The 143,308-nt window shown below is 35.2% G+C and overlaps 13 protein-coding genes and 1 long non-coding RNA gene across 19 annotated transcripts; 5 read left to right on the plus strand and 9 right to left on the minus strand.

Moving 5' to 3' along the window:
- Positions 1-3,597: 3,597 nt before the first annotated feature.
- LOC119066719 (multidrug resistance-associated protein 1) lies at positions 3,598-26,400 on the minus strand. 2 transcript variants are annotated; one of them, XM_037169332.1, is made up of 16 exons: positions 25,739-26,400; positions 21,013-21,160; positions 20,561-20,860; positions 20,224-20,502; positions 19,906-20,108; positions 19,388-19,839; positions 19,067-19,320; positions 18,862-18,999; positions 16,351-16,470; positions 16,240-16,266; positions 15,888-15,972; positions 15,600-15,814; positions 14,531-15,491; positions 8,708-8,928; positions 5,071-5,288; positions 3,598-5,004 (listed from the first exon to the last, which is right to left on the minus strand). In XM_037169332.1, the coding sequence occupies exons 2-16, from the start codon at positions 21,058-21,060 to the stop codon at positions 3,924-3,926; spliced, it is 4,602 nt and encodes a 1,533-aa protein (XP_037025227.1). In that variant the 5' UTR covers positions 21,061-21,160; positions 25,739-26,400; the 3' UTR covers positions 3,598-3,923. The 2 variants fall into 2 exon arrangements, with proteins under 2 accessions (XP_037025227.1, XP_037025226.1); XM_037169331.1 differs by lacking the exon at positions 8,708-8,928 and adding an exon at positions 12,113-12,333 and having other exon boundaries at positions 25,739-26,399.
- Positions 21,416-30,921, plus strand: LOC119066726 (PIH1 domain-containing protein 1). The gene is made up of 4 exons (XM_037169346.1): positions 21,416-21,590; positions 21,668-21,764; positions 30,000-30,748; positions 30,812-30,921. Exons 1-4 carry the CDS (start codon positions 21,522-21,524, stop codon positions 30,842-30,844), a joined length of 948 nt encoding a protein of 315 aa, XP_037025241.1. The 5' UTR covers positions 21,416-21,521; the 3' UTR covers positions 30,845-30,921.
- Positions 30,922-33,208: 2,287 nt separating this feature from the next.
- Positions 33,209-35,542, plus strand: LOC119066724 (magnesium transporter NIPA2). The gene is made up of 4 exons (XM_037169344.1): positions 33,209-33,559; positions 33,631-33,775; positions 33,843-33,864; positions 34,479-35,542. The coding sequence occupies exons 1-4, from the start codon at positions 33,473-33,475 to the stop codon at positions 35,335-35,337; spliced, it is 1,113 nt and encodes a 370-aa protein (XP_037025239.1). The 5' UTR covers positions 33,209-33,472; the 3' UTR covers positions 35,338-35,542.
- A 2,303-nt stretch (positions 35,543-37,845) lies between these two features.
- LOC119066730 (vitamin K-dependent protein C-like) lies at positions 37,846-39,520 on the minus strand. Its single transcript, XM_037169351.1, has 7 exons — positions 39,373-39,520; positions 39,216-39,313; positions 39,104-39,148; positions 38,686-38,837; positions 38,566-38,628; positions 38,111-38,343; positions 37,846-38,047 (listed from the first exon to the last, which is right to left on the minus strand). Exons 1-7 carry the CDS (start codon positions 39,418-39,420, stop codon positions 37,937-37,939), a joined length of 750 nt encoding a protein of 249 aa, XP_037025246.1. The 5' UTR covers positions 39,421-39,520; the 3' UTR covers positions 37,846-37,936.
- A 4,213-nt stretch (positions 39,521-43,733) lies between these two features.
- LOC119066731 (vitamin K-dependent protein C-like) lies at positions 43,734-44,969 on the minus strand. The gene is made up of 6 exons (XM_037169352.1): positions 44,904-44,969; positions 44,740-44,823; positions 44,543-44,682; positions 44,320-44,468; positions 43,969-44,261; positions 43,734-43,911 (listed from the first exon to the last, which is right to left on the minus strand). The coding sequence occupies exons 2-6, from the start codon at positions 44,785-44,787 to the stop codon at positions 43,801-43,803; spliced, it is 741 nt and encodes a 246-aa protein (XP_037025247.1). The 5' UTR covers positions 44,788-44,823; positions 44,904-44,969; the 3' UTR covers positions 43,734-43,800.
- Positions 44,970-46,678: 1,709 nt separating this feature from the next.
- On the minus strand, positions 46,679-47,895 carry LOC119066728 (chymotrypsin-1-like). Its single transcript, XM_037169348.1, has 4 exons — positions 47,737-47,895; positions 47,055-47,672; positions 46,894-46,993; positions 46,679-46,820 (listed from the first exon to the last, which is right to left on the minus strand). Exons 1-4 carry the CDS (start codon positions 47,782-47,784, stop codon positions 46,765-46,767), a joined length of 822 nt encoding a protein of 273 aa, XP_037025243.1. The 5' UTR covers positions 47,785-47,895; the 3' UTR covers positions 46,679-46,764.
- Positions 47,896-51,620: 3,725 nt separating this feature from the next.
- LOC119066729 (venom prothrombin activator porpharin-D-like) lies at positions 51,621-52,710 on the plus strand. The gene is made up of 5 exons (XM_037169349.1): positions 51,621-51,639; positions 51,714-51,783; positions 51,843-51,979; positions 52,040-52,484; positions 52,551-52,710. The coding sequence occupies exons 2-5, from the start codon at positions 51,718-51,720 to the stop codon at positions 52,659-52,661; spliced, it is 759 nt and encodes a 252-aa protein (XP_037025244.1). The 5' UTR covers positions 51,621-51,639; positions 51,714-51,717; the 3' UTR covers positions 52,662-52,710.
- Positions 52,711-53,980: 1,270 nt separating this feature from the next.
- LOC119066725 (trypsin, alkaline A-like) lies at positions 53,981-55,580 on the plus strand. Its single transcript, XM_037169345.1, has 5 exons — positions 53,981-54,134; positions 54,192-54,361; positions 54,600-55,042; positions 55,148-55,350; positions 55,410-55,580. Exons 1-5 carry the CDS (start codon positions 54,081-54,083, stop codon positions 55,527-55,529), a joined length of 990 nt encoding a protein of 329 aa, XP_037025240.1. The 5' UTR covers positions 53,981-54,080; the 3' UTR covers positions 55,530-55,580.
- Positions 55,581-59,229: 3,649 nt separating this feature from the next.
- LOC119066727 (trypsin-1-like) lies at positions 59,230-60,337 on the minus strand. The gene is made up of 3 exons (XM_037169347.1): positions 60,182-60,337; positions 59,761-60,092; positions 59,230-59,702 (listed from the first exon to the last, which is right to left on the minus strand). Exons 1-3 carry the CDS (start codon positions 60,243-60,245, stop codon positions 59,268-59,270), a joined length of 831 nt encoding a protein of 276 aa, XP_037025242.1. The 5' UTR covers positions 60,246-60,337; the 3' UTR covers positions 59,230-59,267.
- A 267-nt stretch (positions 60,338-60,604) lies between these two features.
- LOC119066732 (electron transfer flavoprotein regulatory factor 1) lies at positions 60,605-61,839 on the minus strand. The gene is made up of 2 exons (XM_037169353.1): positions 61,671-61,839; positions 60,605-61,005 (listed from the first exon to the last, which is right to left on the minus strand). The coding sequence occupies exons 1-2, from the start codon at positions 61,707-61,709 to the stop codon at positions 60,796-60,798; spliced, it is 249 nt and encodes an 82-aa protein (XP_037025248.1). The 5' UTR covers positions 61,710-61,839; the 3' UTR covers positions 60,605-60,795.
- Positions 61,840-65,432: 3,593 nt separating this feature from the next.
- On the minus strand, positions 65,433-68,633 carry LOC119066722. Its single transcript, XM_037169337.1, has 7 exons — positions 68,272-68,633; positions 68,078-68,205; positions 67,874-68,008; positions 66,527-66,746; positions 66,283-66,461; positions 65,847-66,227; positions 65,433-65,789 (listed from the first exon to the last, which is right to left on the minus strand). The coding sequence occupies exons 1-7, from the start codon at positions 68,363-68,365 to the stop codon at positions 65,556-65,558; spliced, it is 1,371 nt and encodes a 456-aa protein (XP_037025232.1). The 5' UTR covers positions 68,366-68,633; the 3' UTR covers positions 65,433-65,555.
- Positions 68,634-70,277: 1,644 nt separating this feature from the next.
- On the minus strand, positions 70,278-105,331 carry LOC119066723 (synaptotagmin 1-like). Of its 5 annotated transcripts, XM_037169339.1 has the most exons (11): positions 105,029-105,330; positions 92,802-92,914; positions 92,580-92,597; positions 91,991-92,271; positions 91,823-91,924; positions 91,493-91,687; positions 90,069-90,245; positions 80,364-80,481; positions 80,044-80,177; positions 73,881-74,111; positions 70,278-73,803 (listed from the first exon to the last, which is right to left on the minus strand). In XM_037169339.1, exons 2-10 carry the CDS (start codon positions 92,905-92,907, stop codon positions 73,917-73,919), a joined length of 1,326 nt encoding a protein of 441 aa, XP_037025234.1. In that variant the 5' UTR covers positions 92,908-92,914; positions 105,029-105,330; the 3' UTR covers positions 70,278-73,803; positions 73,881-73,916. The 5 variants fall into 5 exon arrangements, with proteins under 5 accessions (XP_037025234.1, XP_037025235.1, XP_037025233.1 ...); XM_037169340.1 differs by having other exon boundaries at positions 70,278-74,111; positions 80,364-80,472; positions 105,029-105,331; XM_037169338.1 differs by having other exon boundaries at positions 70,278-74,111.
- Positions 105,332-119,947: 14,616 nt separating this feature from the next.
- On the minus strand, positions 119,948-135,442 carry LOC119066733. Its single transcript, XR_005085789.1, has 4 exons — positions 135,296-135,442; positions 131,666-131,671; positions 124,000-124,002; positions 119,948-119,959 (listed from the first exon to the last, which is right to left on the minus strand). It is a non-coding gene; the product is annotated as an uncharacterized LOC119066733 (long non-coding RNA).
- On the plus strand, positions 126,440-128,951 carry LOC119066720 (DNA primase large subunit-like). Its single transcript, XM_037169334.1, has 3 exons — positions 126,440-126,910; positions 127,649-128,245; positions 128,318-128,951. Exons 1-3 carry the CDS (start codon positions 126,519-126,521, stop codon positions 128,871-128,873), a joined length of 1,545 nt encoding a protein of 514 aa, XP_037025229.1. The 5' UTR covers positions 126,440-126,518; the 3' UTR covers positions 128,874-128,951.
- Positions 135,443-143,308: the final 7,866 nt, after the last annotated feature.

Consider the following 143,308-nt stretch of genomic DNA (forward strand, 5'->3'; position numbering starts at 1 on the left):
ATATATTAGTATGTCGTCGTCACTGTTTGTAAATATTTGTTTTGGCAAGTGAGAGCTTTGAGGAACTAGCCAAAGGCGAGTGAAGATCACACTAGTCAAAGCGAGCATTTACACACAGTGACGTAACACATTTTATCACATACGCGCGGTGTTCGGCTGTCAAAATTATTTAACTAGAAGAATAATTCAAAAATTACACTTCAGTACTATGTTGTTCTCTCGTTTTCGCTTATGTGATAAGATAGAGTACACACTTCTCACTATCAGTCTCGGCAAGCCTCGACTTCTTCGTGACAAGTGTGTAATATATATTACGTGCTAGTGGATGGTAAGTGAATTTTCACTGTCACGACGTAAAGTTCACTTTACCACCCGCTAGCATGTAAAAGTTGTAAGTCTATGGTTATTAGTATGTTACGTCACTGTTTGTAAATATTTGTTTAGGCAAGTGTGAGGTTTGCGGAACGCGCCGAAGGTGAGTGGAGTAATCACACGACCGGTCGCTACTTATAAGTTTATAAGTACTTACGCCATATGCTTATACTTCGAAAAATTCAGTACTGGAACGATGTATCAGCATGAGTCACGAAATTGTAGGAATTGACATGAATCCATCAACAATCTCAAAAGTTTAGAATTCTACCCAAAAGAACATTAAAAACCCGTACAATCGCTAAGTTCTAGAGAAATCAAGTGGTGAACCGTTGAATGAGGAAAATTTATTTGTTATTTTACCTCAGAAATGCAGTTCATACAAAAGATCTTTAGAATACAATCGAGTACCTTAATAACTTAAACGAAATGAAGAATTTCATTTTGATCTTATTCTGGAGCGATGACTCTACATTTTCTATTCGAAGGAATTGGAACAATCTGTAACAAAGTTCTACAAAGCTCCGTAGGAGTCAGCCTGAGATCAGTTAATTGTGAAATTGGTAGTCGGTGCAGACAACAATGGTACAAAAATCAGGTCGAATTGATCTAAGAAGCTAGTCTGGCTCATGAAAGTTTAAAGAAATCGCGATTCTTAGAAGGTCATACAGGCGTGGACAATTGACAGAGCTGATGAATGAAACTATTTTTCGAAACTATATCTTCGTCGAAGTCAATAGCGGTTCAAAATTATGCTCTGAATTTTAGGTCGTCGCGTCGCTGGGAAACTTAATGATGCCTGCGTTACACCATGACATCACATCCAAACTAATTTTTTGGTTTGCTTGTAGCCTCAAACACATTCCATTTGTCATAACTCAACACTTCACTTCATCAACGACGATAAGACCAATGGGTCACTTATCCGCAAATTGTACATGTTACACGTAAAATTCTGCGTGTTAGATGTACAAAGTACGTATCAGAAGTAAAACATTTACATCCAATAATTCACTTTTTTTGCATGAAATTAACATTCGAAATCTCTTGAACGCTAAAGTGAATGAATTATATTATCTTTCAATGCAAAGACGGAGACATGTAAATTGAAAAGTTTTTACAGGTTGAAATGACGGCTTAGCCTGACTACCTTTTCTTGTAAATATATTCAGCTAATTGCATGAAACGCTAAAGTGATTTAAGTCCGGCTGTTACGAAATTTTGAGCAATGAAAGCATTGGTTTAACCACAGCTCTGCTCCTAGCATGAATCAAATCGATCCTTTGCAAATTTTCAGTCTATATTTAGACGGGAAATGTTCTTTTTTTGATAAACTAAAACCATTAAAGGAACGCAAAAATCAGTTACTTTTAAGGAAGAGACTATTGGCACCGGGTGCCAATAGTCTCTTTATAATACTGTGGCTAATGGCACCGGGTGCCAATAGTGTCTTTATTATACTAATGCTAATCGCACCCGGTGCCATTAGCCACAGTATTATAAAAAGACTATTGGCACCCGGAAAAATTAAAATTTGAATAAAAAATCCGGACATTTTGAAAATTAAACTTGTTTTGTGCACAATTCTAGGGAATTCATATTTTTACAAAATGTAAGGTAAAGGCTGATTATTCGATCCTGAGGAACTCATCGTTTTACAAAATGTAACGTGAAGGTAGTTTGTTCGATCTTAGGGAAATCGTCCTTTTACGAAATTTAACGTAAAGGCGGATTGTTTGATCCTGAGGAATTCATCCTTTTACGAAATGTAACGTAAAGGTATCGAACAATCCGCCTTTACATTACATATCTCAATACGAAAAATTCCCTAAGATCGATGAAACTACCTTTACGTTAAATTTCGTAAAAGGAATAATTCCTCAGGATTGAACAAACCGCCTTTACGTTAAATTTCGTAGAAAGATGAATTCCCTAGTATTCTACAAAGCGCATTTGCGTTATATTTCGTAAAGGGATTAATTCCATAGTATCGAACAACCCGTCTTTACGTTACATTTCGAAAAAGGATTAATTCCTTAGGATCGAAAAATCCGCCTCTACGTTAAATTTCGTAAAAGGACGAATTCCCTAAGATCGAACAAACTACCTTTACGTTACATTTCGTAAAAGGATGAGTTCCTCAGGATCGAACGATCCGCCTTTACGTTAAATTTCGTAAAAGGACGAATTCCCTAAGATCGAACAAACTACCCTTACGTTACATTTTGTAAAAAGATGGATTCCCTAGTATTGTGTAAAGTTTAGTTTTCAAAATATTCGGATTTTTTATTCAGATTTAAATTTTTCCGGGTGCCAATAGTCTCTTTATAATACTGTGGCTAATGGCACCAGGTGCCAATAGTCTCTTTATAATACTGCGACTAATGGCACCGGGTGCGATTAGCATTAGTATAATAAAGAGACTATTGGCACCTGGTGCCATTAGCCACAGTATAATAAAGAGACTATTGGCACCAGGTGCCATTAGCCACAGTATTATAAAGAGACTATTGGCACCAGGTGCCATTAGCCACAGTATTATAAAGAGACTATTGGCACCCGGTGCCATTAGCCACAGTATTATAAAGAGACTATTGGCACCCGGTGCCAATAGCATATTCGTACTTTTAAAGAAAAAATGGGTTTTTGTGCACATTTACTTAATCTGCAAAGGTTTCTCAACATGAAGTTATCACCCACAAACCCATTTTTTCTTTAAAAGTAACACATTTTTGCGTGCTTTAATGGTTTTACCTTTTCAAATAAAAGTTCTTGGTTCAGAGAAATTATCATAAAACCAATATTTTTGCGAAGGATCCATTGCTCTTAAAGGTATGGTGCTCATTAAGCGTTGCGCTGTTCAAATAAACAAACTCAAAACCAAAATCCATTTTTCATGTGGTTTTTATTAGAAAATAAAAATTATTTTTACAAAAACTAAACGAAATTTCATAAATTCCATCAACTTAAATTCAAATAAATTTTCCGTTTGAAGCAAGTAAACAACGGGAATTTAAAAAAAAACGCAAAAAATCCATTTAATGACAAAAAAAAGTGTGGAGCATTATGTAAAATTAAAGTTGCTAAACAACAATTTACATTTTAAAAATTCAGTATTTGAGACACACTATTAACAATGTCTAGGTAACTTTTTCTCTCACGTTTACAGGCACTTAGTTAGTTGTATTTTTGTATGATAGTTTTGTTTGCGAAAAAAATGTTCTCCTCCGACTATTTTGTCGCAGTGACGAAATTGGCAGTTTCATTGTTTTTCTCACATTTTCTGTCTACAAAATGAGAACTTAGTAAATTGGTAACGATTTAAGTAGCAGAGTCCTTGTAATAGTCGAATTTAAGTAATTTTCTTAATTAAGCTGAGCCTTTCAATTCGAATGGTTTCCTAATCCGGTCCTGAGTAACAAAACGGTGTGTAAAATTATTTTAAATTAAAAATTGGACTTGAAAGGAAATACTGAATATACAAAAAACGAATAAAACAAATCACAAACGCTTGAACATATACCCTCTTATTACGATTATTTTAAGTAATATTACACCAGTCCAGCATCTTTGGCCATACTGTAGAAGGCGGATTTTTTGTTTTGCAACAATTCGCTTGGCGCAGCGAATTCGGCTATTTGACCTCTGTCCAAAACGATAACCTTATCCGAATCCATAATCGTATTCAATCGATGGGCGATGGTCAGAACGGTACATTCGCTGAATTCCGTGCGAATGGTATTTTGAATTAGGTCATCCGTTTCCAGATCGACGGCAGCTGTGGCCTCATCTAAAATTAGTACTTTCGTTTTTCGTAAAAGTGCCCGAGCTAAGCAGACAAGTTGTCTCTGACCGACCGAAAGATTTTCACCGCCTTCAGTGATCTCGTGATTCAAACCGGCAGTGAGACCTTTCACAAACACTTTCAAATGTGCATGCTCCAATGCCGTCCACACCTCCTCGTCGCTGTTGTGTTCGAATGGATCTAAATTCAAACGAAGTGTGCCCGAAAACAGTACTGGGTCCTGAGGAATAATGGTCAATCTCGAACGCAGAGCATGCAATCCCAGCTTTGAAATGTCGTGTCCGTCGATGAGAATCGATCCACCGGATGATTCGATGATTCGGAATAACGCTAAGGTTAAACTGGATTTGCCGGCACCAGTACGACCGACGATACCGACTTTCTGTCCACCGGCCACAGTGAATGATATTCCTTTCAGCACCAATTCCAAACCTTCACGGTATCTGACTTGGAAGTTCTTAAATTCCACCGTACCGCTCTCCGGCCAATTTTTGGGCAATGTCTGTGAAGGTATATCCCAGGCAGCTTCTTGTTTCGTTTCACCATATTCCTTGATGCGTTCGACAGCAACGATATTCGTTTCCACTTCAGATGTCATGCGCACCAACCAGTTTAGGGTTTGTGTAATTTGAAGGGCATACGAGACCGACAATCCAACCGTACCAGCATCCATTGTTTCTCGGCTGAGAATGGCAAATAAAGCGGCAAACAATATAATCAGATTACCGACCATTTCCAAGCGAACAGCGAGCCATCGATTGGCGATGATGCTAGGATAGTAGCACACCTGATTGAAATCAACTTTGTCCTCCGATTCGTTAATGAACCTTAAGTAAGAGACAATAGTGTCAGACTCTGAATTTAGATCAAACCAAGTTAGCTTCAAATTTTACCTATCCTGTACGGTATATGCACGAATTGTTTGAGCTCCCTGGATACTTTCGCCGAAATGCGAATAGATTGGTGATCTTGAAACGGATTCCAACCGTTTCAATTGACGCGATGTTGCCACATAGAATCGTTGGACGAAGTAGTACAATATTCCGATTGGAATAATCACTGCGACGAAGATGTACGTAGAGATACTAATTACGACCAATGTTGCAATCACCTAATTGGCGTTATGAAATATTTGAGAAAAAAAAAATTAGCGAAAATTCGTGGAAGAAGAGCTAAATTTCTGAAAAACAAAAACTAATTTTGAATTTTGAACTTGATTTACTATCAGCTGGTCTAGCTAACAAACAAAAACAGCTGAAGCTAAAAAAAAAAATCATTTGGGGAAAATACAAGAAATATTTTGGATTCGAACCATTTTCTAACGTTACAATTGAAAGTTAATAAGGAGACTGCCTGAAGACTTGTCAGTAAGACTCATAAATTTGAAGAATAGAAACAGTCAAACTTTTTAGAAACTGCTAGACATCTGCTATCAATAAATATAACTAATATGAGCGATCAGTTCTGGCTGATGTTATATTTTATAGCAAAACATATGTTTAAACGAATGAAGTAAAAGATTTTGTAGCAAACACTAAGCAATGCTTGCGACGAACGAAGTAGTAGATTCAGTAGACATCGCTATTCGTTTTCCGCTTCAGAAAAGTTAGCTAGCCCCCGTGTTTTTAACCACCGAAAAATATTTTGGAAACTAACATTCTAAAGGATTGATGTACTCTAGGGATCAGCAAGACACAAAAAATCTTAGTTATCAGTATTCGTCCCAAAAATAATTAAATTAAATTCTAATTTATAAGTCGACACAGAAGTCAAGGCACTGATGTAATATAACTAACATCGGCTTCGGCAACAAGGATCATCACAACAAACAATAAATTAATCAGGAGTCGAAATTCAATGCGTCACTAATGTTACATGTTTGTAAGGTAATCGCTAATCATGTTTACATCAACAATATTACATTACTAGATCACTTATAAACGAAACAGGTATCAGTCTGTCCCGTCAGACCATTTTTCTGACATACTGTCCCTATATAATACTGAAAATACAATAAATCGTTCCCGTAGTAAATTGTCAATGGGAAGACTAAGCCTCGGAAAGACTAATAAAAAAGCACAAATGTCTCATATAACCTACCTTAGACAGACAATTGAGAAAACTAATCAATTGTCTAGGTAACGAATTGTCGACAACGTCAACATCTTTCGAGAACCGTGATAAAACACGTCCCACTGGAGTAGTTTCGAAAAATGTTAACGGTAACCGTAAAATGTTGATTAAAATGTACTTGTGTAAGACAACAGACGAGCGAACGCAAGCAAGACTCGGTACCAAATCTCCTATCACCATCGCAATAACTGGAAAAGTAAAAATTAACGTATTTCTCGAATGAAGTGAGGACTAAACTTCAATTGTATACACAAACAGAGACGGACGAAGATATTTTTGGGAAAAATATTATTCGAAAATCCCTGATTTCATTTTGCATTTTAAACAACCTTAATCAAGTCGTGCAAAAAGGAGTGATTGCTACATCATTTTTCGTGGAAATCTTTTCACTCGACATGCAGGAAAATTAGTTTGTTAGTTAGTTACATTATTGATAAGTATACAAACTCTGAAAATGTTTATAAAACCAACGGAAACGGAAATGTATTATTAAGCTACTCAAATTCCCAACAGTTTTTCCTTTTAACATTCTTTATCATCTCCTACATTTTCAATGTTAGTCAGTTTCAGTTATGCGTATTGGACAATAGTTACTTACACAACAAGAGAGGGAGGGAAATTCAGAACAGTCAACTTTTGTGTGTAAATTTTGTTGACCCGAGTCGAAAACGAGGGCAGACACACCAAAATGTGGCCTAAGATTTTTATGCTGACTTCTGTAAGGGATATTTTACATGCTAGGGGGCATCGAAGGTCGTATCAATTGAAAAGTACTGCTTGTGGCATCTAATGTAGCCTTCAACATTCGTATTTTTTTTGTAAAGAACTCGTTGTGCTTCACATTTTGCATCTTACATTTGCAATAACTGTTCCTTTCAACGGAACTACGAGAGTAAAATTTTGACTGAGGATTAGAGTTCTTGACTTGGGAGCGGACAACAAACTTCCCAATCGTCTAAATTTTTTTTTTTTTTTTTTTTTTTTTTTTTTTTCGTCTAAATACAAAATCTCCAAAGAAGGAGTACAAGTACAATTTGACACTGGTCTACTCTTTCGTCTGATCATAGACTGGTTGCAGTAGCAAGAAGTCTGAAATCTAAAGTCTGACTTATTAAGAGCTTTAACGACAAGTTAGATTTTTAACTTCTTCGTTGATGTCGTATCGTTGCGACATTAACGTGAATCTGATTTTACGCTTTTCAAAGTTCAAGCCCTTACACAAAACCCCAAAGATAATCAGCTAAAGAAGTTGAAGAGGGAGAAAATTGAAGAAGAGAAAACTTGTAAAAAAGGTAATTGGCTTTATTACGCTAACAAAAGCAATTCAAATGAAACTTATTCAAAAATCAACTTGAAGTTTCGTTTATCTGTTTCGATTACCTCAATTGAACAGACAATGAAATCCGTCAGATGCATTGGCAACACATTATCGACAACTTCAACGTCTTTGGAAAAACGTGATAGAATACGCCCTAACGGCGTCGTTTCGAAAAAGTCCATGGGCGCACGATTTATGCCTAAAGTAAGCAGAGTAAAATTTGCGTTTTTTGTGGGTACCAAACAAACCACTTTTTCATACCAACAAGAATCATTTTGTGCAAAACAACAGCAGCATTCAAGCAACCAATTCTGACCATTAGTTTACCAAAAAAGGACGCAAGTGCTGAAATAATTGGAAAACTAAATATTTGAAAGCAAAATGTGGGACATTGAGACTGTTTAGACGGGTTAGTCATGGTTGACGTTTTTGATAATAATGTAGCAAACAAGAACTATGAATCTGCTTACTTTCAACTTCCAACTTCTGTGTCCTGCTTATTTAAATGTAATAAGAATTCAAGAGTTTAAAATGTCGCAGAATTAAATTCTTCGTCTTAAGTCAAGTTAACGGTAGAGAAACCAAAATATTGATGCTTCTTTTACCGAATAAGTCATATAAGACAGCCAGAATACATGTTTTAAGTTAGGATGATTACAAACTGTACGAATATTAAAATCCAATTTTCGAATTCGTTTGTGTTGAGCCAACGCACCAGCATCTGCACTTGACAATGACATGAAAAGTATCTTCGTTGTATGAACTTGTTTTTATTAGTGTAAGTCGAATGTACAAATCGCTGTCCGATTATGGCATCTGAAATCCAGGGACTCAAATGCTGGTGCGTTGGATGAGCCTGAACTTTCTTAAAAAACAACTGAAACTTTGCGAACCAGTGAGTGGTGTAGAGCAGATAGAACCAAAATTATTGACAAACAATCAAAAGCGTAAGTGAAATATTCGAATGGAACACGATACAATCAAGAACTAGCCCATGGCACAGAAAACTGATTTGCGATAGCTTACGAAACCAAATTCGCCAAAATACAACAGATTTTGATTTTGTTAGTAACATTTACCTCGAATATGCCAAAGACAGTGTCTGAAATCTGCCTCGAAAGTCCAGTATCAAGAACGTCGACGTCTTTCGAGAATCGTGACAGAATTCGGCCGGTGGGTGTAGTATCGAAAAATGTGAGCGGAGCTCGTACAACACCGTGTAAAAGCACTTTATGAAAATGAATCGCAGCTAATAGACACCCTAACTGCGGTGCCAAATCGTTCATATATGACGACAACGCTGGAAAATGACGCGTGATATAATTACAAGCGTGTTGTTGATGGTGTTAGCATGGTTGTGTTTCAAAGGAAAATGTTAGCAAGTTTACAAAGATATTGGACCTTGTCTCGTGTGGAATAACAATTTACAAATCCGTCACTGGCTTGAGTATTTTACGGTGCCTCCAAGAAACTCACAGACAAGTGTATGTACAAGTGTAACATTAACATGAGCAACAAGCACCTACTTTCTAGTCCCCGTTCTACAACAAACACATATTTTAAACGGTTACGTTTCATGGTATTTTCCCCGAAATGAACAATATTAACCAGAACCACCACCATTCGATGTTACCTCATGAAAACAATAAATGAGCCAATTAAATTGATGCGGTAGCCCTGTATCAATGACGTCCGTATCTTTCGAAAATCGTGAAAGTATACGGCCTACAGGAGTTTGATCGTAAAACGCTAGTGGAGCACGAATGACACCATGAAGCAAACATTTATGTAAATGAGCAGCGGCTATTAGAAATCCCAGTACTGGTATCACATCGGAAGCGAATGATGCTAGTGCTGTAGAGGTAAAAGTGTCTCATTATGTTTATTCTTAGTTTTTCAAGGCTATCCCGTTCAGTAAGTTATTGGGAAATAGTTAAGTACGTGATGAGTGCAGCGAAACGTGCAATTTTAATTAGCTCTAGCCAAACACTTTGCATGGAGATGGTAAGGAAGGGATTCTTTGAAATATTTCAAGACAATGATCGAATCGGAGTAGAACAGAAACTGTATGAGAAATGGAGCGCGCTATCCGCACATTCGAAAATTATTGTCTCAGTCATGGCTTCGAATTAATAACTGCTCCGAATCCAATGGTGTTATCTAATCAAACAGACTCTCTTAATCAAAATCAAATTATTATCGCCAATTAATTCAACGAAACACATAAAAAAATCAACAACAACAACAACATCTACCAAACAACACCATCACATACCCGAAAAAATTGAATCAAAGACAATTTCGTACTCATTGGTAATTTATAATCAAGTGTATCAATGTCGCCCGAAAATCGCAACAATAGTCTGCCAGTCGGAGTTGTCATAAAAAAAGCCATCGGAGCTCTGAGTAATCCGTGCAAAAGGGTGCGATGAAGCACTGCCGAAGCCCGCATTGTACCGTTGGCAAGACATAACATAGCAGATATTAATGAGATGGCTGTTGATTGATAGAACAAGAGTGGATTCAACGGGTATGATACGTAACGCATGCTTTTAATTTTGTTTAAATTGTGGAAATTGTTGTCATGTTACACTGTTGTCATGCGATATTTCCATTCGTTGCGATAGTAACTTACCGTTAACTCTAATCTACAAAATTATAATTCTACGGTTCACGATTAACATGCTGGGTTAAATTGGTTAAATGAATGTAACAATTGTCTTAGATGTGTCGTGTTTGTTAGTCAACAGAAAGCAAAAGCCATTCGTCTAAGGTTAACATAAAATTCAACTGGAATTACAGTTGTTCAGAATAAATAGTTGGACCCTTAAAATTAAAACCAGATCCGTTTTATCTGGATCTGGATTAGATTAGTATTTTCTTCATTTCTTTTACTTCCGATAAAAGTAAATTAGTACATGAATCCAGCTCCAGTATGCATTAACAATTCAAAGGAGCTTCCTTTATTGAATTATTCATAAAGTGAACATAATGTTCTTAGATTTTCAATAGAACGTTATGATCGGAGCAATAGTCCCAATGACCAGTTAATTATAACTTTGATACTTGTCATACCAATATTTTCTTTCGACAAGTTAAAGTAACTGATCCAAATTATGTTTCCTTCTCTCTCATTATAACAACCTATACGATGTGACATTAAATATTCTAAATAATGGGTAAGTAACGACAGTATTGGTAGTAGTGTATCCACCTTTGTTCTGACCTAGGCGGATAGATGAAAGAAAAAATTTTCGGTTCAAAAAATCATCTGATGACCTAAGCGAGTATTGGTTGATATTGGACACGAGCCCTGTCGCCTAAATCGAGAACATATAAACCGCTCACCGGAACATGGCTTTTTTTTTGCATTAGGTGGATCTCAGCCTAAAGTGTATCTAAGTCAGCTAGTAAGCTTATGACATTGTATATTATCGTAGTGTGTCAAAATACTTGGAGTATGAATAAAGAGAAATAAGGCAAGTGTAGAGAGAAACAGAGAAAAAACAAGCCAATCAAACAATGTCAATTACCTTACGTGGGAGAGCTTATCCAATCGAATGATAGTATTTGCCTTCTACAGGAGAAAAATTTACTGTTGTTTGCACATGCCTGACAAAAATGTCTCATTTTCGAGTTGACGACTTGTCAGGCACGACGGGCACGACGGTACTTTCAATAAAAATTGTAATTTTTAATTTCATTCGTCAATATTGACACCGGAATAGCTTCGTCGTAATACTAATTTGGTGTATCTGCGACGTAGGTTGATTGAAAATTACCTTAAGTCTACACTCGTTAGTATTCTCCAAGAGCCCAAAATTTCTAGACGTCAAACCACAATCTTAACAGGAACTGACAGGTTTCTAGTCTACGTTTGTTTCTTTTACCAACGAACACAATAAGAACAATTAACCTGTCACATACGGCTGTTCATCTGTTATCGATAACGACGACAAAAATAATGACAAGCACTGGGTAATATGGTCCTTTATGCAGTAAAGGGCATGTTAAAAAAATTGAAGTACAAGATTTGAAATCAATCGATTAAAAATGCTTTCATCGATGGAAGTAATAGACACCGATAATAATACTGGTCATATGCTTGCCATCTGTAATGGGTTAAGAGAGAAATAGCGTAAAATTCAAATGTTCTCAGAATTCATCAAAATTTCCTCAAAACATCCGAGGAAAGGAATCAGAAAATTCATTGAAACTCTGTTACTTCGACCCCTACAAAGTCATCCTTACCACAGGTAGCCAAAATTGTTCAAAAATTAAAACCGCGATAGTAAATCAAGTTCTGTTTCCATTAAACCTAATTGTCACACCAACAGAACCATCACAAAATGAAAAGTCGCAAAGAAAGATTTCCGTTCACCAGGTATGTTTGGAGACCGAAAATCTTTCGCCGCTTCAGATCATTTCCCGATTTTCTGTTCGGATGCGTAAAAAACACCACAACAAAAAAAATATTTAATTACCGAAAAGAACATAAATATCCAAGAACGTATACAATGCGGTAACACATTGTCGACCACATCGACGTCTTTCGAGAAACGGTTGACGACCCTACCGGTTGGTGTTGTATCGAACAACTCCATCGGCCATCGGAACACGAAATGTAACAGAATGGAGTGCATCTCCTTAGACGCGTATATACAACCGAAAGCCATTATAAGACTAGCGATAAGGTTGGTGAATGCTAAACAAAAATATGATTTTTTTTTCGTCTTAAATTTGATGAAGTAAATTTGATGATCGAAAATGATGAGTGAAACGATGTGAATAAATTAGTCAATTGTTATTCAAAACGAAAATGTTGCATTTTTTTACGTTTAAAAGTTAAAGGCCTCAGGGATTGCAATTAAAAATTTAAGTTGAAACTGAGAATAAAGAAGAAAGTTGATGAGACGACTCCAGCATCAATATAAAGCAACAATATCAATGTACCGAATGATATAAGGAAATTTTTTTTCTTCATAAGATATCTAATTTCGTCATAAGCCTTGGCTAATGTAAATATACAAAAAATTCTATTATTTATAGCAAATGCGAGACAAAACGTTTGTTAGATGGAATGAAGTAATAGATTGTGTGTTAACCAAACACACTTCAAGCATGAGTGGTGGCAATCTGAATAGGGTACTGAAACTTGACAGTGTATCACACAGCTGTAAAACACTGTAAAAAACCATTTCATGCAAACTAGTACTCTATTTGGCCAGCTGTCGACTATGATCACTTTTGCTTGAAGTGGGTTGGTTAACCACTAACAAACACTTTAAACCCAAGATTTGGTAATTTTTCGCATAATTATTCTTCAAAATAAGTACACGATTAAAGAACCACATTGACTGATGTCGTGTCAAGCTGTTATTGTTATGTTAGTCATTTCGAACAGAGAAAAAATTTGACCGAGTCTATGACCAAGGTAAATCGATGAGATTTTGGAAAAACTACCCACAAAAAGGGCATCATACTACGATTAAAACATTCAACAAAATAATCGGTACGGTTTCTATGTGTAGCATATCGAGGGCAACATTACTAATGCTTAGTTTCCTCTTACCAAAAAAGTACTCCGTGTGAGAGACAAAATTGAAATTTTTCAATTTTTTCTTTGTTTATTTGACAGTTTGCTCTCTCACGGAGTACTTTCTGTTGAGTGGAATGGACACTTAACGAGCGCAACTGCTCAACAGAATTTCATACCCATTTCTTTGCTAAAAATCTAGAATTATTTGAAATTTTTTGAGGGTCATATGAAGTCAATCCGACTGTAAGTTCGAAAAATATGGTTGAAAATACCGCTGGTAACGATTACAACGCTGCAGATTTTAGCGAAATAAAAAGGGTTTTCCAATTTCATTTACCGAGTCCGAATCAGTAGAGATTTCTTTAAGGACATTTACAGTTAGAGGTAGTGAAATTTCTGAATTTACTTCAGCTGTTTTTCAGACGATCCATACAATCAAAACTGTTTATTTTCATCATTCTAGTGGGCATATTTAAATTTTTGCCGCTAATTTAGGGAATAACTCACATCATCAAATATTGTGTTTTTCATGTCGGGGCCACAAATTTTACGTAATTCTATTCGTAATTTCCTTTCTAGGTATAATCAGTCTAAGGTTTTACCACTACTACGCGTGTAGCAGATTAAATCGTATAAACAGTTTTGATTGTATGTGTGGATCAGCTGAAAAACAGCTGAAGAAAATTCACTGCCTCTGACTGTAGTGGTTCCACATTGAGTTTTCTTTAAATTGCTCGTCATGGCACTGGCACATTGACCCACTTCGTGATTTTTCGCGTATGATTGCTTACGAAAAAAGGTCATTGAGTAATAGTCTACTAATATCGGGGTTGTTTTGGTAAAGAAAAAAAAAATTTTTACTCAAGTTACAGCCATAAGGTTTCCTCAATTTTTTTTTTCAATTTTTCGACTATATCTTCCGAACCAAGCCGTCCAATGGTTAACTCAAAAAGTCGCAAATAATTCTAGCTTTCAGAGAACAATAAGTTTTTAAATATTGGACGGGTGATGTTGCCCTTGATATAGTCACATACCTCAAACATTTTCGCTTTGAATAAACATTGAACGAAACCTTAATATTTAACCAAGAAGTCTATTAACATGCAGTAGTATAATACAAGCAAAATTAGAAAATAAAAATTGGGCAAGCGATAGATTTCAGGAAAAATTAAAATAAATTAAAGAAAAGAACTGAAGGAGAAGTTCATCAAATTGAAAGTAAGATCAGATATTTGTGTATACGATTGTGAGTGTATCAAAAATGCAGAAATCGAATGTGAGTGTTCTACTATGTATGAAGTGTAAATGTGTCAGTTTGAAGATAGACAAACAAAATGATGAAAACACAGAAAGGAACACATACCTTGACCGAATCCGAACGCTCCGTACACTCCCAGATACATATCACGCAAAGACGTATCGTTGGCAACATTTTTATCATTACTCCATCGCGACAGCCAAACATTGGAACCGATTGAAAATCCTTGGAAGACCAAATTCAGCAAAATTGTCAGAATTGTCAACGTGACTCCGATACTCTTCAAATAGTGCTTGTACACGGCCCACTTAACCGAGCCCACCTCCGAATGTTCTTTTTCGATTAGCGTATCCTTCGGTTTTGGTTTCGGTTCATCTTTTTCCTTGGACACAGATCGTTTACGGAGACTGGTTTCAGATGACTGGGACACCTGTCGCGATAGTGATCCATTCATTGAATCAGTCTCGGATACACTTTCACTTCGACGACTGATTTGATGTTCCAATTGTTTCATCAGTTCGTCGTCAGCGCCAAGAGTATTCTCAAGTTGCTCTTTCAGCGTTTCCATTTCTTCGTGATCCGGGGTTATCTCTTGTAAATGTTGCAGAAGGAATTCGGCAAATGCTCCCTTCTTGTTCATCAGAGCTTCGTAATTACCCGATTCGGATACTTCACCACTTTTCAACACGAAAATGTTGTCCACCTTCGGTAGGTAAACAATACCGTGTGTGACGAGCACTCGAGTTTTCTTGTCCAGCAGTCCACCGGGTCCAATCACTTCTTCGAATATATGTTTACCCACATGTGAATCAACGGCACTCAGTGGATCATCCATGAGATAAATGTCGGCGTCATTGTAAACAGCTCTGGCTAAGCTAACACGTTGCTTTTGACCACCCGACAAATTAATTCCTTTCTCACCGATTTCAGTCTGATCACCGCCTGGCAACATATCAATATCAGGCTTCAATGCGCAGGCTGCGACGACTTGTTGGTATCGTTTCTGGTCTAACGGTTTTCCGAACAGAATGTTATCTTGGAGTGTGCAATTTTGGATCCAGGCTTGCTGCAAAGACGGAAATCCGGATTAGAACTCGACGGATAGATGAGCATGAAAGTTTGCTCCACAAATGGAGCCGCGGGGTTGTGTAAGAACAAACTCTTCGACGCTTACTTGTGATACATAGGCTATCTTTCCAACAGTGTTGACACGACCAGATATCTTTTCCATTTCACCGAGCAGTGCTGACAGCAATGAACTTTTTCCGGAACCAACCGTTCCGACAACAGCTGCCAAATTGCCTTTGTCAACTTTGAAATTGATGTTCTTCAAAACGGTTTCCTCTTCACCCCACGAGAAGGTACCATTTTCCACGACCAGAGATGACGCTGTGAAATTTCGACAGAATTGTTAGCCCCAAATGTAACGGAACGCTAAGGGAAAATGTGAAAATTTACGTACATTCTTTCGGATCGTGTTGAACATTTTCTGGGTCGAGCTCCTCGCAGTTCATAAATTTGTTTAAGCGTTTAACTGATACGCTTGTCTGTATCAAAGCAATAGAATTGATTAGACATCTGTCACTCATAACAAGTCATAGTGCAAAATTGCGCTGTTGTCAGTAGTTCGATAATTGATAGACTTTTGAATGTATGGCATCCAAGTGACGGAAGTGACGTACTGCTATATTATTTAAGAAACGAGTAGTACAAAAACAAATGCTATTGACCGTACGCACAATCTATCAATTATTGACTCTTGACAAATTTTCATCGCAATTTTACTCGCTCAACAAACTAAAAGAACTTCTCACCTGAACCATGTTCGTAATTAGCATAGGCTGAATGTTACACAAGAAAAATATTTGTGGATTAATAAACAAACTGGAAAATTAGTAACGTGTGCAATGGTGCGATGTACATACCAACATACTCAAAGGAAACCGGAGAATGTTGAAAAGCGATAGTGAGACGAAGGCAATTTCCGCATCCAAGACATTCTTTTCATCGACTAAAACAAAAACGGCAAACGTGACCAATGCCACCTGGAAATCGGAATAAATACAACGCGGATAAGTAAAATGTTAGCTACTAATGAAGCTGCGGGAATGGACCATGAAAACCACCTCTTTGACCATTATTTTAATATTTTTGTTGTGTACTAATTGAAATACTATTCTTATATACCAGAGCTATATTTGAATGTCTATTGTAGACTTTCACTGACTTAATTAAAATAAACTAAGAACGTCCCTGTTTGCACTAAATGCATCACGCTAGACCGAGTAGTGCTGTAATTTCGTGAAAAAATTCGTAATATTTTTTATCTAGCAGTGAAAAGGTGCAATTATTTAGCCGTCGGTAGATAAAATAGCGTATTCACCTCTGTCCAAATGTTTATTTAGACACTTGAGGTTATAACATTCACCTTCGACTCATGCAACAACTCCACAAGTGTCTAAATAAACATGTGGACAGAGGTGAATAATCTACTATTATCACATACGCGCGGTGTTCGGATGTCAAAATTACTTAACTAGAAGAATAATTCAAAAATTACACTTCAGGCCTATGTTGTTGTCTCGTTTTCGCTTATGTAATAAAATAGAGTACGCACTTATCCTTATCAGTCTCGGCAAGCCTCGACTTCTTCGTGACAAGTGTGTAATTTATATGATTTATCTTCGCTTCAAGCTCTATCCATTTCCACATTTTCTGACGAGGTCTTTCTATATCGAGCCCTCATTCACAGAGAACGCTTTTGAATGAAATTTCAGGTTATTTTCGACAACTTTGCCATTTTAGGCGCTTTTTTGCAAATATTTTCCTTCCCTGATATCATCCTATTTCCAAGAGCTCGTCGAGATCTTTCCAAAGAACCTCCATGTGTTGAAATCAATGTTCATCTGAAAGTGCTACATTTAGATGAAATTTGAGGAAATTTTCCAGACAATTCGAGGGGAAAATGGATAGTATGGAGGAAATTCGCGATAGCATCACCTATGTCAAATTTAGTGCTATTTCGTACGTTTAATGGAGTTCTAGGAAATATGATAAAATTTGGTGCCATTTGGGCCACTCGTTCCGGAGATATGAGAAAATGAAGTTAGGTGTAGGAAGTTAGGAAGGAAATAGGATGAAATTTGAACATTCCAATTGCGCTGCAGAGCTACGTAAAACGCTACAAAAAATTAAAAATTTGAATGAAAATTTCCTCATCTAAAAGTGGTCTAATTTCAATAAATGAGGATTCTTTGGATAGGTCTCGACGAGCTCTAGAAAATAGGATAAAATTTGAGATCAGTCAAGGAAAATATTTGCAAAAAAGCGTTAAATGTCTTAAAATTCCATCTAAATCTAAAAGTGTTCAGTTTTTTGTGAAACTAAATCAAAAATATGATGAAAATTGTATTGTGCAACGGGAAGCGTTACGAAAATGTCTGAAAATTCGTTCTCGCTTGATGCATTTAGTACAAACAGGGACGTGCTTATCAGCTTGTTTTAATTAAGTTAGTGAAAGTCTTCATAAGACATTTAAATACAGCTCTGGTACAAGAATAGTCTTTCTTTGCATACTATCAACGCACTTCAAGCAAAAGTGGTGATAGTGGTCAGCTGCAGAAAGTACTCTATTTTACAAGAAATTGTTTTTTACAGTGTGTGACAAACTGTCAAGCTTCAGTACCCTATTTAGAGTACCATTCATGCTTGACGTGCGTTGATATTTTTCGATTCTTTTCGATGAAATAGGGACACCACATACAAAGAAAATACATTTCACTTCACGTTCTATTCCATTGGAGATTCACCAGTACACTTCAAATTGTGGAGGAATTACAATAAATCACGAAAACAATGGTCGAAAAGGTGGTTTTCTTGGTCGATTCCCGCAACTCCCCGGAAATGTTTTGTTAAAAGAAGAAATTGCAATTTCCTTTGCAATTTTTGGAGAAGTGTAGACTGAGACTGTGCTACCTTTTAAATGTAATGAAGGATTGTAATCAACGTTAACATTAGCTGTGACCCAGAACCTAGACCTGGTCAACATCAACTATAGCCTGAATGCCGACATGAAGTTTTAAAGTTTTAGTCTCTCAGTGCAGTAGATATTGAAGTGAAGAGATTGCATTGCAAGAGACGGGCTACACTCTACGAAGTTCTTTTATATTTCACGAGCTGAACTCAATCAATCGTCCATTGATTTCGATTTACCTGCATTGCATAGACAATAATCATGGGTAGGAATGTCAACGGCGTTTTCAGTATATCAAATAAAGTTAAACAAACGAATGCTCGTTCGGGCGTCAAAACATGATCGTCTCCCGTGTTAACGTACACGGCGAATGTGACTAGAGATACCTTTTGATGCGGGGCGGTTATAATGAATTGCAATTGTTTTTGCAACGGGTTGTTGCGGATCAAACACGAAAACTTACCAAGAACGGTGCACAAGACCAAATGAAAGAAGTTCCCGCATTCAAATAGGCAGCCTCGCGCAGCACTTTAATTTCTTTGTCACGAATTTTCAGCACTTGATTTTCGAAACTTGGCTCCCAAGCGTATAGTTTCAGCACCTGACAGAAAACAAGAGGTTTTATGGCTCCGATAAGGTAACAGAAAATTAAGAAAGTTTCGAGTTACCTTGATACCACTCAGCACCTCGTTCATCAATTTGACACGTTCGTCCTTGTTTTTCATTTGACGAATTTGCAAAGTCTTTATCTTGTTGGCAATGAAGCCATTCACAGGAATTAATATAATCATCACAGCCAAACCTGCTAGAACCGATGCACCCAGAATGGCCCACAGGAAATACAGAGCCAAGCCAATTTGTAAAGGTGCCGACCAAAGCATGTTAATGTAGGTCGTCAAGTCCATAAAGCGTTGCGCATCCACTAGAGGAAGGAAAAAAAAAATTCGTTAAAAACTTCTATATCGTTAGAACCAGACGCAGTAACGTACCTGCCATTAGATTAACGATCTCTCCGACAGTCGATTCTTTGCGTGAACTGTTCGACATAATCAAAGCTTTCCGGTACACCGCACTTATCAACGCTGTACGAATGCGCAGACCAACAACAAACATCCGCTGGAAGTATTGAGCCAATATAAGTGTCTGGACACTTGCAACAATAAACAATAGGAACGCATAGAGCAGGCCCTTCCAGAACTCTTGTTGTTCTTCGCCCGGGCGAGGATCCACGAATTGAATGATTAAACGGAGAATTTGTGGCGATACGAACGTTAAAACGTCTTGAACCAGTTTCAGAACTGAACCGAACAAGAATGTCGGACCAAATGCCTTGCAAATTGCTGGTAAAATCGATGCCTTCTTCTCGCCTTTCGTTCGCGTTATATTCACCGTGGACGAAGCTTTCGTGTATTCCGCTTTGCCACCACTAAGTGTTTCATTGCTAAACGAATACGGATTAGAAAGTTAGAATTTCATTGGAGGATCGGCGGATGATTGGAGTTTTTACCTCTTGACACCAGCTGCTTTCTGAACGGATTGATTCCAATATTTGGCGAACAGCGGCATAACTTCCTTTGATGTATCTTCCGGATTCATATCCCACAGATCTTTGTGTTCCAACGGATTCCGATAGCCTTTCCAAGCCATTTTGTCGAACCATGCGAAGAACATTTTCGAAATGAAACTCGACTGAGTCTCTGGACAGGGATTCTGTTACAGAAAGGAAACAAATGAAAATCCTGAGTCTAATGTGGGTTACGTCATATTTGGAGTGTCGTTCCATCATTGCGACATAAATCTCACTCAAAATGCATTCGTTACTTGCCTGGGTCCTTGGATATTTGGTCTGCAGAGGCTCACTGTCGGCGAACCAGTTGAGTAACCAGACCAGAGTCGTCAGCGTAAAGAATATCATAAAACTAATGTAATTGTACTCTGCCCAGGAATTCTTTTCTCCTTCGGCTTCTCTTGCAGCACGTAGTCGAACCTCACTACGACATTGTGGTATGCTGCAGATGAAAAGTGAAAACCAAAACAAAAACAGCAGCCCCGAAGTCCGTAGACCATTCTTTTTGTTGCAGACGAGCAGTACGCCAGCATAGAGCTGAACCGAAAACAAAATGAATTAATGAACGGTATGGCATACGACAGTTTAAACTTACAAATGACACGATCTTAATGATCGGCGTGTAAATATCTACGGGAAAAATGATTCCTTCACTGTTACGGCTCGCAGCCATACACAAATCGACTATGGTTAACAAGATCAAGGCCCCAGTTCCGATCAATTTGCTGACATTGAGCGCATTCCACGGTACATTGCGATTCATCGCTTTTCTTATGTAAAATATGTCCAGCAGCGAAAACACCCATAGGACGGCACATGGTGTCCAGACCAATACAGTTCGTTGAAAGCATACTGTAAAGTCAGGATTGTCCGTGCGCCAAGTCGTGTTTACGTTCTGCAAAATGAGAACAATTTTTCACTCAACGTTTTGTGCGTCATATTGAATGGATCAGTTGCGTCAAAACGGTCATTAGATGAGCACATCTATGACGATTATTTGTTTGCAAGAAATACCATTCCAAATCTAAATTATCCCTGGATATTTACCCAAAATTCGCTCCCGCAAAAATCATCCATTGGATGATGCTCCGCCATTTTAGGTTATGTTTTCACAACGTTGACATAAGTATACGTGAACAAATTACGTTGGATGACAAATGTCAGTTGTGTGTTGATGCGTTGACGTACTGGAAATCTGAAAATGTACAAGCACATCGTTCACTTCTCTGTTCACACTTCAGTTGTTGTTGTTTTTTTGCTATGACCCAATCATCTAAAACCTGTTGATCAAATCAAAAGTTTACGAAGATTTGTCGGTATTCTGTGATTACTAAATGAATCAGTCAGACAAAATCATAATCCCAATCTTTTCAAAGAAACGTTTTATCAAATCTCTGGCAATTCTACTACCGCTTTGAAATTCATATATAGTTCCATCATCAGTCACATATTAACAGCGCCATTTAGACATTCACTTCACTTCTTCTGTGTTCGTTTTTGCTGCGACAGAAATTAACTTATTTTCTGCTGAAAAAAAACCTTTAAATTTCGATAAAATGAGTTCCACAAGAAATTTTATTGACACAGATTCGTCGGTGCTTGACAGTAAATTACGTTTCGTTAAGGTGAGTTATCACAAACCCAAACCCGTTCAATGTGCATCGTAATTTCAACTTATCAATTCCCTTTGTTATTGTGCCAGAACGAGTTCGAGGAGGAATTCAACAGCATTTTGCAGAATCCATCAAAAGAACCGGATCTATCCCATTTGCCGTACAAAATCATTCAACCCGATCCAGGTAATTGAATAATTTTCGACGATAAATGAGGTTACGTTCGTCTGAACATACTGAAATCGATTGATTTCTATTGTCTGTATTATGAATGAACTGACTGGTTTGTCTGGTTTAAAATTTTGTGTGTAGAAAATCGATTCGAATTGTCAAGCCCCGTTAAACGATTAAACAAATATGAATTGTCGTTGGTTACTTCAGACAGAGCCGTGTTGAAATGAAACGTTTTTTCGGCTGACATTCTAATTTGAATGTTCTTACTGATATCAGTTCGGTCAATGAACTCACAGAGAGGAAGGTAATTATATCGTTGAATGCGGTTCAGTGGAGTATATTTAACCAGTGACCAATGAATTAGGAGACTTGTATCTTTAGGAATATCAATCTATCTTAACGTACATCATCCCAAATAGTCTTCTCCACTAATAGCAGTTCTACATACCATGCCACCACAATCAACTGCTACACCCATGCGAATTACTTCCATTATTTTTCCTACCTTTTTACTGACTTAAGGGATTTGGATTTTATATCCGAAAGATATTAATTCTGTCTATATGTCGTCGACGCGACGATAATGTGACCATAAAATATCGGCCACACACTCAATTAACAGATAAATGCGATGTGTGTGGTGTGCTATATGCCCCCATTATTTGATTTTAAGCTGATCAGGTCCTAAATTTTAAGTGAGCTGATAACGTGCCATTGATAATTTCGCACTCTGCTGATTATATATCCGGGTATTGTTATTCGATATTTTAATTCGAAATCAATCGAAACAAAACACGTAAACACTGGCGATAATGATGGACACTTGAAATTTAAAATGAATTGGATGACGGGTAAGAGTTTTGCTAATGGATGTTAGATGAAAATTACTGTGCGGGTGTGTCAATGTGAAAAATGTAGCGTCATCTTGTTGACTTATTTTGTCACCATTTACGTTCTTGAACGTTCTACAAGGCGTAGTGCAATATTGTAGGGAACCACATTTAAAGACGGAAAATGTAAAAAAATGCGACATGCCATGAATGTGGACTGACTACATCAAAAATTTGTGGCCGGATCACATTGGTTAACGAGGAACGGCCCTGAAACTGTGGACAGATCTAGAGGGATTCTTCTGAAAAACAGAAGACCGAAATCGAACGCATTTTCTATTGGAATTTTTTTATACGTGCCCAGTAAGGTATTCGACCCCAGAAGCCAAAACCACTTTGAAAAAAAATCTTCGAAGCTTTTTTGGCTAGCGTGGGGTGATCAAAAACCGAAAACTTGCACTTTTCTTACAAAAATTTCTCCGGGTACACGAGCAGTACAGGGTTGTGTGGGGTGTCATTAGAAAGGTAATCACATGTACTATTGAGCCAAATAAGGACTTATTGGGTTTAAAATTCATCGACACTGAAATATGTGCAGTTGAAGTTTTCAACCGAAAAAAGACTGAAAACTTACACTTTTCTTACAGAAATTTTTCGAGGTACACGTATATGCAATTACCTTTCTAATGACACCCCACACGACCATGTACGTTTCGTGTACCTCGAGAAATTTCTGTAAGAAAAGTGTGAGCTTTCAGTCTTTTTTCGGCCACACAAGCTTCGAAGAATTTTTTTGAAAGTAGTTTTGGGTTCTGGGGTCGAATACCTTACTGGGCACATATATAAAATTCCGATAGAAAATGCGTTCGATTTCGGTCTTCTGTTTTTCAGTCGAATCCCTCCTAATCTTTAGAATTTATCGAAAAGTCCTCAGGGCCTCAATTCTCATTCATTCGTAACTTGACAGTTCCTATAGAGATTTTATACACGCAGCTGTCACGTTACGAATATTTGGAGTTACGAACGCATGAGAATCGAGGCCCAGGGCGTAGATTCTTATGCTGTTCCTAACTGGAGAGTTGCATGTATATAATCCCATAAGAACGGTCGATTCTCGTGAATTTACGAATTCGTAGCTTGACAGTTGTCACCTTAAACGTTACCAATCGTATGGACCACTCTTAGCATTAAGGTGACAAATGTTAAGTTACGAATTTGTTAAATTCACGAGTTTCCAGTTTGTTTGTTTGGTAATGAATGTTCATAAACTTATTTGATTTGAGGATAAGTTCGTTGTTTTTAGTACACTGCTTATCGGATAGTATCTAGTTCATATTAACGCGCAACTTTACAACGAGCAGTTGTCCTTCGTTTACCTCAGTTTTTTTTTAATTACAATTATTAGCTTTTCACAATCACAGTCGAGACCCACCACAATAACCCATAAAATCAATTTTTAGCGATAACCAAACTTCTCGAATTTCATATATTGATTTTCTATGTTCATATCGTCATTTCGTCATATTGCGAAGTTCATTTCGTTTTGTTTATTTTATTTTAATTCACATCCCGTTGTCGAAACGGTTCTCTCAGCGATTTTTTTTATATATTAAATTTGAGCTATTCTGCGTCATCGTTTCGCATTATCTTATTGTGACGAGCTTATCAATTTTGAATGTGATGTATTATCAATACCAGATGTGTACGCTTCAAATAATATTTTTTTGCTGAGTGGTTTATTTACTCCATTTTAAAATGGAATTGGAATGGTTGGGCTGAAAGCCAGACCAACTCTTCCAATAAAATTTGCTTTTGCACATCCGGGTATGATTGTGAAATTCCCTTTGTTAGTGAAATTACACCTGGATAAGATTTCTATTTGCTCAACAATATAAAGTTGTTGACTTTCTGATACCACGTTCCTTCTGATTCTACTCGTAAATTGTGGTAAAACGTTTTTTAATTGTCTCGTTAACGCTGTGTCATCGACGCCTTAGTACGTCCATTGTGATGAGAATAAAATTGACCAAATTCACGTTTGACTAATAACGCAATAACACTGCCAAACAACGTGCTCATGTTTATTTATCCAATTTGTGTGTTCACATTGCAAAAAGATTTCCAATTTTTATTTCGAACTCTCAGTTGTGAGTGTGACTCACATTGCATGAAATGGCACAAATTTTATCGCACCAACAACACATCTTACAGTTTCGTGAAATAAAATTTGCTTGGAACAGCGCAGAGTTAGCTTGCTCTTTCACAATAATAGCAAAATGGTAAAATTTTAAGTATCCTTAACCTTGTTCACGGACATTTAAAATTGGCTGATCAGTCGAATCATAAAATTTTTGTGATGAACCGAAACATAAACCACTGATCAATGATCGTGCGTTACATATACGAACCGGCATTTTAATGGGAGTAGATTTTTGATAATTTCACAATGTGAGTTAAACAATGTTGGAAACCTTGACTTTATTGTACACACTTGTGGTAAACTTGTACGCTTGTATTGCGATTGATTTATGTTGAATTCATCACTTTTTATGTGTGCGGCTCATTAATCTCATCTGAGTAAATATCATAGTAAAATCTAACCGAAACGAGAATTATGTAATTGATGGAAAAAAAATCTTTCAATTTTCATTCACATACACACGAGAGACAATATTACGAAATCGGTTCAAAGAGTCGAACAAAAATTCAATGTTTAAAAATAAAATGTTTTTTGATGGTAAATGTGAGTCGGCTGGTGTTGGTGTGGACGTTTGTGGAGCTCAATTAAAAACGTTGTTACCGATTGGCATGCATTTTAATCAATTTAATTGAAATGAATTCAAACGAATGGTCTATTTTCTGTGGAAAACAATCCGTTTTGCCTTATCAGCGATAGAATGTTTGCTCAAACTGTTCATCATTCCAACCGTTGTGACGAGTAAATACACACCACACACATGATTCAGAATCGGTAATATTGAAAATTTCTGAATATTTTTGCTGAGTAAATACGCCGCGTCGCGAGTTTTTTGTTGTTTAACTTAAAATATATTTTTTCAACATAAACTTCCGCATAATCATCGAATGTAACACAATATTCATCGACGCCACCATCTTAGCATAACTAGATTCTAACATAACTTATGATCGTCTCACCTGCACACAATTCTAAAGTTTGAAACGTGATTTCTTCCGATCGTCTTGTATTATGTACGTATTCGGTAAAGTCCACGCAACAACTGAAGCCGACTACAAATTATTAAAAGACAATCAAATATTTGGTATTAAAATATTGCAAAGTCACTGTCTTTTATCACAACTGCCGTACAAACATATATTCATAAAACATCAATAAAAATCGTCGCGCTGAGAGATGGGAAACACACTTTTGCTTTCACTCAATGTATATTTAATGAAGATTATAAACCGTGCACCGTGTGTAGTGTAGCATGTACAGTACACCATTGACTTAAATACTTTTTTTTTTCTTCAATGAACTAAATCAAATCGATTTTTCTGGAAATTATTTTGTTTGTTTCGGAACGAATAACTTACTTCAGTGTAACGTTTTAAATTGTCTGTAAGTTGAGTCGATCAAAGAGATTCTCGAAAAGAACGGCACAGATAAGTGTGCACAATTTTAAGTGATACCGCACGCTACGGCAAACTAACATCAAACAGATTCTAAAATAAATATCTGCGGTCACAATGAGAAACGATAACGTTGTTTAAAAAAAACCTCCAATCGCTATTATACACTCTTTCACCGCGACTCTACACACGAACACCGTCAATGTTAAAACCGAACTGAAAATGATTTGAATGTGAACGGAATGAAAATTGTTATTTAAGTACAAATTGTTTTAATGTTGTTTCTGTAACTTGAATCAAAATTGAGATACTTCGAGAGCGAATGGATAAAAGAGCTTGAGCGCATAATTATGAGAGTGACATTGGGAGTTCCATTGAGTGTTTTGTGTTGTGTTTTTTTCGTCAACAAATTTTTGTGTATGCTGTCGCCGACAGGTATTTTCATGCGTATGGAACGTATATAAATAAACTTACATTATGTGTGACTGGATGCTTGAACTTGCTCTTATTTAATACGTATGTTATGTTGCGGCTCTGCGGAACATATGTTGCTCTAAGTATTTTCTTATGGTTGTCTTACACAGAACTAATTTGCTTTAGAATTTTTGAATTTGGATCAAAAGTCAGGCCGGTTTTCTGTTTCTGCATGACATAGGTTTACTTCACTATGCCGTGGTTTCTGTAATTTCTGATGTTGATAAGACAAAATTATTCGTTCTGTTGTTCTGTCCACTCATGATAATCTAATCAAAAGGGCCGTTCAATAACAAACAATGATTACCGTTTTGCAATGTTAAGCAATGAAAACCAATCACGTATTGAACTTCAATGGCAGAAGAAAAGAGGTCTTTGTCGAGTGTCTTTTATTAAATACTCGACACCTTGTTGTGGTCGTAACGAATATAAAGTGTTCTACAAATAAATCTGCTCCAGATTTGTGCTGTCAGGGTTCCCGATTAACATACTGGACGATAATTACAAACTATATTCGCAGATTGAATGAAAAATGTTAATTGTACGACAAGTTGACCATTTTCCACGTGAAAAGTGAAAGCGAATTATTTTATGAGGGAACTATAAATCGAAAAAGCCGGTTAGGTGTGAGAGAGTATTCAATTCATTGACCGTGTAAATCAGTAGACTGAGAGCACACACGCATGTCTGTCCCTCATAACGAAGAGGTGTGAAACACATCCGATATTCTACACTACCCAACTCGAATTGCGTGTTGTGGCAATTTTGTTTACTACTGGGAGGTGTGGGTAGGCCTAGTGTAAGTCTCATTCGCTTGAATAAATTGTGACAAAGTTCAATATGAATAGTGTATTGATGCCATATGAAGACTAAGGCTGCGAGCGCACTTACGCCGTTTAGCACTCCGTTTACGAGTGAACAATGGAAGCTCCTCCCACTTTCCATTGTTAAAACGTAAACGGAGAGCTAAACGGTGTAAGTGCGCTCGCAGCTTAAAATTACAAAACTAAACTTGTAGTGAAAGACCGGTTGGCAAATTGAAAATCAGATTTTCTCAACTGCGTGACGGAATGTAAAATGTTCGTTGCCTTTTCGGAGAAAAATGTTGTGTGCAACTCGGTTATAAATATTTTTTAGGCAAACGATGTGAATAGTCACATTCAGCTGCAGGCTCGAGTGACAATCTAGTGCTTAAAAAACCATTTATCACTCGGAGGCATAAGTTTCAATGAAAATTTAATTTTTATAATTTTCATCATGAGATTTCCACTGCAATTTGGTTCTTCAAAACGTAGGCAGTCTGACATCTTCACCAACGTCAAGACGGAAATTTTTTCCTCTGAGTGTAACAATTAAGGCTCGGACTCGGTCAGTTTTTACCAGACTTGTACCTGAAAATAGAAAACATGATTTGACCTGAATTCGATCTGACCTGATTTTTATTTGACCTGACCTGTTTCAAAATGCCTTCGGCTTGGACAGAGAGGGTGCATAATGTACTATTAACTTCAGACTCAAGTTACATAATCAGTATCTGATTGACCTGTTCCGAGCCTTAGAACAATAGGCGCGTAGGTTTTAAAGTGTGGCCTTATGAATGACTTTCTTGCACGTGAGCTCTCGTCCTAAAACGCAAACTATTTGAATGAAAAATAAGTGAACGACAAAACAGTCAAACAGACTGTAAAAAAGGAAACAATTTCATACAAAATAGTACTCGAGCTGTCACTCGAAGCCCTTTTGCTTGAAGTGCGTTGTTGTAATGAATTATCGAAAGAAAGTGGTCTTTTCACTCAATTTTTGTAGTAATAGAAAACCAAAAACCAAAAATAGCCAAATAAAAAAGGCTGTGCATCAATTTGTGTTTGTTTTTTATTGTATTTTACTGTACGGGAACGCCACGAAACCTATTCGAGTATAATCAATTATGACCTCTTTCTTATATGATAAAGAATTGTGACCAAAGAATTTATATAAATTCTTTGATTGTGACGCTTTAGTGACTTTAAAATATTAATTATCTCCAGTGCTGAACTGGCTGAAAAAAAGCCTCGGGAAAAAATCCAATAGGCCCATGGGCGACTGTTTCGAATGAGGCCCATACTATGACTGCGTCTGTACATAATTTAGAAGCTATACGAAAAAGGAGATGCTATTTGCACCGGTACAAATAGTGTCACTGTTATTGTACATGTAGTTCGTATATCACAAGCGGAGCGAGCGAAAAAATTTTCTTTGATAGAGCGAAAAATCGAGAATCTTTTTTCTGGTTCACGAATAGAATTGAAATGCGTTTTGATTAATTAAAGATAAAAAATATCACCCAAAGTTTATTTAATTTCACCCAGCGTTAGGCTGCGTTTCTCCGCTGTTTTGCGATTCCACTGACTTCATCCTTATCTTATATTGATTTCCTTAACAAGTTTCATTGAATTTGTAGAGAACAGTTCGAATATCTCCACCGTCTGTAACAGGTTAGTTAGATTTTACAAATAACTCATTACGAATCTACATTTTAAAAAGCCCATTTGGGTCTTCGTCTGACTCAGGCAAAAAGGCCCTTCGGGAATCCCTTGAATTCGCAGTGTGGCCAGGTCGGCACTGATTATCTCTAACAATCCTGGACGGAAGCTTTACCAGTCACACCGATTATTTTTATTAATTTTTCTTTTGATTGTTGATAGTTGACAAAAATACCGTCCAGACCAGATTTGGGCAGACAAATTTTTGACACTCACATTTCAAGCAAGACCTTCAGTAAATTGTGTAGTTGTTTCGACAAACACAAAATAACATTATACTGAAGAGATAACCGCTTTTTAAAGAATAAACGAATGAGCAGATCAAACGTTGTTTCTGTGTTCTTGTTCAGTTTACTATACGATTGTTGTTCGCTTGAGAAAGAAAATGAGATAAGATCGCTCAATTTTGACCTAGAACAACAATCGTATAGTGCATACTGAACTCGGCTGAACTAAATTCTTCCGTTACTGTACAGGGATCAATGCTAATTAAAGCTTTATTTCCACTTACCAAAAACGTATTCCGTGTGAGAGACAAAGAATTTTTTCAATTTTTGCTTTGATTACTTGACAGCTCGATCTCTCACGGCTCTCACACGGAGTAGTTTTTGTTGAGTGGAAATCATACTTAATGAATGGTTTTAGATGAGGCGAGAACAACAGTTATAGATAACTCTCTGAGCAAGAGTATGGTACGGTGGTACTGTTGTTAAATGAATAATCAAAGACTAAACTTTTGATACAGAAATTCAGTTAAATTTTGAATTTGAATTTTGAACTTTAGACAATGTGGCAGTCGGCTAATACCATTTCCTTCACTTCTCTTCCAGGATTCTGCATCAAAACTTACAAATTGATCGACGATGAAAAGCTCTTTATCAACATCTGCCAGTCGGACGGCATACCACCGCCGGAAAACATTACCACCGAACAGCTAACGACAATTCTAAGCACCGACAGTAACACCTACAAAGTTCCAATGAGCATCACCGAAATTCGTCAAACCAAAGACAAATCGAACAATTTGGCCCGTGTCTGTGACATTGCCATCAATCCGCGTTTTTACGAGAAAATCGAACGAATCGAATTGTTCCGTGAATTTTTCTACACCATCATCGTCGAAGCAATGGAAACGAAGTACAACATCAAGGTGGACCAATCGAAATGGGTTGTGTTGAAGAATCGGAAATTTGTTGGCAGTCTGATATCTCATAGGGTGCAGAATCGCGATGTCAAAACCGTGTTGGAATCGTACAAAAAGCCCACATCTGCGGACAAGAAGTTATTGGAAGAGCTGAGCGGTAAGCCGAAAAGTAATCTGATCGTGGAATTGGGAACCACCTACAACAATGCCACGAATCACACTACACCACAGCATCGGCTGGCATTGCTGCTGAGCAATCATTTGGTTGCCGAATTTCTATTACCTGGTGTTGTCAGCGACAAAGACATCGTTCTAGACGTTGGAGAAGATTGTATCGTATTGTCCTGTCCCAAACGTGCTTATTCAATCAATCAATTCTTTGACTATAAAATCGATCAGAACAAATCGTCGGCCAAATTTGATGACGCTTCATCGGTAATTTTGACTTTGAATTTTATTTCGATTGTTCGATTGAAAAATGAAAAATTTTCTTTCCAGATTTTGACCGTCACAATGCCGATCTGTACTTAACTTCGTGTTTGATGGAAGAGAAATCCAAAAAAAAAATTGTGATAAAAAATGATGAATAAAACGAGCCTGCAATTTCATGACACAACTTTTCATTATGTCGTATACCTCGATGGGTCTCATTTATGAGTTAGTCTCAATGCGATAGCAGCACTGTAATTGATGTTGTGACTGAAAAAAAAACATTACCAACACACAATTGTTTCGTTCTGGATCTGTAATCACATAAATTCTTCATGCAATGTTACCCACTGTAATAGCTAAGTGACGTGCATACATCCGGCAATGTATTTTCGTTTATTTATCTATTTGTTAGTGGATCAATGACGTGTTTGATATCGAAAAAAATGGATTTACGAACAGGTTTAGTGGACGTGTGATGTTGTACAGTAAAATTGATATTGGGTTACTCATGCAGGTCAATCAATTCTTTCTCAGTTCAAAGGATTAGCCTGAGTAAATGACCATGCAAGTTTCAGAATGTTATTAATCGATGTTGTAGATCAACGATCTTGAAGTTCGTAGATGAGAGTCTTTTAGTCATTTTTAAAGGTTTGTTTAGGGTTGTGTTGGACTGAAATGTTGATCGAAAACTACAATTTTTACCTGCCCTTTCGACTAAAGAACCAAATATGTTAATAGCCGTTAACAATAGAATTAGAAAATCGGTTCAGTGGACAGGGAAGGGAGATTACGACAAAATGGAATATGAGTCACTAGTAGAGACGTGCGCCGACGCATTGTTGTCTGAAGAATTGCATCCGATCTATAGGCTAATGATGAAGTTTTCGAAGCATATAATGTTCCACAAAAACGTACAGATGATACTTGCCTAATATAATCAACGATTTAGTGAGGAATCGGCGCAATTTCGATAACTTTCTTTGTAGACCCTTTCAAGGAATGTTGCCTTCGAATGTTGATTGACCAATAACCATCTGCACGCTTTAGTGGAACATTGTATGCTTCGAAAACTCCGGCTTTAGCCTACAGATATTTAAACCAAAAACAACGTTCGCCGGCGACCACGTCTATCATGGGGTGTTGGTGCTTTATATTGCGTTCATAACTTGTTTCCACACAGTTTCATTAGCCACGATGTTGTTTGATCTAACTATTTTCAATAGATAGCACAGGTCATGTTCAAAAAAATGAAGTACAAGATTTTAGATCAGACTCAGACTTGGTTGAACTAATGAGCATGAAGAATGAGTTACACTCTAAATAGAGTACTGAAACTGAACAGTGTATCATAAAAATTTTTACATTTTAACACTGTAAAGAAATTCTGAAAAAAATTCATTAAAAATCGTACTCGAAGTATTTTTTCTTGAAATGCGTAGGTTTAACTAAAATCGGTTTGAATGTTATGGTATTAGCTTCATCTCGTAATATATATGAGAAAAGGAAAGTTTTACGAGTAGGTTAAGGGATGACAATAAATAGAATTCACGCCGTAAGGGTGCCTAAAATTTGGATTTCCAAGACTTGCATGAGAAAGATTTTGAATTTCGACCGCACTTACAGCGTGAATTATAAAAAAATTCCTCAAAGTTTACTGTCTTGTCTTTACAAGTATTTCTCAACTGTGCGACATGATTAACTAAGCTTAATTCCACTCAAACGCGGTGGGAGGATGCGTTTTGCCGATGCGATCTCTAATGACACTTCAGTTGAGAAAATTTGTATTTTCCCAACTCTTCTTTTTTCCCTCGTTTTTTCCACGGGGCGAACAAGACTTTTTTCTCTTTCAAACTGTCACTTTGCTGTGGTTTTAAAATTTCACAGCTACGATATTTCACGGATGTTTTACCAAATTGAGGCTATCTCACCTGAAAATAGAGCGCACAGGCCAACAGAAGTTTCCGATTTCTGCTTTGCCCACGTAAAAAATTTAACGTTCGTATCTGAGCGAATTTCGATTTCGTTATTAAAATGAAGATATACCACAGAATATACCACAGAAGGAGTGCATTTCAGGAATATTGTCTGAAAAAACCGGTTAAGACACCTCTGTGTTAATCTCGTAGACAATAGCACCCATATTTTCAAGTGAATTTAGAGGAAATTGTTCTTTGTAGTACTTATATGGAAAATATGCACTGAACTGTTCCAATTTGGGTGCCTTCGTAGTTTACTCAACAATTTCTTTCAGATCCTAGTGTTGCACTAGCACTAGGGCCTAGTGTCTAGGTATGTATACATTTTTGGCTCCTTGTATATACTGGTTCGTACGGTATTCATCGAGACTGACACTACAAAAAAAACTGTTCGAAAAGTTTTCGCGCCCATTTTATCAAGTTAACGTAATACTCACGTAAATAGTGGCGCGCAACTTATTAGAAATGTCAAAATATGACATATGTCTACGTCAATTTAGTCAAATTAGGGACAATAACAAAAGTGTTATTATAGACTCAGTTACATTTTGAGTTTGGTTCTCTTATCTATATGAATATTTAATCTAATCGAAAATCACTCGTTCTGTCTCGTTAAATATTAGTTGTTGGAATAGAGTCGACGTCTTTCAAATAAGAAATTGTTCAGCTCGGCATTGAGTGTATTTTTCTCGCTACGTTTTGATTGTTTCGATGAGTCATTTTTAAAGAATTCTTCTAATTGCTGTGAAAAATGACGGAAATTGATGGTAAAGTACCTCCGAAAACCATCGAGGAATTATACAAAAATCATGAATTTTACATTGGCCTTGGACTAGCGGTAAAACCTGAAAATCACATTCCATTTGGCTAGAAACGTTGCACATTTAACATTGCATTTGCAACTCACAGGTGTCGTCGAGTGTATTCATCGGATCGAGTTTTATAATCAAGAAAAAGGCTCTGATCAAATTGAATCGAATCGGTGGACTGAGAGCATCAGCTGGTGGATTTGGTTATTTGAAGGAATGGATTTGGTGGGCTGGACTACTAACAAGTAAGTGTAAATTTACACACCTTCTTGTGACGTTGAATAAAACAGAAATTCTTTGCTGTTGTTACAGTGGGCATCGGAGAAGCAGCCAAGTAAGTAATCCGTTTCTGTTCTTGCTTCCATTTTATCGATTTATGACTTCCATAAGATCCGTATGACTAGTAATTTGAATGTAAACCAAATTTCATATTATTGACACGTAGCGAAGGGACTTTCATTGACGACAATCACATTAGCAGAAAAGTCGCTGAGTTGCTTTGACTCAGGCTCTCAAGAGAGTGAGCAATGTCTTTCACTAAGTTACCACAAAATATACCTTAACGAACTGTTCACTAATTGTTGTCATTGCTGGCGATAACAGATGCCAACGAAATGTTTTGCCATTCCACTTAGTCATCGACGACTTGGCAGTACAGTATCTATTAAAATATCTAATCAGCGCGTGCAAAAATGGAATTTTTTTTTAGATTCGATCTATGTGAATAACTTTGATGGAGCCAATAACGGTAATTACGCTATAAATGACCTCTAATTAATGTGATCGTAATAAGACCCTTATACCCGAATGCATGAAAACTCAAGTCAGATCTAAATACAGAATTTTCCGGTAAATGATACCGAATTCTCCCCATATACCACTCACGATACCAATTCTCAGTCACAGCGGTCACAGCTTCCGATTTTAATTAAAGGAAATTTGTTTCAGTTTCGCTGCTTACGCATTCGCACCAGCTTCATTGGTAACACCGTTAGGAGCACTGTCCGTTCTAGTAGCGGCGGTGATGGCATCGAAATTTCTCAACGAACGTCTGAACTTATTGGGAAAACTGGGCTGTTTACTCTGCGTCCTTGGATCAATTATCATAGTACTTCATTCGCCCAAAGAAGTGGAAGTTGAGGATCTAACGGTGCTGATAACAAAACTACAAGACGCGACATTCATCATTTATGTTGTCATCGTGCTCAGTGTGTCATTATTCATATCACTGTACGTTGGACCGCGGTATGGCCACATAAATGTAACCGTTTACATAGTTCTGTGCGCGTCGATCGGAAGTTTAACCGTTATGTCGTGCAAGGCTCTGGGCCTAGCGATACGAGATACAATTTCGGGAAAATCTAACGACTTTGGCGAATGGCTACCGTATTTTCTGATTATCACGACAGCCGTGTTCATTGCCATTCAAATGAACTATTTGAACAAAGCGTTGGACATTTTCAATACAGGAATCGTTACACCCATTTATTATGTGATATTCACGTCCTTGGTGATTGTGGCATCTGCTATTCTGTTTAAAGAATGGGTGCATATGTCCGTGGAAGATGTTATCGGAGATATTTGTGGATTTTTTATTGTTATCGTTGCGGTGATACTGTTGAATGCCTTCCAAAACATGGACGTTTCGTTGAACGATATCCGAACAATTATGCGTCCGCGGCGTGATATGGTAAATCGGGCAAGCAATGATACGACGTACACATTGGATAATGTGTTGGTGCGACAGAATTCGAAAGATATTAAGAATGGTTATGGGACGAACAGTGATTTGTCGCGGAAACTATGACTAAAGTACAATCAGTAAAAGTGTTAAATACTGATTTCGGATGCACATTTTTAGATTAAGAACCATTTTCGTTTCGGGTAACAATATACTGACTCATCGATTTTATTAATTATAGTAAGCACATGCAAAAAAGAACATCTTTTTAAGAACAACTCGCATTGTAAGTTAAGATACCAAAATATAAATTCGAATTTTTTTATTTTTATTGCTTGAGTTTCAATGTAGTTTCATACAATACACAACATACAAAAGAAGCAGCCATACTTTCGCTAGAATCCTGGTCACAATTGTCGAACAAGATTTTTCACTGATCTGTATACATGTGGGTGTAATTTCCACAATTTTCTTTTCAGACACACCATTTGGTGCGGCGGAATCCACTGCATCTACAGCTGCAGAGGGAGAGAGTGGTGAAGAACTTTATATAGGTTGTAATTGGTAGTGGTTGCAATTCTGATAGCAATAGTACACAAAAAAATGGTTCCACGGATCCAAGGGAAGTTGGTTGAGACTACTGTGAGGGCCCATACAGATCATTGTCAAAAATTTCTCTTTTGTGATGCGTGTGATTCCCGACGTACACGACGGATGAATCATAATTTCTGCACTTCAACTAGTCTGCACCAGCTTCAATGGAATTTTTTGTTTTTACCATTTCTGTTAGAATTGTAACCACTACTGCTTACAATCCCAATCAGTTGTCCACCACTCTCTTTCTTTAGGTGTAGGTGCCGCTGCACCAAATAGTGCGGTTGAAAATAATTTTGTTTGTAGAACCTTGGGCAGCTCCAGGCTGATGAATAATATTTAAAAATTAATTAACTTGGCCGATCGGTAATTTATACCTTCTTTGGAACTAATTGCAGAAACAAGACAATACCATCAAACGGTACACATGTTATACTCATAAGATGCCTAGCAGTTAATTCGTGAATTTCAGATTCATTTTTATCTGGGTGGTGCGAGTTCTGCGAAAAGTCTCGCGAGTCCATTCTGCCGAGTGTGCCTTTTTCTGATGGCTATACATGTTCGCATTTGATTTGAATTTCTTTCCACATTACGGACAATCGTATAAATCCTCGTCGGAGTGGATTTCAATAGTGAGTTTCGGGGCAGATAGAAACGATCAATATTACGACCAGAATTAATATTAACCTGTTACAGACGGTAAGCACAGATCGAGTATTAAAATCTGATCTATTACTTCCACTATCAAAGTATTTTTGTTCTGATGATTTCAAATCTTGTACTTCATTTTTTTAAACTTGCCCTATACTATATAAAGGACAATATGTACACATAGCTTGTAATTATTTTTGTCGTCGTTATCGATAACAGATTAATAGTCGTGAGTGACGGGTTAATGTTTCAGGCAGGGACATTGCTGATCCAGGCACACCAGGTTCAAACAGGTGCTAATTGAAAATTCATCGGAATTGCACTTATACCAATCGGATGAACCACTCGTTACCGGCGTGGCACATCCATCTTCTTTCGTTATAATGACCCAAAATATCGACGATACAATGAAACAATTTAATTTCACCGATCTCCTTCAAACAGAAGAGCTTTGATCCATTCAAGTCTCTAAGATATTGCATGAAAAAGTTGAAAAAACAAATAATTTTCAACATTTCCCTACTGCAAAATGAAACTGTTAACGACCTCTGTCGCACATGAGCAGAGTATCACCAGATCGGGCATTTCATTCTGATCTTAATGGAACAATTCAATTTCACCGACCCACACCAAACTTTGATCCGTTCAAGTCTTACAGAGATGGTAGAAAAAAAATATTTTTCAACATTTTCCTACGGCGAAATGGAACTGTTAACGACCTCTGTCTCACATGAGCAGAGTATCACCACCAATCATGATAAAAAGCGATAGGTTATGTTTTCCCCTGATTCTCCAGTTTCCATTGTTCTGTATAAATAGAGTAGGGTAATTTTTGTTAAGAATTCCATGGGTGGAATTTGTGTCATGTACAGATACATATTTAGGATTAATTTTAACATATGTTGAATAAATCAATCATGAACTAGAACCATCAGAGTGGGCTAAGGTTGCGTCACTTAGCCGTGAGTGATACGTAGCAGGAACAAATACGGGTGAAGGTCAAAATTAGATTCAGGCAAATTTTATCTAGATCTGGTCAATCGGAAGATGATCGAAACTAGCCCAGAAATCTATAAATTTCTTGAAATTCGCAGAATTTTCAAGAAGTTTTTCTATAAATTTCTTCATTTTTCGAATTTTTACAAAATTTTAATTTCTTTTAATTTGTAAGAAATCAAATTCCTCGGTTTCTACGAATTCCTACTGAGATTTTAGAAATTTTAGAACACTTTCTAGAAAATAGGCCTTGCTACTTATGCATTTCACTATGAAGCCATGCGAAATGTAGTCGCTGACAGTAATAAATGACGTAAAATGTTACCAACGCTTAGTATATCACACTTTCCCGTCGTTTCTCTTCAAGACAAAGCAAAATATTAAAAACGTTTGTTGGATTTTTTAGTTTGTTATATTTGAGCGGGAGAAAAAAGGATAAGGACAGGGAAAGGATTCACGTAACATGGACATAAGATAAAGCGTATTACAACAATCCAGTAACGGCTTTAATCCATGGTACATAAGTTTCGACGCGTACGAATGACGTGATTTCATTCTGTGCACATTGTTTCGATACAGTCGATGCTAGACCAGCCTAAAGAATAACAACGCTTAATCAGTTAATCTCTCCAATATCAATTCAAAATGCAAAAATTACCAAAACCCAAACACCACGATGAGAAATAGCCAATGCATTGCCCTGATCACCTTCACACACCTTTTTCGATTCGGGGTGGTTATCATGGGCGCAGAATGTTGATACAAGGTTTACGTTTTTGATTTGTTTCTGGCATGCATCATCTGGTACAACACTGGGGTAAAGAGCCTTCCAAGCGGTTGCCGGAGATGGCTTGTCTGTAGGTTCAGAAATACCGAAACCGACAATAGTTCCTAAGATACAAAAATTAAGTTTATCGGAGTTTTGGCACTTAGAATACAATTAGAAATGCTAGAATCTAATGTTTCAAGAGGGTGTCGTGGCTTCGGGGAGGCTAGAGAAAGAAAATGAATGATCAATGTTCCCTTAATTTTAAATGAATTCCCAGGGTCTCATGGAACACCCAACTATTCCCCGAAATATCTGCTCTTATTAAGTTGACTTAAAACTCTTACCGTCCTGGTAAACGCGAGGAATAGCAACATCGAATTGTGGCAACGCAAGGGAAGAGACCATAGCTAAAATTCAATCAGAATTAGTCGTCACCGTCTGATATGAATATTAATGAGACTTACCAGATGGTAAGAAAGAGTCAAGTACCAGCACACCAATATTGTTGTTTTCATTAGCTGCTTCATAGTTCGGATGGATAAATGCGTTTGAGCTTTGTGTATAGTTAAGCTTGGAAATTTGACTAGATCCGTATCCGATATTCCATACGTTGTAACTGTTCGCAAAGTTCGTTAACGAATTAGAAAATAGAAATAGTTATTAACAAGACGAGGCCAAGGGATAACAAGTTGAAAAGTGTAATATCGTTTGAATTTTGTCGATCCGAGGCGAAGCTGAGGTCAATAAACACACGAAAACGAGACTTTTCCACTTTTATTCCAAATTTTGCAATGGATTTTTCATGCAATGGGTGTCGAAACTTCATGAAATTCGATGAAAAATCACCATTCTTGGCCCGTAAGTATGTAAAATAATATTTACCCTCTGATCAGTGATGCAACGGTTAGGACATATTTTCTCGTGATCCTAATTCGGAGAAGAATTTCAATAAATTTTCTTACGAACTAAAACTAATTGAAAGAAAAATATTTACGGAATTCCTGCACCAAAGGCAAATGTATTATTACCGGAACAAGCAATAAATACTTGATTTACGTTCGATATTGCTGACCGTGAAGTAATTACATTAGCCTAATAATGGAAAACAAGTGATGTTAAGTTGTAAAATCGGATATTGAAAGTTTACTAACGCTTGCTAGTCCAACACACAAACACCCAAGTAGAGATGCGAACAACATTTTTCTTTTTGTTAAACGTTACCGCGTGAAATTAAACTCTAAATTAAAATTTAAAGTTGCTAGTCAGCAGCTTATAAGTAACTAAGCTGTCCGTAGTCGATAACTATCTCGAAGCAATTCAATGTTCTGTGTAATAATTGATTTTCGGTATATTGAATTGATGTCCACTATCTGTACATCGAGTTATCATTTTATCGTGTAATTAATGGTTCTAATTGCAATTTCGACACACAAAAAAGAATTGTTCATGTTAGCGATTATGCCGTTGGACATACATTGTAACGGCATTTAGTATCATTTTCTTTGGAAATTCGACTTAGGAATTTTGCTTCCAAATTTTAATTTCCTGGAATTGATTGCTACAAAAAACATTCAGTGGCAACAAAAAGAAACCACAAAACATGATGTTGTAGCACCAGCCCATTGTAATGAATGGTTTCATTTGTTAAAAATAAATATTTTTTTCTATCAAAATGATTACGCATCGATGGTTGATGGTCTACATTATGTATAACATTAACAAGTAGCTCTTAAGAAACTGAAAATTAATTGAAAAACTAAATTTTTGCTTGAAATTGGTTGATTAGAGGCGAAACATAGGTCAACAATCACACAGCCATACAGCTCTTGAATTTTCTACCAAGATGCAATTTTGAACGTACTGAAAGAAAATGCCACTTGCAAGGTATGTCGTTCAGCATCCTATAAATCAGAAGCTCATAAGATCTTCATGGTCGGAGAAGTGATCATCCTAGCCTGAGAAATCTAGAAAAAGTCGTAGATTTGCAACTATATAGCGAGGCGAAGCCGAGATCTACAAACACATGAAAATGTGACTTTTCGCTGTTATCCCCGTTGTGGAAAGTAGGGTTTGAAACATGAAAGGTACGGCATTCGACGCATGTAAAACGATTTTATACATTACCCCAACAAATAAGCCTTCATCACTTAGAAAAACAAGCCTTAAGCTAAGTACGATATATACTAGGCAATGGTACAATGTCTACAAATATTACAGGTGACGTCACTGAAATTTATTCACCTGTTTCAACTGGACCACTGATACAAACAAATCTGCTCATATGTTTTCATGCAGATGAAATAGTTATGAGTGGTGGATCAGTGACAAAAATTCTTGCCTAGATGGTTAAAATTGGAAGAATTGGATTCCATGCTGAGTGTTTGTAACTGAAACCGTTGTAATGTGTTGGATTTTTTGATTGGATAAATAATTCTTCTTTCATTTTTCTCAAATGATAGTCATTTTCTTTCTATTCATGATTATTTGTGAATTGTCCCAGTTTATTTACTGTGACCTTTCTTCTTTGTGAGATGTTTTACCTTTGCAAATTGTAGTAATAGTTTCTCTTGCCATACAATTGTTGCATGGAATTTCATAGATACTTGGTGGTGTATATCTAGTCTGGGTTCTTATGTCAATCCGCGCGCTAGGCGTTTCCCGAGTTTTTCAGTTATAGCATTCGATTGAGCTTGAAAAATCGTGAAACATATGTCTTTTTCAAAAATCGTAATTTTTATACATTTTTTGCGCATTTTTTACATAAGAACCCAGAGTAATCTCCTTAATTGACTCCATCCGTCAACTTTAAACACTTCCGATCACCACGTCCAGATGGAAGAAGTCTCGAGAATAATATCTATGAAAGCACCAGGAATCGACGGAATTCCGAATATACTGCTGAAAAGGCTGCCTATTGTCGCTAAACAATTCATTACGAAGATGATCAATTCTTGCATCGACGAGTGCTATTTCCCTGGGCATTTCAAGAAGGCGAAAGTCACATCAATTTTGAAACCACAAAAAGACCCCAAAAACGCTGTGAGCTATAGACCGATTAGTCTATTAAGTTCAATTGGAAAAATATTCGAACGAATCATCTACGCATCACTGAAAATTCCGTTATTCAAGCTAAACAATTCGGCTTCCGGCCAGGTCACTCAACTGTTCATCAAATCAAAAGAATCATCAACATCATCAATGCTAACAAGACGAGCAGAAAATCCACAGGAATGGTACTTATCGACATGGAAAAAGCGTTTGACTCGGTTTGGCACGTGAAGAGTAACCAAGCTGGAAAAAGTTGGAACGCCTTCCTACCTGATTAAGATTATTTCATCATTTCTAAAGGACAGAAGCTTTACAGTCTGTGTCAATGGAGCCGAATCTTCACCAAAATCCGTCCCGGCTGGACTTGCCCAGGGTTCGGTTATTTCGCCATTATTGTATGCTGTTTACACTTCAGACCTGAGAGTACCTTTGAGTTGTGAGAGTGGATATTATGCCGATGACACCGCTATTCTCTCTTCAGCGAAACAGTCCAATACAGTAGTCAAAAATCTCTCAGACGCTCTATCGAAGATCCACAAATATTTCGTTAAGTGGAAGATCAAGATCAACTGTGACAAGACGCAAGCGATTCTGTTCAAATTTAACCAATCAAAGAGACGAACACCGTCAAGAGATTTGTACTTCAATGGTTCGTTAATCAGCTTTAAAATGGAAGTAACATACCTCGGGATGGTGATTGATCACAAACTGAATTTTACGAGACAAATTGAATCGTGCAGAATGAAGGCGCTAAACAGTTTCAAAGCACTCTACCCGCTTCTCTGTCGGAATTCATTGCTATCAACAGAGTCAAAGTTGACTTTGTATAAATGCATCATCCGCCCTAAAATGACTTACGCATCACTGGTTTGGATCGGCACATCACGAACGAATCACAACAAATTGAAGGTAACTCAGAACTAAATTTTAAAATGCATCCACAATGTGCCGAGAATGTTCCCTACGATTGCACTCTTGGAAAGGTCCGGAATCGACTCTATCGTCAACTTGTTACAAGAACAAGCCAGTGTTTTCTTCAACAAATGTGCAATATCTGAGCATGAATTGATTAGGCGTATGACGCGGTGATTTTTAGCTTGTTTTCCTTCTTTCTTTCTTTTCTATCTTTTAATTTTATGAACTCTAAATTTGTCTTCTCTTTCTTTCCTTCTTAATGATAAAAATAATGAAGAGGTTTTTGATTGCCATAATTTTTGCCTCAACGATCTCATCAGTGATATTTTGTTCTTCAAATTTCTAAATTGTATTAAATTCAGTATATGACTTGACTAGTCGGTGTGGAATCGATTGATTAATCACGACGATAATTTGTAACTGTGTATGCATACCAAAGATTTATTGAATTACGATTTAAAAAAAAAATCTCCTTAATTGACTTTAGCATGTGTAATATTTTGTTCCTGGAGTGAATGTTACTTTCTATTTCAATTTTCTTCTTAATATTCCGTCAATTTTCTTCGATAAATTTTTAACGTAATAAGCTATTGCGATCCATGGGCCTTTCTTTCCTCTTGATTTTCTTCTTCCATTAATTTTATTTCTGTTTTGTTGATTTGTTGATTTGTAAATGTTCGTATTTTCACTATTTCCATGGAATGTCGGATTTTGAATCGGTGGTATTTGTGTTGATTGTTCAGTGTTGAGAGAGTTTAATTTTTCTCGCATTTTAATTAAGTCCAATGAATCCTTGTAGATAGTTATTCAATATATAATAATTCGCCATCAATGATATCCTCGTCACATATTGTGAAGGCTCTGTATGTTAACGCATATCATCAAAAGACAACTTATTCGACATCTACTAGCCATCTACTATTATATCAATTGTATTTAAGGAAAGAGGACATGGAAACTTGTCTCCAATTTCTACTTAGGGATTTTAAGGAATTTGATGAGATCGGAAATTATTAAAGGATTGGTAGTGGCGGAATAAGTTTCAAAGCGAAGTTCGCAAACTAAAATTGACAGATATAATGTGGGACGAATTGCACAAAGTTAGAACATTGGTTTTGAGTGATAACGTATACACTTCATTATTTCATTTGTATTGGATGATCGAAGGTGATACTTTGAAATACTTTGACGGTTACAGTCCGAGAAAAATAAGAAGTGACCAATTCAACGTTTATAATCCAACTTGTTCCACAAACCCATATGGATGCTTAATAACGTGGATATCGCAAGTGGAATAAGTTGGATTATAAACGTTGAATTGATCCCTTCTTAGACTCAGACTTTTTCTAGAAGACAGTTTAGACATTCTTAAAGATGACCATCAAATAGAATTTGTATTTTTTTGCGGGTAATATACTGAAAATACCATGCCTTCCTTTTAAAACATAAAATATTTTCTTGCGGCCTTTTGAAGTAACATGGTAAACGCTCAGAACGTTATCAACACATTAAAGATAGGTCTGCCTTAACCTTTTTTAGTAAACGAACATTTTCAAAATTCTCGGGAAATAATTTTTATTTACAATTTCCATTGCCAACTTCAATCCAATTTCATTCTAGTTAATATTCGCCACACTTCTAATCCATTCTAAATAGTTCTGCGTCTGAACATATCTCGACCGATCAGAGCGAATGCAAAACAATTCGAATTGAGTCAACAAGCCAGTCTGAAAAAAATTAAGTTTTTAAATTTTTCGAATTGTTGGAGCGAGCATGATTCTTACCAAAATTAAATTTCCTCGGAAAGATGTGACAAAGGGACTGCCAACGCTGTGGGTACACACGTTGGCACTATATTCATTATCACGGGCACAAAATAGATTCTCAGCGGTGTCCTGCATATTAGCACAAGCACTATTAGGTTGTACTAGCAAGTAGGCAGCACGTAGATCAGCCGATACAATGGGCACTTCACTTGTCGTCCGAACATTAAATCCTACTATTGTGCCTTCTTCATCCAAACGCGGGAGAACCATTACTGATGAAGGAAGGGGAAGACTAACAGGTTCAACAAGGGCTGCAAAAATAGAATTGTAAATATTTATGGATCCAATAGTCAACAACATTGATCATACGTGAGTTGATGATTTGCGGCAGGATAATCACACCGATATTGTTTGTATTTGGTGACACGTAACCGGGATGTATAAAGGCTATGGTGCTGGTAACTCTTGTTAAATTCGATACAACTGTAGCGCCGTAACCTATTTGCCATTGAGTGAATCTTATAGCGCGAAAAATTTCAAAAACATAAAAAAAACCAACTCAAATCAAAGACTGTTCTAGGAATTCATTTACCCTGAAATAAGTCTTGCAATCGTCAAAACATGTCGTCTAGTAATAAATGCCCCGCCACCTGTAGGACCGGAGCCTCCTTGAATGTATGCAAAATACGGTCTTTGCTCGGCAACCTCACCATTTAGAATTCCAGCAGAACTCTAAACAAATGATAGTTGTGAGACGACGAATTGGATGGAATTTCTGTTTCAACTTACACGAAGCCCAAAAATGGCAATCAATAGTACACAGAATATCAATTTCATTACGGAATGTTTCTCTGGTCGGTTGATGATGTTGAACTAAATGCCGTTGATTAAATGTTCGGTGATACGGGCATAGCTCATTTATTTCCAGAGATTTTTCTTTATCAATACTTTACCAAGTAAATTTGTTAATCTTACTGCACATTAATTCTCCAATACGACAGGTAGGATTCAACGTATTGTATCTAAACTCATGGAATTGATTAAATGGATCGATTTTCGTTAATGGTCGAGATAAATATTTATCTGCTCGTTGGATTGAGATGAGTCAACATGATTAATTGATTTACCGTTATGGTTGGATTTATTTATGAATAAGTTTCTATCAACAAATGTATTAGCCCGTAGCCGATCTAACATTTTCGTATCAAATTCATGTTCCCAAAAAAATGTTGTCAAAAGTTTTTATTTCCATGACATAAACAGGCAAAATAAATCAGAGAAAAACAATTCAACTTGTTACTTTTTCTACAGACGGCAAGCATATTTAACAGAACCTGCTGTTGTCTAGGAATTTACAAGGATCAACGCACTTCGAACAAAAGTTTGGAAATACCTTGGTGAACTCACTTGCCAAAATAGTGACAAATCAATTACTAATTCCTGTCAATTCCTTCAATAACCGGATCAATTCCGTTTTGGCGGATTCGCTCTTCAATTCCTTTTATTTCCTATATTTCTTATTAATTTCCCAAATTTTCCTTTAATTGTCTTTATTTCGATAATTTTCTAAGATTTCCTTCAAATGTAAAGAAAATAAACCGTCGAATTCACTGCAGTTTCGTGTTGCCGGTAAATAATAGTAATTGAAGGAAGTACTAGAAATTGATTGAATTACTAGAAATTGACTGGAAATAAGAGAGATTGATAGAAATTAAAAGTTAATATAAGGAAATACGGATACGTATGATGAACGAAAGAACTAGCGACTGTATTTTCTTTTGGTTTTAATTTTAAAATCCCAAACCGATGCTCAGTTTCCGTTTTAGAGGTGCAAAAATGCTCAACGAACCAAGTCGACAAGATCGCAATTCGCGAAACGTGCAACGAGTGAAAAGATCAAGTTTTTGCATTGGCCGATTCTTGTGATCATCATACTCATCCGTATTTCCTCTCAATTCTTTCAATTTCTATTCCTTTCCGGTCAATTTCCAGTCAATTCCTTATAATTCCATCAACTTCTAGTATTTCCTTCAATTGCTATTATTTACGGGGTTGCTCAGGCAATTCCTTCAAGGGTGTGTAGTCAATTACACGGTGTCGTTTCCCCATCGGAAAATAGAGTTTGTATGAAAAATGTTCCACATTTTTTTACCGTGTCAAAATTTGTACTCATGCTTGAAGTGCGTCGACAGGATGGAAATATAAAATCTTTCACTACGTTTGAAACCTTACATCATAATATTGTGACATCAATTTGAATCCATTTACATTGTCGCATTACTATTATATTGCATTACATCGGACCAAAGAGCATTAATGAACTCTTAAAAGCAACAAACGTGATGTGTAAACCAATTACAATTTTCTTTCTTTACTAAGATTCTCAGCGGAAAACGAAACCCATACAAAGTTTCCGTAATGAAAAGCAAAGGGAAGTTGTGGTCTCACGGGCTGACAGATGTTTAAGAGTTAGCATTTACAAGGCTTGGTGTCACCTAATTAAGTTACAACTCGCACTTCAATCCACTGGTTCCTGTGGAAAGCAGGAATGCGTGACTCGCTGAAACGGATATCTTACAGTAATCTCCCCAAGACTCTTACTGCAAACACAAGCTGACGGTAGCCGATAGCCCACAGCCAATGTAAGACTTAAAAATGTCCTGGAGAAGAGGGTTTAGCTACGGCCGCTACAAGAATTACTGAACCAGTAGTTGGTAAAACTCAAATCTTTTGTAGCAAACAATAAAATTCTTTATTTATTTTATCAAACAGGAATTATGATTTAGACGAAGTCAGTGTCCAGCAATTACAATCTTACGATAATTTGTGTAATTTATTGTAATTTGCGATGAACGTTGGAACTGGAATACCTGGTAAGGATAAAAATGACCGGAAAATTGGCATTATTGTCATGAAAATTCAAACGATCATTTGGAAACTTACCCGTAACATTTGTGATCCAAGAAACGTATTTTCCAACGATTGTGTAACCGGTCTGTTGTGAAGCCGCACATCCAGGTAAAATACGCGATGCAACACCAACCTATTGAAAAAACGATTCTAGTTCAGTTTTTGGCCGGAGAAATAGAGTTCCATAACATTACCAATATATTATTGGCGGCATCCGTCTCATCCCCGGTAAAGCTTCCTGCACCATTGTCCCCTGGGCACACCCAAGAGATTCCACCTGCATCTATTGCGCAGAAATGTGTGTCGGCTGCTACAACATCTCCTAAATCGCATTCGATAGGTTCCTCGTTAGCTTGATGTGGCTCCGAGCTAGCTCCTGTACTATTTGCCGCGGTAAAACCAAATCCTACTGTAAAGAGTGGTCCTGCTCCTGGCGCCGCTTCGTCGGTCGAAATGGTAATGGCATTAATTAAGGGGAATGTGGCAGTTCCTTGAAGGAAAAGCAGTGCAATATCGTTGCTGAAGTCCGAGTTATCATAGTTTTCGTGAATAAGTCTAAACGATGAGTCGACGAGACGACGAGAAGTACCACCAACGATGAAACCAATTTGGTACCTGTCGACATCTCCTTGTACTAAATGCGCAGCTGTAAGGACATGACGAGCGGAAATGATTGATCCACTACCAAGAGCTGCGGTGTTAGTTCCATTCAAATTTGTTCGATGAACTAAAATCATGCACGCATGTGGTGCAAATAAAGCCACCACAGGATTTGGAGAGCCACCAACACGGCCTACTGGTTTGGGAATAGCCTGGAGTACATTTGGCAAATTAACATGAATCTTGAGATACGACAACATAACGTGGATGGCTTACATTAGCTCCTAACACGCACAAAGCAATCAAAATCAAATATCCTGTCATTTTCGTTGTTCGTTAAATGGGTGTCCAAAGTCACTGATCACAACTTAACACCGTGGATTAATAAACTACTGTCTTCCACATGCCTAATACGCGTATTTATTTGGATTTTCAATTTTGATCGGTATCGCTCTATATAAGCCGCCATTTCATTTCTTATCATACAAAAGTCAAATGTTATGTTTTGGTAATTAGATTCTTGAAATCATTTGATTAAATCGGATTCACTTTACTACTACTGGATATGACTACCGTAACATTTACGGAAATACGTTGGAAGACTGAAATGTGTGAAATTTAATTAGAATTTACCAGAAGCGACTGTGCGTCATTTCGTATCGCGAATTTATCGCTGAAGATACCAAAGAGGCTTGTTACTTGTGGTGGCAGGATGTTATTGAGTTAAGATTAGTCCAGGAGTCTGAGAATCGATTTACTCGTTTGTTTGGTTTATAATGATTGATTTTTCTATTCATAACTCATACGTCGGCACTTTTTGCTGATTTTCAGACACCCACCCCTTGTCACCTTTTGTCCATGCTGACGGCAGATTTTCCAAACTTCGTAGTACTTTTACTCTAAAAGGCTTTTTTGAGATTTAGAGTTCTCAAATCGAGTTAGCTTAAAGGTTGGAACAAAATTTTCATTGCCGTGTCCTGCAAATACGTGACAAGGTTCCACACTAGAACCAGAACCTTGTGTTGAGATTGATTAAACATTTGAACTTAAATTACAATATTTTAGCTACTTTCCCGTCCAATCCATAGACTAGCACAGTATTTTTGCTACGTTACACAAGGATCACTCTGCATCGCTACACCATTTCACTACAGTCAAAGTTGCTTCCCGACTATGAGCAAAATGTGTAAAAATAGTGTTTTTTCAGAAAGAGTCCCTCGGAATCGATCGGTTATGGGCTAGAATTGTCCCGCAGACACGTTTCTAATAAAAAAAAACTATTATCGACGAGAATTTGGTTCAAATTTACTCTTTTATTCCTGCCGTAAAGGTCAACTTTTTTTCAAATGGTCCGCAAATTGTGCAACACAAAACTTCTAAGGTGAAATTTTGATATGTGATGGAGGCTGAGGTCAGCTACCATAATATGCAGGCGGCCCCTCACAACAATGTTGTTGCAGAGATAAATACAGAACTCTTTGAAAGTTGACCATACTTTGACTGCTGGCTGGCCATTGGTGGTGAGTGCGGAAGTCAGGGTGTGCTCAAATTGTAGGCCGTGGACAGGCCAACAATCCTACAAAGTTTTAACTTTTTGGGTTCCTCCTTCCTTAAGATATTGCTAAAAAAAGTGTATTCACCACCCCTTGACATCATATGACATGCACACACATGACACCTAAACTGGATTTTTTTTGTAAAAAATCGCTAGAATTGAACAACGAATAGAATGAGCTATAACTCAATAATATCGGAAAAATTGGCGAATTGATCTTAATGAGTTTGGTAGATGCTATTTGCACCCGGGTGCAATTAGTCATATAAAGACTATTTGCACCCGGGTGCAAATAGTCATATAAACACTATTTGCACCCAACTATATCAAAATCCAAGGAAATTACGTTTTTTTTTATATGGAAACTATTAGAAAAAGCTGCCGTTTAAGTTAAAAGTAACAATGGAAGTACTTAGTGAATGAAAATTGTATTTTTATTTATCAAAAATACAAAAAGAAAGAATTTCAGTGTGGAAAAGTACAAAAAAATTTAGATTCTGCAAGATTTGCAAAAGAATGTCACATTTACTTGTTTTGCTGCAGCGGCAGTAATATCAGTACATAACAAATGGAACCAATCGAGGCAAGTACACAGCACATTACCTGAAATCTGTAGATAAACAAGAAAATTCAAAGCACTGCCGATGGTTTTGTACTGATACGATAATCTGTAGTAGAACAGAACTTTGTTTTTGAAGTAGATAAATTTTGGATAAGGTTCAGAATCAATATCTGAGCTGCGATCTAGTGTGTTCGGACCCATTCGTAAAAGGAAAAATCTAATTGCTAAAGTCCAACAGAGTATTTTCGTTCCTATTCGTAAAGGGATTAATCTAATTGCTAAAGTCCATCACAGTATGTTCGGACCCATTCGTAAAAGGAAAAATCTAATTGCTGAAGTCTACCGCAGTATGTTCGAACTCATTCGTAAAAGGAAGAATCTAATTACTAAAGTCCATCAGACTATTTTCGTTCCGATTCGTAAAAGGAAGAATCTAATTGCTAAAGTCCAACAGAGTATGTTCGCTCCTAGTAAAACGGTAACTTTTTTCTTATTTTTCCATAACAAAAGCGGGATTTATGTTGGAGTTGGGTGCAAATAGTGTTTATATGACTATTTGCACCCTGGTGCAAATAGTATTTATATGACTATTTGCACCCGGGTGCAAATAGTCACTTCGAATGAGTTTTTGCATATAAAATTAAATGTTTGTTACAGACGGCTGTCATCTGCTATCGACAACGACAGTAATAATAAACGACAAGCTCTGATTAAAGAGCAAAAAACATTTTCATAACAAATAAAGTAAAAAATTTCTGAAATAAATCTATGAAAATCTTTGATCAAATGAAGTAATAAATCAGATAGTAAAACTGTTACTATGCTTGCCGTGACGGCTGCTAGGAAGTTCGCGCCGCATCATTCACATTAATTGACAAAATGACACATTTTGTATATGGAAAATGTCACTTTGTGGGTTATTGTGAATAACACGGCGCGAAATTCCTCAACACCTCTGTGACAAAATTAGATCGAGAGTTGAGCTGCTACGGGTCTGTCATTTGTGCTTTTTCAAATCGACGAACCGATAGCAGTTGACCGAATTTGAAACGTCAACTCAATTACTGTAATATGAAGTTTGCGATTTTCACTTATAAATATCGATTTAGATTTATCAGAATGGGGGATCATTTCTGATCGAGGAACACAGGTCGATTTTGTGACCCTTTGTTCCACAAGAACTTATAAATATAAGTTGACGTGCAACTGGAAAATTATGAGTAAATTCTCCGTTATTTTCAAAATTCAAGTCAACTTAAAAAATCGCCGTCTCCCAATCATGTGATCCAGTGTTTGTTATAAAACACGAATTCATCCCACCAGTTTAGGTTACAAAATAATATTCAGAGCCACTTTTATTTTCTCCGTCGTTATCTAAATGTCTCATATCTTGTACAGTTAAAAGTTCTTTAAAAAAAAATCATATGAAGATATTACGCGGCATACATACACTGAAAATATTTTTTTTTGTAAAATGGAAATGTAACTCGAAAAAAATCTCCAGGGATGTGATGAAAGAATAGAAAGAATAGACAAGGGACACGAAAACGAGACTTTTCATTTTTATCCCGAGTTATGTAATGGGTTTTTGCATGCTGAGGGCTTCGAAAGAAGTGCTTGAAACATGAAAAGTACATGCAATATATATTACATGCTTTTGAAACCTAAACAATTTTCTTGTTTTACCGAGGTGTGTAATAAGCCACTTTCGACCCTTGGGAAAACAAAGGCATGTTTTAGTTTTGCCTGTCGACTGTCGACAAACCTTTTTTTGTAGAGCTACCCTTTTCATATAGACACTTTGGGTAATTTCCCGTGGCGCTTCGACGAATTGGCGTCGGAGTCTGCAAAAAACAACCAATTTCTTCCCTAAAATCCCATTTGATCTCAAGATATTTTAAAAATTTTGCGGGAACATTACTCTACAGTGTAACCAAATTGCATTGCAGCGATTTGAATGAGTCATAGATGGTTTCCGAAGAAAAAGTCTCAATCGATCTTAATTTGATGTACACAGTGGTCGTGGTATTAATAATAGAGAGATAATTCATATCAATTCAAAGTGAGCCAAAATCAATTGATAATCCAATGTGTTTGGAGATTGTAAATTTAAATGTAAAACATTTGTCGTTTTAGTAAGATGTCGGCTCTCAACTCTACCATTTTTATTATATTCGGTTTACTCTTTTGGTTTAGCCAAATTGATGTAAGTTATTCGAACGATGTTGATGAATATTAATGATTTCTATATACTTGAACACTCAGGCTATACACAATGGAGAAGATGCTGAATACCGACCATATCATATGTTTGTTTCGAGCTCTGAACCAGGACATGCATTCGGTTCTGGTATTATGATATCTCGAAGACATGTCTTAACATCAGCTACATTAATATCGGGGTATGTGCGCGGTATTTTAGTTCAACTCGTAAAACCGTAAAAAATCTATTTTCTTGCTAGTTTTACGAGGTGGCACGTTGGTCATAGTAGTGCAAATCTGTCACAAATTATCCAAGTGGAATCCTCGTTTGCATTTGTTCATCCGAAATTCGACCTGGAAAGAAATGGGGTCGACCTGGGAATCATACTGTTGCAAGAACCGTTAGATATTCCAACGGTTCAACCAATTGCTTTACCAATCACAAATACATCTATTCCGCGAATTAATCAGGAAGGTGAAGTTGTTGGCTTTGGTATCACAAATTTTACGGCTCTGCCTGCACCAAACACCTATCTACAGAAATCATATTTCATTGTGACGAACGAAAGCGACTGTCCTCATTCCAGTTTTGAGCAGCATACACGCTACAATTTCTGTGCAAGAGACACTTTTATAGGAAGTCAATTATGTCACGGTGATGTAGGTACAGCTTTTGTTGTCAATCACCGTGGAGTTGATATGCTGGTGAGAAATTTTGGAGTAAAATGAAATTTGGTCAATTTTTGTCATTATATTTCAATGTCCCCATAGGCCGGTATTACAAATGGCATATCAGCAAATTGCAGTTTATCGACGGATGGTTCTACTTATGTTAGAATTCAAGAGTTTATTCCGTGGATTCAGTCAATTGTCAGTCTTTAAATTGAGTTCTGAAGAACAAGGGCCAGAAATAAAATTTTTCAAAATAGAAGATCTAGTTGTTTTGCGTGCAATAACTGAGGATTTTAATCGAATTGGAAATATGCGAAATGTCAAAAGTTACTTAGAATTACGATTCATCAAAGATATTCTTACAGGCGATGACAATACGGGGTTACGGCATTGACGCTTCGTCTGATGATAGTTCGGGGGAGAAAATGTCTATTTTATTTCCTCTTGTTTTGATACGGAAGAAAATAGACATATTCTCCCTCTGTCACCTTGTTTTCGTTTTTAAAATTTTTGTAACAAATTGATGTTTTTGTTTCGTGGATAAAACGGTTAGTCACACCTCGCATACATGAAACACGTTGTGTTCACCTCTGGGAAAAATAGTAAATTTAAGCTCGAGCAATTCTTTGCCCTCGTTCTGGCCGCAGAACTTCGCTCGTATTAGAATTTCCTATTTTTTTCCGTCAGTAACTATTCTTAACACTGAATGCTGAATGGGTTTTTGTTAACTCAGAGACAAAAGAGTGACTCTTTTGGAAACGGCCCTCGAGTGACAATCTACACATCTAGTGCCTTATTACTCGGTCGCAGAAATAACCTGATGAGAGGTTTCCAGGAAGAGCCGGAGGTAAGTGATATATGTAGACAAACGCTCGGATCATTCATATTCAATTTGATGTCACCCAACGTACTTCAAGTATGAGTGAATATGATTGTCAGATGCAGATGCAGATGCAGAAAGCACTATATTTTACTGAAGATGTTTTTACGTTTGTATGATACACTGTTCAGTTTCAGTACTCTATTTAGAGTATCACTTATGCTTGAAATGCGTTGTGTCACCAGATTTGCGGTTTACATCAATTATATGTATCGAACCATAGCACTGTTCAGTGCTATGATCGAACTAGGTGTTCGAGGCTGATTACATCGATTTGTTACGATCTCAATTTGGTTTCTTTAGCGGAATTAAACATTCGACCAAAATTTTGTTCGACCAATTTTTTGTTCACCGAATAATTAAAATCCAATGAAAAAAGTGTATTTTGGCGATAACACATTAAATCGCTGCAACCTTGAAGAATACCGTTATGCCACGATAAAATTGAGCGAAGAGTCTTTCAGATGGAGGCTCAATAAATGACTTTGTCCAAATTTCTAGTGCATTTGACGCAAGTTACCTAAATTGTCGCTGGCTTCTATAGGAGATAGTAATCTTAGCACGTATTTAAGGAGAACGATACGCACACAACGTTCGTTTTAATCATTTCCTATCTGATTACATAGTTGTTATAATTCTAATTACATTCGTAACAAGCAACTGCCGCAGATTAGTGTTAAAGATAATTAATTTTGAATAAATAGCCCGATGAAGGAAAAACAGCAATTAAAATCGAATTAGTGAACAGCATGAAGTCAGCTACTCTGGTATTATTTTCTCTACTCTTCGTTAATGGATTGCGGGTAAGTGTTGAGTATTCGGTAAAAAAAGTGTAGAAAATCAATGACATCGTTTTTAAGGCGGCTCCTCGACAAGCCATCGTTCCCCATGTTATTAATGGAAGGGCATTAGTAGTCCAGCATGCGGCAGCAGTGTTCGCAGTTGTAAGCGAAAATGGAGATGGGTTTTTCGGTGGCGGAAGTATTGTTTCAGATCGTCATATAATCACGGGAGCAAATTTAGTCCTTGGGTAAGTTAAAGCCACAGTATAGTTATTTGTTCAATGAGGGATGAAAAGTTAGAAATTACATTTCGAGGATGTTGTCATCCGAGAAAACGCAATTTCGAACTTTTTTCAACATAACGTTTTTCACAACAAAGTCTTCCGAAGTTTCAGTAAAGGGGAGATAATGACTAGTTTCTCGTCTGCATTGCGAAAACTGATTATTTTTGTTTGCTAAATTACTGAAATCATTTCGTTCGTGTAGAGCTACTAGCGTTCGTGTTGGCTATGGAAGCACCTCTCTCACATCCCTAACTGCAATAACAACAACATCATTTGTTGCTCATGCTGCTTTCAACCGGACAACAATGGAAAATGATATTGCGATTGTGTTTCTTCCTTTTGCTAATCGAATTGAGTTTAGTGATGCTGTTCGCGCAATCGCTTTGCCCACAGCAGCTCCCGGAATAGATTTAGCCGGATCATTGGGTGGATTCGGTTTCACAGAGTCCAATGGAGTAGATTGGAGTGACACACTTTTGGTCGCAAGTCTCATCACGGTAGATAATGCTATATGTACGGAACGTTGGCCAAGCTTAACAATGGAAAACCAATTTTGTGCCAATGGAGCTCCGAGTCCGGTAATACCTTCATTGATTACAAATATCTGTGCTGGTGACTACGGAGCTGGTTTCTACACTGGTGACGGTAAATTCAGGCGCGCTAGTCGAGCCTTTTTAACATATTTATTAATTGCCACGACCGTCATGCAATAATACTCTGCGAAGGAATTTACGTACGCTCCTTTCTTAGGATTTATAACAACAACTACGACAACAACAACAACGACTGAAGACCCCGGTGAGGAAGAAATAATTGAAGTAGAACCAGCACCAGAAGAAGACGTTGAAACCGAAGATGGGGAGAATCAATCCGGCGAGGTTCAACCATTCGATCCGACAAAACTTAGGAGTGCATCAGTGTCTGAGGGCGAAGAACAAGTCGAACCTGTTCTGGTAAAACGTTATATCAGTTACTCCAAAGGCACAACTTTAATTGTTACTTAAATGTACAGGTTGGAATCGCCTCAGTCGTTGGAGACTGGTGGGAATGCAATCCGGAGGATCCTCGCACTTACACCATAGTTTTCAATTACGTTTCTTGGATTCAAGATTTAACGGGAATCGAGGTCTAACGGCGGCTGTAATAATTAACTTTTAACGAATAAACAATTTGCCTGCAGTTACTTTTAAATGCAAAATAGAAGAAAATTTTACAAAAAGTAATTTGCGTCACAAGTGGCATTGTTAGGAAAATGGTTAAAAAATGTATACTGAAAGAGTTTAAACGGAAGAAAACCGAATCATCTGCCACTTGTGACGCAAATTACTTTTTGTAAAAGAAAAATTTCACAAATTTGTTGGTTCAATTTTTTTGATAAAAACCCAAGTGGACGTAGAAAAGTGATAAAGTTTTGTTGGAACGTACTTCCACTACGTATGTAAGGGGTCATTCATAAATGACGTCCACTACTTTTGGTCAGTTTTGGACTCCCCCGTCCCCCCTCGTCACGCAAAAGTGGTCAAATTTGACCCAATTTTGTATGTAGTGTCCGAAATCGTAGACCCCCCTCCCCCCTCAGTACCGGACGTCATTTATGAATGACCCCTAAAAGTACCATTCGTTCTTATGTTTCTAAAATTTTCTCAAAAAATTGTGAATGGCCTGCGTCGATCATGTCATTCTTCTCGTTTGTACGGTTCGTTGAGGCCACAAATACCCAAACTACCCAGATTTAGAAGCTTGGGTAGGCTTAGGAAAGTTACTTTCATGTATAACATTGAAGAAAGAACCTTTATATAATTTGTTCTTCCCCGGGATTGAATGTGCTTTTGTTCTATGCTGAAAACTCGGCAGTATCCCCATTAGTTGCGATATGCATAATATTAGTTAAGAAATCAGTCAAAAAACCCTTAAAGGGTAAATGTGACGCAAGTCCTTTATCTTACTTACAAAATAACTGATATTGACCCAACATCGCACTTGGACTGAGTGTGGTCGCGATTTTTTGGTTGAAAAAGAGTCGGAAGTAAATCCAATGCTTATCAAAACTAAAAATACTGAATCTTTATCGTATTCAGTAAGTCACTAGTCACGCAAAATTTCCTTTACAAAATTTATCACTCAAGAACTTATTCAGAACTTATGTAAATGCGCCAATAATCTGGCCCTAAGGATCCGTGTGGTTCCATATGGGTCGAGTCCCAATTTACCCAGCACAGTTTTGAGCTTTTCCTTTGACAGATTGTGATCCATTACGGTATGATGTTTGATACGAAGTGAACAATTTTCAGTTTCATTATCCTCTATTGAAGCCAATGTGTAAAGGGATGGGTGATATGTTTCTGTCCAGGATGACTAAAATCAGAAGAAACAATTTCAACTCACCGTGTTCGAAACAAAACTCGAACAAATCCGTCGTATTTGGTATGAGTTCATAGTATAATTTACATTATACGGATTAATCGAATGTCTTGTACACAACACACAACAAAATCTTTGAGTATCTCCAATTCTGACGCCAAAAGATTTACTCGTTCCTATATGCGACATTGAGGTAATTTGTTTAAAGATTTTGTGTGCCCAGTTGCTTATCGAAACAAAAATTGTTTCAGCCACTGATGATGACTTCGATGTGAAGTCGAAATATTTGGCAAAATATAAAGAAATTCTGAGCTATTTCGATTTTATTTGCAAAGTTAGGTAGTGCCAAAGGAAACAACTGTCATCCCAAATTTTAGGAACTAGCCTTTGAACATCGAAAATCCTATAGAAGTTAGGTAGTGCCAGAGAAACCATCTGTCGTCCCCAAATTTAGGAACCAACCTCCAGCGCCTCACACATATCGAAAATAACCCAAATCCATCAAAAATACAGATGGAAGTTAGGAAGTGCCAGAGGAATCATCTGTCATCCCAAAATTTGGGAACCAACCTAGTTAATACTTAATGATCCCCACAATTTCCAACAAGAAACACATCCCAAAACAACAAACACTTTTCACCACATTAACATCCATATCATGCACCAATAGTATTTTACATGACTAGGGATAAAAAGATGAAAAGTAGAGTTTTCGTGTGAAGCCGAGGTCAATAAACACACGAAAACGAGACTTTTCATTTTTATCCCGAGTTATGTAATGGATTTTACATGCTGAGGGCGTCGAAAGACGTGCTTCAGACATGAAAAGTACGGTTTTCGACGCATGTAGCATGTAAAATATATGTACAACACACGCACATACAAATTGGCAGCTTTTGAAAATTCCATTCCTATTTTTGGGCCTATAACCAACATTTCAGGATAATCTATAGAGACGTTTAGGAGTTGTTGGATCCACTTTTCCATAGGAACTGACTAAGTAACACTAACTAACGTTAGCGATTTGATCATTGAGACAACAATATCACATATAACTTCAACCAAAGGTTTCAATAGAAGATAAAAAACTGAAAAATGTTCTTTTTTTAAATATCACACCGAAACACTATCCAAACAAGAACTTGATACGGAGCTAGGTCTATTGGGACTCGACACAATCGGTACCATACGAGAGCTGAAGCCAAGACCAGTGGCTCATTTACGTAAATAACGACTTTAAAAATAAATGACTAGATACGGATAATTCGATCTTTTATAATAGTCAAATACATGTTGCTAGAATAAAAGTACAAGATTTGAAACACATCGATTGAAAATACTTTAATTAAAAGAAGTAATAGACCCGATAATAATACTGATGATCCTGATGATGCTTGTTGTCTGTGACAACAACGGCTAAAATGGTGTTGTTGTACTTTTCAACAATTCGGAAATAAAGAGTGACCCGAACATTACTCGAAGCAAAGTCTAAAATTTTGAAAAGACAATGAAACACTGACGCTACAACTTTGAAACTTCCCTATTAAATTCATCCATCAATTACAGTCAAAGGCAGTCAATTTTCAGCATAAATTTGCTTCAGCTGTTTTTCAGCTGATCCACACATACAATCAAAACTGGTTTTCCTTGTTCATACGGTTGAAGCTGCTACACGCACGCGCATGATAGTGGTAAAACCGTATAAAGACGTATAAACGGTTGTGATTGTTTGTATGGATCAGCTGAAAAACAGCTGAAGCTAATTTATGCTGAAAATTGACTGTCTTTGACTGTACTTATCTTCCATTAAAATTGCTTATGGTAATGTAAAATCAATAAAAATTATTTAAGTAATTAAAATCCGTCCGCCTCCACAGGCCAACCCACTTGTCCCATTGGCGAGTGGTTGATTAATATAAGTTTAATGTTAAATTATCCGCATTTATTTATTGAATCGTTTTAAAATTTGCTGCAAATGTTATTCAACACAAATACCTCCATCAAATTTGGGTATTATTGTGCCAATTTGGGTATTATTGTGCCAATTTGGGTATTATTGTGCCAGATGATGAGCTAAAACACGACGAATATTTCTTTTGATCTTTGACTTTTTATGGTCACTTTCGGTGTTCTCTATCTGCATTTTTTCGATAACAACTGCGTCTCGAATAATCTTTTTGTAGCAGTCTGGTTTTTTTTTTTACCGAGCACAGAGTATGCAATTCAAGAGGATGATAGATAGGTACGCGTAGGAAATTAAAGTAAAAATTCACCTAAATCTGAGCATTGCTCCTGGCATTAACACTGAATTAAGCTTTGTAGGCTTTAGTGATATGAGCTACACTGCTACAGCCTAAGCTTGTTGTATTAGCTCACACAAAGAAAACAAAAACAACATCTGAATACTTTCTACGTTGATGCTAGGAGCAGTCCTAATGCCTTAATTTGGAGATATTAAATGTCGATGAACATGGGATGGACTTGATTTTATTTACTTTTTGTCTGCACCTTAAATCAATATTATTTGGTTGATCCAATTGATGTACATTGAAACTATGGTGTAAGATCCAGGACGTCCAGTCGCACCACATGCTTGGTTCAATGACACAATTCCAGCTAGGAAGTGATGATTGGTGGCATTTCTACTGAGCAATGAGCTGCCAAGGTCCTCAGCGCAAGGTGAAAGGCCGCCGGTTAATGGACCAGTGCAGAAATGTGTGTTTGTTACATTGTTTGCTGTAGAAATCAATGAGGCACATGTTGCTTGCGGCAAAGCAGCCACTCTAGACAATTGCAAGGTTCCTAAGTTTTGTCCCAACCAAGATTCGTCTGTACCGGCCCAGCCAATCAATGAAAGAATGCCTGTTGGTGCTACAGCGCCTTGTGGTGGTAAATTGATCGGTTGCACAAAATCAGTGAAAAAAAGTTGTGACACCAATTGAATCTGAAATTTCAATCATTGAATTTGGATTCCAATGGAACTTCAAATACCTCTCACTCACCATTGCAATATCGTTGGGACTGTCACTGGTTCGTAGGTAGTCGGGATGTAAAAATATGGTATTGAACTGAACACGTTGTTCATTCATCTCATTTGGAAGTCCCAAATTCAGTCGACCACAAACGACTTCACGTCTACCAATAATTGGTAATGGTGGTGGATCGATTAAAGATGCAGCTGTTACCACATATCTGTTGGTGACAATGCTTGCTCCGCCAATATGTTGAGCTCCAATGATTGGTAGGAACGATTGAATCGAGCAAATATGTGGGAATTCGGATCGGCGAGCTCCAACACCACCAATCACACGTGTCTCAACGTTGCTCGCCGGGGCTATTCAAATGAATTTAGTTTCAACATTATTTCGGGATTCTTTTCGGTAATTCACTTTATTAAGAAGGAAAATTCACTTTGATTCTTACATGGCAACGCAATCACTGATGCGATGAGAGCGACAAAGAACACTAACTTATTTGCGGTAAACATTGTAGTAAATGAATTATTTTTCCATAATTCGTGTGATTTTATAGAAAGTTTCGATTTCAGTTTCGTTTATCTGGTTGAACTGATATTAAGGATTTATATTTCAAGCAAATTTTAAGCTCCACGGCTTCTGATATCTATGTCTTGATATCTATCAGTATGAAAATATTGGTGAAAAACGGTTTTTTTTTGCTGTGAATAACGCAAGTCGAAGATAAGATTTATTGTCGTTGGTCATTTCTATTACAGAGTGGACTTATTCGGCAGAAATGATATAACTTTTAATGTGGAGCAGTAGGTGACAAATGACTTTTTTTTTAGTTGATGCAGGAACTTTGAACTACGGACTTAACTCAGCGAGATATCAACACAAAATTTATTGGGGTTTAATGTTTCGATGAAGGTAGAACCCATTTATTAATCATCAACTTTGCCTCTAAAGATAATAGGTTTTCTATCGGGTTTTCTGTTCAATGAAAGGCCGTTATTACGTCACTATCGGATTTATAATTTATCTAGCAAATTTGTCTACAATCACATTGGATATGGCACATCATTTGTCGTCGTAATATCTCTTCTTCATGGCCCGGTATTTTCGTAGCGAGTACAACGCCTCCAATTCTTTTATAATGTATTCGCCAAGTCCGATCATTTTTTCTACCTTTTCCGGTTGTTGTTCGTTGCTGTTTCGAAGAAAAGCGTCGTGACATTTTCTACGAAATTTTTCCGCCCCACCAGGATATTCTCTGCCCAGGTATTGGAGCTAAAATTGGTTAAGAAAAAGAGACAGAAAATTATCAGATGGAATGTGGGTGGTAGCACTGTGCAATATTTAGATAAATCGACGTAAGAGAGGCGTAAGTTATTATACTAAGCTTTTTATCATCCCTACCCTACGCGCAGACATTTCCAACAAAAATGAAAGAAATACAGTGACTACTAGTGACAAAGCCAATCACTAGATTTCATCTTGTTATTTGAGTGATTTTCATGGATCATCAGAAGAAATTCCATGGCAGAATACCTGTACGGGCAATTGTTTTAACCGTTAGGAATGCTTCGTCACACTCAAAGTGAAGGATGTGGACGATTTTAAGGCAATAACTACATCATTTACATGCTGTCGGGAGTATTTCATACTTCACTAGCTACGTAATAGACGGAAGTAGAATTCGAAAAATCGAAATAATTTTCACCACGGACTTATCACTAAAGTCAAAAGAATAAATTCGAAGGTATGTACGTAATATGCTGTTATCTCTATCACTGTAAAATCGACCTTGTACATAATTTCGGATTTAGCAGATCTTATCTCTGTCGATTGTTTTGCTGTAATTGAAAACATATTGCACCAGCAACTAGTCTTTTCCCCATTAAATATTAGGGTTGTTATTAACTTTCCATTTCCATTTAACACGGAAAACTCACCCGCTTATATAAATCGATAACTCTGCTTCGTTGACTCATTTAATTTTGATTGATTAGCCTTTAGATTTGAATATTTAAACGAAAAAATTCACATAAATAGTCAAATATCAAAATATTTTTGTTTTGGTTTACTTATTTGTGACACTTGTAGATCAAGCATATTCAATCAGCTGAGAAATCTAGTTTTCAATTCGAATTTCGTTTATATTTTTCAAAAATATTTTACATGCGAGTCTGTTAACTTTTAAGATTCATTCAAATTTGTGTGACTTCTTTATTAATATCGATCACATTTAATTTGCTTTCCATTCTAATTTATAAAAGACTGCGGAGGGAGGAATGTAAATTCATTCCACATGCGATTAACACGTTATGACAACGTATACCGTTGGTAATGCATGTGGATTGAATAATGTCGATTGGATTGTAATTGTTACTTCTTATAATTCCGAGTCTGTAAGATCAAAATTTCAATTTTGTTCTGCTTTTTTGAATTACCACAATACCACAAACGCTACAAGCATCTCGGGGTTTTTCTTTTTTGTACATTTTCATACTAATTGTTCTCATCGAAAAAAGCAAGAGGGATTCTTTTGAAATGAGCCTACCGAAATTCGTACGCATTTTTCATTTCATTTCATTTATTTCATATTAAAGGAAAGTTCTGTTTTACATGACCTGCGTAACTCTAGTTTGCATTAAACAATTCAAAAGAGCTTTTTTCTATTGGAATTTTTTATATGAACCTTAGAAGCCAAAACCACTTTCAAAAACATAGCTAACGCCGACCCGTACGAAACACCTATTCGTATCAAAAGCCTTTAATGTGAAACTCTTCATTTCTCTTACTTCATTTTCTTCTCTGCTGAAAAACTATTCTCCCTTTAAAATCACTTACATTATCCACTCTTTGCCTTGTTATCATATACAACTAAATTGCCGGAGGCAATATAGACAGCCCCGTACGAAGACAAATTTCATAAATTCCTATTTAAACAGCTATATACCGCTATATTTACCTATATTTCACTGTAAATAAACATTTCACAGAGGAATATGCTATTATATAGCTCTATATGCCTGTATATAGCTCAATATAGCTGTATATAGGTATATATAGATGTCCGTATATGGAATCCCTGAAACCCCACACACATAACAAATTATTTCCATGTTAACAGAAACTCTCTAAGTACCATTTTTCCCAAGATATATCACTTTTATTAAAATCCAATATGGCCGCCGGCAGCCATTTTGTTAGGAGACCGGAAATAGTACCGACGCTTTACATTCGTTAATACCTTTCAAACAAAAAAAAAATTCATGAAATTCGGTCAAAATTTACTTTGTCAAAATACACCACGTTCACTGTACTTCCGAGTAGCCAGATAAGAGCTCACTCCAAGAGACCTAGCTCACGCTCCGGAGAACCTAATTTCATAAAAAAAAATTTCCCTGATTGGTACGGTCAATACCTATCTAATAAAGCTAAAACAGACGAAATATGTTCAAAGGTGGCCGACCTACAAGCAAAAACTGCTTGCCGCCCTGTGCCTGTTCCACACCAAGGGGTCTAACTCACGAGTCGGTCATCCGATTTCCATAAACTTTTTTTTGTCGATCGGTATTGTAAATACCTTTTATTTGACGTATCACTTACAAGTTTAACGTTTAAATGTCCGGAGATATCTTCGAAAAACCGTAAAGCACTTATTGGGCCACAGCTCGGGAGGGGTCGATCCAAAATCACTCATCTTCGAACTTAGCCTGTCTTTTGACATTACCAAACGGGAAAAAAAAGAATTTTCAAAATCGGATGCGTTTTACTCAAGTTATCGTGCAGACGGACAGACGGACAGACGGACAGACGGACATTTTTTTTTCGCGGATTTGGCATCTCTAGACAACCACAATAGGTTTCCCCTTACTCAGGGAGTCCAATTCGACGTGTTACAAACGTATGCGTAAACCTATAAGACCCCAGTACTTCGTACGGGTCTAAAAATTCTTCGAAGCTTCTGTGGCTGGTGAAAGGTGATCAAAAACTGAAAACTTGCACTTTTCTTACCAAAATTTCTTCAATTCCTATAGCCGTACAGGGTGTGTGGGGTAATCACATATACTATTGAGCCGAATAGAGTTTTAAATTCATCCACACTGAAATATGTGCAGTTAAAGTTTTAAACCGAAGACTTACACTGTTCTTGCAGACATTTCTCGAGGTACACATAATCTTCCCTTAGTTTTGATGTTCCTTTTTCCTCTATAATAAGTCCGGCTCTATCAAACACACTTCAAGCATGAGTGGTACTCTTAATAGACAGTGTATCAAACAAATTTTGATACTAAGGTAACTGATTGAAAGTTGACCTAGTGGAAAAGTCATCTTAAGTTGTCCGTGTAAATTTGTATAAGGAAAAAATTATAGGTCAACTCAACATTCAATAAATCGTGATATGTCCTATGACTTTTGTATAGATAGGACAACTCACGATTCAATGTGTTTAAATGTGAAATAGGACCACTCACGATTCATATAGGTCAACTCTGCATTTTTATTAATTCATTAACTTTGTTAGACGAAATCGGCAATAATTAATAAAATTTATATTAATTAAGTAAGTAAACAAAAGATAAATCTTTAAAATAAAAGTGGTTCCATGTAACATAGTTCCAAAATCGCTGAGAAATTCAAGTTCAAAGTTGAGATTTGTCAAATTAGGTCAACTTTCAATCAGTTACCTTACTAAAAAAATTTGAATTTTTTTTCATCAGAATCATTTAATACCCTTGTTACAGAGCATACGGTTTTTTTTACGTTGCGATTTGGCAACGGACCAAATGCAACACTGGAACTCACCCACAGCGCGAGGCTATTAATACTAAACCGAGTCAAAAAGCAAACAAACAGAGCAAGCAGCTCTTCCCTTCCCCAACTTGATCACGTGAAGTGAAAAACAGTGAAGTAGAAACGCTGTTTCGACCTCGGGATTCAGAATACCGTATGCTCTGTAACAAGGGTATTAAATGACTCTATATTTGGCAGTTGTCACTCAAAGCACTTTGACTTCAAAAAAAAAAACGTTTTTCGGTAGAATCTGGTAAAATAGAAATATGGACCTAGATGGTAATCCTTTAGGGGTCATTATGGTTAATTATTCCTCTACTGGTAGAGAAAAGCGCACGGAGGCCTCTAATGAGGTTAAATGAATGTAATTTCTAAAGGAATAAAATTTTAATTCCAGAAAACATTCTGTCGCGCACTGTTAAGGTGTTTGGTGTCCTTAGATCAAAATCAATTTTTTTTAAGTTGTGACATCTGTTATTATTTATAGAGAATATTTACCTGGCGAAATTGGAATCAGGAACCTCACACCTCGAAAGGATTGTATGTGGAATAGATAGATCAATACGATAACCGCGAGCCCATATACGAAATCTTGCCAGTTAATATTTAAACTTTCTTTTCACTTTTTTACCCTTCAATTTTTTTAAAAACTAATTTGAAGCCCCAATTTAATCCGCAGAAGATTTGAATTTCCTTAATCTATCCGTAGCGCATAATTAAAATCTAATCCAAGAAAAATTACTTAGCAGAAGTAATCCCTTTGGGGGTTAAAATTATAATTCCAGAATTTTATCTGTGATTCGAGAAGAATTTTTACGATTTCACGGTTTTCCTAACATAAAAAATAAACTAGGAAAATTCAGCCAAAACAAAACATTCTGTTGGTTGCGTCTTTGTAGTAAAAGACAATCTGATTTTATGATTTCAATAAATAAAATTTTAATAAATTGCTTGAGTGAATACTTAAGACAACATTCGAACATTAAGTATAACGGTTGGAGCATAATATTTTCAATTTTCCTTTCATGTGAAAATGTTCAAAATTTGAAATCAAAATTCATAGACATCGACATATTCATTCCGTTCTTTTCGTATTCTACGACCTTCTCCTTAATTATCTTCTCCACGTCAATTTTGTTCATCATTTGTTGGATGCGCAACTTTGCTGGATTTTCAAGAGCGTCCATTATCTGGTATCTCAATAAATTTGGCAGAATGTTCACCAAAAATTCCGTAATATAATCCAGGGTGCCAGCTCCATCACAACGAACCTAAAATTGTCTGCATGAACGATCGGCACACCCATCGGATTTCGCGCGGTCACTTACCTGTATATTACCCAATTCCAACTGTAGATCGATAATTTCCGGTCGTTTTCGCATGTCCAACGATTGACTGACTTCAAACATAGCCTTAATGTGATCGATGGTAAACTGAATGTTACCAGAACGCGTAATCATTCCACCACCAAATGACACTTCCCATTGGCTAGCACCAAGTACTTTTTGCGTTCCAATTTGCATGCCAATGGATATTGTTAAATTGTTGACGCCAACGGTGATTTCACCGACCCGATAAAAGGAAGACACTCCGGTGATCCAAGTATTTGTCATTTTCATTTCGAATAATCCAACAGTGTGATTATAGTCTTTGACTTTGTACGGATCATATCCAAGTGCTCGGACTTTTTTCCGTGCATCAGAAATGGCCTAATCGGAAAATTTGCGTAAATTTCGGTTAATCACACCATAAGTAGTCACCTACCATATCCAGTGGAGATATAGAGTTGGGAAATCTATGATCACCCGAAACCGTTTCAATGCTCGAATCAATTTCCTGACTAATTTGAACGTACGCTTCGCTTAACAGTAATGGTTTAATTGCATCGAAGACGAGAGTTGGAGCCGAATTAATAATGGATTGAAAAATGCCGGCAAAAAAACCTGTAGAACATTGAAAATGTGAGTATAGGTACAACAGGTACAGAACTTATTCACCGCATTGATACCTAAATTTTGAAAATCCACAGCCATGTTTCCGAACGAAATGTCCATTTGAATGTCCTTGGTTCGTATTTTTCCATCTCTTTCCACGGCGAGCGATGCATTGCCTTTGACAAACACATTTCGTAATACTATTGTAAAAGGGCCTTGGGTCTTTGAAAACAGTGAGGACAACGTATAGTTTCCCCTTACGTTCATCTGATCAAGTTGTATGCCAGCTTTGACCTATAACAATTGTTAGAGTTTTGTTACGATATTCCCAACTATGTAAGACACTGTTGACTCGAGTCTGTGCGGAAACAATGTAGTGTGTTCTATTGATGTGTCTCGTTCTTATTAATCCTTAAAGAATGTAAAATAGACTAGGCCGGCTAGGCGATTCCAACTGTGATGTTGGAGCCGAAAATATTTTTCCTGTAGCTTCAAACTATGTTGATTTTTTACCTTTTACGGACGGCTATGTCATCTGTTATCGACAACAACGAGTTTAGCGATGTGCTCTGGCTAATTTTCCTTATATAGCAAAAGAACGTTACAGTTAACGAAGTACAAGATTTGTTACAGATAATGAAGTACAAGATTAAGATGGCTAGGTCATGTAAAGAGAATAGATGAGGAACATGTGCCGCTGAAAAGTGCTAAATACAAATCCTATGGTAGTAGAATATTAAAATCAAAGTGGAAAGATGCAGTTGAGGCAGATCTGAAAGCACTAAGAGTAAGTGATTGGAGAACGGTGGCGTGGAATAGGTCCAATTAGAGAAGAATGCTGGAGGAGGCTAAATCCAACAAAAGGTTGTAGTCTATGTCTAAGTGAGTAATGAAGTACAAGATTTTGTTTCAATTCGTCTAAAATTTCTAGATCAAAAGAAGAACACATTGCTGTTCCATCGACTCTATCGATAAATTCTAAAGTAAACCTTCGGGGCTTATTGTACACGGGTCGAAAAGTAAGGTCATAAGATACTGCGATTTAAATCGAATGATTAATGCAAATTTCACAGTCAGTATCGGTTTCGTTTTACCTTTGTGTTGAACGAAAATTGGTAAATTTTCCACTCCTCTATGCATCACTTAGTTAGAAGTGTAAATACACACTGAAGCTCTTCACAAAATATGTGTCTCGTAGCTACCACAGAATTCGTTTTTCCAAAATAAAAAATGAATCGCTGAGTCGAGCACCAGCACAAAAGATCTTACAGGAACTCTAACACGCACACAATCTGTGCCATATTTTCCTACGATATTTTCAAGTTTAAACTGTATTCAACAAACACATCAATGAAATTCACAGAAATCGTCACTGTTATGCACAACTCTAATTGCCAACACTGTAACCGTATCTACTGAACTGTTAATTTGTTTAGATCCGTTTTGATGTACTTCAGTCGAAATTTCGACATTCCATACGCTAACGTGTTTTGCAGCGTCAACGTTCCAATTCCTACCGACTTTTTCACATCAGGAACGGAAAACGGATCCGGAACCTGTACGCCCAAAAAAAAACAGCCAACATGAGAAATATGTTTTTCGATTGTGGATTATTATTGGCTTACTGGGGCACCGGGCAAACCTATAGGGTCAGCCTGATGAAAGTGCTCGATTAAACCAAATATTTGTGCAGATAACTGGTTTTCAGCCACTTCCTTATTGTAATCTGAGACAGTGCTGGGATCTGGGATTTCTGAAAGTCAATTATCTTGTTGTCGTACCACATATCCGTTTTACGGAAACTTAAATGCATACTAACCGGACACATTAGAATTATCGGCCGTGCCAGCTACAAGAGCTAGGTAATAATGTGTTAGGAATCCCAGAACTAATAATTTCTCCGTTTTCTTCATTTTTGCACTACTAACGTTAAAGTTCTCTATCGATTTCCAAATGCACGACGTAAAATCACAACACAGAGTAAACTAATTCCGATAGCACCATATTACTATAGTGGTTAAAATATAAAAAAAAAAGAATTGAATGTATTCCTTATCTGTTACACAGTCACAAAACCCTATTCAAAGGTCATACATTTATCACTTCTGAATTTCAAGTATTCAAATTATATTTTATGCAAGATACGAAAATGTAATATTTGTATATGAGAGAGAACATAAAGCATCTTCTATTCGGTTTGGTTAAGTCGTTAAGTGAGTCTGACAAGACGAAATTTATTTTTTTTTGTTCGAAATGGGACATGTATTGAGTGATTACGCATTCGATCAGTGCCGTATCAACCTAATGGGCTAGGAGGGCACTCAACCTGCGGGCATTAGGAAAAGTTGGTGCTGGCAAAGGAAATTTCCTTCCTAACAGACTCATAAAGAAAAATGACGCTAAGATGCGACATAGCCCATGGCGTTGAAAATGTTAAGCCGGCCCTGAATTCGATTGTAACAAAACACATTATTTTGGTGCGATGGTCATAGTCCCGTGCAGTCGTGCACAGAACTGACCTAAATTGTAAATATTAGCATGCATAATAGTGCGAACGATGGTGCATTGTTTTGATACATGATTTGATCGGAATTTTCCTGCAACAATGAAATTGTACGTTGAATTTCTAACTGAATAGCTGCTAAATGAACCGAAATATAGGAAAATTAGGAAAATCGTCAAGGAAAATAGAACGTTTTTGGACATTCAACGGTACGTAATTCAAGTGGATGTCATAAGATCATCTGCAGTTACGGTTCTTTCGGACGTACCCTCTATTAAGTTTCGTTAAATGTTTCGTTAATAATTTTTACACTGTAAGTCTTAGAATTTAACCCTCTATCAATTCCAATGTCAGTCTTAAGTCCTCAGTGTTTCACAAGCCCTGGGTGACGCTGATGCTGGTTGTCAGAAACAGCTCAGGGGATTTTGCTAAAACTTGTTTACTTGAATAGCACATCCGTCCCCAAACTCGCTTATGAAAAAACCCGGGATGGTAACTTACACTTTCATTTAAAGTTCGTTCAGCCCCATATCGTGAGTCGTCATCCATAAATGATGTCAGTAGATGATGTTTTCAGTGCTTCCAGTAGATTTAATTCATTTTTAAGAGCTCGATAAATATGCATTTCCGTGCGTCGGATTAGGGGGTAGAACACAAATAAGCTTGATAGTTTTGGTCCTATCGAACTAGCACTGTTTAGTATGTTACCTGTAGAACTCACTGATCTGGTCGGATTCTAAACGATTTACAGAATGAAAGGGCGAATTCTTTGTGTAATTTTGGCCATATAAAAATGTGTAAATGTGTAAGAATCGACGACGGGTGTAACAGAAACATCGTTTTTGAATTAATAATATATTTTGTAAGTTGTATTTTCATTTTTAAATTTTTATACACATCAGAGATAAACAATTTCTACAGATAATTTAACAAATTATTATTTTTTTGCATGTTTTTCACATAATAATAATAATAATCATAATAATATAATTAATAATAGTAAATATTATATTTTATATTTTTTGTTTTTATAAGTTTTCAATATAATATTTTTTGTTTTGGTTTTTTTTTTTACTTTTGTGTTAGCTTTTTTATTCCATTTAAGTTCTTCTTTATTTTTTAAATATTTACTTTTCATTTTTTTTTTAAATTTTACTTCATTCTGTTCTCTTAGCTCTGGTTTATTCAATTTTTTTTTTCTATTTTACTGTTTACTTTCTTCCAATTTTAAATATATTTCATAATCTTTTCACATAAATTCAACACTTAAAATTATTTTTTTACTTTTTTCATAGTTTTTTTCATCTTTATTTTCCACTTTTTTTTGTTAAATAGTTTATTTTACGACTTTTTTTTATAATAATATTCATTTTTTGTTCTGTGAATAAATTAGTGTGCTCCTTTTTTCGTGTGTAGTCTACGAATTATTTTTGTTGTTTATTGGGTTTTACTAAAGTGAACGTCTAAACTTAAATGTAAACTGTGATTTGTAAAGTTTTAGTGTCTGCGGTATGTATTTAGATATTGTTTATTTAGATTAGATGCTTGTTCATCATTTACTTTAGTAAATCAATCCATTAAAATAAAAGAAGCATTAAATAAGATGAAATCAGAACGGCATGGTGATCGTAATCACAATATATTGAATTATTGAACCAATAAATTGGTAAATCATTTAAAGTTTTAACGTTCGTTTTATCAGTTAAATTAAAGGAAATAAACCCAAGAAATTTGTTCCTATTAGATTTGTGTACTTTGTAATGATATTTTATCCATTTGAATCTTAAGTTTTTATGATGATGCATGAGTGATTGATTTTTCGATAGTTTTTTTCCTCTTTGTTTTAACTATTTTTTATGTACATGATTTTATGTTGAATCTTTAGTTTGAATATTTTGTTTGTTCTTCTTTTAAGTTAGTGTTTTGTATTTTATATGTAGGTGTGTATATTCGAATTATTTACAATTTTGTCATTGTGAATTTGATATACGTTGAGTTAACCAAAAAAAGCTTTTCTTTATCGAATTCTCAAAGATTTTTGAATCGATTTTTTTGTTACATTTGTTTGTTTTTTTTTGGAAATAATGGAATGTTGAAATGGTAGATGGCATGGGGTAAATTTTTTAAAGGAGTTAACCACCCAACAATAATCGAAAGAACAATTTTAATCGAAATATTATTTTTTTGCTAATTTTTTTTTTTTATTTAAAATTACGTTCGTCGAATCGGTAATTTTTGTTAAAATAAAAATTGAAACTAATGATTCAACTAACATCTAAATCCAGCCTAAACACATGAACAATCAAAATATTTTTTTTTATTTAATTTTTTAAATGGTGAACCGTACTTTTTTATTGTGCAAATTTCTACTTTTTTATAATTTTTTTTCTTTTAATTTTTCGGTCATTTTTAATGTTCGCAAAACATAATTTAAAACTAATTTTTTTTATCATACTATTATGGTATCAGTCATTTTGTTTTTATTTTATGTTTTAGTTTTTTATTATTTTTTTTAAATTCTACCAAATTAGACAGGAGACAAAAGAGTGATAAAGCTGAAGAAACAAAAATTTATTTTTAGCATTGAATCAAGATCTGCGTTTTTCAGATGGATCTGACAATGTTCAAAATATTTTGTGAAAAGTCAGACTGCCCAACTTTAATAACGCAGTTCCTTACATCAGAAGTTTTATTTAAATTTCTGTTCAAGTTTTATTTCAAAAAATATATTTTCATCTCGAATCACCATTAAAAGCTCACTAAAACGAAAAAAAAATATCTGTCGTTGCTTCACGACCTTTTTCCGTTACTAATTTTCAAAATTTTGTTTTGGCTAAACTAGTTTTTGTTATACTCAGGTTATGTGAAATGATATGAAATATTTTAAGATTCTCTCTTCCCACTCAAAAACATTTTTAAAATATTTACTACAGTTCTCTTTGGTCTGTTAGCGTCTGTTAAGAATTTTTTTTTATTTTTACAATATTTAATTACACTTAATGATCGTCGACTTTGTTACTAAATTCACACTCACTTGGTTTGTATTTCAATGCACACACTCTCATAGATCCGTTTTAGTCTTTAAGTAAATGAGAGGGTATACTTTAAGGTAATTCCATCTTCATCCTCCACTGGATATTTCATATAGGTCATTTCGTCAATTCTCAATGCGGAGATTATATTGATGTTAAAAAAACTTTAAATCTTAAATCTATCAACAGTTGACATAGAAAATGTTCTCAGCTTTCCACATCTGAAGTGATGCCCAATTCACGAAGTGGATTGGGGAAACTGCTTCTATTGGACAAGAAATAACAAACAAAGCTACGAATGAGAACGAGCACAAAGCTACGAATGAGAACGAGCTTAAAGATTTTGAACAAATTGGCAGTGAGACCAGGTTAAGGCGTTATACATGGCCCAATGTTTAACCTGACCTTAAAAATTGAAATCAGATCTCTGTTAACAGTAACAATCTCGGTTTAAACTGGCCTCTTAATTTATGTTGAAGCCGAAGCCGCGAGGTGGACAGGAGCAATTGCTCCATGCATCCCACATTGACAAAACCACCGCTGACGCCACTGCTCAATGAAAATTCATTCTATACAAAACGAATGCACGATGCGATGTACGTATATCGTACATTCAGTGAGATAATCAGCTGATGTAATATCGTTACAAAATTGACAGTCGTGAAGTGTAAAATTTCTTCTTTTTTTAAATTAAAATTCATATATTTATTCGAATTGAGGTTATGACGTTATGTTGTGTGTAAATAATCAACAAAATAAAAAATTTATCGAATTTAATTAAACTTAAAATTAACACAGAAAAACAAAACAAAACTTAAAAATTAAAACAAGGAAGACACTTGCTGTATTATAGTGCATAAATAACGTCATAGCTTCAGTTACTGACCATTATTTCCAAAATTATGTACAAAATTGATCAAAATATATCGATTTGGAAACAGAAACTTCAAAAAATAAAAACAAAAAATAAGAAAAGAAACTTCCTGTTTTGAAGCAGTCATTATGTTCCTATGTTTCTTTGTTGTCTAATATTTTTCCCGTTCAATTTACACTACTTCGATGTTTTTTTTTTCAATTTTGTACACAACACTTATTTCGAAAGAAGGAATTTCAGTTTTTCTTTTATCTAAATGATTTTTTTGTTTGTTTGTTTTTTTTTTACTTTTTCGTACAATATAAGAGAACATCAATTTTGTTTGTTTTTTTTTCTTTATTTAAACTTTAATAGCTATTATTGTTCTTATAATATTTAGTCATAAATCTTTTTATTTAAGTAAAAAAAATCAATAAAAATTAAAAGCAAAATAATTGAAAAGAAAAACATTTTTTTAAAGAAAGAAAAATATAAAAAATTAAGTTGTCAAATGAGTAAAATTTATGTTGTCGAAAAAATTGCTAATCGTGTCTGGGATATATTTTCTTCATATAATTTTTTTATTGCGTAAATGTTTTCTGTATATCCTGCACAATTTGGACTAAAATGCAATTTTATTCACTTAACGTGGCCTTTGTCTGTTTTTTTTTTACTTTACTGTTTGAATTATATATTACTCTTATAAGCATTTTTTTTCCTCTACAACATACAAAATAATATGCCTTGCATTATCCTTTAATTTTAGTGTTTATACCTTAGCAAATACCGTTATTTACATAACATATTGGGTTATTAAAGGTATATATTTCTATCGTTTCATTCCAGGATGGAAACATATTTATATAATTCTCTGATCTACATTTCACCGACGTTAATCCATTTAATTCGCTTGATCTCTAATTTTTTTAAACAAATAAAATAACAAACAAAGAGAACCAAGTCCTTTTTTTTGAAAAATGAAAATTTTTAACCAACGCATTCGTAACATGTTATTTTCTCATTTAGTTGTTTAACGTTACTTGTCCTCGATGTCCCGACGGAGCCAGTTGATCACTTTACTCTTTCTTGTCGGAATCTTCCGGATCCTTCAGCGTATGCCATTGAGCAATTGGACGTCTCGGTGAGGCCAACATATCGGACCAGTGACGCAACTCGGTGCCGGATGCCTGATAGCCCAATACTACCTTTCCGATTGGTTCAGATGTACCAATACGATCGTAATCCACAACAGTGACGACTAGTTGCACTTTCTACAAATAGGGGGGTTTTTTGTGGTTGGAAAATGATTTTTATTTAATTATGTTATGCACAGTTCAGTTTTCGTGGTTGTTGTTCGATTATATATTATTGTAGTTGAACAGGCCCGTAGCCAGAGAGATGCTAGAGAGTATTGAATAGTTCGTGATTGAATTAATATGTTCGTTCAATGCAGATCTAAAACTGGAGATCCTATCTGGCTTGCAGCGTTTTAACCGTTTTCCAATGTTAACTTCATCATTACCCTCTGAACACCTACTTAAATTTACAATCTGGCTACGGTACTGCAGTCAAACTTAGCCATTGTTAATGCTGACAACGACAATGTTTTGTGTACTGTTTTTGTGTGTCAATCTACAAACAGTAACGGGGTTTTTAGACATAGAAATGTACGGTTACAAAATGCTGTTATTGAGACGAAATATTTTTCGCACAAAGTAGTTTTCTGAGGAATCTTTTATTTATTGAGGAAGTGATTGTCCCCTGTTTGCACAGAAATCATAACAGAGGTCGTGCGAAAGCAACGCCATCTGTTACAGTATATCTGCGTCAGAATGTGTGAGATAGTTAAAGAGAAACACGAAAAGTTTTGAATTCATAAAATTGGCGTGTTTTCACGAATGAGAACACAAAAACTTGTACGAACCACTCGAGGTTGTTCGGATAGCAGCTTTCAAGTTAATTAGGACCCACAAAAAGAATGTCCTTAGAGGACATCGAATGGATGGTTTGGTTAACCAATCGTTGAAAATTGTTACTACTACGAAAACTATGAAAACTACGCGAACAAACAATCTTAACGCTTTCTTTGCCTTTTGCGTGATACTTTAAGTAAAAGATTCCACTCTTCCTATTTCAATTTACGATAAATATTTCGTTCAAATCACACAATTCTATGTGAAAAGAAAACACAGCTTCAAATGAAATGATAAGTTTTGTCATCTTACACAAAAAACATAATTCCGAATTCAAATATTTTCAAATTATTACACAACAAACAGTGGCTGAAACGGAAACATAAAATTCAAAGCATTTCGATTCTTTTTTTTTGACAATGGCAACATGCACTGAAATGGCTTCAATTTAGTGTCGTTAATTTTATTAGGTTCTTTACATGCTTTCGGGCCGAAAAGGACGTTTTGCGAGTTTGAAGAACATCTCTTTTGTTAGCTACTGCATGTGTTTACACTTCAATTACATATCTAGGTATGAAACATTGAAAAGTATTCTCAATTTTTGTGAGAAATTTATCGATCCGAGACAAGGCCGAAATAGTTATGAATACAACTTTATGTACGAACTATAAGAATCTACTTTACAACCCCAGGGCTGTAAAATATATCAATGAAAAACAACGTAGGAGTTCTATAACGGACTATTCATGCTGAAGGCTTAGAAATAATTGCTTTGCTGATTTCACGCATGTGGCAAGTGAAGTGTACCAAATACTTGAAGTCTGCGTGTCAGTTTCAAAATCATTGGTCTTCTTCGCTAGGCCAGTTTCGGTACCCTAAGCATGTTTTATGTAGCACAGATTTTACTCACAACCTACGGAAGTGTGTCATTACGCCATGTTATGGAAATGAGCGATTCCGAAGGCTGTTATGAGTAAAACAATTATCTTTTTTCAGGAAACGTTTATTTTGACAGGTGTTAAGACAGCCCTTGTACATAGCTTGGGTTACAACCTTTACATCATGCCAAGAACATGTCTTCCTGCAATTATTTAATTCTCAGTTTTGAGAGGATAGGATAGGAAATTGAGGATATGTCAGGGCCTATTTTACGGAAACATGTTTCTCAGGTTTTTGAAAGTTTCCAAAATGTTTCTGAAAAGTTTCTCAAAGTTTCTTCAAGTTTCTAGAAAAGTTTCCTTAAGAAACTTTAAGAAACTTTAGGAAACATTTTGGAAACTTTCAGAAACTTGAGAAACATGTTTTCGTAAAATAGGCCCTGGGATATGTTCTAGCGATTATCTAAAATGATGTTATTTGCCATATCGTTTGTTTTAATGAAATGCTTGAAATGTACAAACCATAATAATATGCACATGTAACACAACAAAATTATTCTGCTAAATTGTTCGACTATATTGATAACTAGCTAAAAAAAATGTCGTGTTTATTGCACAAGGAAAGCTACGTACATCAAGGAACGTTCTATTTGGACAAGGGGTGGTCATTTCTTTGGTTCCTTTTCTGCCAAATTTAAGACTAGATTTTGCTGATCCACTGTCTGACCATTAAGATATTTCAATCGGAAAACCAGAAAGTATCAACGAAAGAGCTTTCACATTGACATACACAAAATGTGTCGCACGGATCGACAAAGTCTACGAAAATAAGGACATCCAGCGATTTCCTTATCAGCCATCTCAAATTGTGACAAAAACCACTGAAGGGTTTACGAAAAGCAATCAATTGATGTTCGGCTACAAATTAAAAAAGTAAAAAAATGTTCAAATGAAACGAAACTAATAAATGAAAAGACAGTTTAGTCGAAGCATGAAAAACAAATTTTGAAACTTTCAATAGATCGAATTTGGCGATGAATTTTTCTTCTTCTTCAAATTCATTCTCTCTATTGCTTGTTTGGCGAATGAAAAATTTCGTAATGTGTTTGTTGTGTGCGGTGAGTGAATTTTGTATTGAAAAATATCTTTTTTTGGTAGAAAAAAGGTAAATACTAAGTAGACGAAAATGTAGTATATTCAATCCTGTTTCGATTTCGGTTTTTATTTGGTTGTTTGATTGTGAATTTGTCTGATTTTAGGAGGGTGGTTAGTTCTGTATTTTCATTCACGATTTCAATTTTATGATTTTCATGTCTTTTGAAATAGTAGTTGAAGGTAGAAGAGGGATATCCACAAACGTTGAATAATGATGCGCACACAAGTAACTCATATTCACAGCGTACAAAATGTTCGGTTTAAAACTGAGGACAGACGATTGACGATTTTGTCTCGGGGACTTTTTTTTGGTAAACTGGGAAAATTTCGGAAAATACGGAAATTTTTTGGGAAATTAGGGAAAATATGCGAAATTGTTCCTTGGTCTTTGCGGATATTTGCCATAATCCGTGCAGAGACTTATGAATGGAAGCACTCTAGTAAGGTATAAAGTCATAGCGCCTCTCTCCGTGTGGAACGTGAAATGTGATTGTCATCACTAAAAAATCTACAAATTGAATTTGTAAAAAAGAAGTTTCTTCTGCGCATCGGCTTCCACGGCTCCACTGGAACAGATGCCCATAATGACATTTCGAATTACTATCAATTTTCCTTGGTTGTCTTCAATTAGCCCCCACCGAAACAGATGGAAGTCAGTGTCACTGCTGAAAGGTTAACTCGTTTGATTAGGATTGGGATTAAGCTTCTCGACGAATATGAATGGCATCGACACGACACTCATTTTTATGACATTGCTTATGCTATATAAATGTACTCGTTACATACATTTTTGATGACCAAGATAACAAAGAACTCGTCAAAACATAATCGAATAATAACAAAGAATCGAATCCACTGAAAGGGTTATGATAAACGATAGATATGATGAGACATCACATACAATAATCTATTTTGTCGTTCACAAAATGGCATTGTCGTCTATATGCATTTCGTATTATATACACGTCTTGATTATACGGGTCTGATGACATGATGTAACGCTCTGAAATATGTTATACTTTGTATGCGACATCTGATTCAATGTTTGTTGTTGTCGAACGTAATAAAGCATCAGAAGAGAGTTATACACATTTGGGGATAGGAGTTTCTTAAAATCGTAAAAATAATAAAGAAACCGTAAAGACGAAAGTAAATCCATATGAATGGGACGACGACCTTTTGCAGAGCTTTATTGGTTTGTATAATATCTCTTGTTGGTGGCACAAAGCTGGTTAATTATAAGCTACAAACAAAGAAAATGTAAACGAAACGTAAAACATTAATTTTTTTTTGTACAAAATTTAAACGAAAAGCACCAATCAGAATTGAGTGAAACTGTAAATCTTACACCTTTTGATCCAGTTATTCATTATAAATTTAAATCGTCTAATTTGGAGAAAAATCTAAAATCACCATGCCGGGACAGGCCATCAATCGGAGCATCGGGTAATTAAATTTTATAGTTGTTACGAACAGACCAGTTGGGCGTTTCCAATATGACACCGATCGTCCATTAATGACCAGTCCGACTCTGGAGATCACTCGATTCTGCGCCCAATAAGACTCCATACACCTATTAAAACCTATCATCTTTACCACTTAAAATTGGAAAAGTTCAGCAACGAATCAAAGGCGAAGCATTTACACAATAACTCAACTCAAACGAAAAATGTTTTTGTTCTTGTTTGATTACGTAAAATAAACTTACTAACATCAAAAGCAACGTTTTGTATAATGTTTTTTGGTATTATTATACATAAATGATGGTTTTAACAATTGGTTGTTTGAGTAATTGATTGTTTTCCATTGGGGAATTTACATTTTGGTAAAATTCTACTGGAAACTCCAATCAGTTAGACAAAAAAGAGAAAAATTTCGGGGGAAGGCAATTTTGCATTATCTGGACTGGACAACTGATTCATTCAAATCTTCCTGTGAATTTTCAATTTAAACTTTAGTTAACAGTTTATTAATTCTTCAAAAAGCTATTGCAATTAACTCTATCAAAGCATTTACAAGCAAGCACTGGAACAGAATTTTTTTTTTTAAAAACAGATATAACTGCTTCACTTTCTGTATACAAAATCGGAGCGCAATGGCACTTAATACCGTAATTTGCATTGAAAACTTACTCGAAAAATGAAACGATTTTTTTTGTTCTATTTTTCGAAAAAGGCCTTTATGTAAATTACGGCAGATTATACCAACATTCTAAACATAGTTCATGTGAGAAATGTCTGACCACTGCGACGAGAAAGTCCCCCTTGAAAGATCTGTCCTAGTGCCTGGTTGTAGTGCGTTGAATCCATCTACTTTCAACCAGCCGATTTAAACTTCTAATTTAACAACTGCCACCTGTATTGATACGATGCATTTCTTTAAAAGAAACGATTAGTTACCTGTTTTATGGATAACAACGTAATAAAAATAGGCGGTGATCTATAGCTAGTATATTCTCTTAATAAATATAATAACAAAACGCAAGTTAAAACAAATGAAGTAAAAGATTTTTTGTGCTAAACGTCAGCGTATGATAATATTTAAGCAAAAGAAGTAACAGATTTAATGGTTTTAATTTGGACGCAATGCATTTGACGTATGTAAATGCATTTTATGATATCACCTCCTGATTGTCTCTCAGCTGTTTTGTGCAAAAGGGAGTACGCTCGTAGAAGCATGTATCACTTCATCCATAGAGATATTATGCAACTGGTAGGAATAGTTAATTCAGTACTTTAGCACTGAAACGTATAAATTCATGACTGAGGACTGTAGCTGGTTGAAAACGGTAGATGGGAATTGATTACGAAAGATTATATGCAATCTGATCCGGTCTTTCGCTGAATTGTACTTATCCCCTCATTTTTCCCCTCTCTCGCAACCAATTTAAACCAAACCAAATTACAACAAATAAGGCTAAAATTTAGAACAAAAGAAAAAAGAAAACGTCCTAGTGATCATCATAGACCAATGATCGGGAAGATTAAGAATATTTAAAATAAAAATCAGAAGATCTATGAAGAGATAGGCATTCTTGAGGAAATAAAAATTTGTATATCGTCACAACATGGAGCATATATCAATATGTAAACACTGTACAACAGATTGTTAGATTAATCATAAAACATATACAGAGAGAAGAATCTAATTGTCACAGGAAATTGTTTTTTTTTAATTAAAAACTTTTCTCTGATGGTGAAGGGTTTCAAACACATTTTTTTGGTCATTTTAGGATAGTACAATACATTCTCGCATACTTGTATTTGTTCAAATGGAACTTCAAATGAAAACGATTCATTGTAGTATGGATTCAGGGTGCATTTTTTGATACTTGTCTTCTTTTTCTTCAAACGTTTGCCATTTTGCATCAATGCTATCTTGACATAAGGATCTGGAAGTGATTATTTGTAAAAGTAAAATTAGAATTTCTTTTCTTCTCAATTTTTTTTCTTCTTCTCTTTTTTTTCTCTTGAAATCGAATTTGATTCAAAAAATGACAAAATTTTTTCAATCAAATTCATCTCGTAACAAAATGATAAATGAAATGAAAATCAAAATTTTGCTAGTCTAGTGTTACCAGATAATCCGCCAACGTCCATCTTTTTCAAGTTCTTGGCTTCCAAGATGACGACAGTTAGTTTGCCAGCTGTGGGTACGTAACGTAACGAGAAACAGATATCACCGAGCTTGTTTTCCTAAAATGGTTTTCGTTGCGGTAAGAGAATAATAGAAAAAAATTAGTAATTCCTTTGAGTATGGTTACATATCGTTGCAATAATTGATTTAATAATGAAAATTGAAATTTTGCTATTAAGTAGAACTTTTAAAAGAATCGATTGGTAGGTTCAAATGATGGCCTTGCAGCTGTAAAGATTTTACGGATTTATTTAGTTAAATGTTTGGCATCTTTGGATAAGTTTTTGTTTCCAAGGGAATTTACTGGAGAAAATTTTAAAACTAAAGTCGGAGCAATGCATGATATTCAGAAATTACCTTCGTCTGAATCATCTGTTATCCACAACGACGATAAAAATGCAGAAGCTATTTTTAGGAAAACATTTTCCTGTATTTTTCCACATTTCCCAGAATTTTCATACATTTTTGCAAATCCCAAAAGTATTCAGAGAAAATGTAGGAAAAAAAGACTCTCCCGAATTATCAAAAAATTTTCAAATTTTCCAAAAAATATTTGCTGCGAAATTCAGAGAAAATGTCGAAAAATTCAAGAAAAAATGTAAAAGTTTTGTCGCAAAAATAGTCCTTGCAAAAATGAGTCTCGGCTCTGGCTCATTACGGTCTTATGTATAGTATGTGAAAACTAATGCAGTAAAATAGTTTGTATACTAGAGTATACTAGAGTATACTAGTATTACTAGACGGTATCTTAAACCGTAGAAGTAGTAGATTCAATGATTATGTCTCGATACGCCTGCCGTTTCTGAATGTTAATTTTGTTTTGAGGTACTGAATGTAGGTAACCATTCATAGAATGCGTACTATATGTAGAGTAAATGACGAGTCCAGGGAAAGCATACGCTTCAATGAAGCGTCGCATCATACATATCGAATAATTTCGAACATTTCGAATTCTACGTACTGAAAGGAGAACTGGTGTTGATGTGGGCAGGTGTTTTTTTTTGTCGTTGATGTACTGCTTATTTGAATTAGGTCATAGTGATAAAAAAGTTTGACATCACAGAAACACCTAAAGTCCTAAATTTCCGATAAACTCTATCTTTAGAAACGGTCAATCATCTGTACTGTACGATGATAAAAATGGCGATGATATTTAGCTAATGTCTTCTTGTATAAAAGAACATGAAGGACGAATGAGTAAGTAGTAGATTTGATGACTATATACGCTTGCCTGCGATGACTCAAAATCATTCTCACATCTAGCTTTTTAAATTCAGTTTCTGTTCTATTAGGTATTTTTCATGGTTCTTTAAATTGGAACTTCTGCGGATATGATTGCTTTCATCTATATTATGCGAGGAACATAAAAAATCGGTGAAACAAAGAGTCTGCCTTAAAGGCGCCTGTTGACTTATAAAAACAATTCTGTACAGTTGCCACTTTGAACCTACCACTCGAGCAAAATAGTCTAGAAATTTTTTATAAATAAAAAGAAAGAATTTTTTTTCTCTGCTTAGTTATCATAATTAAATGGTTTCTTGCTTACTTTAAAATTAACAATACTAAATCTTTATGATTAGAAAATGTTTCGGATTGGAAGTGAGGGTTTCGCTTAAAAACATCGTTTAAATATAATTTGGAGTTTCGGTGGCGAGGAGTAGGGGGGCCAATAAAAAGGGGTTGGTTTTTTTTTGTGGAATGTGCAAGGCATGTATAATAACACAGTTCAAGATCAGTAAAATACATTACGAAGTATTATGTATAAAATGGATCTGATTTGTTTTATGTATAAATATGTATTATGGGTACACTATGGTTTATCAAAGGACATACATAAATATATATAAATCACGGGATTACAAACACTGTTTAAGGTTAATTTATCATAGCGTAATATATAGGTTTTTGTGATCACCCAAGCGATTAATTTTATGCACCGAATTTGGTGGATTGCTTTGTGATTTGCACTATTTTGTTTTATTGGTTTATTGATTCGGATTTGTTGAAAAGTAGCCAATTAAATTGATAAAAAATTTTAATTAAAAAATTAATTCATTCAGCATTAATACCGCTTTGTACATGTCTGCAATGAATTCTATTCAACAGCTCTGGTCTGATTCGACCTTGACATGAGACAACCTGATTTAAATCTAGTGAGATTCAGGTTCAACTCAAATGAATTTGAACCCAAAATTTATCTTCCATAGCCTATTTTTGGAAGTAAATTCTTAAAAAACAATAAAGTTCTTAAAAAATTCAAAATTTTGTTTAATAAATTATGAAGAACTTTATGGACTTTTTAAGAATTTGATTCCAAAAACAGACAAAACTGCTGACCAAGCTCTAAGTTCTGGTTAAATAAAATAATTTAGACAATTTTTCCGGCTACCTGGTTAATTTGACCTGAATGTAAGACATATTATTCGGAATTTTGATTCTTAAATTTTTTTCACAGATTCGCAAATTTCACAAATTTGAGAATTTTAACGATTTTTAAGAAATATTTCATAAGAATTCTTAAATTCTTCAAATCTTGAAAAAGAGTTGATTTTCAAGAATTCAATTCTTAAAATTCCTCAAAATTTGTCAATAATTCTTAAATTCCTAAGAGTTCTTAAAAAATATCTGAATAGTAAGTCCTGCCTAAATCAGACCTCATATTTGCAAATTTTAATTTTGACGATTCCAATTAATTCTGCGAAACTCTTAAAAAAAGAATTCCCGAAAAAATTCGGAATTTTTCAAAATTAAATTTCCCAAAAATAGGCCCCTACCTAAATCCGACATAATTGCCTGAAGTGATAAATTTCGAGTTCCAGTTAATTCAGGCTGAACCTGAAATCTTAAATTCGGGTTCGGGTCAAGGTCAGGTTCAGTTTCAAATCTGTCGTTTAATTAATTAATGTTTTTTTAATTAAAATTTGTTTCAATTTCAGTTGAAAGGGTACATGACACAGGAAATATTTTTTTTTTAATTAAAAACATAAACGCTGTTTGAATTGAAAAGATAACTTTTGTTTGTTGGTGGTGGTGGTGGTGGTTTTATTTTATATAGGGACACTAACATGTGATTAAAAATTTCTAGAAAACGAAATAAAAATCATTGGAAATGAAAATGAAAATCACATTCAACGATCACTATCTGATCACGGTATGGGGGTTATAAAAATTGCCATCGGTCGTTTTTTTTTTGGTATAAATATTCTATTTTGTTTTGCCTAATGTTATCTACTACGGTTCATCTAAGTTCCTATAAAGGGGTTCGTTAATAAAGATAAAAATAATAAAAAAACGAAAATTTTCTTCAAAAATCTAATTGATAAATTACGCATGTTCACACATAAAACGAAATTTGTAAAACCACAAAAATTATAATTTGCCATTTGTTAAAAGAAAAATTAAAATAAAATAAAAAAGTTCTTCCATTGTTGGTTAGTGGAAAACGTTGCTGGTTTTCCCATTCAAGAATTATTTATTAATATTTCGAACAAAAGTAATTAAATAAAAGCTAAAAATAATTGATCGAATTCAACTGGTTTTACCGCATAAACACCCAGCTCAAACCAGCTTTATTTTGAAGATAGTTAAATGGATTGTTTTGTTAAATTAATATTTTACTTTTACTGAATGAATTTTAAAGGAAAAAAATGTTCTAAATACTTGAATTTAAAAAAAAGTTTTTAATCTGAAACATTTATCAAAAAAGTTTAAATTCATTTACGGAGCAAAAAACAGTTTTTTTTGTTGTGTGAAATTATGAAATATGTTTACCAAAATACATTTTTTTTAATACTTAGGTAGTTTCTGTTGGTGTGTCTTGTCTTCTCTGAATCAGGCCTGTATTTTAATCAACATTTTGTGGGAAAAAATATCGGAAAATGAGTTCTCTAATACTTTTTATAGACGATATATGAACCGTTTGACTAACACACAATCTCTCGCTTTGTTTTCAATAATCCAAAGATTTTTTAATTTAATTGTAACCATCTTCGTCGACTATAAAAAGTATTGTCATTGGCGTACAGCTTTGACTGAAATTAGTCCTGTATCTAGGCGTCAAAGCAACTTGAAATTCGGGGATTGAATTTATATTAATAGCCGATTTCTGACAATTCTTTTTTAAACTAAATTTTATCCCCAAAAAGCTTTTCTTGTTTTTGTAGAAAATTGAGTGTTTAATGTTAAAGCTGGGTATGTTTGTCTGTAATATTTAGGATATTTTTCTTGTGTTGTTTCAAAGACGTTTTGGAAAAAAATCAAAATCATTTGTTTTCGACAAAAACAAACATTTTTCTTGAATTTTCTCACATTTTCCTAGATTTAGAAACATTTCGAAGAATTGGGGAAAACATGGAAAAATGTTTTCCCAAAAAGAAGAAATGAAATGCCTGACAGCGAACCCATACTAATATGAGAAACTATTGCTTCTTGCTTTATATTTTCTGTGAAATGGCTATCAGTGAAACGAGCAAAAGTAAGTACTTTAACGGACACGGCTTCTTCTGATATTTAAGAATAAGATTTTAAATTCAGTCGTATTTTTGAGTGATTACCATTGCTTTTCTAGCAACGTTTGCGTGTCGTATACCTAAATTTTCCGTCTTTTTTTTGAATTATCAATTTATTTCCAAAACGTCCAATTGAGTTTTGAGCCTGTGAGTGTTTTGTGTTTTGAGTTTTGTTGAAACCAATTATTTTTATCATCGATTTTAAATCAGTGAATTTTCGAAAAATTAATTTCTTTTCATTCACTGAGTTAAACTTAAAAACATTTTTTGATTTTGATCAATTTAACGAAAATAAAAATTCAACTTAAAATGTGTGAATTTTGTAATTATTTTGTGTATTATTATATGACTGTTGTGTGGTAAAAGTCTGAAGTTTTTTCTTTGTTTATTATCAAAAAAATCCTATTCTACGAAGATAAGTTGAACAAAACAAACCGAAAATCTGTTTAAACTTGGAAAAAATGTACCTACACTGAATGCCGCTCTTACTTTCTTTTTCTGTTCATTTGGTCTGTATATTTAAGTTTTCTTAAAAAAAAAAAATTCTCCTTCATTATCAGTTTCCTTTTTCATCTATTCTACCGAGAATTTGAAAAATTGATTTGGTGCAAAATATACTCATTTCGTAAAATCAACAATTTTAAACTGCAACTTCAAAGTGGAGATTATTTTTCAGCTCAATTGTCTGCGTATCATTTGAACAGTTTCCTTACTCAAAGGGCTCATATTTTTTTCATTCTAAAAAGCGATAAAAAGCGATTATTAACAAAATGTAAGGAAAATGTCAAGAAGGAAAATCAATCTAAGTTCAAGTTGCATTTTAAAATTGTCATCTCTTGTGCTGGATTTAAATTTACAGAAGAAGTCAAAAATCAAATAAAAAAATAAAAAACAGAAATTGAAGCCATAAGTGAAGAACGAATGAACTTTTTTCTAAACGTTTTTCGTTGACTTGTTTTCCTTTCTAATTTTTTAATTTTAAATGTGCCATAAGTGTAAGATTATAGTGAATTATACGATAAAATGCATAATCAATCAGATGACACAATCGCTTTCACAAATTACGAATCTAATCATGAAGCGAATTACACTTTGACAATAACTGTTGACTCACTAATGACGTAAATTCATTAGAATCGGTTATCCAAAGTTCATTCAATCTTTAACTTGAAAAATATCTTCTGGGACATTCAAAAAAAAAACCTAAAAGCGAAATTTAAGCACTCGGTTCGAAATAAATATTCTTCTAGTTCGAGTTTCTTACGCTCCACCCACTTAACACGCATGTAAACTGCTTGTGGAGCTTAAGTTACCGAATTGTTCTGTTTATTTTGACCCAATCGTAAATTATTTTTAGACAGTAATGATAAAGCAAAAAACAAATAATTTAAAAACATTGAAACTCTTATGTCTCTATCATGCAAAAAACATTAAAAGCTTTTGGTTGTTACACATCAAATGAACATTTAAATGTGTGTCTTGTTAATAGATTTTTTATTGATCGAAGGAAAATTCAGAAGAGGTGTATAGAATGACAAACGAAAATAAATAAAAAATTAACTTCGATGAAAAGAGAAAAATAAAAAAAAAAATTGATGAGGGATGAGATAAGGTAATTTTCTGTTAAAAGATTTTTTTTGTTCGACGATTCACAATTTCGATAAATATTTTCTTCTTGTAATTAAAACTTAATCATTAAAGCAATTGAAGAAAAAAATATTTATCTCAGTCGTTTGGCTTTCCTATTTCGATTGGTTGTATTTAATCTATTGTTCCAATGAACCCCGGAATGGTTATAGTTAACTAGCATATAATTTTCTTTTCGATTTTTTTTTTCTTTTCTTCTTCTTCTCTTTATAACAAAAAACTCAAAACGAAACAAACAAAAAACAAGAATTTTTTTTTCTTAAAAATCTTTTTTTTCGTTGATTTAAATACTTACGTGAATGAGTTTTTATTGATTGTAATATTTGGTTTTATTGAAGCGAGGCATGCAAATTTTTATTTATTTTGTTGAAGACACAACCATTCACAGGCGTAAGCACAGCAGAGAAAATATGAGGAAAAAAGAGAAAAATAATTTACGTCAATGATAATTGTAAATGAAAAGGTTTTTCGTTTTTCAATGAAAATCATAAAAACTAAATTTTAATTAATTGATAATTGTAGTTTCGGAACTGTGAATTTTCTTCCCATCAGTCTTAAGAGAAATGGAACAGCCATCTGGTGCAAGTTTTTGAGTAACTCAAATTTAGCTTGGAGTTTAAAGCTTAGGAATGTGCCAAATCAGTGACATTAAACAATGTCAAAACTATTTTCCATGTAAGGACCCGCGTATTTTTTAAGAAACCGAATTCTTTTTTTTTTTAATTTTCCCTCAAGTCTCTTGTGTAAATTAAAGCAGAATATCTTATTTGTCTAGAATATAGTGTTATTATCCAGTCTTCTTTATCTATGATACTCCAATCACTCAGTCCCTGAATACATCACTCGTCGATAGCTATAAATGCGTTGATATTATCAACGATGAAGAGATAATACTAAGGTTTGAGTGCAATTTAAATAAAAAAGTTTGTTTTCTGGTTGAGTCGGAGTTTTTTTCATTCAAGAAAAGGATTTCAAAAGTCTTTGAGGTTTCTAAAGGACTATGAAAAACTAACGAAATTTGCGACAAAACAATGGACGAAAAATAGATATTTTGTCTTCTTAAAATTTTTACCACTTCCACCAGATGGTCCGCCGACCTCCCTTACTCAATTCACAATTCCAAGCTTATTTTAAATTTAAACAAATTTTTTTTAGAACAAAAAATATTTTCAGTGGATGTGTGTCTGATTATTTATTTACAAATTAAAAATTTTAAAAAATAAAAGAAAATAATTTAACTGGAAGTGTTGATGGCTAATCACGTAACTCGCTGGATTTATTTTTGAAGAGTGGAAAACCTGCAGCCCATAGGCTACGGATTGAATTTACACTTATCGAAAATGAAAATCCGAGCAAACATATTTTACACGCGATGAGTTGCCGAAACAATTATTTTTTATCGATCAGTATCCAGTCAGGGCATACGGAAATCGGTGAAAATGGTTTCACACATGTAAAGTCCCTTCTTACTGTGCTGACGAAATAAACAATTTTCGGCACCGCTAAGCATGTAAAATAATTTTTTTTAATTCTGATATAATAAAATATGTTAAAATTGAATGAAAAACGAAAAGTTGAAAATATATTTTCCTAAAATGATGTTGTAAGTTGTATCCATTAAAAGTCGATTTACTCCTGAAAAAATTCTAAATAAAAAAGTAAAAATTCTAAAAAACACATCCATATTAAGATAAAAATGAAAAATTTTGTTTTTTAAAGTAAAAGGTTGAAAATAGTGTTTAATAAATAGTATAGAAGTATAGTAGTAGTATTAGTGGTTAGTAGTTTTTTTTTACTTAAATAGATTAAATATGGAATAACAACTTTGGATGAATTAAAAACTAAATTATAGAAAAGGATTGTTAGAGTAAGTTTAAGGGAAAAAAATTCTAACAACCGAAGAAACAAATACGGATGAAAAAAATGAACATAAATCCAATTAAAGGTAACACTTAAGAAGAAAGAAGATACACTTTACTCAAAATGAATAGCAAGATAGCGATATCCATTTCGCTCACTTTAATCTGAACTTTGTAGCTCCTTCAAACTTCTTACGTCGATATTATTGACAAAAACAAGAACGATCACGATTCTCTTACCATCTGTTATCGCCAATGACGACAGAATTAGGCGGTTCGGTTCAGGTTATTTGGTCTTATATAATCAAAATGCATGTCAAAACTAATGAAGTAATAGATTTTACTTGCATTTTTTTCAACAATTGCGGTAATTGAAGTAACAGATTCGATAATTACACCGGGTGATATTTTTGTCCCTGTAAAAGGTCAAATTGTAGAGTAAGAAGTTAGACCCAGTGAGAAACTTAAATTTGTTAAAGAAACGAATGCGCTGGGCAAATAATTTAGAATACTGACTTTCATACTTTCCTAATACTTTTCGTTGGTAAACTTTTTGCACTTTTGTGAAATCTATTAGAATAATGAATTGAAATTTCATTTTCAATAATGATTCGCTAGAGTTATCCGTGTGCAAATGGTATAATATTCGTAGGAATGGTATTTTTGAACGGTATATTGATGTAAAAAGACGAAGTTATTCTTCTCTCAGATCGAATGGCTTACGAACGGAAACGTTTTCTTTGAATATCTCTATGCCAGCATGTTAAGGCTTAAATTGTAACTGTAGCTTCTCAGGACGGACGCGATAAGCATTTAATCAAAACTCTCTTTGGTTCCTTGACAATAGAAGAAAGGAAAAAGTTTGCATAAGGACTTCTGAGCGTCACTCTGTAAAGCTATGGGAACAGTTCTATTCTTGTCGAAAAACATTTGAATAGATGACATCGGAAAGTTGGCGGGACAGAAAATACAAGAGAAACCTTAAAAAATACAAAAAAAATCTTTCTTATCCATTTTGAGTAAAGAGAAATTTGTGTGTTAAAAAACAAAAACTAAATAAAAGTGGAAAGAAACAGGGAAGAAAAGATGATTATGACGGTTGATATGACAGCGTTTTGAACTGGGTGTAAAGATTTATATAAATTCATCATTTATATAATTTAGTTAATATCATTTCCAAATAATAAATTTTAAAAATAAACGCAAAAAATCCACACAAAAACAAATTAATTAAAAACTGAAGAGTTCGTTGCAACTTTTTCTTTTGTCTTCATTTGTATTATGGCGAATTAATCATCTTGCAAGACATATTTTTCTGTTAAGACTTGGTCAAGTGTCGCAAATGACTGCGCACACTTCTTGGAGGTATATCAAATGCAAAAAAAAATAATTATTTTGTTAATTCACAATTTTCAAAGTCTGTTCTTTGGAAAGAATAAAATTGAATTAAATCAAAAAGGAAGAAATAATAAATAAATCAACTCAATTATCGTGATGGATATTTTCAAATTCAAATATTATGTTGGTCTAGTGCATCAATATAGTAGTATTAGTTAATTAATTTATCAATTATAAATTGATCATGATAATCATAACAACGGAATGGAATGAAATTGAATACGCAAAACATACCTGACCACCTTCACCTTCAACCGATTGCAATTCGCGCCATTCTTCAATGGTCTGTGCCAAATCAACTTGACACAGTGGTACCTTTACTTCACCAATTTGATCGTGCTTGGAGAAACGATCAAAATCGAATATGGCAAACACAAGGGTTTTGTTCATTGCATCCGCATATGGAAGGGACTATGGAAAATAATTATGGTTATTGTTTGAACCGTCACATTGTCAAGTAGAAATAAAATTGATTTCAGTCTGAAGTCAGGTCTGAGACACCTGTCATTTTTATTAAAAAAATGCATTTAACTGATATCTAGCAAAATTTAATCGAACTGAGTTGTGTAAGTATAATCGACTTCAACGTTCTCGGTTTTATGAGCTGAATACACTTGGTCACTCACTTTCGATGCATCAATTGTTACAGTTATTTACGTATCTGTGGTGGACGATAGATTTTAAGCAACTTTGCGAGCAGAAATCGATGTAAACTTGTTCTACTCGGCTCCTCCTCGTTAGGACAAGCTTACGACTAGTTACGAAAAAATCAACTTTTCATCACTCATGACAAAATATGCTATTTTATGTGCTCGTTCTGGTTTGCCTTAATTGCTCTCCTTAATAAGCAATGAGAAAATTACGTTTTCTTGACGACTGTTCGAATGACATTTCTAGTAAGAAAAGTGCAGCACTTTCTATCCAGTGGGGAGAAAATAGAACTTTTCTCATTCGAACTGTCACAAAATGATATTTGAAAAACGTTGTGATCATTTCTGGGAGAAATAGCAAAATTCAACTCTTGTTGTAATTTCCTAATTTCTCAACTCGGTAAACAAGTAACTATTTCCTTTAATAAAAAATAACACCAATAGAAACTTCAAATGGCTTTCATAAAAATCGTTCGCCGATCGAGGAAAGAGCGAACACCTTTCAAAAGGTTCATTGGTTGCTAGGAATCTCTCGCCGCGTCATTCACAATAATTCACATTTTGACACATTTTGTATAAGGAAAATGTCACTTTGTGAGTAATTGTGAATGACGCGGCGCGAGATTCCTCAACATCCTTTCAAAAACGACTAATCATCTGTTATCGAATATGATGACCAAAATAAGCAATGAGCACTTTTATAGCTACAAAAACGTATGTCAAAAATGAAGTAAAAGATTTTGTCTGAACGACTAGGCGATACTTTGGATAACAGAAGGCACAGATTTAGTGAATATATCGCAACTTCATGACCAAATGTGCACAGCTCCACGTTCAAGTTTAGTTGAGGGAAATGCACCTGCAAGGTATTCAAGCATTGTTTACCGTATTTACATTTTCATCGTCCATTAATTGACGCTAGAGCAAATTTTCATGTTTTTCCGAAATATCTCATGGCGCATTTCCCTTCGTTAAATTTATCTGATAATTGCCAGTGGATTTACTCACTTTGAACACAAACTGTTCATTGAATACAGGACTAAGTGTTTTTCGGTGTACTTTTGTTTCGAACTTTTTCTTTTTATCTGGAAGCAAATATACTTTTACGTATGGATCGGACGTTCCGCCCATATCTAAGGCAGGTAAGTCTTCGGCTTGATGAACAGTTACGGCCAGACTGTTTGAGTTAAAGTCATACTCCAGCTAAAAATCGAATAAAAAGAAAATTGCGACGTGTAAGAGTGAAATCGGTTAATTTAACCAGAGAACCATGCTCAGAGAATAGTCTTACAAAATTACTCTGCTGCCATGAAGCAAAGAAACCGTTAGTTCTCTTACCTTATACTGTAATTTACCCAACTTTTGTACACTCTGTTTGCTTTGTTCCTCTTCATCCGGTTCCTCCGCATTTTCTGTCAATTCTTCCATATCGGGCTGTACCTAAATTGATGTTCCAAAAATGTAAGTTTATTTACGGAGATGCCTTACGATTTGACCTGAAATTACCTTTTCCTTGTACGCTGAACCAAGTAGTTGAACTGATTTTAGGTCTACGCCTTTCATACCCTTCTTGCCATCTTTGCCGCGCCGTTTTCGACAACACCGACGAATACAAAAGAAACATATTCCCAGTATCACAATACATACAACAATCATAATCGTAACTAGACCCCATGTCGGTAAGCCCAGATCTTCGGCAAGTTCTTTTGTGTCCTCTATAACCGTTTTACCGATGGTCTTGTCGGTCGCTGGTTCTGTGACATCAGATGATGTGATTGCATCGAAATCTGGAAAATGCCAATCGAATATGAACGACTATGGTTGGTGGGATGGTGTCAATAGAAAAATATTTGTTAAAGATCGAAAAGAGTTTTCATGCAAGAAAATAGAAGGAAAATTTCTCTTGTTCAGTTGATCATAGAGTGTCGATCGGTTGCTTAAAAAGATTTATAGCAAGAAAAGAAAAACGTTTTGATTTATTTATTTAACACAATTAAAATCACTGGTTACGGAAGAGTAGTGGATGAACACAGAAAATTTGATTGATAAAAAAAATTGTATACAAAAAAACATTATTGTCTGACAAAACAATTACCTTCGCTTGTTGTATCGACTGTGTGCATGAATTATTTATGTGAGTGAAGTGTATGTTTCGTTGCATTTATATTGAACGAAATTAAAAAAGAAAAATTAAAATTAACTTTCGTAAAATTTGTATATTTTTGACTTCATTATGCCCCAAATTGGCTTTCTCCCTTTTTCATATCAGCGATTGAATGTTGTATTTTAAGATAATTTTATCGATGACAAGACTTACCCGATGATTCTGTTGTACTTGTCGTTAATCTGTGATGCTTGTTGAAATTAACTAGTGTTAAATTTTTTTCCGTTTCCCTTTTAAAAATTCTCGTATTTGGCGCCATGGCGTATCTGTTTAGGAAGAAGAAAAGAAATATGTTCAGAAGAGGAGAACTCTTTAACCAACGCACGTCAAGCATGAGTGGCGCTTTTAATAGAGTACTGAAACTGGACAGTGTAATGTCATCTATTTGGCTGTCACTCGAAGTACTTTTGCTTGAAGTGCGTTGCTTTAACACTTTAGGACTTCAATCATTACACTTCCCGGACACAATATACACTCTAGGCTCACCCAGGCAATAAAAAACACCTAGTTTTGAGAAGAAAGTTTAACTTTCGCTCCACAAATACCAACTAAAATATTCAACCATTAAGACCATCACTTTCTATTCAGGGTGAGGGTATATATCTACTAAGGTTAGCCTACAAGCATGAGCAAAAAATATTTAGAAAAGTGTATCGAACGTTTACAGACGATAGCGACAAAAATTAAGAATGACGTTGACCTTTAACTCATAATACAGCAATGAAGTGATTTTTTTTAATTTGAAACTGTTAAAGATGCTCAGAACGAATTAAGTAATAGATTCGATTACTACATTTATGGTGTGATGGCAGTGTGCAATGAGATAATGGTGACCGTGAGTGTGTGTGGTTAAACAGGTATACTTAGACCTCATTCGCTTACGTAAAGATATCATACCAAAGATGCCACACATACAAAAGTCAGAACAAGTTTCAAGAACGTATATTAAGTCTCTTATAGTATAGAGCACGCCTTAGAACCTATACCATATTCTTGACCTGTGACTTTGAAATTAAATAGTCTCACAAGCCATAATTTGTCTAGAACGAAAAGTATACATAAAGACAAAATCGTTCAATGGCATTCCTCACCTCCTAATTCTCCTAATTCAATCTCCACAATACAACAGAGAAAATGCAACTTTTCCTTTCGTCTCTGGTTACACTCAATATTTTGTGCGTCAAAAGATAATTTTCTGTCGTCCTAAAGCGAGAGATTGTTCTTCGAAGTACTTAATATAGTGATTTACTTGGTTGTTTGTCTATTTCAGCTGTCCTGTGCACAAAACGTAGTTTTTACCTCTACAGGAAAGTGATTTTTTCTGACTTGACACAAAAACTACTATTTTAGAACAAAGCAAAACAAATTTTCATGCAAAGGGACGCCAGAAAAATTCTAAAATTCCTTCGTTTCCATCTCGGAGCTATGGAAATTATATTTCATCCGCCTCACATGGCAAAATTGATGTCTATATGAAGATATTTGTGTCAAAGGAAGATTGGAATTTAAAAGGAAATTTTTCAATAAAAGGTCTGTCGTGCCAGACAGAAGTCAAATTATCGAAATTTATTGTTTATGGAACGACAGGAGGTTCAATCAAAACTTTTTATGATTAAATTTCATTCTTTATTTGTTGCCAACATCTTCTTATTATTATCCTTTACATTAATTTAGACTTCATACTTTCTTAGGGCTTTTTTTGCTTTTAAAATATTTTTCCCGGCACGTCCGAGAAAATAGTTATTTTCTCACCTCAGCTGAAACTTTGACCTCAGAAAAATTCATATTCTCAGGTGACTTTTGGCCAATCAACACCATCAAAATGAAGGTTCCAACTTTTTTTTCCTTGGTGAACAAATAACTATTTTTAAGAGGTAAGTGTATGTATGTATTCTACTCAATCCTTATGAAGTAGAAGTACTGACATGATATGGCTCTGGGCGAGCATGGAAATTATGTTTTCTTCCCGGTAACAAAGTCAAAATTTCGCGATAAACAAAAATGTGAAATATACTTCCTGGCCCACAAATTTTCGGGTGTCTTGTTTAGCGAAGGCGTAGTATCCAAATTTTTAACGAAAAAATTTCCCGGTGACAAGGTTACCAGGATACCTCATTATTTCCTCGTCCGGCTTTCGGTCTACATATCCAATATTTTTAGACTGACCGACTCTTACATTAAAATTGTAGTCGTGGCATTAAACGACTGTCCTGACATCGGTACTCTTGATATGTACCATCCCACACAAGTAATATACTTGTTTTGAATAGAGCTTTAATTTTACCCGTGAAATGCGAAATTAAAATATTTTTTATGGAACAGGTTGGGTCAATCTGAAAAAAACCTCAACCTGCTTTGACCTGACCCTGATGTAACAAATTTTGACTGAAACATTTGTAAAACATGAAACCTGATCTGGAAAATTTGAAAAAACAGCTTATCAGGTAAATTTCAGTTGAGACTCAATTTTACTTCGCTCGACCATGAACTTTGTGTGGGACGAAGACAGTTACACCAACGTACTGCGTTGACTAGACGGAAATTTTTGTAATTTTGACTCTGTTATGCAGATAACTAATGGTCGATAATAGAACAACCAAATCAATATTTCATCAAAATTCAATTTTTACTCTTCTCAATTGTTAAATAATAAATTTTCCATAATATTCAATCTAAAATTACGCAAATGAAATTTTCCAGGCATTACATTTTTCGCATCACGTCAATACTCGTTAGTAATTTATGCGCACAGAATATTTACAAAAAAATTCCACCCGATAGGGCATGTATAGAACATTTTAATTGAAAGAAGGACGTCAAAATGGACGTAGGAGATGTTGCTAGTGAATTATTTAACATCAATTTGTATCGGTCGCGTTTGTTGACTGACAAAATTAGCTTTTATTAAAGGTTTCGGGCAACTCCTCATTATTCATAAATGAAAAATTTACATAAGGGAGCGCATGTAAGAGAAATGAATGAATTTTTCATCCTAATATCTAAAAGCATCAAAAGAAACTGAAGACGTTGCTTCCCATACTATGGGACCCATAGTGATCGCATAAAATATATGAGCCACTTAAACGATTGTAGCTATAGCAGTAATATAAACCATCGACCATATCTGACAAGATGAGATTTCATTTCGTTTAACTTTCGTTGTTCACGTTTATTCAGGTCAATTGGTTTCGCATATCCAAAGGAACAAAAAAAAGTTCATCTTTGAAATATAGCAACATTTTCATCGTACGCCCAAAATATGAACCCGGCATTGTAATTTATATAGCGGTTATGCGGTTATGCGTTGGAATACATCGACAGAAAAAACAAACAGTTCTGAAGCAGAATATTTTCCCATTGAGGTGGCGTTTCTCGAGTGAAGACAAATTCTTTGGGCTTTCTATAACGGAAATAGAGAGATAAATTGTTTATTGAATTGAACATTGTATTTTGTTATCACAGGATACGACATCGTAAATTTTTACTTTCGGCGAATAAATAAAGTTCGGAATTATGCATTCGTTTCACACGAACATTTACACCGAAAGGAATACTTCACATAATTTGATCATGCAATTTGAAGTCTATTTATCAATGCTCCGGATATTTTTCTCTGTTTCTCTTTTGTCGCAAATGAAAATTGGATTTTTTCCCGTCTGTATTCCATTTTATGTGTTTGAGAATGTGGTTAATGCGATGGCAAATTTCTCATTTTCCGTTTTCTAAATGTAATTTCAAGCGAACAAAGGCAACGGCGGAATGGAAAATTATTCTCTTCAAACAGTATTGAGACGGTGACTAATATGTTTAAGAAAATCCAAGTCAATTTTCGACATTTCTAAAATTATTTGACTAAAAAATTGCGATTTATTTACTGGCGTATTTATATGCCATTTTCCCCGTCTCGGCGATATCACTCGAGGGGTAACCAAAAAGACTAAATTGTAGACAAATCCAAATAGCAAACAACAATTCAAAGGACCTAAAACGAATACCCTTTTCCAGATGTCAAAAACATTCACCAGTTCAGTATACTTATCGAATCTATTACTTCCAATGATTTAAGTAGTTTCAACTGATTTCAGATGAACACAAAATCTTTAACTTTATTAGTTTAAACACTTCGTACCATCACCGTAAATTGCCACAATAAAGTGACTGAGTCAGTGCAATTTCCTTAAAGCGTTCGGTTACGAAGGGAAAGTACCCCATGAATTAAAACTGAAATTCAAGTCCATCTGCCAACCTCCGAGTGTGAACTTGTCTGATTTCACTGAATTTTACAACAAAAACCTGTAAGGTAAATGAGGTCAGATGTCAGGCAAATCTGACCTGATATAATTGAGCTTTCCTAGGTTTTCAGATTTCAGGTAAATTTTGGTCAGGTAAATATAATCAATTTCGGTTCAATTCTATTCGAATTCAGATAATCTGTGCTCCAGACTTCTGGTTAACCAGACCAGTTCCGAGCCTTAGTTAACGTAAAAGACCAATACTTTTGTTGCCAATCAAAATAGTTTTTGACTGGAAAGTATATTTTGAACTCAGCTTGTTACAAATAAAAGAAGCGAATACTTTAATTCCAAACGTAAATGGGTGTGAGACATGACTATCGATGGTGCTACCCCTTCTTTTAAATTGAGCTGCATAAAATCTACACATATTCTCTGGCAGGTTACATCGGCATGGCAATCGGTTTGTAACTAAGATACGAAGAACCAGGCAAGTGGAATTGGGAAACGTAGAGTATCTTAGAGTAACATTCATACGTTCTACATACAATTATGCAAAACGCGTTCGCAATTCCTGTTGAGGTAAATGGTGTACAATGTTAGAAAATTTAATTGCTTTTCGTTTGATCAAAAATTACGAAAATGATGAACTTAATATGAAGGACATTTCGTGCAAAATTGAACTTGGACGGAATACGAGCCATCCGAAAAATTATATTTTTTGTAATAAAAATTCACTTCATAGTCCTCTTGTTCTCTGTCTCTGTCTTGGACTAACATTAAGATTCCGACCACAGTAAAATACTTCTCGTTTAATGTTGAATATAAATCAAGTGAAAAGGACCAAGGATTTTGGCAATAAAACCGAAACCATAATCAAGGTTCATATAGGTCAAACGATATCTTGGTGGCAATGTGTTCAAGCCGATCTGTCGCCGTTATTGTGACACAAAATTTACATTTCTTTTGCTCGAAAAGTCTGTAAGGAAAAATATACTAAGCCTAACACATAAATTACGATGAAAACTAATAAGAAACTGGAATAATTACATGAAGAGTGTATAGGTTATTTGTATGCCACTGGCATGACGTTGTACGAAAGCAACTTCTTCGGTAGTTGTCGACGGAGAATTACGTTGATATCAAGCATACAACTTCATGTTAACCGACGAATGTACAGGAAAATTAATTATTCATTTTTTGATGAGTAAATCCATATTCATGAAGTCTAAGTGGATGAAAATAAATTCAGAAAGGAAGAGGTATTATACACCGGCGTACGTTTGGGAGAATGTAATCGGAAAAGTTTGATCTTTCGAGCGAGTAATAATTTCTTATAATTCCACTGCAAACAGTCGAACGATAAAAGAATTCCATTCGTTGCCACTTACTGTATTGTTTGCTCCTCATTGTCTTGAACTTGAAATCATTTCTGACTTAATTAACCTTCCTACGAAGGAAAACAAATCTCCCGAAAAGTCTGTATCAATGGTGTGTCTTCCGAAATTATCTTGAAACGAACGTGATTATGTACACACTGGTAATTCATTTTGCTTGTCTTCTATTGATTAAATAGAATGGCTATGATACTATCAATAACAACCCGAAGGCATAAAATCGATGTAAACATTGTATAGAGGCTGAATACACAATAAAATCCGTATTTATCTCTGTATTTTTATAATTTGCAAAAGTTTTCCTTTTTCTATTTGCCTTTGGTCGAACAGTCGTACAGTCTGCACAGTCGTATAATATACTCTCTTGCTATTTTTCGACTATTTTTACTTCTAGGTCTGTTTGATTTACAACGAAGTTGTGCGGTATTCGGCATTATGGTGAAGTTATTTGGATACGAATAATGTTACCAGAAAAATCGATAGACAGTTTTTAGGCTGACATAATAAAAATTAAAAATTTAAACTGTTTGTGTGTCATGGTCTCGAGCCAACGAATGGGTATGCTCTTTGTATTTTTTACAATTTACAATTGCTCACAGATCAAAGGAAATATCACAAGTTCGATTAAAAGCGCCTGCTATTTTTTGGGAATTTAATTCTTAAAAATTCCAATTAATTCTTACAAAATTCTTAAATTGTAAGGAATTTAAGAATTTTTAGGATTTTTTTCAAGAATTAAGTTCTCAAAAATAGGCCCTGGTTTTGGCTGGTGATTCTAATGCTGAAATGGACTGTGACATTCTATTTTAGCTTGAGCATAATTATATTTCCTTTCCAACTGCATACGTTATATATTATCCTCATGGCGTTTTCATCTGCTATTAGAGTACTAACATTTTAGAAAGAAATTAAAAACTTTTTGAGCTGATTTTTGTAGCACATTTTGTATGCGATGAAAAGTCATTTTCAATTTTGATAAACGAGGAAAAATTAGCAAGAGAAATCTGAAATTTTCTCGTTTAAGATTTTATTTCGTAATATCTGCAATTCGGTACTTATTGTTAAAAAAGACGTGGAAATCTGTGGAAACAGTGGTGAGGTGAATTATACATTTCAATTTATTTTTTAAATTGCCTGACCGCTGGTTGCACTCAGGTTGATACAGAGAATCCTTTTTTTTAATTCACTTTTCCCATTGTTCGAAAGTAATTTTTGATTTTCGAAGTACTAGACTTAGATGTCATAATTTCTCTGACATGTGTGAAGTGAAACTAATACTATTAACTGGATTAAGTAGCGCTGAATAATGTAGTTTCAAAATGGTTGGTTTGGACAGTTTAAGTCAGAAAGTGTTCCCGATCATGTAAAAACAAAATCGAATTTACTTGCGGATATAATCTACAAATCATGACATATCATGTCAGTTTGAGGTATGCGTGAATAGGTAAACTTCTGAAGGTCACGAAACATTTACTCTACTAACCAAACTCTACTGAAATGATACATTTCATTTATTTCCGAAAAAATATACTTAAGGTCAGGTTATATGTTCGCTTACATCTGTACGATATATTCGACCATAACCTGGCCTCAATTGAAAAAATTAGAATATTTACAACAGCAAAAAAAAACAAAAATCATGAATAATTAAGAGAAAAATCTTTCATAGAAGGTTCTCTGTGGCATTCATGAGTGTAAACATATCTTAATACAATCACCAAATCTGTTACTTCGTTCGTTTAAAGTATCGCATAGGGTTTGCTACACAATCTATTTCTTCATTACTTTTAGCAATCACTTTGCTGCATAAGACAATATCAAACTAATATACCTAAGATTTCGATTTGGGGCGTGGTATGTCGGTTGTTTAAGTCGGAGAAAGTAAACTAAGTAATTCACTAAGTAGGATACAGTGGTCACAGCTAGGACCTAGGTCGTCATTGGGCCTCTAGCCTGTCACAGACGGCAAGCATATTAACAGTTTTACTATTCAAACTATTACTTCATTTGATCGAAGATTTTCGTAGATTGATTTCAAAAATCTTTTACTTCATTTGTTTTGAACATGATTTTTGCTATATAATAACTCATCAGTCAGAGCTTGTCGTTTATTCTTGCTGTCGTTGTTGATAACAGATGACAGCTGTCTGTAACAGGCTAGTGCGTGATACATTGGTCCTGTTTTAGGATAATTATTTCACAGCGCCTTGTTAAGAGAAATTTAATAATCAAAGTCTGTGTCTATGTCTTCTCTCATTCAATACACTTTTGAATATAAGACACTTCAACGACAGCAACCATAAGTGCTCAAAGTTTAAAGTTTTTTAACTAGAGATACTGACCTTGCAAGCTGCTACCCCAAAACAAAACTGTAAATATCGATGACTAACACTCACAACTGGCTTCTGTGTATATTTGTTAGTCTACAAAAATGATCCTCTTTAAATAATGTTCTACGATTGACTAACTATAATAATGTAATGCGTCATTTCATCCTTCTATTTATGTATCGATATATATACGTTATGATCAAGGAGCATTGAATGACAATACTGTTACATCAATTTGTAATTATAGAACAACAATCACAGAAAATGAACAGAAAAGCATCGCTGAGTTTGTCAGATGTAATCGTTTCAATAACGAATTCAATCACGTATTTAGTTCGTTATCGCAAAGTTTTGTCGTAGGCACGGTAAATAAATCATTTTTATTCTGAATTTATCGATGAGATTCAATAGACAAAAACACAATGAAACGTTAATGTTACACCACATCGTTACGATGGGTAAGTTAAGAATAGAATGAGGCAGCTTTTAAGCCATGAAGATCCAGTTCGTAGTTACACCGAGTCATTGAAATTTTTATCGTAAGAAATTTCTTTACGAAAACTTGGTCCTGAAGCCTTTACAAACTAACAATTAGGACATCAACTGAAAATAAACCAAACATTTTGTTGTTGTTACTTTTCCATTAACAACTAATTCTAGTGGGTTTTTATGGCTCCACCGAATTAATTAACCTCCAGAGACAATCCAACGAAAATCAGTTTTATCGTTCAGTTGTTCGTCACCGCCAAACTACGCTAAAAATATCTCAAGTAATTGTGTTCGTAATAAAACTCAATGCTTGTATGTACAGTTACACCAGTGAATGTGTGAACACCATAAGTGTACCGTCTGTGAAAATATGTACGTTGCATGAGTTTGAATATTGAATTGAGACAATTTGAGTTGTTAGTTAATATTAGAAATGATGGACACAACATCAGGCGAAGCGTCGCTCGCGTAAATCCTGCGAGTTTTTTTTATTGTTATTATTAAATGTGAGTGAGTATAGAACGAAGTGTATGAGTATGTATTAAGTGATCTAACATACGAGATTGGAAATAAGGTGAGTAGTTGGTGCGAGCACGAACCACTGCAAGGATCACGAACCACTGCAAGCCTAACACTCATCACCACAGAATATATTGGTCGACTCTATCTTTTCTTGTGGTCTGGCACCAGAGACTGGTGTGCATAGGGATTGTCCACTCTAGTAAGATCAGGGAGTAGAGAACAAAGGATCTTTGATCTGGTTACCTACTTCTCAATTGAAGAAGCCTTACAAAACCCTAATAAATCCATCTAAGTATTATCATCAAATCTATTACTTCTTTTGTATAAATCATTGCCTGTTGATGTACATACAGTCTTTAACTACATTAGTTACTTATAGGTGTTTGTTATGTGAATATCTAAAACAACGCAATGCAGCTAAATCTATGAATCTTCAACTTTTCTTATAATTCGCTAATTGGACATCCCCTTTTCGGCATTTAGATAATAAGATAAACAGACACTAGCCAGAGTTTGTGCTGCTTTTATCGAGGCTTTTATCGACGTTGTTTTTAACGGATTAATGGCTGTTAAGCCACAAAACTTTGAAAAAAAAGAGAAAAAATATCTACGACAGTTATAGAAAACGTAAAGCTTTTCCCTATTGGTCAGAGAGAACTTTTTACAGAACAAAAATATTGAGTCCACACCATCATGAACATTATGTAATATTCATGTGAGAATATAAGAAAATTCGGTTTGAAAAATATTCATCCGGATAAAAGTCCATATCTCTCTTTAAAACAGTGTGGTTTTATAAACCACTTGAGGTAAATAGATACTCGCAAAATAATGAAAACATACAATCAATAATTCACCAAAGCTCCACATCACATCAAATAAACATGATGCTCTTTTAGCTCGAATTTTTTCTTTGTTTTTAAGTATTTGAAGAAGAAAAAAATGAGCGTATTTTGCTCCATGAACGGAACAACAACAACCATTCTTTCAATTATAAATGTACCACTTTTTTGTTGTTGTCTGAATGTTTTAAATTGAAAAGCAAAAAAGGAAAAATATCCGCAGGCTTTTCGGGAATAATTTACCAAACAAAAATGAAGCGTTATAAGTGAGAGGACCATCTGTTTCAATTTCCCATCGTTTCGTAGCTTAACATCGGATATATTTTGAATGGATGAGCCAAAGTTACATCACAAATCGTAAAAGGTAACGTAAAAAAATTAACTTTTGGGTGGTGTTTAAAGTTGATAGGAGGCAAAGCGAGGTGCCGAGGTCAGTACTCAGATAAAAGTACAATACGAGTCATTTCATTCTGCTTTGGACTTAAGGCACTTTATGTGACGAAGAAGAATGTGCTGGAAGTACTGCTGCAGCAATGAGAGAAATGAGTTCTGGCCTTAAGAGGAATCACCAAATTTGGGTAATCTGCACGATTTTCTCGGTGCACATAAAACCTATGGCTAAAAAAATATTTTTCATTTAAAGCTAACATACTTTTACAGAAAATAATGGTTCCACATTTTTGAAAAACTTTTTCTTTTTAAAGATATCGCCGATCAAATAATAAAAAACGCAGCAATGTAGGCTACAATTTAGCCGAGTGGTGATTCCTCTTAAATAATTTCAAATAAATCATTTTTGGCTCATTTTTGTGTTTCGTTTCCATTTTCTTACATTTCCTCAAAATTGAGCCATCATAGCCTTCATGGTAAAAAAAATGATTTAAAGAATTTCTCGGATCGGATACTAATATGTCATTAAGTACTATGGGTCTTTTAAGTTATTCAAGGCCGTAACGCATTTCATTCATTGCTGAAGGACAGCAAAGGAAAACCAGGCAGCACCAGTTTATTTGACAAGGTACCTGAACTATCTAGAAGCCCTATATTTTGCGAATTAGGTTAATTCAACTTGTGACGGTGTTCATTTTCAAACAATGGATTGGGTCCCTTATTTGACATTCGAAAAATGAACGGCTCCTGCCTGGTTTTACTCTGCCGTGGTCTTTCGTATTTTGAGATGATTGTGATTCTAATCCTTGACTTGGTTACTTAACGTTTTGATTTTTTTTGGTGTTCTCGAAAAACGTAATGACTGTACGTACATGTTCATCACTGAACATTTAAATTATCCAAATCATCTACGACACGACGAATCAGTATTATTCCCAGAAACATTTCCTCTCATTTTGACATATAAATAAATTGCGTAGGCTGACCGGACGGGCACATTAAAAATGAATTATTGAATATCGATCACACAACGATGTGGAATATTTTGCAATTTTTTTCCCTTTAAATGGCACATAACAAATGTGGAAAATAATCATCATACCGACCCGCTTTCAACCAATTAGTTCAATTGATTGTAATTGAATGAATCACCAGTGAGAAGCACCGTCTATATTATCCAAAGGGCGATTAGATATGTAATCGATGCAGAACGCAAATAAATTTATTTATTCAATCCACATGACATTTTCGCACCCCAGAACAATATTTTGTTATTGAAAAAGCCACAGTATACACACAACGGTAAAAAGAAATTCATTTTTTTTATCGCCAGACTTGAATATCAAATTATATGTTGACACGACCTTCCCCATAACAATTTTCGTTAATACGACGTAACCACAACACGATCTCCATTCTACTTCTAAACTCTTGTAATTGTGTGCAAAATTTACTATCAACGCATTATTTCTGTATAACTTCGTTTTATTGATCCATCACCACATCCCATAGAGAAATAGCGAAATTTCGTTCTGTATTTTTTGTGTGTGGAAAAACTCTTACAATGATACGTTTAGTGGCTGCAATAATCGAGCTTTTTTCCAATGCATTGGCCCCAAATACAATTTAGAATTGAGTACACTGAACACTGAATCTTATTCTGTTGAAACGACGAAAAAATATTGAAAAATCATAAAGACAGAGTTGATAGGCAATGACGAACTTTCGATGGAAATATTTCGAAAGCTAAATCTCGTCTTTTATGTGCTTTTAAGCCTCTTTTATGGGTTACTGTTGATAGTAGATCCCATCAGCGTTTTTAACGCCTTCATAAAATATTATTTTGTTAATTAAGAATTTTCTTTATCGGTCGATCGAAGTTGTACTCGCATACGTATAAACTTGGTCTTTTCTTCTGTACACTTCAATGGAAGAGATAAAAGGAATACCGAGGATTTGTAAAGCATAGAAAAAAAACACCTTCAGCTTTTTAAGGTCAATCAAAATTCCGTTTTATCAGAATGGTTGAAATCGTCAAATCACGAATAATGTCAGTCCATTTGACTTCACTTGAATGGAAAATATTTACGTAACCAGAGCCCTCATTCATTCATACGAATTGCTTCAATATCGAAATAAAGTCAATGGATGAAAAGTGTACGGGGAAAAAGCTCTCACCTAAAAAATGATTTCTTTTCGAAATGTCGTTAATCCAATTTTGCGAATATATCCACTAAAATTCAATGTTACAGTTCCATTCAACACTACATCAATCGCATCTTAACTTAAAACACACTTTGAACTTGTTTTCGACAATTTTTCACCAGTTTTCCACCAACAATTCCGTTTTAAAATACCGATTGTACGTGCAACCAAGAGCAAACGATTTTCCGGACATATACCAAGATGGTGGCTTTTATGTGAATGTGGAAAATCGATTTCGATGAAAATTGGATGTGACGGAATGAATATCTTTTTCGTTCTACAATTCCACAATAATTTAATTGAAGAGTTTGCGTATTGTATTTCTGCCATAGATGCGCATGGATTTGAAGAGCTTTTCACACAATATTTTGGTGATAACACTAGAAAGCTTGTGTACTGGTGTACAATGCGACAAACTTCACACTTGAGGTAAATTTTACGAATTCAAATTTCTCAGACGAATGATTTTATTGGCCACGTTCTGTTCTCATGGAACAACTATAACAATGATTTGAAAATTTCGATTTTTCATCATTGAAACAATTCACACACTCGGTTTGTTTACGTTACGATTGAATAGAAATTGATTAGATTGTAGGTGGTAATTTGGTTGTTGCAGTAGTTCATGCAAATTAAGTGCACGAACAGAATATGCTCTATTTGGTCGAAACGAGAATGTTCGTTGAACCTTTCATTTTTACTCATTTCAAGTATTTATTCAGGTGAGTATGACAATAGAAATCGACGATGATTTTCGCGGGAAACGAGTTATGCCAATACCCTCTCTAGCAAACAAACTAGGAAAATTAGGGTGATAAAACTGCACCGTGTATGCTGTCATAGAATATTTTACACTTTTAAATATAAAATAACTGAAGTACGAACATCCATGTCAAGGCAGCTCTCTAGCAATATCACACTGATTGTTTGCAAAATTAGGAGGCCAAAAATCGTACAGTGTCGGCTCGTAAATTTCATTACACTGTATTCATACACTTCTAAAATGATGAAAATTACAAGCCGACACTGTACGATCTGTGGCCTCCTAATTTTGTAAACAATTGGTGTGATGTTGCTAGAGAGCTGCCTTGGCCATGTCCTTTTTGTGTTGAAAATATTATGTTTCTTATCACCAGTTCGAAAGTGAATAATTTGTGTCTGTCATTTGTTTTTTTGTGTTTTGCTCAATCATTTTGGTATGTAATTGGTTGAAATTTTGTGGTTTTGTGTGATGTCGATATTGCTTAAAAAAAAGCACGGCACGGCAATTCCATCACAAAGAAAATCAGTGTCAAATTTGTTAAAACAAGTTGGTATTTTGACTGCGTCAAAACAAAGTTTGTTTGCTATCCTTGGTTTTCAAATGGTTAACTTAGAATGGATTCGATATAAAGCTTACAGAGACGACTGTCCATCTGTTATCAACAACAACGACAATAATAAGAGATGAGCTTCTGTCAATCTTCTTTTATCTACCAAAATATGCGGTAATACCGTCGATGTAGAAGATTTTATATGAAAAACATGAAGATACAATGCAAAAGAAGTAGGAGATCTAGTTATTCTACCGTGATACATTGGCCGTTTGTAGAAGTAATTTTCATGTGAGATTTTGGAGATACGAACTCTGCTCGGAATTGTAGGAGGATCTGGTAAATTGATTAATTGATTAGAATTTACGAGAAATCGGAAGATTTACGTGAAATTAAAAGGAATTTTGACTGGAATTGAAAGTAATTAAGAGAAAACACAAGCAAATAAAATCAATTGAAATATCAACGAATGTAAATCAATTCAAAGCGTTGGATGAAATTTTTAATTTGTAATTCGTTAATTTTCTTACGTGAATAAATAAATTGCACGATAAATCAATTCTCTTTTTATGCCAACTATGAAAGTTGATACTTTCGCCCCACGAGTTAAGCTGCTTATGGCCTCGATGATAGTCTACACATCTATTAAGTACCTAAAAATTCATTCATCTTTAGCTTTATAGCTAAGGAATTATGTATACATTTCAGTTAACTGTAAGGGCTTGAGCTAAAAAATATTCCACTTCGAACTTGGAAAAACATAAACCAGCATTCACTCGAATAATTCATAAATTTCTTCTTACTTTCTACAATAAACTTTTAAAATTTATTGTCTGGTTCCTCCGCTCTACAAACGTTTTTCCAGTACTATGAACCCCAACTAAAACTCGAAATCGTTTTTATATGTAACATTCAAAACAACCACTTCAAATTGATGAACTTTTGAAATTAAAGCTTCATAAACTTTACGTTGGAGCTTTAAAGAAAAGCTTGTAAGTTTCGGTAAGAATACTAAATTTTCGTTTAGATGGCTATTGAATCGCTGAAGTGGCAGTATTGTGCTTTTCAATGTAAAATTATTAGACTTGTGATATATATGAAAATCCATTACACCACTGACTGTAGGAGATGTATTAAATTGACTAAAGTCATGAAATTAATGGTTAAGTATTCCGGTTTACCTAAACATAAACTCACGAATCTATTAATTTTAGGTTCTGAAAGAACATGTTATGATCGCAAAGGTGGTGGCAGCAAAATTATCTAATGGCTCTTCCATCGAAGAAAAGACGTTTTGTGTACTAATGATATTAGAAAGAATCCACTGAACCGTTTAAATTTTGCTTTCAGCTGCCATTGTCAGTGTTTTAGTGTTAACCTGTTCAGAGCCTAATTTCGATCGATTGAAGTACAAAATCTTTTACTTCATTCCAGACGCTAGATAACAAATAACTTTCGCTCGACATTTTTATGGCCCTTAAACCGAGTCAAAGTCCTTGTCTTAAGTGCCAAAGGAAGCCATATCATCCGAACAGTACAGAGCATTGAAATGATTTAAAATTAGTTCCGCTAACTCAGCCATCAAATTTATTTCCACCACTTTAATAAACCATACTTTCAATTGTACGACTTCACCACAACCATATAGCCAAAATTGAATCACACAAACAATTAAAATCCAATTACTTCTCCAAGCAAATATACCAATCTGCTCGGCCTGTTCTCGCTAAGATAAAACTGAAGCCACGGAAAATAAAGAAAATTAAAAATTTACGAGCCCACGTAACGAATTGGGTAGATAAGAAAACTTGGGGGCACAACCAAACGATGAACGCAGAATGTCGAGAGCAAAAAATAAAAAAGAATAAACTGAGAAATGCCATTAAAAAGTTATTTCAATTATAATAATTAACTGAAATTGCAATTTCAATTAGCCGACGAAGCTCCGGAGAGGAAATATTGTAATTACCCATATTATCATCATTTGCTGTGCGATATTTTTATGGCATTATGATTTTGTGGTCCGTTAATAAAACTGCTGTGTCACTTCCACTTTATTTTAACTACAACTTTGTGTAATCGCTTAATGCCGTATCAATGTAAATGGGTTGCACAATTTATGGCAATTTAAACGGAGAAGTTAGTGAGTCTATATAGTGTAGTACACAGTCTATAATAGATTTTCGGATATTTGTTCATTTCAACATAACTTGACTTCTCAAACCCCCTTTCAACATTTTTTTTTATGGAACATGGAATATGTAAATGAAGCAGAAACTTTTCCCATGAATTTTTTTTTAAACTTTAGATTTTCAAGCTAATTACTGATTGACCATAATATTCATGATAATGTATTCTAATGAATAATTCTGTGGCTGGATACGGATACCTCTTTCTCGATATTCTGATACTGCCAGAAAATTACTTTGTTTTTCTAATTGCCCACACCACGCTTAATATTAGGTCAATGCTGTTCACACATTGCGCGAATAGTCACTTTGGCTATTCGCGAATAGTGACTTTATGTACTATAGCTATTCTGCACAATGTGCGAATAGTATTTTCGTGGCTATTAATTATTTCGTATTATAAAGTGTGCGAATAGCATTTACGTAATATAAATATTGGCGTGGACAGTTTTGCTTGTAGCGAGGACTACAGTTCAAGATTGATATGATTTCATGTTCGACGTTTCTTCTTTTTACTGTAATCTTCAATTGCCCAAAACTTCTTACAGTGGAAGTGTGACGCAAGTCCCTGTATCCACAAAAGATCTTATTTCGGTGGGGGTGACGCCTACAACAAATGTGTCACAATGGGCAGATGAGAAGGATAGTCTAAACAACTTATTCGGAAAACTGGTTTTTTAAAACAATTTACTGTTTAATTATATAGAAGATGCGTGTGTCAAATAAGCTGTCACTTTCACAAATCTAACCTCAAACAATGACAACTTCTTTAATACAGTGACTGGCCTTGTAAAAATTACAACTTATTTGATTTCTTAAACGACATTGAAAATGATCTAAACGCACTGTCCTGAAACATTTGTGGGTGCAACTGAAGCATTCATTCAGTTTTCAAGTAAGTTAAGACCAATGACATTATACTATTATGTCATTGGTTGAGACTATATCTAATTAGGTACAGGCTTAGACTGACTTTGATTTCAGGTTTCGCCTAAAGTCCTACAAATAGATCGCTCGTTCTTTTCAAGCAAATTGTTTTCATCAATCAAAGCTCATTCTATTTTGTTGTGGCTCTTGGTGACAGATGGCATATATGGCATTCGACGAAATGAAACCGACTAAGAACTCAGGAAATTTTTGTTAAGGGCAGTCCATTGTTTATATGGTGTTATCCTACTAAAAATGTTTGTCAAAAAAAATTGTTTCCACAAATGTAAATCTTCTTTCATTTTTAGCCCAATGTCCTCACCCTTAGATCTGCAAGACATTACTGTCAAAAGTATTGACTAATTCAAGTTCCTTCAGTTTCATTTGAAGTTGAAAAGTTGTCAAAATATCCCACATGAAATATTCCGGTTTCATGCAAATATATACACAAACTTGGATAATAATATTATTACCAGAGATGACAGTACTGATTGGCACTGCAATTAGCAAGAAATTGAAAATGAATGTTTTAAGAGTCCACTTCAAGCTAAATTTTGATATATATCTGGGAAAGCTTTGAGATAATGTTACACAAATGTTTGTCTTCATGTTTTTCTATGTTTGCATCTTATTCCTGTAAAACGTCCACCTCTTTCTTGTTTAAGAAAATTGAGAAAAATTCCTGAAATTCCTGAAATTCCTGAAATTCCTGAAAATTGATTTTCTTGATTATCTCAAAGCAAACTTATGAAGAAAATTTTGGACAATCTCAAATTTTTTAGAATTGTGGAAAATATAGAAAATTTTAGGAAATTTTAGAAAATCGAGAAAATTTTGGAAAATCTAGAAAATTCGTAAAATTTGAATTGTTTTTCCGAATTTTCTTGATTAAGAGAAAATTTATGAAAATTGTGAAGTTTAATGAAAATCCGAGAAAATCAAGAAAACTTTTCTTAAACATGGACAGTCGGTCAACAAAATAACAACTTTTTGAGGTTTGCTGTTTGTAACAGTTTTGTACTCGAATCAAAAGTGTCGATAGTAGTATGAAAAAAATCAGTGCGGAATACCCATTACAGATCGTGTATCCAAATTAATTTCGGTCACCTCATGAATCCCATCAACTCACCAATCATATCCGTTTTTTATACCCCTTTTTTGTAATTTGACGATTTCTAGTATTTTCTCTTATTTATTTTAAAAAGACCTACAAATTTGAGCCATCATGAACAATAGAACTGTTCAATTAAGATTTCTTTGTTGTAAACCGTGTCTGTAAATGAAAATCAGTTGTATTTGAAAAAAAAGAGTAGACAAAGAGTGAAATCTGTAATCAAACAAAACGATACGAATCCAAAAACTAAATTAAAGTTTAATCATCTTCAAACTTAACAAAATCACAATTTCATTATATCCTTTTGTTTAACATTAATTCGAAACCCTATGTGTCGTTCTCTTCTATCTATAACACTGGTATAGAGAAATTGGATGTACCAGAGAAACGTGTAACGAGAAAATGATATGTACATTGCTTGGAGAAATATAGAAATATTTCAGATTAATATTTCACAGAGACATATGTAAATCGTGTTATAATTGAAATTTATGTTTAAATTAAATTATATATGACATGGGTGCTAGCTAGCTAGGAAAATTGTATTGTGTGTAGCTGGGGTACTGGGTACATGTATATCATGATGAATTTATGCATTATCTATATCTATATAAGCTTGCATCATCTAAAAATATATTCGTGTACGATATGAAGTAGCTAATAAAACACAAAACAGCAATACAATATGTGGTACAAGTATAAGGTTTTTTTTTGTTTGTATCCCAACAACACACGACACGATATACTCAAGCAAACAAACCAATTTTAAATTTAAGTCACACTTTGCGTTTATTTTATGTCCCTTTTTTCCCTTTGTTTCCGATCTAATATTATAAAACCGTGCATACGTACAGTAAGTTCGTTCGAGTTTGTCTAATATTTTCACAATATACACAGCTCCAGTGAATTTTTTAAATTCACTATTCCGCCACTCCAATTCATATATTGCATAAAATGTACTCTCTTTCTACCCACCATGTGTGTGTTTGTGTATCACCATACGATAGTTATGTGCTTCGTGTGACATGTATGCGATGTGAAGTGAACTATCTATTTTATATTCAATTACGGATTTTTTTTAAAGAGAAAAATAAACTTTTGTAGCAATATGTGGTGTATTATATTCCCTCCGTATGTTGCGAAAAAAAAGAAAAAAAATTTGGTGAATAAAAATCCCGAATGAATTTCTTTGACACGCTAGAAAAAGAAAACGGTAAATATTCAAACCGGGAAAGCAGCTTACAAAATGAGAGTTTATCAAATTGGGCATATCAATTCGAACAGGAAAATATATTTAATTTAAATTCTGGAAACTCGGTCGATTGAATTTCCTCTATCAGGTTTATTGACAGTTTTCTTTTTCTCTCTGTGTTTCTTGTTTGCCACCGCAAATCGGATGTATTTTTTATGTAACATTTGGCGATTTGCTCGAGAGTTATTGAAATGCATTTCGCCGTGATCATCTCATGCATAGAACATTCCAATCTGTACCAGTATGGTTTTGGTTGATGGTTTTTTAATCCGGTTCTTCAACGAGTTTCTATTTCTTTTACAAGCAAATACGAAAAGTGATTCAGTGAGACCTAAAAGCATATATTGAAAATGCAGACGCGAGCACCATCTACTTTCCACCAATTTTCCATTAGCGTCTCGCTTCCTCCTATCCCTTGTATTGTGTACCGCGTAAGTGTTGAGATTCTGATAATCAAACAGCAAACGAAAGGCATTGACAATACCTTCATTAAAATCGGTTACGTGAGGTAGAGAACTCGGTATTAGGAAGCTAATCGCTTCTAAGTGATCAAAAGTAAATTTTACTGGATTTTCTTAATTTTTCTATTATTTGGAAGCGAAAGTTAAAAGTGGAAAACCTGCCCAAAATATACATCTACTGCTGGAAAAGTGTCTTGTGTATCATAGGGTTTGTTGCCTTTGCATTATATTAAACAATTCTGAATTTTGAGATACAACGGAAGGATAGGAATGGCTCGTCCTGACTCAAAAATCAATCGAACTGACTTTTTCAGTTCAGGTTCAGGTCGAAAAAAACTAATCTGAACCTGACCTGAATAAATCAGATTGACCTGTGGGTCAACTGCAGGTCGGTTTCTCTTCGACAATAAGTCCAAAAAATATCGAAAAAAAACCAGATCAACCTGAAACCCAACGGGTCGACCCAATTAATTATTTCAGGTTTCAGGTTGGGCTCAGATCGGACCCAAATTATCAAAACAGGTTCAGCTCAATTCGACCAGTTGATCGAATGGGTTTAGTAACGACTAATCATTTGTTATCGACTACGACATAGACAATGATCGACGAGCTCAGGCAAAAGCTGTCTTATACAGCAAAATGCATGTCGAAACTAATGAAGTACAAGATTTAGGATACTAAGTGATACTTTAGAGTGAGTAGTATCAGATTTCACGATTATATCATCAAACGATCGTCATTAGTTTACACCAACGAAAAAAAAATCTGATTTGGGAGTTGGTGTGGTCTGGAACTGTTCCCACATAAATTTAGTCTAACAAATGAAAATGTAGAATCTACATTGTAAATTCAATGTCTCAGTAGTTCCTTACAAAACGCGTTCGCTTATCTAACAAGTCAAAAAATAAAAATCTAGGTTTTCATTTGTTAAACAAAATTTATGTGGCAACAATTACTACTAAATCCGAAAATATGCCTCGAAAATATGCCTCCATATCACTTTTCCGCTCGTGTACCAAGTATTTTATCAACATCTAAATATTACAATCAGCCACAGATTTAACAGTATTCATTGTGAAGATTTCCAATGAAATAAGCTTACAGGAGAAAAGGACCTTCTAATCCAATGTATAGCCATAAAAACGAGAAAATGGAAGGAAAAGTTTGGACATTTAAATAAATGTTCGGCGATAAAATTATTTTATTAACATCTCTCGTTAGATATCGAAGAAATACAAAGCAAAACAGGGACCGTTAAATATGCAAGCAATCATAAAAATTCAACTGATTTCTCGTCGTAATGCCGAAATGTTTATCGACTGAAAAAATGTTTACAAGAGTTCTTCGTATCCACACTTCTTTGACTAAACTTTTTCGTGGAATTTATGGCTGTCGGACAGTTTGATATAACTTATACGACGTTGGTGTGTACTTGCTTCCAACAGGCGATAATTGAACTTTTCTCCGTAAAATTTGGAGAATAAAAATTATCCGAATAATGGCAACGCTTTGTGAGAAGGATATGCTAAAAATTCAATAAAAAATCTTATCACCCCGGAATGAAAAATTGAGTCGACAGAAATATTTACATTCTCAACAAAATAATATGCTGCACGAAACAGCGCCAGCACTCATTTTTCCTTATAAATTTACCTGGCTCTAGGACTTATTAACCCCGGACAAAATAACTCCGGACAAAATAACCCGGACAAAATAACCCCGGTCAAAATAACCCCGATCAGGTCAGGACAAAATAACCCCTGGACTAAATGATGACGACATTGAAGGGGGGATACTCCCCCCTTCACCCCCCTCTGCGGGGGCTGCCGCCCCTCGACCCCGCTTTTTTATTTTTTTTTTATTTTCCACGGCCTGCGGCGCAGCATATAATCTATTAAATTATATCAATTATATACTTGAGTATATTCGAACATATCGACTATATACTCAAGTACATTCTAATATATCGACTATTAATTTGAATATATTGACTCTATACTCGAATATGTCTACTATCATCGAATATATGGACTACAACTATGTACTCGACTATATTCGAATATGTTGACTATATACTAGACTATCGTCGAATATGTCGACTAAGAACTAGACTATACTCGAATATATCGACTACATACTAGACTATCATCGAACATATCGACTATATACTCGATTTCATTCGAATATACCGACTATATTCGCATATATCAAATATAAACGACTATATTCGAATATATCAACTAAGTACTCCACTCCACTATATTCAAATATATCGACTAAGAACTAGACTATATTCGAATATATCGACTACATACTAGACTATCATCGAACATATCGACTATATACCCGATTACATTCGAATATACCGACTATATTCGCATATATCAAATATAAACGACTATGTTCGAATATATCAACTAAGTACTCCACTCCACTATATTCAAATATATCGACTAAGAACTAGACTATATTCGAATATATCGACTACGTACTAGACTATCATCGAACATATCGACTATATACCCGATTACATTCGAATATACCGACTATATTCGCATATATCAAATATAAACGACTATGTTCGAATATATCAACTAAGTACTCCACTCCACTATATTCAAATATATCGACTAAGAACTAGACTATATTCGAATATATCGACTACGTACTAGACTATCATCGAACATATCGACTATATACCCGATTACATTCGAATATACCGACTATATTCGCATATATCAAATATAAACGACTATATTCGAATATGTCAACTAAGTACTCCACTCCACTATATTCGAATATATCGACTAAGAACTAGACTATATTCGAATATATCGACTACGTACTAGACTATCATCGAACATATCGACTATATACCCGATTACATTCGAATATACCGACTATATTCGCATATATCAAATATAAACGACTATATTCGAATATGTCAACTAAGTACTCCACTCCACTATATTCGAATATATCGACTAAGAACTAGACTATATTCGAATATATCGACTACATACTAGTATGTATGTATCGCCTATATTCGCATATAGCAAACATGATCGATTATATTCGAATATATCGACTATATTCGCATATATCAAATATATTCGACAAGATACTCGAATATATTCGAATACATCCACTATGTACTCGACTATATTCGAACATATCGACCATGTACTCATGAATATTCGAATATATTGAGTGTATTGAAAATATTCGAGTAACTATATCGTTTTTTTTATTTGGGAGTTATTCTGTCCGGAGTTATTTTGTCCGGGTTATTTTGTCCGGGGTTATTTTGTCCAGGGGACATTATGTCCGGATTTATTTCGTCCGGGGTTATTTTGTCCGAACGCCATTTACCTGCATCCGTTTCCATATATTAACGATATATTTTCTGTGATGAAATTTCTCCTTCGCGTAGTCATTTTCCATAATACTTTTCATTTTACCTTTTATGCCACAGAGTAGTGTTCCATAAAGCATTCAGCAATAAAAAAAGAGTAACCATCATCGTCTGTACGCCATATAAAAACATATATGCAAACAATTTCAAAGCACTTGGCATTATGTTGTTGCATTTACTGTAGGAACGAGCTTCTTAAATAAGGTCTTATTTTCACCATAAATACGAGGATAAGAACACTTAAGTGCACTACCATTTTTATATAGAATCAAAGTACGGTGCTTTATACAGGTATGTATGTTCCGTTCACACAAGATGTAGTGGGTATACGAGGAAAAAAAACTATTTTACTACACGACGAGATTGGTTTAACGGCAAAACCATCATCTAACAGTCCGTCTATTCCAACACGTATTTTCCGTTCAGGTGAATTTTATAACCGAGAATCGCTTTGACATGACAAAAATTACGCTTGTGGTAGATTGTGATGGTGAAATTATGCGAAACACTTTCCATAATGGGCATTTGAATTTGAATTATGATGATTATGGTGAAGATGGTGATGCAACTTCTTGTTCGGTTTTGTTTTTTTTTTTTCAAAAATAATGATGGAAATGTTCGGAAGTTTTGCACTTTTTTATTGTTTCGTATTTGTCGCAAAACGCTACGGAAACGGTTGAGTGATGGGATAGTTGATGCTGCAATGAGTTCACAAATCTATTGAAACATTGTACAGAACAGCAAATATTTCTAATCGATTTAACATGTAGGCTATCCAGGCAATGGGTTCGTTGAACTTATGAGGAAAAATTATTAAACCATTCTAAGAGACTCGTTCGACTCAAATATGCGAGAGCGTTGGCAAATCCATTCAAAATAATTCATGATTTCTATTTGTGTACAACACTTGACCTTGATCGAATTCAATCTTTTAGAATCAGATAGTGAAACTAGCTTTTACTAGACAATTACCAATATTGTCTACCCAAAGTTGCAGGAATTTATCGTTTTAGCGTTTGCGCATATTTCCTTACTTAGAATTTACTTTGCAGGCACAAAGTAGGGACTGATAGGGACTCTATAGATTAACTTTTCTGGCAGATAGTATAGGTACCACTTCGAGTGACATGACAATGTACAACTAATAATTGACATCTCTGTGAACTGTAGATAAATTCATAAATTTAAGCAGATTTCCATCAACACGCCAATTTTTAGGTCTTTTTTCTTTTAGAAAAAAACCCTATCTGTCCGTCTGTCTGTCTGTCCGTCCATGTGTCTGTGTCACAAATAAAAAATGAGACGATAACAGCCTTGATTCAAAATTGCAAAGCTACTATGAGCAAATCAACACCAGGCAAATAATAATTATTTGTTATCTGATAACCAATCGCTCATAGTTGGCATTGCAATTCGAAAATTTGGTAGTTGGTAGTTGACTACCACGGTGATAGTTGACAACCGAATTAATTACCAGCGAGATGTTTACTATTCGAGGGCTTTGCACCGACTGATGCAATTATTCTGAGCAAATCAACACCAGGCAAATAATAATTATTTGTTATCTGATAACCGATCGCTCATAGTTGGCATTGCAATTCAAAAATTTGGTAGTTGCTAGTTGGACTACCACGGTGATAGTTGACAACCGAATTAATTACCAACGAGATGTTTACTATTCGAGAGCTTCGCAACGACTGATGCAATTATTCTGCCTGCTTGTCTATTTATAACTCGAGAATTTGGTTGTTGGCTGCCACGATGATAAATTGCAATGCTACTATGAGCAAATCAATACCAGGCAAATAATAATTATTTGTTATCTGATAACCGATTGCTCATAGTTAGCATTGCAATTCGAAAATTTGGTAGTAGGGATCTGACAACCGAACGTAATTTTTGGCAGAGATGTTTACTATTCGAGAACTACGCACCGACTGACGAAATTATTCTACCTGCTTGCCGACTTATAAAACGAAAATTTGGTAGGTGGTAGTTTTGGTAGTTGATAGTTTTGGTAGTTGATAGTTTTGGTAGTTGATATTTTTGGTAGTTGCCAGCTGAAATTCAAAATTGCAAAGTCACTATGAGAAAATCAACACCAGGCAAATAATAATTATTTGTTATATGATAACCGATAGCTCACAGTTAACATTGCAATTCTAAAATTTTGTAGTTGGTAGCTGACTGCCAGTATTATAATTGACTACCAAACGTAATTTTCGGCAGAGATGTGTACTATTCGAGAGCTGCGCACCGACTGACAAAATTATTCTGCCTGCTTGCCTATTTAAAGTTTGAATTTTTGGTAGTTAACTACCAAAATGGTAGTTGACTACCATACTGATAGAGAGGTGAAAGAGATGTTAACTGTTTGAGAGCTGCAAACCGACTGATGAGATTATTTAGGCTGCTTGCCTATTTATAATTCGATAATTTGGTAGTTGACTACCAAACTGGTAGTTGGATACCAAAATGGTTGTTGAATAGTTGAGTTTGGTAGTTGAATACAAAATTGGTAGTTGACTACGAAACTGATAGAACGATGGTGGCGATGTTTACTGTTCAACAGCTGGATATCGACTGAAGTAACTATTCTTCCTGCTTGCCTATTTGTAACTCACGTATTTGGTAGTTGGTATCTCGAGAAGTGAGAAAATTGAGAGAAAGAAAAAAGACCTCACTAGGCTTATAGCCGGTCTATTCTTGTTATTTGTGCATCCCTTTCGAAAACTGTGACTTCTATAATTGGGTCAGAGCATCCGGAAACGTTATTTTTGATGGCAGTGAGCGAGGGGAAAACCAATCTTTTGTGATTTAACCATGTTAATCAGTTAATCTGTTAATCAGCAACATGATTTTTGTGACTACGATTAAATGCTGGTTAATCACTGATTCTTCATCATGTTAATCACTGGTTAATCATGTTAATCACGTCAATAAGAAATAGATGTATCTCATTCTTTAACCTTTTAGAAACGGCAGACGTATAGCTATATAATCCTAACATCTGCTACTTCTTTTGTTTGAACTTCCACCACTAATGTTCGATACAAAATCTTTTACTTCATTTGTTTTAACAGTACGTTTTACTATATAAATCCGCATTACGTGGAAGGTACTTATTTTTATCGTTGCTGCCGACAACAGACGATTAGCCGTTTCGAAACAAAATTTGATAAATGTGCTTATTTTTGAAGATATGATAGAACATACAATCCTAAATAACCTAACACTTGAAGAAAGTTCTCCAATAGGAAAGTCCCTCAAAGAGAGTTCGGTCCCCTGCATAAAATTGACTGAGCCAATTCGACTCAACTTTGCCGTTCACATTTCTTTTGTAATTTTTATTCATTACTCTATCCAATAATGTTTTCCCATATTTCTATGATTACTCATATATGAACGACTATATATGCCCAGTATACTAACCAATACATGCGCCTGTTTTTTTTTTTTCAAGCATCAATCATCATTTGCCAAGTTTATTTATGACTACCCCATCGAATCGAATGCGAAGCATACATAAAAGGGAATAAACTAAACCAGAGAACCTGGCAAAATAATTAAATCGAAATGGAGATACGCTAATCGAATGTTTTGAGCTGTTGGCACAGATATCAAATCAATTTTTTTTTTTCGACGAAACTGACAAGTGCATTAATATCATCGACAGACAGGACTGGATTTCATGTCGATTGCATAATTAATTTACTGTCTTTTATCATACATCATGAACAGTGGACTACACAATACATTGTTCAATGCAAAATATGCAATTATAACAAGCTTAATGAATGGTTTACTGACGCATGAAATCAATCCAGGGAAATTGTGTTAAGCAACAATGAATCATCAATCGGACAAATTTGAATTACATACGAAATTATTAAGTAGAAATGGATTGGTGAGTTTGAATTAATCTGAGTAGTGGGACCGCAATTTCGATTTTCGTACCATAAATGTTGTGAACTGTATTGGAAGGTCGACGTAACGACATAATATTTGACTGACAAATTATGGAGACTATAGCTCTTCCTCAAAATGAACTCGACCAAAATAAATGAAAAATTGGCAGAATTTAGTGTATGGAATGTAACCTGACCAAAATTTATGGCAAACGGTAAAAATTCGTGTATGGATTGTAACCTGACCAAAATATATGGCTAATGGTAAAAATTATATTTTTTGCAGCGATTTTAACTTATTGCAGCACGTTTGGGACTGTGTCGTCTGGTTTTATTTAGTGAATTAAGTTTTGAAATTACGCCCGCGGAATTTTGAAAACCAACACATTTCTATGTCTTACTTAAGTTATTGATTTCAATTCAACACAGTTCAATGTCATCCATATAAAAATGCATGCAAAACTCACCAAAAGCCAGTGAATCACAAAACAGAAAGTGTGTCGGTTTTAAAAATTCCGTGCGTGTAAAACAAACGAAAGTTTAAACGTCTTTTGTTCAGTTTATCAGTCAAGGGAATTAACCCACCTATGCGACAGATTTCCGTAGAACTTTTTATTCTCTAAAAAACTTATTTTATGACCCTTGCCGATTAAACTGTCTAATGAATCGATTTCTATGAACTTTCTTTCTCTTGTTGCACGAACAGATATTCCTTATCAAGTTGCCGTTCTCATGTCTCCCACACCTCCTAAAATCTCCTAAAACTTCTATAATTTCAAAAATAATACTGAAAACTACTAAATCTCCTAAAACTCCTAAAATGAGACTTCGAATCTTAGAGCCTTTTGTTGACTTTAGGTGACTACAATTTTTCTGGATAGAACCATTTCCGATCCTGTAGAATCGACCGCTTGCAAAAACCCAAGTCAATACTTTGCACGTAGGAAATCAAAGGCAAAAATATGAATTTTATGGTCTTTAAAACATATTTTTCCCAGCGAACGACAGCTCCCAAAAATCTCCTAAAACCGAGGTCTAAACACTTTCTAAACGTCCTAAAATAGGAGGATTCTTAAAGCGTGGGAGGCCTACACTTTGGTAACTTTGTGGAAGCAGTGTGGGAGTCTGTCCTTCCGTAGAAACTGATTCCAGCACTACATTTCTCGAGAGTTATAATACAACTTCTCGATAGAGCTGTAGTTCTCGATAGTCGGTATCCTTATTATTTTAACAAGGGTACAGTGATCGGTTCCATTCCTTTATTATGCTTTAACCAATATTATAACCATGCTTGAGTACACATAACCTCAATGCTTTAATTTTTGTTTGCCTTTAATATACCTCAGAAACACAATCATTTCACAAACCTCACCGCAAACTTTCCCTAAGACGCCATCGAATCTTTACACAAAAACAACCGGAAAATAAATATTCTGGTTGAACCAGCCATTCCAAATAGTTTCGAATCCAGTTTGAAACCAATTCAGCATTTCTCGTAAACGAAACTACCAATAAATCGTTGCATGTACACCAATATATTCGGGATATTTTATGCGATTGATTGGAATTCTATGTTTTCCACTACCGTAAAAGTAGCACTAAAACTTTGAAAAATGGATCCGTTCAAAGTGTTACATACGGACGATTTTCGGGATATATCTATGAAAAATATTCCTTTTTTCTCAGATCACGTATGTTTGTCTACCTACTATATACCTCTCAAATCTCACACGAAAAAGTGGAACCCCGAATCCTCACTTCTCGCTTTGTGTATGACAGAAAAAAAAGCATAGGAAAATAAGTATAAAGAGAACACAAAGATATTTGGTTCACATTTCGTATCGGAGTATGATTTGTTGTTGTGTTATTAGATTTTGCGAGTTTTTATTTCTCTCGTTTATTCAAATATTTCAATATACACCCCTGATACCAACAAAAATGAATCATTTTTATACACGAAAGGATTACTTCATTGGAATATTTTTCATTCTTCGATATAAATTTTGCGTATTTTTCACACAAACTTTTTTTTTCTTTCCTCTCGTCTTATATTTTTTGATAAAGCATCTTCCTCTTCCGTATATAAGTTATATATTCTATATTCGCCCATCATCTACCTAACCTATTTATATGGAGAACATCAAAGTAAATCCTCATATGTTATATTAAAGGAAAAGGGAAGTGTCTTGCATGAATCTAAGTGCCATGGTGTATATTCGTTTATATATGTTTCATACAGAGAGGTACATAAAATGGTAGAACGGTGAGAAAAAAGCAACGAAAAAAATGTAGGCAATATCAACGTCGCAGAGGAGCGTATAGGGACCGATTTTCGTTATAAGCTTTCCAATCATTTCGTATTACTCGCAAAGACATTTTCTTTTATTTTTGTCTGCTCCTTTTAGTCGTTTTTGGTACTTTCACAAATATTGGGTTTGTCGTCTTCGTCTCGAACGGTATTGTGCATATGTTTAGATATGTTACGGAAATGACGGGGTCTGTGTCTTTTGATATCATTTTCGGTAAATCTGTCATCACATTTAAATGGTAGGAACGTGATCGGAAAATGTTAGCGATTTGCAACAATAAAAATTCCGTATAAATACCTGGGCCATGTCGATATGGTAATGCGGATAAAATCCACCAGTCCCATAAATATTTTGATTTACTCTGAATCCGAAATTGGAGTAGAATAGTTCAATCTTAGCACTGCTAAAACCAGGTCTTATATAGAGGATCTGGTGAAGTCGTTAAATTCACATTTATTTTGATGGTTTTTCTCTATTCATTTCCTTTCTCTAGGATACCATTTTGCAGCGAATTAAAATAAAAATACAACAGGATGTGCTAGTGCTACTCAGTCGAGCATTAAAAGTACGATTTTTTAAATTTTCCTTTCCTCAACTGCCATTGAAACGTACTTTGACATCTTGACGTACTTAATCTCTGATTGTATGAAAAGTCTACATTCGGGCGTTTTTTTAATTACTGTATTTTTGCTGATATCTTTTTACAAAAATCTTTTTTGGAAAATGTGAAGTCGCAGAAAAGACGGTTTCTTTGTTGCAGTTTGATCATCGGTGAGAAAATTCAGCAATTTGCTGACTTTTCAGGGCTGGTGAAGCTGCAACAAACGAAAATATTTCTAGTTGAAAGTTATCATATTTATGGTCGTTATTGCGGTTTTACATATTTCAAAAACGATTTTTGTTCCATCAAATAGCGCACAAATGTAGGCAGCAATTTCAGCGAATCATCCATTCCTCTTAAGAGTGTACAAGGGTTTAGCTTCGGACAAGAACCAAAATTGCGCGAAAAATAGGGCATGTTTGGGAACATAATTCTCAGGATGCAAGAGATGGAATACAACAAAAAATGGACGAACTGGTAATTTGAATCTTACTTAACAAAAATGTGTTTTCGCATCTATAAAATTGTTTCATTTTCACGAATATTTTTCACAATTAAAACACGTCTGCAAGGAAATTTTTTTTTCCCACTTTAGGTACATTTTTCGGCAGTACCAATTAACCAAATTCTTCCTTTCCGAAAATTCGGAATTCCTTCGGAAAAGAACAAAAGCGACATCTATTGTTCTTTTTCCGAAGGAATTCCGAATTTTCGGAAAGGAAGAATTTGGTTAATTGGATCGAGAATAATCACATAAGTTGCTATATCAAAACCATTTCTTATGTCACGAGCCACGAAATTATGTTTTCAATTTTTTGAAATAATTTTTTATTTTTAATAAATTAACCAAAAACAATTTTGTTTCTATCACGGCGGCCATTTTGTTTTCCATTGGAAACTTAGCTGAAATTAGAGTCAACATTTGGGCGGTTCGTATTGTATTTTCGCTGTGTGCTTTTTACAAAAAAAAACCTTTTTGTTAAATGTAAGACTACAGCCACCACAAATGTGTTAGCTTTAAATAAAAAATTGATGTCACAAACTTTTTGTTACAAACATAGTTGTGGTTATTCGTCGTCTCCAAAAACGATTTTTAAGAAGATATCAGCGAAAATACAGCACCATAGAAAAGCGCCCTAGTGCAGGCTATTCGTATTCATTGCTATAAAGTCACTTTTTAAGCTTGAAAATTATATCTACATTGATTTAGCAGCTGATCGATCCTAGCTGGTCTGTAAAGGTAATAAATAATTCAAATTTAGTAATAAGATTGACATCGACATCTGTTCAACATGTTTATTTGGCAAATAATTTCGTAAAGGATTTTCTGTCTTATCTAAAAAGGCTGTCTATCTTCCCTTCTCTTTATAAGCATGTAACATCTTTCAGTATAATGTTATGCCTTTAAAGACAAGGTAAACAGAACCGTTGAAGGACAAACAGAATTTATCCCACCTACTACATCGTATAAACACTAAAATCACTTCATTTGTTAAGCTTATCATCTGTCTTCTTTGTTTAGTCTCTACTTTAACACATTACTAAGTCCACAATATCACACACTGTGTTCGTTCGTACATAATCTTACCCATATCACATTTCAAAATCCTTTTACAACACACACACACACACAAGGTATAACCGTCTTTCTTTAATGAAACTGTAACAAAAGTGTCCTGTTTATTTAGTGAGAAAAGCGTCCCATTGTTTTCGGACAGTAAAATTAAAATTCTTTGTACGACCTTTAGACTATCCAATTTTTATTAGTCCATGAAAACGGGTTTGTGTACAAACACCTACATCTGTATAGCTGAAGGATTGTCACAGTTTTGTTGATAATCGAAATCTTTTATATTTAATTCATTGTGCTTCCTACCACCTGACAATAAACTGAAAATTAAATCTTCCCGAAATCACTTTTCTAACAATTTATTCAGCTTCGTGGCATGTGGTAGAACAAAAGTTTTGAATCCAAAAATTATTGAGCATGAACCTAAAGCTAAATAAAACATTCGAAATAAATAACATTTAAGGGATGGACAAGTCAACATTTCACAATAAAATATTCAAAGGGTCGTTGGTTAAAGAATTTCAAGATTTTCCGGAAATATGCCGCAACTGATTTATATTTCAATGGATGCATATTAGGGCATAGTAAATAAGTATCGGCACGTGTTAATGATTGTAACGAAACCTAAAACAGCAGTGCAGGAGAAATATTGAATGACTTTATATTAATTTTAAGAATGGTATGCTGTCTACGTAAAGTCATCTATTGAGCAACTCTTTTCTGCTTCCATCAGCAATGAGGTGAGGCTTGACAGAAATTTTCTATTTTCAATAGCTTTTAATGCCTATTGTCTTGGAGTAACACTGAAATTGCGTTGGTGCAATTTTATTCCTGTAAATTCCTATCAGTGAAAGGTCTCTTAAAGATAACAGTTTGTGAAAAATGTTTGGAAAGCACAATGTTCTGAAAGAACGATTCGAGGTGGTGGCAACTAAGTATTTATGACGATTTCAACTTTTTAAAAAAAACCTGACTTTTCACACAACATTTAGTACCTTTAACAACATTGATGCCACCCTTCGTGGGTTTCATCTGTTATCGATAATGACAAGCTGTGGTTAATATTGTCATTTATACAGGAAAATGCATGTTAAAACAATTGAAGTACAAGATTTGAAATCAGCAGATTATAAATATTTTGATCGATGGAAGCTATATACCCGATAATAATACTGGTTGCCGCCTGTAACAGGCTAACCTGTTCTTTCAGAACCTCGGAAAAATAGACCCATAAAAAATACTAGCAGAATGTTGACAGAAAATGTATGAGCCATCTGTCAAATATTTTGATTGATGTAAACCCGATGTAGACGTTTAACTTATACGAACTGTGTACTTATATCACGAACTGTGTACTAGCTTTAAAAAACATTATATATCTGGAACTGTTGGAACAGTAAAAGAAACATTAAAGTAATACCAGAGTCCAGAAAGGCAGACTGAAAAAAGCATGTTAATGCATTTGAAAAAATAAACTAGGGGGAGATAACAATCGAAAGTCTTGTCTTCTGATGACTTAAAATATAAAAAATTCACCACATCATAGCGATGTTAATCATTACACGATCCGATAGGTGAATTTTTTTTAAATGAAAATCAGCCATATTATCGTCTAGTGTGTATAACAGTCGCGTATCTTCATCCGCGTGACCTTTCCAAGTATACTACGAACACGTGTAACATAAAGAAACTAAATGTTCAAAAAGTCATCCCCCCATTGTCGGTGATTTCAACTACCTAACCATATATATATCTAACGAGCTAATCTTAATCTATTGTCGACGAAGTGACAATTCAAACCAAAATAAAGGCTGGTCTATTGTTCTTTACCCCTCACAAGAAACATAATGTTTCGACTACTATGCATTGTAGTATTATGTACATACAACCATTTGTGCTGAAGTTCATGGAATTACTGGAAAAAGTTTAGAACACATGGGAAAAGCTAATTGTCTAATAGTTGCAAAAACTTTATTTTATTCAGCATTTAGAATGGGAAAATAATTTTGTTTGTAGAAAATTTTACAAATATTTTGACTTCAATTTGACACGGAGCAATTCTTCGCGCTCTCGGATCAACGAACTGTTGTTAAAAATACCAGAAAATGTACCACTTCATACAATTTCTTATAAATTAGATTGAATCTGATTGCGTAGCAAGGAATAAGAAGCAACTCGTTAATCAGATGCATAAATCATCCAAAAATACTCACCAAACACACTTACAAAATTTGTCGATGTTGTATTTTAGTCCATTGACCATACCTTGCACTTACTTGCTTCTTGGTACTTCATCATCAGTATGTTTTGGCGCCAATTTCTGACGACTGAAAACATTCAAATGTCATTGTAAAACAGAAACAACAACAAACTGATTCCCCGGTGTATTTTGTTCATATAAAACATGGATTTTGTTCGTCGAATTCGTAAAAATAAATGTGAAAGTATCATAGTCGAGTCACTAGAGCAATTGTATCAATTTAATGTGAAATTTTATTACCATCCCCCGGCAAATGATATTGATTTACGGCTGCTAGAGGACACCGTCATTGAACGGTTGAAGGTGTTACATATTTTGGAGCAAACGAGTGGAAAAAATGTCAATTATGATTCGTGTGCCGGGTGGAAAGAACAAGTTTTAACTGAGCTAAGGTCCCAGAAACTGTTTAATTATGTGGTGCTTATTGAACCGAGTATGGTGGACAACATTGAGACACTGTTGCTAGCTAGAGAAAGGGACTACATATCACATTTTATGTTACGGTTCTATTTCTGTGAATCGGAAGTGTTGAGACAGTGAGTTCAAGCGGTTTGTTTTATTTTGTTAATTAGTTCGTTCGAATTTTGTTAGAGATAGCCGCGAGACAACAGCTTCTGATCACAATAATATTAACTGATTGTTCAATGCTACGCATCGTTGCATGATAATTTTAGCAATGACTCTGATATTATTTGACTCTACAAAGGAAACGCAGTATCAGAGGTGCAATACAACAGTTACAGCGAAATTCGATTGCAAAATTTTTGATTTTTCTGAAGATTCAGAAAACTTGGTGACGTATTTTTGGGCCGGGACATTCTTCAATTCGATATTTTACCTGTCTTCTACATTTGTCCTACTTTATTCGTACATGGCTTCGTCGTGGAGAATCGATTTGAGGAGTGTCTCGGCCGGGAATATGATTGTCAATGGTTAATGAATGTCTCTGAAATATTTTGGACATTTGACACAAACGACCCCTTACTAGGACTGATTAGAAGTGCCTTTGGAAACCGGAGACTTGTTGACGGTATTTGAAACAACAGTCTTCGGGCTCGATGTACCTTCCTAAGAATGTCTGGTCTTGAAGTGGAATTCTGCCCCATGCTCCTTTGGTGAAGTCTGAGTCTAGGTCTGAACGATCAGTTGAAACGTGGGCGAAGTAGGTATTGTCTCACGGCTACCCCTTACTCGAATGGATCTTTTACGACATTGTAACATAAGTGAATCGAACTATCGTGGGCGAGCTATCTAACATTTTAATAATTCTTAAGATGGTTTGTTGATCGTGAAACCGAACTTTTTCGTCTTAAATTTGACTCACTGTCAGTGGAAGAAGAACAAAATTTCTTAAGAGCCAACAATCTCCGCTATGTCCCACAAAGTTATCCAGAAATCTGGGGAAATCAAGAGCACAAAAGTGATCCATCCAATGGATTGGACGATTTGCAGTTCTTCAAAATCAAATTCACCGGCGTGCTTCAATTAGTATCGGCGCGTAAATGCATTCTGAAGAATGGATTCGCCTATGTGACCGATTTGTGTCCTATAATCGAAACAATCCACCGAACGTACATAGATCAAGGACTTCTGGCCACGAACCGTATGATGAACGTGATCAGAGAAGATGTTCGCATCGTCGATTTGTTGAAAATCATTCATAGCTCACGACCCGGACATGGATTTGAATTGAACGACGAGCCATGCAATTTCATGGAATCGGTGGATGATTTGTCAACGCAATATTTTCCGTTGTGTGCGAGGATGTGCCACGAAACGCTTAGAGAGCGACATCATTTGAAATACTTTGGTCGCAACCAGTACCAGCTATTTCTCAAGGGAATTGGCGTTTCGTTGGAGGATTCTTTGAAGTGAGTGTGATGTTCAGTTGATCAGGTTTTTGTATTGTTCATCACACCGCCAATCAATTTTTATTGTTCCAGATTTTGGATCGAAGAATTCACTCACAACAACAAGGACAAACCGTTGGCTTCAAAGTATCGATACCAAATCGAATTCAATTACGGCACAAGAGGTTCAAGGATCGACATTCCACCACCTTCCTGCACTGATCTGATTAGTATGAATTTTCCCAGCTTCCAACAGTGCTACGGCTGTCCGTACAAGTTCTTAGAATCAACTGATTTGAAAGCAACACTAACCGCCCACGGACTGAATGGTATTCAAGTTGACGAAGTGCTAAGCTATTCCGACAAACACGATTATCAGTTGGCCTGTACAAAATACTTTGAATGTGTGAACGATTACAAAGCGAGCGAAGTTATCAACAGTCCGAATCGGTATTTTGATTTGTGTCAAATGATCAAACGGATTAGGAGCAAACATACGCTGGACGCGGCTAAGGATCATTCGTTAAGCGACCTATTGTATGACAAACATCTGTGGGAAGCGCTTTCGCCGACCAAAGATCATCCCAAAAGTCCGGCCATAATTGTTGACAACGTTGAACCGATGACTCAAACCGATTTTAACTATTAAAATGTGTGATGTAGACTGTACCAAAATGGGAACGATTTTTTCACTGTGTGATTTGTAATAAAAGCGAACGCTCAGTTTAGATTTTTAAGAAATTTCGCGAGTTGTAGTCCGAACGAAGTGAGATAAAATTCGTTGTCGACGTCATCCATGTAGGAAAACCTGACGTCGTTATCGTCTTCGGCCATTTTGTAGCATTCTTCCGTTTCAGCCTCATCTTCATCACGCAAATGTGTGCATTTCTCCATCATTTCATGTTGTAAATCGGATGAGACTCCGCCATCGCTCCAATCAGAAATTATTACTTCGTCATCTCGTAAATCAGGTATTGTGACTTCCGCCACAACGTCATGGCCCGAATCCATACTGGAGAAGCCTTCATCTTGTAAATCAGATGAGAACTGATTCCATCGCTTCATTTGATTCAGTTTAAAAGCTGCCATATGTTTGGCACTTGTTTTTAGCCCCGTACGAAGTACGAAGGGGCTTATAGGATTACGATGCCGTGTGTAATTGATGGAATTCGAAGCAGACGGTGAGGGCAAAGTGTTTGCCTATGTTCATAGATGACGAATCCGCAATAAAAATTTGGGCCGTCTGTCCGTCTGTCCGTCTGTCCGTCTGTCCGTCTGTCCGTCTGTCCGTCACGTCGATATCTTGAGTAAATCAAATCCGATTTCAAAAATTTCTTTTTTCCCTGAAAGATAGTCAAAATAGTGAGGCTAAGTTCGAAGATGGGCATATTCGGGTCGGCCCTTCGTGAGTTAGGGCCACCTAAGTGATTTAAGGTCTTTTGGTGATATTTATGGCAAAATAAACGATGGAAATGTAAATGACACGGCAAATGATAGGTATTGTCAATACCAATCCAGGAAAAAAAAGTTTTTTAAAATTGGGTGAGTGGACCGTGAGTTAGGGCCTTAGAAGTGAAAAGCTACTAGGGCCCTATGTGTATTTTACATAGAACTCGAGTAAATTTCATTCGTTTTTCGTAATTTTTGTTTGATTTGGAAGGTAATCGAATGCCGAATAGAATGTTGTTGAAAAAAAATTAAATTTGGGTCCTTGGCCTAAGGCCGCTACTAGGGCCCTATGTGTATTTTACATATAACTCGAGCAAATTTCATCCGTTTTTCGTAATTTTTGTGTCATTTGGAAGGTAATCGAAAGCCGAATAGAATGTTGTTGAAAAAAAAAAATTAAATTTGGGTCCTCGGACTAAGGCCGCTACTAGGGCCCTATGCGTATTTTACACACAACTCGAGTAAATTTCATCCGTTTTTCGTAATTTTTGTTTCATTTGAAAGATAATCGAACACCGAATAGAATGTTGTTGAAAAAAAAATTAAATTTGGGTCCTTGGACTAAGGCCGCTACTAGGGCCCTATGTGTATTTTACATATAACTCGAGCAAATTTCATCCGTTTTTCGTAATTTTTGTTTCATTTGGAAGGTAATCAAAAGCCGAATAGAATGTTGTTGAAAAAAAAAAAATTTGGGTCGTCGGACTAAGGCCGCTACTAGGGCCCTATGCGTATTTTACATACAACTCGAGTAAATTTCATCCGTTTTTCGTAATTTTTGCTTCATTTGAAAGATAATCGAACACCGAATAGAATGTTGTTGAAAAAAAATAATTAAATTTGGGTCCTCGGACTAAGGCCGCTACTAGGGCCCTATGTGTATTTTACATATAACTCGAGCAAATTTCATCCGTTTTCCGTAATTTTTGTTTGATTTGGAAGGTAATCAAAGGCCGAATAGAATGTAGTTGAAAAAAAAAATTAAATTTGGATCCTCGGACTGAGGCCGATACTAGGCCCTATGTGTATTTATACTCAATAAATTAAAATTTTAGGGCTATTTGAAATTTTTGTTTTATTTGAGAGGAACGTCGTACGGGGCTTCGTAATTGCGCTATGCGCAATTTCTAAGATGTACACATTACATAATAATTTTACTTTAACTACTTTAACCGGCGCATAGGCTTACGGTCAAAGTAGGGTGACAGACGCACTAGGGTCACGTACGCAATAGATATACGGGTTTGTACGGGGCTCAGTCGCAGCAAACGCTCCGACTGTTCTGATGGCTCGTTTCCTTGAGTCGTGGCATTTTTATCGATCGCTTTCCAAATAGAATAGTAGGATAGAGTGCATGCTGCGAAAATGATTCATTACATGAGGGAACAATTTTGAGATAAGTAGTGACACAAATGTGTTGTTGAGCAACAAGCTTTGGTAACTGTTAGTTGAGACAAGTGTAGAGTGAGACAACTACAATTGTCGAAATTTTTCGGTTTTTTCTGAACAACTCGATATTTTCAAGTCGAATTTTTTGGAACCCCTTCCACAAGTGTTACTCCTGGAATGCTTTACATAACCGAAAGACTCAATTTGAGATTAACCTAAAGTGTACCTTCAGGACGTTAACATCCGTACTAGTAGTAGCAAAGAAAACGTGTGTAGCCTATTGTATACAATCAAGTCTTGACTGCAGGCTTGCCAGACTCCGTTTTTTACAATTCACGCCGTAAGTGTGCCTAAAATTTGAACTTTAAGTGAACGATTCGATGAAAAAGTGAACCGGAAAATACATTTCAACGCTTCATTGTATGAAAATGACGCTACGTTAGAAAGACCTCCGCACTTTCCATTTTGAATTTCGACCGCACTTACGGCGTGAATTACTTCAAAAGGCTTTAAATCAGCATCACAGAATACGAGTTAAAAAAATGTGCAATGTTAAGTCAACGTTCCTGTCAAACCATATGAATTAAAACGTCGAAAAAAGACTAAAAACTCGAACCAAAACTCAATAAAAAGGAAAAAGTGCATTTTGAACCTTCACAAAAATGTTTGTGGTTCTGCTTTAACATGAAAGTCTATTCCAAATAGTTGCAAAAGTCTTTCATATGAAAATTGCAAAACGTCAATAACCGACACAATTTTTCAGATAGGATAATATGCACAAAAGTCGTCGGAAAATTGTTTGAAAAACCCAAAAATAAAAAAATTGCAAAAAATAAAAGTTTTTCCCCTTCGACATTTTCATTTCACTCGAGATATTGCATGACTTTTCCCGATATATTAATTTCTCATTAGGTGCATTGTGTGTTTGTGTACCTACATATATATAGGATGTGTTGGTTGGGTTGCGAAATTTATGGTTATTGTTTGTGTGGATTTGAAAACTTTTGAATTTGGATTGATTTTATGGTGGATTATTGGGTAAAAAGAAAAAGTTTTATCGTAAGTTTTCGGATTATGGATTGTGTACCACCGTCTCGGTTGCCAGTATAATAGCGAAAATTATTTTCGAATTTTGCCGTAGCAATAAAACATAAAATCGAATTTAATTGATTGAATTATTTTATCGATTTTAATAAATAGTTAATTGAATTGGGATTATTGTATATACCGACGAACGGTTTATAACTTCGGAAACTTAAACTTTATTTTTACCCGTTTTTGCGCAATTTCTGAACGAAACTGGATCCGTATTTGAATTTACGGTTTAATGAAAAACACTCTTCGTCTGACGTTTTCCTTTTTTTTATGATGCTTTGTTGAAAGATTTCCGTTTGTGTTAAATATAATACGGCAGGCAGCATCCCATATACTCCCACTCTCTTCGTATACAATACAACGTACAATATTGGGAAATCTTTTTTTGTCAGCAAAATTATTCTTTTTTTGCAGCAAAATTATTTTTTTTATCAGCAAATTTATTCTTTTAGTTCAGCAAATTTATTGCTATTGTGACCAAATTTAATTCTTCGTCTGCAAATTTATTTTTTTGAAGCAGCAAATTTAATCTTATTTTGTCAGCACATTTATTTTTTTGCAATCTGCAAAATTAAATATTTTTTTAGCTATTTTTTAGCAGCAAATTTATTTATTTCTATCAGCAAAGTTAATACTTTTGTCAACAAATTTATTTATTCGTCATCAGCAAAATTAATTGTTTATTTTAGCTATTTTTTAACAGCAATTCTATTGATTTGCAACAGCAAATTTATTCTACTTTTGTCAGCAGATTTATTTCTTGTCATAAGCAAAATTAATTGTTTATTTTAGCTATTTTTTATCTATTTTTGGTGAAATGGATTTTCATATATTCTTTTCGTCACTAGTGGTGAAATGGACACCAAAACCCAATGCTTATCGATCAACACCTCTAACCATTCGGCTATTGATATATAATCGCAGTGTAACAATTTTCAAAAGTTCATTTTTCGCAGCTGGTTGCAGAAAACGTTGTATGCAACACGTTGTGAAAGTGGTAGTTTTTGTCACATGCTTCGCTCGCTTCGCACGTTTGATAACATTACATCTAGTGACACAAACTACCACTTTTCGCAACTAGCTGCAGAAATTACTATTTCACGTCTTACGTCAACGTAAATAGTTATTGACACTACACGGACAATAAATTTCTTTTTACGAAATGGATACCAATTTTCATTGCACTTAAAAAGCGTTTTAACACGCCGAGCGATCCGGCCCATTGCCCCGGAGCGAAGCGGAGGGCCGCAATGCGAGCCGGGCGCCGGAACGGTGTCGGTAACTTAGGAGTTAATTTTTTTTCTCTCGCATCGTCTAATAATTAGTCTGTGTAATTCATTGCCCATAAAGAGCGTTTTAACACGCCGAGCGATCCGTAAACTTAGTTAAAGTGAAATTATTATGAAAGGTGTGCATCCTAGAAATTACGCATAGCGAAATTACGAAGCCCCATTCAAATCGAGGGATTAATGCTTTTTTAGGCACTAGGTGTGTAGATTGTCACTCGATACCGCAGGTCGAGCGTGACAATACACATCGTGTGCCTAAAAGATCTATCACCGAGTTGTGTACAACGTTTTTCGAAATAAAGGCAACGGAAAGTTCCACTTTTCGTCGCTTGTTGAGTTGACGTTTTCGTGTTAGTGGTGTTAGTGATATAATTTTATATGTCCTACTGCGGGACATATGCTGATTGAAGATAGTAATTTTCCTACTTATAAAAAAATAAATTTGCAATTGAAACACTAATAAATTTGCTGACAAAAAGCAATAACTTCGAGGTATTAATTTTGCTGTTCGAAGGCATTAAAAGTGCATATTACAAAACAATAAATTTGCTGACTACAAAGTAATAAATTTGCTGCCAGGGATTTGCTGCAAAAGAATTATTTTTGCTGCTTAAAGTCAGTAATATTGCTGCTCAGAAAGCAATAAATATGCTGTTCGAGTACTAATAAGTTTGCTGAAAATAAGACTAATTTTGCTGATACAAAACACTAAATTTGCTGATAAAAAAGATTAAATTTGCTGCTAAAAAAAATAAATTTGCAGAAAAAAAGAATAAATTTGCTGATGAAATAAATAATTTTGTTACTAAAAGAATAAATTTGCTGACAAAAAAATAGATGCCGTACAATATTCTGCATATATAATTGAAAATTTGTTGTACCGAGTTTTTGAACTTGGTGAAATTGTTCAAAAGTGGAAACATTGTATAATACACATCCTGGGTAAAGGCAATGAGGCCTAAATAAGGCACTAAGGTGAAATCGAGATGGAAAACAATAAATGAAACGGTTGGTAAAATAAACGAAAGTTCAATGAAACATTGCGGAATATTTAGACAAGACAAAAGTTAATTGACCGTGTTATTCGGAAGGTGCTTTGATTTTATGACGTACATTCGAGAGTTCAGAGGTCGGTAGTCGGGATGTTACAACAAAATTCGAGAGTTCAGAGGTCGGTAGTCGGGATGTTAAAACAAAAACGGCTTTGAAACAATATCATTAAATTCATTTTTCGGAAGCCTTGGTATTTTTTCGTTAAGTGATGGAGAACAAGATATGCATAGAGTAAAGAAAACAAGGCCTTTGGATAGGCTAAGACTGGAGATTCGGTTTGGTTAATATTCGCTTTACCGCTTCACAACAGATTTTGTTCCACTTTTTGAAACTTTGAATTCCTGGTTATATGTTTTTTCAAGTCATTGGAACAAATAAAATGTGAAAGTTTGGACGGCACATTCTCTGTTAGAAAGGCATCTACGTCAAAACGGACTTCACATTGGGAAAGTACAAATGTGCCGAAATGTGACCTAGTTGTGACTTTCCAAGTTATGGTATGGCAAAATGTGAAAAAGGCAAATTTGAAAAGATGTGATTGCCATACCATAACTTGGAAAGTCACATGTCGGCAAATTTGAATTTGTACTTGCCGAATGTAAAGTCCGTTTTGTCGTAGGTACCATATTAACGGAAAATGTGCTGTCCAAACTTTCACATTTCACATTTTTTTCAAATTTCCACATTTGATCGGTAATTTTGTTGTGGCACTCAAAAAAAGTATTTCCATCCAAGAAATGTGACAAAATCACAGGCCAGGAACAGTCAAAAGTGGTCAAAAAGTGTTTTTTCTAACGACGTTCACACTATCCAGTTTATTCATATTGTCCATTTACTTAACAGAACAATCTTCGGAAGTTCGATTTTCATTTTTTTTAAATATGGTATTGTATCTATCGTTAATGATGAGCCACTATACAAATTATAAACGATTCCCGCAACTCCCTGTCTGAATACGAAGTTTACGAAATTGAGAACCAAATTGGCACGGTAATGTAAGCTTTAAGTTTTCAAGTTACCAGGATGTGTTCGTCGATTGTGGCTGCGATTTCAAGAATATTGTTTTTTTTTTATAGAAATTATTTATTTGTGCTCGATTTTATAATATGTTCGGTGAACATAAAACACTAATTCAAACTTTTCAATCGTTCGTTTTCGAGCATTATCCAATCTAAAACTTTTTCATCGAAGTATTTAGTTCAACAGATTATAATAGAACATCTTGCACATCATTAGTATTGTCATACATTGTACTATATAAAACAACATCAATTTTACAATTTACTATCATATTTAAGATCGCAGCAGTAGCATCTGCCTAGTACTAGTGCCATTGGAGCTTCAAACGACCAACGACAATTGAAAGATCCCATATCATGCCCGCACGTTAGTAAGCGGGCGTGACGCAAGTCCACTATCAAAAATGTTATAAAAAAGAAAAAATTGGGGACGGCGGAGCATATTTACAGCAACTTTTTGACTTCCCCACTTAACTCCAACAACACCAACAATCTTAGATATTTGGAATCTACAAATAATAATCTAAAACAAGTAGAAAACATAGCTAACGCCGCCCCGTACGAAACACCTTACATTATCCACTCTTTGCCTTGTTATCATATACAAATAAATTGCCGGAGGCAATATAGACAGCCCCGTACGAAGACAAATTTCATAAATTCCTATTTAAACAGCTATATACCGCTATATTTAACTATATTTCACTATAAATAAACATTTCACAGAAAAATATGATATTATATAGCTCTATATGCCTGTATATAGCTCGATATAGCTGTATATAGGTATATATAGATGTCCATATATGGAATCCCTGAAACCCCACACACATAACAAATTATTTCCATGTTAACAGAAACTCTCTAAGTATCATTTTTCCCAAGATATATCACTTTTGATAAAATCCAATATGGCCGCCGGCAGCCATTTTGTTAGGAGACCGGAAATAGTACCGATGCTTTACATTCGTTAATACCTTTCAAACAAAAAAAAAATCATGAAATTCGGTCAAAATTTACTGGAGATATTGTCAAAATACACCACGTTCACTGTACTTCCGAGTAGCCAGATAAGAGCTCACTTCAAGAGACCTAGCTCACGCTCCGGAGAACATAATTTCATGAACTTTTTTTTTTCCCTGATTGGTACGGTCAATACCTATCTAATAAAGCTAAAACAGACGAAATATGTTGAAATGTGGCCGACCTACAAGCAAAAACTGCTTGCCGCCCTGTGCCTGTTTCACACCAAGGGGTCTAACTCACGAGTCGGTCATCCGATTTCCATAAACTTTTTTTTTGTCGATCGGTATTGTAAATACCTTTTATTTGACGTATCACTTACAAGTTTAACGTTTAAATGTCCGGAGATATCTTCGAAAAACCGTAAAGCACTTATTGGGCCACAGCTCGGGAGGGGTCGATCCAAAATCACTCATCTTCGAACTTAGCCTGTCTTTTGACATTACCAAACGGGAAAAAAAAGAATTTTCAAAATCGGATGCGTTTTACTCAAGTTATCGTGCAGACAGACAGACGGACTTTTTTTTCGCGGATTTGGCATCTCTAGACAACGACAATAGGTTTCCCCTTACTCAGGGAGTCCAATTCGACGTGTTACAAACGTATGCGTAAACCTATAAGACCCCAGGACTTCGTACGGGTCTAAAAATAATCTAATTTTCATATGAGTTCAACGAGCTATAACACGTTAAATTAGGTTACGATTCAGCCGAGATATTGAATTTCAAAATTTTGGTTTTTGTATGAAATTAAGCAAAATTTCGTTTTTTTCAGATAACTGAAATCGCCTACGTCAGTTAGTTAGTTAGTTCCTAATAAGAATTGAATTTTCAAAAGTTGGAAAAAAGCTTGGAAGCTGGAGCTTCCATGTTTTTTGAATGACACTTAAGTTACTAATTGGTTTCAAATAGTTGAAGTTTTCTTCAACATGTATTCATAAACCTACAGCACAACATGCTCAAATAAAGATAATAAATTGAAATAATAATATCAACTGGAGACCTGAAGTCATGAATGCATTTTTTGGTATCTTACTTTAATAATGAAGTAAATGAACTTTACACAGTAAAACGCTTTCGTACGAAGTGCGGCCACTCTATCTATCTATCGTTTTGTGTGATGAGCCGTACACAAATGACGTCAATTTTCCACACTCCTTCCCTCTTGTCACGTTAAATCACATTTTTATACCACCCAAAACCCTAAAATTTCGACAAATATTAGGCCCTTGTTATGGTATGTAGTGTGCTAGAGGACTGATGCACAGTTGGGATGTTTCTCTTCCTTATTGATTGCAATCCGAAGATCATTCAATTTTTCTCATCTTCCTAAATAATTCCAAAGGATGATGGTCCCGAAGCATGTATAATCGACCCCCCCTGAATTGTAAAATAAATGGCGGAAAACAACTTTATATTGCTCTAGGGAGGTCTTATGACCAATTTTAGCGCAAACCGCGAAGTTACAAGTCAATTGGAACTACTAACATGACGGTCTTACGTGCTACGACTGGACAAGGTTTATAGACTTTTTAAGGCCTTCAGTCTCAGTATTAAGTAAGCTTACCACATATGAAAGGTGTATACGATTCAACACAAGGACTCTGACCACTCTCTAGAGTATTCTTGAAAATTGGAGCCGTGGGTCGTAGGTTAGGGCGCTCGGAATGGGCGTCAGCAAAGGCTCTAAGGTGGTTTCCTATTATTTCTACGAGATTACTTATTTTATAGGTGCAACCAAACGAAAGGTATTGACAATAACAATAAGGGAAACTAATGGTATCGAAAATCGAGTCAGTGGATCATGGGTAACGGCTTTTAGAAAGGCCGTCAACTTCACTGTTTTTTCATTACTTCTGCAGAAACACTGAATCTACCTTTGCTTGTGATACATCATACGAAACGTGAAAAAACCAATTAGTAAATCCATGTTTCTGACAACTGAGTCACGGGTCGTGATCAATGGCTCTTCATAAGGCCGTCATCAAAGCCCTAACGGTTTTTTCATCTTTCTGCAGAAATACTGATCCTTGTGATACGTATCGTAAGCCAGGGCTCTTGGAAAGACCGTCACTAACGGCTTTTCGTGTTGACATACTTTTTCAAAAACACAGAGTGAAAGAGATAGTCCGGTCCTCAATTTCATATGAAAAATTCCGAGGCAACCGAGCACTTCTCGATGATGCGCTGCGGATGTACCGTTTGACAAACTCAAAGTGTTTAAAATGTTCAACAGATAATGTTTTGTCTCAATTGATCCAGTCTGCACTTCAACGTAACATTGTATTGACACGCATTTATTTGTATTGTGCTCAATGAAGGCAATGCACACTTGACTGAAACATGCAAACTTGAAAATACAAACAATGATGAATTCTGAAATATTTCTGGGTAGAATATAAGAATTTCATCACGCTTGCATTATATTCTTATAGCCAAAAAAATAAGAAAGACGATGGGTCAATTTCTCTTCAATACATTAATTCATTCAAGTGTATGTAATTGCCTTTCTATAATTACAAATCAGCCTAAGTTGATACAATGCTACATTTTTGGAATCATTTGAAGTAATAGACGAAATGTAGGATTCGATATGTGAACAATATACCGGAGAATCTAGATTCTCAATGATTTTTTATTATTTAAAGCCGTGTAAATGCGAAGATGGGTTATTTTTTTTAAAAGAAAATATGAGATAATCATGCTCTCAATTTTGTGGGAAATATGTGGAGATACTACGACCACTTCTTACGAAGTGTTTTAAATATATCGAGAAGAATACATATACCGGAGGATCTAGATTATAAACTGATCTATATTAGCAACATTCAGAAAAATAATTTAGTTTAACCAATATGCGAAAAAGGCACTTCATTAACCAATGTGTTGCATGAGTTGTTTATTCACTTATTGTTCATTACATGCATTTGTAGAGTAGCGCAGAATACTTGTTGTTAGGAGGGATAAAAAGTAGAATTTTTAGGACTAGTCGCGAGTTTGTCTAAAAAAAATTCCGATTTCATCACGAGTGACAAACGACGATTTCTGCGCCTGAGAGGAACACGATGCCACAACAATGTAAACGAAGAAATCACTCTGCAACCATTTCAATATTTCATTGTACACTCGATCACGTCCAAAAATATATAATTCCATTATCCAACATGTTTATCGGAGCAGAAAGTTACTTATGGGCAGAAACATAATATTGAACTTTACGATAGTATAGTGTTGCCTTGATCAAAAACGTCGAATTATGTTACTCAGGCGCAATATTTTATATATTGGGACTGGCAGTGAGTCAATCAAGCGAAGTGGAGCTTTAGTGTATTTAGCAAACAATTAGATGGATCTATGGTAAGTGATTTGGTCTTGTTTACAAAAGCGAATAAACAGAACCAAACATAACGAAGCGAGGGCCGCAGTTCACACAAGTTTAAGTTTTATTGAAGACATATGCCATTTTTAAAATTAGCATTTTATTATAACAGTGAAAAGCTTCGTTTTAGTCTTGAAGTAAAGTCTTTACGGATTTTTTTTTAGGGTGTGAACTGTGCAGAACTATTTTACAAGACAGCTGAATATTACGTTCCGCATAAATGTACATTTTACATACTGACCACACTAAGTTCAGCTAAGCTGTAAATTGTACTGCTATGTTAACAATTGTACTTGTCCTGAATCTTATACATTTGTACTTCAAAAAAAATGTTCAGCTTTGCTGAATATAATTTTTTTGAGTGTTGAATTAAAAGGCCTATATTCTACTATTTCAATCTCTTCTTTGTACTTTCTTTCCCGAGCAACTAGCAAGACGTTGACGCACACAGTATGCACGCAACATTTCCTATACTGAACGACCATGCAAGTCATATTGATTCCCACAGACTTATTGAAATTGCTGCACAGCTGGCATGACCAGTCATATTGACTACCACAGACTTATTGAAATTGCAGCCAAAAATATTTCCAAAAGTAAAGATCAAATCTAGTCGTCGTTGCAAAATAAATGGTCAAGTAAAATTCGCGGGTTTATATGTTAAACGCGAATTTGCAGTATAGATTCTTCAAATTCAACATTTGTCTACTACTTCGATTTGATATTTTCATTTCTGTATAATACAATATTCCTACTGAACGACCATGTAAGTCATATTGATTCCCACAGACTTATTGAAATTGCTGCACAGCTGGCATGAGCAGTCATATTGACTACCACAGACTTATAGAAATTGCAGCCCAAAATATTTCTAAAAGTAAATATCAAATCTAGTCTGCGGAAATACTGACTCTACGTTTGCTTGTGATACATCAAACGAAAGATATTGATCTAATGTTTTTGAAAATTGAGTACGTGGATCGTGAGCAAGAGAAAAACCGTCACCAAAGACCTAATTCCATAATTTCTTTGCAATACTTTTCAGGAGATTTTGTCTTTGAATTTGATACACCAAAAAACTACGAGGATTTTTTATTTTTATTCAAGTAATATTAGTTTGAGGCGTCCTCAGCCTGCATCGACTATAAAATCACTGTGCCAGTCATATTGATTAATGACCGTCAATGTTGTATGTTGTAATTAAGTATAACTGAAGCACCAATCCACACATATAGGTTTCTAGAGACTTGATTCAATTGCTACAAAACCGTCATGATTTTATTTTAACATTTGACTACTGTTTGTTGCAATGTTCGTAACGGCTAAAAACACGCAAGTTTTATTAAATCCCTTAAATAAAGCACATCCAAGATTCTTAAATGAAAAATGCTAGTCGTCATTGCAAAATAAAATGTCATTGAAAGATAGATTCTGGAGTAATATTTTGTAAAAAAGTGTGTTTGTGTATTATAATATCTTCTCACTTTTCTATTCTGTGCATGCATGTATATCGGAATATCAGCACGTACGTATACAATCTTACTGTATGACAACTAATTCAAAATAACTGCTCAATCAGAAGAGAGTTGACATTATAAGTAGGCATTGACTTTACAAATACGTTTCAAACAAGCGCTTTGTGTGAAAAACGGTATTTCGTCACATTGATTGCTAAACAGTTGACCTGTACGCATATATAATTTTCTCGTTCACATAAAACAGCAATTTATTTTAAAACAGTTCTTTTCAGAGCTTTTCGTTTCTCCGTCAAAATGTCGGAGACAATTACACTTCCTTTTAAAAGAATCACAAAAACTAAAAAGAATTGCGTCATTTGCAAGAAAATAATGCCGCTTGTTGTGGTTCCGCGTGAAGCTAAGCTTCAGATATTCATTGATGAAGGACTAGTTATGCAGGGGCCCGTTAAATGTTGTAAAAGACATTTAAAAGGCAAATATTTTAAAAATACCGATCGAAAGCGCCTTCAACCAGTCTCAGACACGACCACATTCTGTAGCTCAGAGGTTACTGAGTTACTAAACCATCTTCGATCCTATGCAAAACGGGATTTATTAGATTTTACTAATCCTGGTGCATTAAGTGATATTGATTACCACAGACTTACCGGAATCTCCGGAAAAGATTTTGACGATTTATTTGAATATGTCAAGGAATATATTCGTAATTCCTCAGCAAGAAGCGCACGCACTTGCCTAGGAATATTTCTCATGAAATTGAGAACAGGTCTTTCACACTCTATTCTTTCCACATTGATCGGTCTGCGCCGACGAACAATAGGAAAGGCCATTACTTCCGCCAGACAAGCTTTGATGAAAGACTTTGTTCCTAAGTATCTTGGGCTGGCACACATAACCCGAGAAGACTTTATACAAAACCATACCACTGACATGGCAACGGGATTGTTTTGTGACGGTGAAAATGTTGCCATCATAATTGCAGACGGTACCTATATTTATATCGAAAAGAGTAGCAACTATACTTTCCAGCGCCGCACTTTTTCTCTTCATAAGGGAAGACCGCTAGTGAAGCCCATGATGTTTGTGAGTAGTACTGGCTACATATTGGAAGTGTTTGGGCCTTATCTCGCCGATGGAAAAAATAATGATGCCAGCATTTTGAACAGTTTGATACGGCAAAGAGCATCAACTCTGTTGGATTGGTTATTGCCAGAAGACATTCTTGTTGTTGATCGTGGGTTTCGAGATTCCATAGAAACTCTAGAGGACTATAACTTGATCCCAAAAATGCCAGCATTTCTAAAAAAAGGATCTCAGCACGACGCTTTAACTGCAAACGAGTCCCGATTGGTAACAAAAATACGATGGGTTGTAGAATCTGTCAACGGAATGCTGAAACAGTGGAAAATGCTTGCACAAGTGGTCCCGAATACACAAATTCCATATATTGGAGATTTTGTACGAATCACCTCTGCGCTCTGTAATGCTTACAGGCCACCCAGAAAGCAAGCGGCGTCAGAGGATGACTACGTAATTGCACGTAGAATGCTTGCGTTGAGCAAAAAAGAAAATACTCTCAAAAAGTGTGTTGAGGATAACGGATGGTTACGAAAAACCGTAATTTGGGAAAAAATGGAGGCGACATCACTTGAAGAGTTTCCACGTTTGACGTTGGAAGATCTCCAGCGAATTACAATCGGTGTCTACCAAATCAAACAGGCTGCTTCTTATACTAGAGAGCATACAAACAATGATGATGGCAGCTATGTTCTCTATACCCACAAAGAAGTCGCGGGTGTTTTAAGAGTTAAAGTACAATCACGACATACTTCCGCAAAACAATATCAGTTGTGGATTCGATACGAAACTGAAAGCTTTGACCCAATAAAAGAATGGTATTGCCAATGCAAA

Source organism: Bradysia coprophila, chromosome IV, assembly GCF_014529535.1.
Source record: "Bradysia coprophila strain Holo2 chromosome IV, BU_Bcop_v1, whole genome shotgun sequence".
Classification (NCBI taxonomy): domain Eukaryota; kingdom Metazoa; phylum Arthropoda; class Insecta; order Diptera; family Sciaridae; genus Bradysia; species Bradysia coprophila.

Bases quoted from the DNA above. Each gene is read 5' to 3' on its own strand.
- LOC119066719 (XM_037169332.1), bottom strand. From the start codon at position 21,060: ATGGCGGAGCATCATCCAATGGATGATTTTTGCGGGAGCGAATTTTGG. The intron at 19,321-19,387 runs GTACGTTACTGC...TCCTTCCTCTAG, and splicing joins GATCGTTAATCTAATGGCAG to TGGATGCGCAACGCTTTATG. The intron at 5,289-8,707 runs GTAAATGTTACT...AACGCCAATTAG, and splicing joins CTGTCTTTGGCATATTCGAG to GTGATTGCAACATTGGTCGT.
- LOC119066726 (XM_037169346.1), top strand. From the start codon at position 21,522: ATGAGTTCCACAAGAAATTTTATTGACACAGATTCGTCGGTGCTTGAC. The intron at 21,591-21,667 runs GTGAGTTATCAC...TTATTGTGCCAG, and splicing joins GTAAATTACGTTTCGTTAAG to AACGAGTTCGAGGAGGAATT. The intron at 21,765-29,999 runs GTAATTGAATAA...CTTCTCTTCCAG, and splicing joins AATCATTCAACCCGATCCAG to GATTCTGCATCAAAACTTAC.
- LOC119066724 (XM_037169344.1), top strand. From the start codon at position 33,473: ATGACGGAAATTGATGGTAAAGTACCTCCGAAAACCATCGAGGAATTA. The intron at 33,776-33,842 runs GTAAGTGTAAAT...CTGTTGTTACAG, and splicing joins GTGGGCTGGACTACTAACAA to TGGGCATCGGAGAAGCAGCC. The intron at 33,865-34,478 runs GTAAGTAATCCG...AATTTGTTTCAG, and splicing joins GGCATCGGAGAAGCAGCCAA to TTTCGCTGCTTACGCATTCG.
- LOC119066730 (XM_037169351.1), bottom strand. From the start codon at position 39,420: ATGTTGTTCGCATCTCTACTTGGGTGTTTGTGTGTTGGACTAGCAAGC. The intron at 38,629-38,685 runs GTAAGTCTCATT...ATTGAATTTTAG, and splicing joins TGACTCTTTCTTACCATCTG to CTATGGTCTCTTCCCTTGCG. The intron at 38,048-38,110 runs GTAATTTTTGCA...GTTATTCTTTAG, and splicing joins ATCGTGGTGTTTGGGTTTTG to GCTGGTCTAGCATCGACTGT.
- LOC119066731 (XM_037169352.1), bottom strand. From the start codon at position 44,787: ATGAAATTGATATTCTGTGTACTATTGATTGCCATTTTTGGGCTTCGT. The intron at 44,469-44,542 runs GTAAATGAATTC...TCGCGCTATAAG, and splicing joins ATTGCAAGACTTATTTCAGG to ATTCACTCAATGGCAAATAG. The intron at 43,912-43,968 runs GTAAGAATCATG...AATTTTTTTCAG, and splicing joins TCCGAGGAAATTTAATTTTG to ACTGGCTTGTTGACTCAATT.
- LOC119066728 (XM_037169348.1), bottom strand. From the start codon at position 47,784: ATGACAGGATATTTGATTTTGATTGCTTTGTGCGTGTTAGGAGCTAAT. The intron at 47,673-47,736 runs GTAAGCCATCCA...AATGTACTCCAG, and splicing joins TGTGCGTGTTAGGAGCTAAT to GCTATTCCCAAACCAGTAGG. The intron at 46,994-47,054 runs GTAATGTTATGG...TTTTTTCAATAG, and splicing joins ATGCCGCCAATAATATATTG to GTTGGTGTTGCATCGCGTAT.
- LOC119066729 (XM_037169349.1), top strand. From the start codon at position 51,718: ATGTCGGCTCTCAACTCTACCATTTTTATTATATTCGGTTTACTCTTT. The intron at 51,784-51,842 runs GTAAGTTATTCG...TTGAACACTCAG, and splicing joins TTTGGTTTAGCCAAATTGAT to GCTATACACAATGGAGAAGA. The intron at 51,980-52,039 runs GTATGTGCGCGG...TTTTCTTGCTAG, and splicing joins TCAGCTACATTAATATCGGG to TTTTACGAGGTGGCACGTTG.
- LOC119066725 (XM_037169345.1), top strand. From the start codon at position 54,081: ATGAAGTCAGCTACTCTGGTATTATTTTCTCTACTCTTCGTTAATGGA. The intron at 54,362-54,599 runs GTAAGTTAAAGC...TCGTTCGTGTAG, and splicing joins GGAGCAAATTTAGTCCTTGG to AGCTACTAGCGTTCGTGTTG. The intron at 55,351-55,409 runs GTAAAACGTTAT...TTAAATGTACAG, and splicing joins AACAAGTCGAACCTGTTCTG to GTTGGAATCGCCTCAGTCGT.
- LOC119066727 (XM_037169347.1), bottom strand. From the start codon at position 60,245: ATGTTTACCGCAAATAAGTTAGTGTTCTTTGTCGCTCTCATCGCATCA. The intron at 60,093-60,181 runs GTAAGAATCAAA...TCATTTGAATAG, and splicing joins ATCAGTGATTGCGTTGCCAT to CCCCGGCGAGCAACGTTGAG. The intron at 59,703-59,760 runs GTGAGTGAGAGG...TTGAAATTTCAG, and splicing joins GTCCCAACGATATTGCAATG to ATTCAATTGGTGTCACAACT.
- LOC119066732 (XM_037169353.1), bottom strand. From the start codon at position 61,709: ATGAGTCAACGAAGCAGAGTTATCGATTTATATAAGCGG. The intron at 61,006-61,670 runs GTGAGTTTTCCG...AACCAATTTTAG, and splicing joins TTATCGATTTATATAAGCGG to CTCCAATACCTGGGCAGAGA.
- LOC119066722 (XM_037169337.1), bottom strand. From the start codon at position 68,365: ATGAAGAAAACGGAGAAATTATTAGTTCTGGGATTCCTAACACATTAT. The intron at 68,009-68,077 runs GTAAGCCAATAA...TTGGGCGTACAG, and splicing joins TAGGTTTGCCCGGTGCCCCA to GTTCCGGATCCGTTTTCCGT. The intron at 66,747-67,873 runs GTTCAGTAGATA...CAATTGTTATAG, and splicing joins CGGATCTAAACAAATTAACA to GTCAAAGCTGGCATACAACT.
- LOC119066723 (XM_037169339.1), bottom strand. From the start codon at position 92,907: ATGGCGCCAAATACGAGAATTTTTAAAAGGGAAACGGAAAAAAATTTA. The intron at 91,925-91,990 runs GTAATTTCAGGT...ACATCAATTTAG, and splicing joins GTTCAGCGTACAAGGAAAAG to GTACAGCCCGATATGGAAGA. The intron at 80,482-90,068 runs GTATGTTTTGCG...AAACCATTTTAG, and splicing joins TTGAAGGTGAAGGTGGTCAG to GAAAACAAGCTCGGTGATAT.
- LOC119066720 (XM_037169334.1), top strand. From the start codon at position 126,519: ATGGATTTTGTTCGTCGAATTCGTAAAAATAAATGTGAAAGTATCATA. The intron at 126,911-127,648 runs GTGAGTTCAAGC...ATAATTCTTAAG, and splicing joins GAATCGGAAGTGTTGAGACA to ATGGTTTGTTGATCGTGAAA. The intron at 128,246-128,317 runs GTGAGTGTGATG...TTATTGTTCCAG, and splicing joins TCGTTGGAGGATTCTTTGAA to ATTTTGGATCGAAGAATTCA.